Below are 144,179 nucleotides of genomic sequence, written 5' to 3' on the forward strand. Positions count from 1 at the left end.
GACACCGTGTACCAGATTCTACTCTGAGGTTCTTTCATCTACTCCAAAAACCACTGTAGTATAAAAATTAAAAGGAATTAAATTAAGCCACTTCTGACCCTGCCTTTATTTACATCACACATTAATATTTCAGGTCATTTCCCTCAGTCACAATCTCAAGTCACCACAAACAGTAGGAAACTGACCTGTTGTTGATGACGTGCATTTTCCTGAAGTGGTCTTGACACTGGTTTAAGTGCTAGTGTTGGCACAACTGGTTTTGACACCATCTAAGAAAGCCTGGTCACACTTTTATGGCTACTGCAATGTCAATGGAGTTTTGCCTACACTATCAATAATCAGTTTCAACACTACTTCAAGAAGATGCCTGGCAACCGGGCTTTACTTTTCAGTATGTAATTGCTACTAATTCGCATAACCAGAAGGCTGACTACAAAACTCATTTACTTACTATCCTTTTGTTGTTTTACTTAATCCTTAATACTAATAGAATTAACTAAATTGTATTCACACTAATTATTCCCAGTGAACTTTGTAGTTACATGTAGTGGTGATGACAGGTATCAAAAGGAGCTACTAATGTAATTGCACTGTAACTACACTGTAAGCACAGAACCCTGACTATAATGTGTGATCAAAAGACTGACTGAATCCAAATCTAGGTGATTACATGTTCTCGTACCATTAAAGTCAACAGAAGTTTAGTCTCAAGAGCAAGTTCTAAGTTCATTGTGGAGTAGGGTGATACCCAACCCGAACTGGGCGGAACAGTCCCGAAACGCAGAGTTCAAGTCCCAGTCCCGGGATGAATGACTCTGGGACAGCATTTGTCCCGGATTCCCTGCAGTGCTACTCTGCACCTGCCAGAGGCTCGGGGTGGTGCCAGCCTCTTCCCAGTGGCCGTGGGGATTGAGGTAGGCCTTAGTCCCACCCTATCTCCCTGAGGCCCAGCCCCCTGATCCTCTTCCCCCCGAGGCCCCACCCTCTGGACAGGCCAGAACCAGAAGCTGGGCAGTAGTAAGAGTCGCCCAGGGAGCCTGGGCTGCTGTGGGGAGCCCTAGATCCTCCACCTGCCCTGAACAGCACACCTGGGGGTGGCAACAGGGGCTGGAGGCTGCTCTCATGCACCCTTGCCCTCCACCCAGGACAGGGTCAGGGGCTCCCCACAGTGCCCCAAGCTCCCTGGGCAGCTCTTACCTCTGCCCAGCTCCAGCTTCCATCCTGGCTGGGGGCGGAGCATCAGGGGGAAGAGGACCAGGGGACGAGGCCACAGAGGAGGCAGGGCTTCTGCATGTGTCCTGCTTTTGCCTTTTGAAAAGGTGGTCATCCTGTTGTGGAGGGATTTTCTCCTTCTTCTGAAGTAGCAAGTATTGTCCACAGCCAGAAGCAGGATACTCAATTTGATGGCTCAGTGCTCCCCAGTGCTCCTATTTATATATACTTGCAGTAAATAATGAGGTTTACTTATTGTTTCAATCCAAAAATTGATGTAAGCCAGCCTTTCACCCCACAGTATTCCCTCCTCATTTTAATGAGAAAAAAAATCGAGGAAAACTAAATACTTTGCATACTTTGCTTTTTCAGCTCATGAAATAATATTTTCATTTTTTCCAGCCAAGTTTTTAGCTACCGTACTCACTATGTTGTAGCCATAATTAATATTCTACATGCCAGAAAAAGAGGAAAAAAGTTGTCTTCCCTGTGGATTTTCAGAGAGGCATTCAGTTTTGAGCTGCAGCTCATTGTAGGCTAAGGTAAATGATCTGTAATAGAACTGTTATTTTTGGAATTGTGATCATTTCTACTTTTTGTCCCCCAAATACTGATTATATTTTTTGTTTTGCACAACCATTAAAAAGTGTGATTCCGGAGTCAAAGTGACATACTGCATCCCCACATGGCTGAGAGAAACAGTCTTCCCAATGTTATTGGGATAGGGAATTATATGGATTTCAGACAGCGAGGCTTGAACTATGGCCGTAAAGATCTAGAGGCAAATCTGCAGCTGGAGTAAATTGTAATAGCTCCATTAACAACTGAGCTATGATAATTCATACCAACTGACAATCTGGCCTTTGTCGGGTAGATTGATATGCTAAGGCCTGATCCAAAGCCCATTAAAATCAACCTGGGTCTTTCCACCAACTTCAGTGAGCTTTGGATCATATATTTGGACCCTGATTTAGTACAGCACTTGAGCATGTGCTTAACTTCAAACACCTGCTTAAATCCTATTGAAGTCAATGAGACATATTTCACTTTAAGCACATGCATATGTGCTTTACTGAATCGGGGCCTGATTTAGTGAAGCCATTATACATACAACATGTTACCCATTTAATTTGATTGTACTCTTTTGAGAATGTTATTTACAATTTATATTTATCACTATTTACATTGGCAACGTTATGTTCAGCATCCATCGTACAAGATAAATAAGTGAAGGCAGTCACTGCCCCAAAGATTTTATAATCAAAAAGAGAGAAACAGAGAAGGTGTATCTTAGCAATCAAGAGGAAGAGTGCCTTGGAAGAATGTATCCATTTGCTAACATTTGGTTTGAGTCACGTCTTGTGGGTATCATAGTATCTTTAGGACAGTTTTGAAGTCAGATTTACGGTTCATTAAATCTTTCCTTTTAACAATAATGTATTCTAGGGGAAAATATCCGCAGCAGATTACTTGCTCTATCAAGATTTTGGGTAAAGCTGGATCATGAAGAATAAATCTGTCTGAACGAAAACAAAGGGTCTGTTTTTAAAGTCACCAGTTCCTAATATCAGGTGGGAGAATCGGTAGCCACTCCTGTGAAGTTCTGCAAGTAAAGGGTTTGTATTCTGGGTTAGCAGAGCTCCTATAATTATCTGCAAGGTGGAAAGATACGTCTCACAATCTCATATGGGAATGAGCCAAACAAAGAGAGGGCAGAGAATTCATCAAGCAATATACAGAGTTATAACTAGGAGACAGGTATAATCAGGAGTTATGGGGATAAGAACAGGAGTAATGGGATGAAACCAAGAAAGGGAGCATTTAGGCTATCAGACAAATCTTCTTGATAATGAGATGTATAATTAAGCTGTAGAATATTCTCCTTAGGAATGTGATAGATACCCCTTCACGTAGGACTTAAACTAGACTGGGCATTGCACTAGCACAGTGGTTTTCAACCTGGGGTCTCCAGACCCCTGGGGGTCCGCAGACTATATCTAAGGGGTCCGCGAAAGGTGACAATGAAAATAAAGTTTCAGATCCCAGACAAGGCAATCTGTTTTTCTGCTCAGTCAACACTATATGAATACCCCCACCTGCAGGTCAAAACCCGGAAGTGTTGGCATTACCATAGAAGTCTACAGTTTAGCACCCTTTCTCACTCTGCAACACTGATAGTTGAATTCAGTCAGTTTTCAGTCTAAGACTTCTATGGCAGGGGCCTGCGGACCGCAGTCTGAATTTCCAAAGGGGTACGCACCTCCATTCAAAATTTTTTAGGGGTTTGCAAATAAAGAAAGGTTGAAAACCACGGCACTAGAATTTGTATTTACAAGGAACAATTCTGCACTAGCAGGGAGATGGATTGGATGATCTAATGCTTTGTTTCCATGTTTAATTTCTATGCTTCTCTTGTAATGATGATTTCTCTGTTTTACCTTCCAGAATCTTTACACCCAAGGCTGGGAGAACCGAGAGCAGCAATCAAGCCAAACACAGACTCTCTACAGCGGCAGCAGCAGCAGAGAACTGCCAGGGAAAACACCTGTCTTCCCTCTGGACCCTCATTTTGCCATCTTGAACTTGACTGCATTATTATCAGTGCAACCAGAGCAACTCATGATAGTCTCTTTCTGCTTCAGCCTTTATTTGGCTGCACTAGTTTTCTGCTCTGAGGGTTTATGTTGCTAGAGTAGAAAGGAAGAGCAGGTGCCTCAGTTGATAACATGTCAGAAACAGACACTCCTGTAGAAAACTCTGATGTTTACTTTGAAATGCTCACCTGTGAGAATTATCTTATTACTGTAGTACTGTCCTCCCTACCCATTGCCTGTTATTGTGCATTACACACACACACTGTGTCTTGTCTTGGACTGTAAACTGATATCAGGGCAGGAACCATGCTTTGCTAGGTGTTTGTACAATGCCTAGTCTGAGGGAAACCTTTGGGTGCAATCGAAACACAAATAAGAATCAAACCAAATCAATAAACCAAGATTATGGAGCATGCCGGTCTTGTAAAGTAAAAGTGCGAAAAAATTCACAAAAAAAGTACAGCAACAGGTTAGTGGTTCTTAAGCAAGCAATAGAGAGCTCTCACATCACTCTCCAGCTCTCCCTGAGCCCAAGGGAATGAATCCAACTTTGGACCTGGCCATTTCAGAGCAACTGAGCACCTGTGATAGTTTTGGTTTGTTCTCAAAGTGCTGTCCCCAGCACCTCTATAAAATACACAGGAGCTGGCATGCAAATGAGCACATCCGGCATGTTGCCGTGCTTTGAAATGCCCATGTCTAGTGTCGTCACAATTCCATACTTTTCCAAAGTGAGGCAGGATTTTGGTTTATAGGGTTTACGGTAGTAATGTTAAGCACGTGCGTTGTTGGCAGGATTGAGGCCTTAGTCTCTAGCTGAGACAAAAGGAAGAAGAACTGGAAGTGGAAGACAATGGAAAACACCTTAGTATGGGGAGTATGCGACTATAGGTTGCAGACTTTAGAAACACTGCAGTGAATAGTATCAGAGGGGTAGCCATGTTAGTTTGTATCCACTGCAGTGAGTTACTGCAGTGAATAATCACTGACGCTGCAACCTGTTCGATACAAAGATGATGCTAATTGTTTGCATCAAATGTTTTAAAAAATCCTGTTAATTATGGTGGAGTGGTACCGACATCATAGTTATAGCTTAAGCAGGGATATTAAACTTTCACCAGAACTGTCTAATTTTATATCACTGTTGATATTTCATAGCTTGCTCTCCTCATGCCTTAAATACTAAAATACTTTACCCTGATGCTTTACAAGGAGTTTTCGGTAGCAAGGCCACAAGGGTGTATCTGTATCAAGTGATCCGATTACATACCCTGCCAGTGGCTTTTAACTCCCACGGAAAATATGGGCCACTCTCAACCACATCTGCATCTCACATGGCAGATGCACCATCTCCTTCATCAAAGGGGACCAAACCCAGCGATCTTTGTAACTGCAGAAATGAACATCCCACAATGTCCCATACGATCATATCTCAGTGATATCTCTGCCATCCACTCCATGTCACTAGATGCCATCAAGTGGCTCACCAACCTAGACTGGGACATCTAATACTGCTGTTTGTAAGCCATACAGAAGAAGAATATTGCATACCTTATATATACCTATCCCTATTATTGAGGGACCAGATTACATTTCACCAGTACCAGGGGACCAGCTGACTGAACACTCAGTCTGTTCTAAGGAAAGGTATCCACAGTATTGTTAACACTGTAGTCAGCCCTGGCACTAAGCACTGTTAGGGGCTCTCTGGCTGTAAAGTGTATACGTATACACTGAGTCTTCCCAGTGATTCTGATCAGAGCTGGGTGTGTTTACACTGTTGGTAGTTACAATACAGCCTTGTTATACCATAAATCTCTTCTAATGAAGGCTGCCATGAAAATGAAGAGCTTCAAAAGGAAATTAGATTGATAACTTAGAGGATAGGCATTATGCTGGTCCACGTTTTTTAAAATAACATCCATTTAGGGCCAGATCCTGCCTGTGTTTTTCAGGCAAACAGTCCCTTGCAGAGTAAGGCAAGCAGGATTTGTTATTGGTTATTTATATTACATTAGTGTCTCGGGGCTCCAAGTGAGATCATGGCCCCATTGTGCTAGGGAGGCATTGTGCATTCACATAGCGAGAAAGTCCCTGCTCCAAAGACCTCACACAGCAGGAAAGTGGCTGACCCGGGAATAGAAATTGATCTCCTGACTCCCAGTCCAGCGCCCTACCCACTAGACAATGCTGCCTTGGAGATTTGGCAGCTGGTATGAAAAGACTATAGTTTGCGGCCAGCTTCTACCCTCCTTATTCATGATAACGAGCAGTACCTTGCTCCAGGTAGTCCCATTTCAATCAGGGAAGTAAGATACTACTCAGCATGAAGAAAGGTGTCAAAACACAGCCATCTATCAGCAGTTGCTGCAAGAAGACAGAAGAAAGTGGGTTATAAATATCTGCCCACTTGCCACGCCTCCTCACTCACCTGCTCTGGGAGTGCAGCAGGCAGGATCGCGTGCCCTCTTATTCTTGTAGACTCCAACCATAGTCCAGGTTGGCCACATCCTCCTCTCATGCCTGTGCAATTATTCCAAATCACAATCAGGTTTTCCTCTCCCAGCAGTCCTTGAAGGACTTTCAGTGATGTGTCTACATATTCAGACAACACATTTGGTCCACACCAATCTAACCACACCACTGTCACAATTTAACTGGTTTTAGTGACCAACCCTGCACATCAGGAATAGCTCCACTGAGGTTAACAGGGTTATACCACTGCAAAATCCAGTGTAAGCAAGAGAAGAACCAGGTCCCTTCATTGCTAACCTGCTCACTCTGATCTACTCTTGCTCTTAGAGGTTACAAAGGCTTCAATGGAGTTACTTCCAATGGCACCAGAATGGCACAGTAACTATAAACTATCACAACAAAATTCATCGCTATTAAGTTCTCACTGTATGTTCCATTTGTGCTTAACCAAGGGCAAAATTCTTCTCCAGGTCTGCACAGTGTTAAGAGTCACCATCTGCTCTGGCTCTCCCATGGAATTTAGCAAGTGAGGCCAGATTTTCAAAAGAGCTCAGCAGAGTGGGGTATATTGGGTGCCGAGTCCTTGTGAAAATCTGGCCTCAGCTGCAGATGCTGAGCCTTTACAGCCAGGCCCTGAACTCGTTTGCAAACCTGGCCTTAGAATTCAACTTGCAGTAGGAGGCATCCCTCACATTTGACACCACAGGGTTTTCAACTGGATTAAAAGTCTATTTTCAAAACTGCCTTGGCTCTTGGACTTTTGTGCTGCACCTGAAAACCTTTCCTTTGGAAAACAAACACCGGCTTTCCCTGGGGAAGTCTTTCCACTATAAACATTACCTACCACTAGTCAAGTGAGTTCCAGGCATTCCTTCGCCCAGCAAAGAGCGCCTTCCAATCAAACCAGACATTATTTTTCCATTAATAAGTGTTGATGCTCACTGGAAAACTCTGCAAAGAAATTTGTTCAGAAACAATTCTTCTGATATAATTTTTTCCTCGTTTTTTTCCTTTCCTTTTCTTTTCTTTTAAATTATTATAACTGAAAACATGATCTTTGCTGCTCAGGAATTCATCTGTTCCTGCTATTTATTCTCCAGCTGAAGTCACGGGGCCAAATCCTGTTCTCATTTTACTCGGGATTTATAGGGATACTACAGATTTATGCTACTGTAACTGAGAGCAGGACTGGGCCCTTTCTCATCGGTTTGATGCATCAGAATCATTGTGCCAACTACTGTCCTTTTTAAGTCACAAACCAAACATTGTGGTTTCAAAGGAGGAGAGAACTGGAGGAGCAGATATCAAGGCTCCTGTTTTCATGGCAGCGCCGTGGATATTAACAACAGAAGCGGGACACAGGGCAAAATGCCAACCTGATGTGATAACTAACCAGCACTGTCTCTCCAGGGAGCATTCTGCAGGGTTTTCCACAAGGCATCGCCTGCTCTTTCAGTGAGCCATGGTTCAGACTGCGATGGGTTTGTCTGGGTGTGTCTGTCACCTCCGTCTCTCATATCTAGCCAAGAGATTGCTCCTGCTCCTGAGGTCTTCTCCACACCCCCTGCCACTCCGGCTCACCACTCAGCCCCACCGGTCTCTGCTTCTCCCGGTACCTCTCTCTGTCCCCTGCTCCTCCTTTGTCTCCCCTGTAGCTATGTCCCCTGAACTTGACTCCACCCTGTGACCCCTCACCCTCTGGCACCTCCAACTGAGACTCAACCCCCACATTCCCTGTCTCTTCCTGGTCCCAAAATAGTCCTCTCAAGCAGCCCCCCGTTATCACCCAGTCTCTGCCTCCCAAACTCCCTCCTCCACCTCCCCAGCCTCTGCCCCCACCCCCAGGCTTCTCCTGCCATTTCCTCCCCCCAGCCTCTGCTCCCCCCTCCAGCATCTGCCCCCCCCCAGACTCCCCGCTCCATCCCCTGCCCCCCAGGCTCCCTTCTCCATCCACTCTCTGGCCTCTGCCCCCCCAGCTTTTCCCACCATTTTCTCCCAGCTTCTGCCCCCTCCCCCTCCAGATGCCCCTTCTTGCTGGCTGTGCAGGGGAGGGGCAGGGAGGCTGCCTCTGGGCTGCCTCAGCACAGCTCTGTGCTATATATTACAGCTAGCAATGATGTATTTCGCTCCTTTGGGTACCATACACATAATATACCCTACTACTGGAATCCTGATCATTTTAGATCACTGTGTTGTAAATTGCAGGAGTTGCTCTCATTTTGCTTTAAAATAAAATCATTGACTTTCATCACTTTGATCACAGTTGGGACTTAGCCAATGATTTCTTCCCATCAGCCCAGCACAAAGGTCTAAGCTACTTCCCTAAGCTACTGCAAAAGAAGTGGCAGAATGAATGTCCTAAAGGCTGAAAAAATGAGGTCTTTTGTGTATCATAAGGAGACAGAGAAGCTGTTAAACTGAGCAAAGTGGTGTAAACCTTACTAGCAAGATTGTCATTACTTTGTGCACTCAAACAGCTAGGGAGGGCGGTGTAAGGGGGTGTCTGGCTGTCATTCCTCCCTCATTAAATTTTAGATCAGAGGGTTGACATGAGTATTTAAAGCAGAGCCCTTTTGCAAGATCATTCCAGGTACCAATAAAATGCTTGTGTCATAATCCCTTGCAGAACCTATAGCCTGGTGATGCAGCCTGAAGTTTTGTCTTTCAGGTTGAAAATAAGCAGTGACATTGTCCTAATGCATTATCAGTGGGGGCTGCACTGGATACTTTAATGACACAGCGTTGCATGCCTGTTCAGAACCTAGGCACCCTGCAAAGTTTACAAACAAAATAACCACCACTGAATTAGCACGTGAGGTCTTCCCACAGCTGCAAATATATATCGAAAGGGGGAGAGGGGAGCGGTGGTTGCAAACTGTCTTTTATTGGAGGTGCATTCCCAAGATTTTAGTTAAGTGTAACATAAAACTGTGAAAGTTTAGCAGGAGAAAAGCTTTCCTCCCACTAGCTTGGCTGTCCAATCAGAAAGGAGCCCTGCACCTCCCTCACTTCTGACAACTATTTAGCAACCGAGCCCAGCTAAAGTTTCCAAAAAAGTTAGAATAACTTCCTCTCTCCAAGACCTCAGTTTTTGCACAACCCCGTCCTTGAAATAAGAGCCCTTCAAGCAACCTGGAAAACGTCTGGTCAGCAAAAAACTCCTGTTTTTTCCAAAGGATCTGTCTCAGGAATTTAAAACACATTTAAGACACACTCACACCACATCAGGAGGGGGGAAAAGTCCCTTCCCCTCCCCTTCTTGCAGAAAGAATGGAAGAAAGTTCCAGTTCTCCTGTTTCCCCTGTGGATAGCTTGGGGACCAGTGAAGAGGAGCTGGAAAGGCAGCCAAAGAGATTTGGCAGGAAGAGGAGATACAGTAAGAAATCCAGCGAAGATGGCAGCCCCAACCCAGGCAAGAGGGGGAAAAAGTCCAGTCCCAGCTCCCAATCTTACGAAGAACTCCAAAGCCAGAGGATCTTGGCCAATGTCAGAGAGAGGCAGAGGACTCAGTCCCTCAATGAAGCCTTCGCAGCCCTGAGGAAAATCATCCCCACGTTGCCCTCTGACAAACTCAGTAAAATCCAGACTCTCAAACTCGCAGCCAGGTACATAGACTTCCTCTACCAGGTCCTACAGAGCGACGAGATGGACAATAAGATGACAAGCTGCAGCTATGTGGCCCATGAGCGGCTTAGTTATGCCTTTTCAGTGTGGAGGATGGAAGGCGCTTGGTCCATGTCTGCCTCCCACTAGCCAGCACCTGGGCAAAAGCAAATACAACTGCTGAAGGGGTAGGTACCTGGTTCTTTCTTTTTACTTCTAACTGCATCTTATTGAATTCTGCCACAGGTCTCCTTGTTTTAGTGATGAAGCTTCACATCGCCTGTGCTATAACGTAAATATTAAGCTTGTTTTAAATGGGGAACACAAAATGTTATAGCCCCTTGAAAATCCAGCAGCCATCCAGAAGTAAGGCAGAAAGGATTCAGATGATAATCTAGACGGGGAGAAAACATTCCTCTCCATCACAATGTCTCAATGATTCTCTTGTGTAGGCCACAAACAACTAGATTAAAAATCAAGATTACATTTGTTCCCCCTTCCACTCACCCCAATCCAAAAAGAAGAGAAACTTCTAGTAAGTAAAACATCTGATATGTTCAGATTTAAAATCAATGTGTTTATACACTGCTGCTGTCTTTTAAACGGTTTGCTGCCAAGGGGGGAGCTGTAACGTTGAATGGCGAATGGTGTGAAATTTGCAAGAGTACTTTTCTTAGAGAAGAATTTAAAAAGAGAGGGAAAAGACAGCCAGTAAAACACACTGACAAGACCTGAAACAGCTGCTTGTTGGATTTGGTGGATGTCTGTGCTCTAAAAGAACCAGCACCTACAAAATAGGCTTTAAGTGTTTTTACAATTTTGCCATTTTGGGAAGGGGGAGGAGGGGCAGCTGATCCTGTGAAGAATAATTTCAGCTCTAATCTTAGTAACATTTTTGTATGATCAGCAGACGTTCTGTACTTGTTTGTCTGTGCTGTGTCCACTTCCCTTCCCCCCTTACAAATAAAAGTCAAACAAAGATAGAACAAACCCATTGTCAATTTCATATTCCGTTTCCCTTCCTTAGAGTGCCAGTAAAGTTAGGCTGGTATCAAACTCTTATGGACTTGAACATAGTTTCTTATTTACTCTGAGCACTGAACTCGTTCTCATCAGTTTCCACTACCAGAAAACAGCTTCCTCTTATCTTTCCTTTTTAATTGTATTGGAGTTTTTGAGCGGTGGGGGAGTCCGGAGGGCAGAAGGGGGAGAGGAGGTGTGTTTAGGCAACCCCCCTAAATTATTCTAAATGATGTAATAACTTTATGTTAATTAAGAAACACCTCAGAGTCATCTATAAATCATGCAGTATTTCAGAGTTTACTTATATTCCTATTGTTTGCATGCCTTGTACAGAACATCCAAAGATAAAATACAGAACAAAAGTCAGATAAGATAATCATACAATGAAAAATATGTATTAGTAAACAAGGAAATGAAAGTAAGGGGACACTCATATTTTGTAGTACAACACGCAGCAGTGTGAATGAAATTGGTTAATTATCGAGATGACATCAACTCCTTAAAGGAATAAAGAGAGCTCACGCTGGTCCATTAGCCAGAATTTTTTTCATACAAATCCCTATTTGTTTTACCAATAACTAGGACACAGACAAGAAACTTGATGCAATTGGCAACATGCATTTTAACAACTTCATGATTCATTTGTGTTTGAAATACTCTGTATTTTATATCTTCAGTAGAGTTTCTATCACCCCTTCATGAAGACCTAGAAATAAGTTAGTTTCATTATTCTAAAAAGTCTAACCATCCCACACTAACAGGCAATTTAAATCTTTAAAGTTAACTATTTTTGTTATCATGGCCAGAAAAAAAAGACAGGTCTGCCCTGATACATTATGTGGCTTTGCTGTAGCTTCAGCTGCAAACAACAGAACAAAGTAGCTTTTTCAAACAAACTCTAAACTTCAGTTTATAAAATGCATTGCCTTTCCCTCTATTAATATGGTTTTAAAAAGGCTAAGGCAATAAGAACAGGGAGAAAAAAACCTCCTTTATGGGAATCTTCTGTTGTCTTTGTCAAAAACAGATGTAAAATGTCTCAAACACATATTTCTTTTAGAAGGAGTTTAGATTGGCTGAATACTAAACCTCTACAATGGAACAATGCATTTATTCTGTTGTTTCCTAAATTATGTACTGTCATTAGTCAATTCGTTTTAATCTGTTATCTACTGTATATCCTTCCCTCTGCATTCTACAGTACATTAGGGGCAGATAACGGTATTTCAACTTTTTTCTTAAAAAACAACAACGTTTCAAGTGCAGTGTCAACAGAATTAGAGTTCAGATTGGTCTGATGAGAAAGATACTGAATGTGAGCACTAGGAGATAGTCCCTATATGGAGGAATTAGACAGTGAAGTTCAGGATTTCATTAATAGCAATGAAATAGCTAAATCTAGAGTTGAAAATTATTTGTGTCCAAATAGAGCTTTGAAGAACACGTTTAAGCGTATACAGTACATATTCATCTGGCTCATGCTGAACTGGTATACGGTATCTTTTCCATAACTTGGCCTCCCAGCAAATGTTGGAAGTGGTCTATTTGTTTCTTATTTTTCCTTTCATGACTTAACAATTCTTTCCTTTCATATTAAAAAAACCAAAACCTTCCGTTCAAAAAAAAGTGTGTTTTTGTGGCGGCACTGTTGAAAATGTTATTGCCAAAGAGCAGTGTGGCAAGCGTCTGGTTCTATCATTTATGGGCAGAAACAATTGTTTCTGCCATCCAACGCTACAAGCGCCTCAAGAAACTTGGTGAAATTTTCAAGTGTGGCTTATCCTTTTAGCATGGAATCCATTGTGCATGTGTCCCTCCGAGGAAACTTTGATGCACAAAAAGAAATTAGCTACGTTGTTTGGCTGGAAGAAAAAACATAGGAAACGGCTAAACAAATTTGGGGCCTGATCCTGTATTTTGTAGGAATTCTGCAATTCTGAGGATTGTCACTATGCGACAGAATGAAGGATCAGGCCCTTGGGACTAATTATATTACCCAAATTTCTTTGCTTTAGCCTGGGGTTTGAAAAGAAACAGGCAAGAAATGTTTCAGAGTAGCAGCCGTGTTAGTCTGTATTCGCAAAAAGAAAAGGAGGACTTGTGGCACCTTAGAGACTAACCAATTTATTTGAGCATAAGCTTTCGTGAGCTACAGCTCACTTCATCGGATGCAAGAAATGATTTCTCTTGGAAGAAGCTATAGAACCTGTCCCACAGAAGAATCAGAGGCTCTTTTTTATTCGAAAATCAGAGCCCTGGGAACTGGGGAAATGCCACCTGGCGTTTGAGAATGCCAGTAGGTAGATAACTTTTGCTGACGTATCCAGCAATCAGAGATTTTCCTGTTCTGTTCCATGTAATTAAGAAAACATACTCCTGTAATTTCAAGTGAAACAGCCACAACTTTTCACTTCAATTAGCATATCAAGCTATAGGATGTTTAAACAAATATACAAATTCAGGCAACACAGACACACACACCAGCACTCCAGCTGTTTACTACCTAGCACCTGCATACCTCACCTCACCCCACTTAATTATTTTTTTGGAAGCTCGCATGTCTGAGACGTTCCAAACAGTAGACAGTTTCAGAAAAAAAGATTCTTTTCCATTATTTCTTTTGGTAAGAAGCGTGGAAATATAGTACCTAATCAGAGGTGTCAGTAGGACAAAAAAAAAAGCTAGAACTAAAGCAGTGCAACCTTGCAAGCACCAGCCAAGTACTAATGATGATATAGTTCCACATCATAAGGTTAGTAAGATCAGTTTGTCAGCATTACTTTTTACATTTGAGTTACCAGTAAGGACTGTGGCGGGATTATATTTTTATAAAAGGCTGTATACGTTATATGAATTGATGCTTATATTATGAAAGTATTTGCCAACCTTGTTCATTCTGGAAGAAGATTTTAGTAAATGGGTGTATTTTATAACATCCTTGTGATTGTTCCTTAAGATTTGACTATGACTTAGGAGTTTCTTCAGTGGAAAAAGTGAGTAGATTGGTTAGCATCTCTATGTTGTTTTGTCCTTATAGAAACAAAACAATTTCTTCCAGAAACCACTCAAAGTGTAGAGCTGGTTAACTGTTGTTAGCTGATTGTATCATGATAGTATAACTAAAGCTCTTTTTTCAAAAGCCCAATTTTTTTTAAATGAACCACTAAAAATGTAAACATACTTATTTGACAGGCAAGTTTTTAAAGTTGGTATTTACGTTAATAGGTTTAGTTTTTACATGGTGGTATATTTTAAAGCCCTGCAAAATGCATTCTAGATGGTCTGTTTACATTTGTGTCTTTTCTTGGGAAAGAATAAATCTGCTACACAGTATCAACCAAATACATAGTCAACCAGCCAAAGCTAATGTGAGACAAACCACCCAAATAAAGGACACAAGAAAAAATACTGAAGAAAGCATGAAATGGTGTAAGAAGCCAATGTACTATGTATTATACATACATTCACACCCACATATACATATTCATACACACATTCACACATGCATTCGCACATGCATGAAGACCATTTTCTATTGCCATTGATTCATGCTTCAGAATTCCTGATGTACATTTCTTGATCATATGAAGGTAGAAAATATTAAGTCTGAGCACAATAGAAAGACATTTTGGCCTGAAACTGAAGGACAGTTTAGAACAATGACAAACATTTTGTTATTCAACCTACTGAAGTCAATTCTGCTTTGAAAGTCCTGTCACGAAGGAGACACAAGGGAGGATCATTGAGGAAAAATATAAATGTATACACTTTAGCTCAGTAGACCTAATTTGGTGGTCATCTGCACTGAATAGCTTCAAATTTAGAGAATACAGACTTCTATTTGTTAAAAATATAAATGTGCAGATTGCAACAAGGAATTGCGGATCGTCCTCATATTCTTTTTCTATATCTTCCTTCCTTTAGCTTTGTTAGGCTTATTTCATACATATATAGCAATAGCTGAAATAGTAAAACATGCTTGCTCATCGGTGCACCATCTTCTGTGCAACAGGGCAAGGATGGATTCTATAACTGCAGCTGAAATCTCTTTTGGTGACATATTGTGTCACTTTTCTTTCAGCAATAAAGTTACATTTATCGCTGTAGTTCTGCGGCGCATTTCTGTGTGGCTTTGAAATCTCCAAATCTAAAGTTTGTATGTCTCAGTTCAAGCAGGACTATTTTGATGAGTCGGGGAAGAGGTCGGAAAACACTACAGAACTCCAGAGTACAGTTAGAGCAATGCACACGAGCAGGGAATTAAGTTGCCTTTTGGTGAAAGCATAGATTCTTTTGTAGCTTTCTGAATAGGCACCAAGTAAGAGCAGAACACAATTTAATCATAAAAAACCAGCTGGGCTGTTAGAAAGAAAACCCCAGAACAGCAGGCCAGATTCTTAGCTGGTGTAAATCGACATAATCGGTAAACACCAGCTGAGAACCGAGCTGAACATCTCAACGGATTACTCTAAGTGACTGGAGAGTACTATATGCCAGCGCTTATGATTTACTTCTTAAGGAAATTTAGAAGTAAGGAATAATGGGATGTTCTCCTGCTGACGAACATCATCATAGTAACTAATTATTATCATACTAGATTCAAATAGTAAAATAGTCCACCCAAAACAATTCTAGATGCCCCAACAATGAATTGGATTTACAGCTGAAGGTGATGACCACTCAGCAGTGAAAACTAATATCTACAAATTATGAATTAACTCAGGTAGCCAATAAATCACACTGGCACAACAATCCCTGAGATTCCCACACCCCCACACATGTACCCTCAACTTTCCCCCCAAAACCCTGTCAAACAAATTGGATAAAATGATCATAACAGACATGTCAGTCAGCATTTTTGAAAGCTCTAATGAACAAATCAGGGAGCCAACCTTAGGCACCCAAATTTTGTGACTCTTCACTGCATTAGATGCTAATGGGGTTTTTTTGTTTTCATGGTGACATATGCTCTGCTTCTCACTTTATTCTGATGATGGCCCCAATCCTGCAATCAGGCTTCAATTAGGTTCCACAAGGAACTCCTTGAGCAGTTACAATTGCAGGATAAAATCGCTCTTCAACGTACGTCTCCCCTCCTTTATATTAGATCAGGGCTTTCTTTTGGAAAATAGCGCAAGCCCCTTGAACTTCCATGCAAATCACCAGCTTAGAGTCTGCTGACTCCAAAATTTTGCCTTGTAAATAGAATCTATTCCTGATTACAATGACACTAGGAAAAGTCAGATCAATCCTTTGAAATGTGGATTTGCATCATTGTAAGAGTGGTTAGAGCCCAAAAGAAGTGTTGTTATATCCTGTGTGGCAATGGATTCAGATACATGTACCGTGCCTACCAAAATGTGGCTCTAATCCCTGATTAAGGCTTCTTGGCAATACTGCAGTGCAAATATGAAACAATCATAATAATCATATTGCTGGTAAGTATTACTTACCGATATATACCGGGGATTTTCAAAGGAGCTTAAGGGAACTATAGGCCCAACTACTGTTGACTTTCCTTTAGAAGTCAGAGCCTATATTTTGAAACTTTGGAGATATGCTTCTGAGAGCAAGGACTTTTTTGTTTAATAATTTTCATCTAGTCCAGTCAAGCGGCCAGACTGTATCTGTTGTAATGCTGTTGCAAATCAACTCCCCAAAGGACAACGCATGTTTTTCAACACAACAACGTCACACAGCCTAGAGGAAGCAGAGCATTCGTACCTTGCTCAGTAAAGCGTTCTCGATAGAAAATGTCTGTGTTATTTCTAGAAAAGATGCTAGATCAAAGTAACTTGCAATGTGCAATGACCCTGTTATATAGTCCAACTGAGAGTCTGTGGAAAGGAAAAGGCAGCAGGTAGTTTGACTGCAGTTCTGTTGCTCTCAAAAGAAAAAGTTACTGGAGTTCTTCCTTTTGGGGAGTTATTTTGTAAACATGAAAACATAAGACTACAATTTAGAATTGCATTTCTGCTTCTACAGGGGTCTTTTTGCATGTTCTGTTTTAATTTTGTAAGTTTCAATGCCAGCAGCACCCTGATATCCAATGCGTTTAACTCAATAAGTTATGTAAAGACAGCGGCCATGCAGATCTGGTTCGGCGGGGTATGCAGAAGTGATCAGAAAACAAAAAGAAAATTGCCCATTGGCTACTTCTGCATACGTACAACTAGAAATGAGCGACAGCCCCACCTCCGTGTCCTCTTCTTCTCTGCCTTTAAACTGCAGCTTGGAAAATAAAAAGCGGGCAGATGTCTACTAGTTCAGTTTGATTTATATTTACTGGACTAGTTCCAGTCAGCCTGTGCAAGCTTTAATTGAATTCTTAATAAGATAATTTTGTCTTGATAACCACCACCCCCCCAAACAAGTTTAGCATTTCCTTAAGAGATACAAGACCTGCCAAACATGTGCTCTAAAATGTGAAATTAAGTTTCTGATCAATCTGACCACCAAAATTCTGTATGCCATAATTTATATGATCTTTTGCTTTAAGCTATTTGGATATACTTTAAAAATCATATGTTTGTGTTTAAAATACAAACAAACCTAATTGCATAGCCAGGACAGACAGAGGGATCAACTCTTTAACAGCACCCCTGTTACAAGTCAGCTGACCCATCATGGAAAATTCTGGAGAGTGAGGGAATTTAATTGAGAGAAATGGAAAGGAGACATTTCACACTGCCAAAGGGTGCTCCTCATCCAGATACACATCCCACCATCTCCCTGCCATAACACAGAGGGTGCCAACGGAAAGTTATTGCATGTTGCTTTTTACACACCAGACATCACCAAGATCCGAGTCTGGCAAGCTAATCCCTGGGGCTGGATCACTGCTCCAATGCAGAGCCGTGCTGACTTCAGCAGGGCTCTGCCCACATGCACTAGCTGGCAGGATTGGGACCGAACTGTACTCAAACACTCCCAAACTGTGCTGGACAGCAGGCCAATCATTCAGCACACGCACGCACACATATGAACACAACTTTTCCTGTGTCTGGCTTCAAAGCCCAACACTCTAATCACTGCTATATCACAGCTCACAAGTGACTCCAACAGCCTGTTGACTAAAAACACAGTGTAGTACCACATTCTGGGAGGCAGTCTTCTCTCCCTTTCACTCCCATCCCCTTCACATACACCCCACATACCTCCCAAGAGTGACCTTTATTCAAGGTATAAATGGCAGCGAGGAAATGTATCACTGTATTACAGACCACAAAACAAATTTCTACACCAAAAATATGCATAAGTAAAAGAGGAGAACTGTGGATTAATTAAAAAAAAATTCACAGATCAGGTTAGAAAATATCATGATCAATTAAAAAAGAAAGAATGGTCTTAGCAGACTCATGAGACAGACTTAAGAAAAACGTATTCAACTATGCAGCTGTATATGTAGTACTACAAACGCAAGCCTTCCTAGGGGCATGTAGATATCACATAACATCGCTATTCTTTGCATCAACTCCTAACAATTGTGTACTAAGTCAATAAATGTCCCTGTTCCCAATATGCCTGCTGTTTGTGTGCCAGCTGAAATGGAACAACTCTGCATTTGAAGCTATGTAACAACTTGGATAATAACTGCATTGCGGCATGTACAGTGCAGGAATTGTTTAGATCCTTTGGCGATCAGTGCTGTAGAAAACCTTACAATAGATATGCTAGTAAGCAGATCTGTGACTTGCCCCTTGAAACACAAATGTTTGCATTTTTTTAATATCCTGCCTCAGGGACACATTTTTCTGCCTCTCATTTGTGATACTAATGATATTACAAATCTTTGTCACTTAACAATGAATCAACTCCTGCTGCCTTCTCCTTACCTATGGGTCATGCGCTTTGGTTTGTGACATCATAACCTTCTCTACAGCAACCAATTGTGAGGTCATATACTGAGTTTAAAGAGCAAAATAAGCTCTTAAAACAAAAATCCTCTTCTGGCAATAAAAAAGGGGGAAAGAACTATAATAGAATGACAGCTAAGCAGACTTCTTTCTAAACCCAATGTTCACCGTCAGGCATCAACTAGTCTTTAAGCTCTCTAAACATTAAGGGCCACATTCTGCCATTCTTCCTCAAACCTTCATCCTCAAGCAGCTTCATTAAAAGCAGCGGGGTTACAGTTACTCAAGGTACAAGGCACTACGCAACCTGAGTAAGAGAGGCAGAATCAGGCTCCAAACAATGCACCGAATTTATGACGATATAAAGACTAGCATCTGGAACGTTGTTACCGGATCCCAGCTCTTCTTCTGGAACATTCATTCTGTTTTAAATCCAATGCACTAATTCAGACTGTGCAATAATTACATCAGGACTGAATCTCAGCAGCAAATTATTTCTCCAGGGATTGTGGCGTTCTTTAGGATCCATTGTACCTGACTGGATGTAAAACTATCAGCAAAGCAAGCAGCGGTTTTGATAACGAATCCTGAACGCAGGCATGAACCCGAAAGAAAAGTTTCAATTCAGAAGCTGCTGCCTATCTACTAATGATTTAGGGTCAGATTTTTAAAAGTGTTTCGGTGTCTAAAGGTGAAGAGAGGCAGCTGGTGGGAATGTTAATAGTGCCGAAATTAATTAGGCAACTAACTCCTATTGAAATCTATGGCAATTAGGCGCCTAACTTGCCTATGCATTTTTAAAAATTCCAGGAGGTGTCTAAATATCTTCTAATATCTGTCCTTTAAGCATTTCACTGCTGGTTCTCTGTGCTGCTGTATTGCACGGTATACCCCTTTGAGATCCCAATGAAACATTGGTCAGATAAAGAAAAGCATCCCTATTCAGTGAGATCGCTCACGTACATGCTTAACTTGGAGCACATGCTTAAGTGCTTTCCCGAATCGGGGCCATTATTATTACCTAATATTTATACTGCAGCAGCCACGGCTGCAGGTCCCAGTCAGTCTCAGGTCAGACAGTCCCACTCACTCCAGTGGCATGAGAACGGTCGTGCCACAGGGCAGCCTGTTTGTTTCTGGAGGTGCAACGATTTTCTAGACTAAACGCTGCCACTTGACGAGAGACTCTGATTTGATAGGGCATGACAAGATCAGGGTTGGGGGATCAGACTCATGTTTGTATGGTGCGTAGCACAGTGGGGACCTGGTCTGTGACTGGCGCCCCCTAGGTGCTGACACAATAGAAATAATAATGATCATCAAGGCATACTTAGTGGCAGCATAGGAGGTACACACTCAAGTCTTTTCTACACTCAAACATTGTACCTCTGTAACAGTACAGTTAAAGCTGTACAAACCACCCCAGAGGGGACACAGTTATATAGTATAAATGTGCCTTATACCAGTATAGCTTATCCCTGTATATAAGACATACCCATACAATTCACGCTGATAATGGTATGATGACTGTGACCACAATGGGAATGTACCAGTATAACTATTGTGGTGGGCAAAAAAGAAAATTACACTCCTAGATGATAGTGGTATATCTGTACAAAAACTGTGGGTACACCAGGCTTCAGCATGTTAAAATAGTGTTAACCCCCTCTCACTCTTACACACGCACATGCACATACACACCCCTACCATGACACATTCATTATGGACCTAGTCTGAAACCTACGGAAGTCATTGCAGGTATTTCTGTTCATTTCATTGGGCTTGCAAGTTCTTGCAAACCTCTCATCCTCTCCCTACCAAACACACTGCAGAGCCGAACTTCTTCCAATACAGCATTAACCTAACAATTTGTCAGCATGCCAAACACACATGCAAACAACTGATGAAGATCAGACCAATGAGATAATATTTCTACCCAACTGAAATTTTGGTCATATGCTGTAGCAGCAGCCATGGTATTTATGATGCCAGCATATACCACTATGAAAAAAAAATCTCAAAAAGCTTCCAGTACATAAAACAAAAATGTTGTATAAAAATAGATCAAAATCAAGACACCATACATCACATTGAATACTGTTACTGTAGATTTGAGTTGTCATCTTTTAAGATGACCATTTATATTGTTTTGTCTGATGAGGTAAGAAAACATCTAATACCGTCAGTTCATCTTAATCCCTCTACTTTTTAGAGTAACATATTTTAGGTTCAATACTGCAGTCTGCCTGCACCCAGAGCTTCCAACTTTCTCAGTGGGGTTTTATGAATATTTTGCAGTTTTCACATCATGTGCAATGAAAAGGGCTATTTAAATCTAAGATTCTTTTATTATTACTACTGACACTAAATAATACCAGGACTTCTATCATGCATGGAACTTTCACATATCCAGAATGTTTCATTGTTCAAAGGAACTGGAGTACCTGTGTGTGGCTGCACTTTCTGACCGCATTTCAAGCAGAGGAGAAAACAGATTACACTTATGCTTTGAATGAGGGAGGGCTAGGTGGTGCTGCAGTTCAAAACACTGGTCTTTGAACTGTAGCGACCTGGCTCAAGCTCCAGTTTAGGTCACAAGTGAAAGTGAGTTCAAGGGATATTTTCCTCATGATCAGTCACCCTTATTAGAAAACTCATTGCACAAGGCTGTATTTGAAAGGGACACAGATTTGTTCTGAGCGATGCAACAGCCTAATGTACTAGGAGGGCACCTGAACGCTGTGGCACCCATACACCATCCTGCACTGATGCAATAGAATGCAAACATCATGACAGAGAATGTCGCAAAACAATCATTTTGTCCAATAGGATAAATGCAAATAGATGCCCATTCTCTTAGGTTTAAGTATTTCCCTGAACTGTGCACAGAGGATAAATGACATGGGGTAGAATTTTCAAAATTGAATTAGGTGTGTAAGTTCCATTTTCAAAAGTGGCTTAGGTACTTATGCACCTAAGACCCATTGACTTTCAATGAGACAGAATAAAATTTTCAACAGTGCCTAAGTCTCTTAGGGTTGAAATATAACCCTTAGCTTCTCAAATTCCTTTTGACAATGGGACTGAGGCATTTTTGAAAATTTTACCTGTTTAACACTTCACTGTAAACTATGTAGGAACTGAAATATTGCCTGAATTTTTAAAAATACATTGCTTTAATTTATTTTTCTTTTATTGACACCGGTTGATTATTTTCAAATATCAGTACTGAACAGTGTTTATTATAGTTTAAAACATCATGAATCATTTTCTCCATGTTTTAAATTAAGTATAACAGATGGTATATTTACCAAGTAATTAGTAATTCCCTGTCCATGCTGGCTCCCTCCCTTTGTGCGTGCTATTGTCCAGTGTGTGCCTATTTCCCAATATTTTAAACTAACCCACAGCACAACTCAGCTGTCATACAATTGTATCTACCCAAATGGATTCCATATCTTTTCAAATTCTTCCATTTTATCCTCTACTACACAGAAAACTGCTTTATGAGATATAGTTTTAATTAAACCAGATTAAAACCTCCATTTTTAGAGAGGAGACCTATTTCTTTGCACCACCACTCGACTGATCAGTCTCCCCTTTTACCTGTTATTTCAGGCATGTTGATCAATGGCATACACCACTGAAAGATTTCAGAACCATTGTCTTTGCAGTTATTTCTGATATGCCATTCCAATACATTCTGTTTGACAGCCACCAAACATAAGCTTGTAAGATCTTCAGGGGAGAGATTCTATCTTCACATATGTTTGTACAGCAGCTAGCACTCTGGGGCCCTCTGGGAGCTGCTCTAGTATAAATAACTGCAATCTAATATCCCCAAATCTAGCATTTCTTACACTACACCTTATTCACATGCCCTCAAAAGTCTGCTTTTCTCTGTCTGCAGCACTGTGAAAACCATCTATTATCAGAGGGGTAGCCATGTTAGTCTGTATCCACAAAAACAACAAGGAGCCCGGTGGCACCTTAAAAACTAACATATTTGGACTATGCCCAAATAAATCTGTTAGTCTTTAAGGTGCCACCGGACTCCTCGTTGTTTTCATCTATTATTGTTATGAATAACAACTTGCAATTTGTAAGCCCAAGGTCCCTAACCTCAGATGTGCTTTTTTAATGAAGTATTGTTCTTCAGCTGAATTTTCTAGCTGGGCTTATTGAGATCGAAGAAGTCCAATGTCAGTCAGTAGCAAAAGGAGATCACAACTAAGGTCCCGTTGCTTGGATTTTCCACTCTCCTGATTAAACTTCATGGCTTCCTTAGTGAGAATGGGGGAGGGGGGGAATGTAAAGATCATTCTCCCCCTCTCAAGCCCACACCAGCTTGGTTTATAGGTGATAGCTCGCAGATTCCAAGGCCAGAAGGAACATTGTGATCATCTAGTCTTCCCTCCTGTATAGCACAGGCCAGAGATTTGCCCACAATAATTCCTAGAGCATATCTTTTAGAAAAAGATCCAATCTTGATTTAGAAATTGTCAGTAATGAAGAATCCACCATGACCCTTGGTAAACTGTTCCAATGGTTAATCACTCTTAAAAAGAAACATTGATACTACCTGTCAAAATTCTGCCAAGCCTAGTTATAGTGAAGTGAGAAGTGGTGGTGTGTAATGGGGAACAGCAGTCAAAACCGCTAGGGTCTAGTCGCAGGTTTGCCACTCACTTGCTGTTTGTCTTTGGGCAAGTCATTTACCCTGTCTCTGCTGTGCACTCCCTGTCTGGGGTTGGTCTGAGAGTGTCATAAAACGCTGTAGAGAGAATTTTTATTCCCCTGTAGCATCCTGACATCCAGCTGCTGATAGAGCACCTGCCACATCCGCAGCCTGTTGGTGCTTTAAACCACTTAGCACAATGAGAGAGTTAATTCAATCAATCTGCTGGCCAGCAGAGGAGAATGAGGGGGTGCCCCAAAGGATGCTCTCCTTTTCTAGCTAGTTCACCTCTTGCATAGGTTGCACTAACCACCTGTATCTACAGCACACCACAGAGGGAACCCATCTAACGAATGGGAAACAAGTGTAACCCTGTCACTCTTAGGGTCCCAAATTATTTAGACCTTGAAAGGTACCTAAGGGATTTGCACACCCATTTTTCATTGGTGTGAGAATTGGGCACCAAAAACTATAGGCAGCATTTAAACTCTCAATCTTAATATGAGAACAAAAGCTCCATCTAATCTCAACACTGCTTGTGCTGACCTAGCAAAAGGGGCTGTGTAGTGACTGGAATTCACTGCTAGGCACTTTTCCGACTTTGCGCTGAAGCTCCCACCATGCAAAGCAAATTAGCCTGCCTGGCTCCCAATGGAAGCTGAATCAGACGGGAAAGAGGGGACATCCCCTGAATCCCAAACAGAAAACGCTTACATTGGGGGGAAAAAAGGGGGGGGGGAATACCTAGTTGACAACAAGAAAAGTGTAAAAATCTCACTGCCAAGGCCTGGACAGCTGTTCCTTCTTCTATGATTCTATGATTCACTGCTAGGCACTTGTCCGACTTTGCGCTGAAGCTCCCACCATGCAAAGCAAATTAGCCTGCCTGGCTCCCAATGGAAGCTGAATCAGATGGGAAAGAGGGGACATCCCCTGAATCCCAAACAGAAAACGCTTACATTGGGGGAAAAAAAAGGGGGGGGGGAATACCTAGCTGACAACAAGAAAAGTGTAAAAATCTCACTGCCAAGGCCTGGACAGCTGTTCCTTCTTCACTAACAAGTCGTGTGACCATTGAGATGCATGTTAAAAGCAAGTCGAAGGTGCCATAACTGCCACATTGCTTGTACTAGTCCTCCCTCTGGGAGTGACCTTAAAGAAACAGTCACACCCTAACAGCTATGTGAGCATTAATACTTTATACAATGAGCTCAGAAGAAAATGATGGGTGACCTCTTAGACATTTCCCCCCTCCCTCCCCCCCCCCAATCTCAGACATTTTAGGTCTGGTTTCTAATCCGGGGGGGGGGAAGTAATTTACACTGCGCTGCATTGAGGTGCCTTTTTTAGCATCCTACTAACATACATAAATAACAAGGTCTCCCGATTGTTAGAACATGCTCTACCTGGAGTTCCTGCACTCTTACAACAGCCCACAGGCGAAGAGTCTACAGCATACCTTCTAGGCCCAAATTCCCCCCAATGGAAAAGGATGCATTCCTTTTCAGTAATGCTTTGTCAATTTATAACAGAAGAGATTCTGGCCCTTTATTTCACTGCATCTACTGAACCACTTTTGGTGGCTTATAAAAATGTTAAAACTATTAGGGAAGAAATCAAAATTCAAAATGCATAGCTAAGGAGAAAGACCTAGCAAGCAGAAGGAAGTTCAGCTGGATTGGGTTCAGTGGAGGAGCAGAGCAAGAGAGAACTCCTAAAACATTAGCTGTCTGCAGTGTTGTTGTAGCCATGTTGGTGCCAGGATCCTAGAGAGACAAGGTGGGTGAGATCATATCTTTTATTGAATGAACTTCTGTTGGTGAAAGAGACAAGCTCTCAAGCTTTCAAGACTGAAAAGCTCTGGATAGCTCAAAGGCTTGTCTCTTGAAACATTAGTGTCGGTTCCAGACAATAGTTAGTAGAGCTGGTTGGAAAATGCTATTTATTTTCTGCAAACAATTTTGAACAAAAGGAAACATTTTGTTTTGTTCAAATTTTCTCATTTTTTAGACAAAACAAAAACTGAAAATTGAAACATTTTTCAGGAAAAAAACATCCATTTTCATTTCGTTTCTCTCTCCCTTTCCTTGCACTGGAATATTGTCCAGATTAGTGTTTCATTGAAAAGAAAAAAAAATTTCAACCAATTGTTGAAAAAACAATTTTCCTCAAAATAAAGCTATCAATATAAATTTGTTGTCCAGCTCTGTCTAGGATGCCTGTTCCGAATGCCAGTGGGAACAGGCCAGGTCTGTTTATGGGATAGGTGGTAACTTGATCTCCTCTCTGACAGTCTGAAAGGGGTTTTCTTGACTATCCTCCCACTGATGCACAAATATAATTAAACAATATTCCTTCATTTTCCAGCAGGTTAATATTCTACAGCCTCACATGCTCACCATTTAAAGGTGGCCAAATATCCCAACAACACCACGTCCTTAAAGAGAATACAGAAAACAACAGCAGAGAGTACGCACGGTTTGTCTTTGCGGCTCCACACTATATGCTGTCTCAGCTTTTGCTGCCTACTTTGTACCACACCTAGCACTAGAGGGCAGAGTGCACTGTCCCCACCAGAAATACATTGCTTAGCTCTATGATCAAGACCTCCTTTACTGCAGAGCAAGCTGAACCTAAATTCTGCAACCAGGTGCCTACATCCTGCAGCAAAGGCAATCAGTCCAGTAGCCTCCTGTGTTCTTTATTTTGGAGTGGTGGAATTGAGATGAGTGGGGGAAAGTTTATACTTCTCAGAGATATGATTGGAAGCTACCTGTAAACTCAGGAAGGCAGCACTACAACAATTCAAGTCTGAAAAGTTTTATTTGCAAGCCAGAAGGGCTAGAAACAACTTCTGTTTGTTTGCTTTTTAAATTAAAACATAGATTTAGTAGCACAATTCTATGGCAAGACGTGAATTCTATTGCAAATGCCACAGCCACAAAATCATAGATGACATGGGGTTCTGCCTGCAATGGAAAATAACAGACTCTCCTCCTCTGTGCTTGGATAGAAGTCAACCTTCCCAACAATTTCCTCTGAACACAATCAGCGCAGGTGATTAATTGAGACAAATTCTTACAGCTGCCCTCCTGGTGTAATTTACACCAGTGTACGACAGAAGTAATTCCACCAAACGCCAAACCAGTGTAAGCCTGGCAGAAGTAAGATGAGAACTGGGCCCTACAGGACTAACAAGAATCTAATAACAAAAGTGTGCCCTAATTTTGAAGCATGCCAGTACACTAACATAGGGTTATAAAAATGGTTTCAAGCCATGTCACATGACTAAGGTAAAATTATCTAAAAGGTCAGGTATTAAAAAATGAAATGCAAGTTACAAATAAAAGCAGAGATGCAGATTATACAGAAGCAACATATCTTGTTTGTGAACATCTGCACTTGTGATGTGCTGTAGTAATTAAGCAGATCAGATGACCACAAGAAATAAGCTATACTCTCATAGTGAACACCTCAAAAGACAGGTCTCAAGCTCCTTTACAGTATAGCTGGATACTGATAGCTCGGAGCCTGGTGAAAGAATTTTAGCTCTGTAGTTTGTTCCTGAGATTAGTCACATTTTCTTCCACCCTAGACAACAGATCCTCATTCCTTTTAAATTTTTAAGCAAAAAAGAAGGAAAATGCTCCTTTCTGTGCCCCTTACACGTAAAGTAGTAATGGTGCATACAACGAAGTGCAGTGCATCCTCTCACGGTATCCATTCCTATCGCAACCCTGAGACTTGTGCGTGTGAATGACAGATGCTGAAATGTGCTTCTGCTCTGGAAATACAACCCCTTTTGGGTGTGCCATATTTTGTCTGTCTTAACACGCTCAGTTGCAAGTAACCCTCCTGTCTAGTGTCATCAATTTTCTAGGGGTTCCTTCTAAAGACTTAAACACCACTGCTTGAGACCCCACCCAGAAACCTGGGAAACTGCGTATGCTCCTCGCAAGTCCTTGAAAGGCAGTGCTTCCCTACTCATAGGCAGTGAGCTCAGGGGGTTAACACTGAACTTGATTTGGGAGAGGGGCAACAGAATAAACTTGGGAAAGCCAGCAATTAATAAACTAATAATACTAGATAAGACTTCCCCCCCCCCCCAGGAGTCCCAGCCTCACTTATCCTCTGGTAGTTATAAGTGGCTGATGTATTCTAGCTCCTTCACACCTCTCCACTCACAGTTTGTTGCCCAGAGTTTGTGGGGTCAAAGGATGCTGGCTGGTCCTGGGATTCCACCACAAGACCCAGCTGAGGTGATTTTAGCTTTAATTCCAGGGTAGTCCTCTCTGCAGCTGAAGTCTAAGTCACCTCAGCTTGGCACAGTTTGTCACTTTGAAGCTACCTCAACTCTGCACTACCCACTGTTTTGTAGCAGTCTCAGCTCTGCAGAGAGAGGTCAGTGATATTTAGGATCCTCAAAGATACTGGCTCTCTGACCCAACTGTGCCTGAAAGCAGTCTCAGTCAGGTGACCAAAGATGCATTTTTGTAGATCTCTTATCCCTTCATTTCTCAACAGGGTCAACTGCATCTTTGTGCCCCCAAACTCAAAACTTCACCGTATTGTAATCAAAACACCCCAAACTGTCAAGTAACTGAAATGCAAACAAGGCTTGGCCTATTCAGTCATTTACTCTGGCTCACCAACAGGTAGCAGCAGAGAGCTCCCTGCCCACTAAATCCCTTGTCCATATAGCGTTCTCAAGCAGCCCTGGGTTGCTTTTCTGTGTTCACCAACAGGTGTCAATAGTGAGCTCCCAACTCTCGAGAGCTGCAGGGCTCTCAGGGTATCCACAACCTGTCAGCAGGATGAGTCACATTTTTTTCGCCAAAACTGCTTTTAAGTAGAAAATTGGGTTTTTGACTAAATTAAAATGTTCCACTGTCCTCAGAAAACTGACTTTTCTTTCAAAAACTGAGCACCTGAAAACTGAATTTTGGCTGGAAAACAGGAGGTTTCAATTTGGAAATGCTGCAGCCACATCACTCCCATGATGCAGTGGGGCAGCTCACCAAGAAGGGACATTATGGTGCATCACTAGAGATGTATTCTGGCCAGGCAGTCCCGCCCATAGAGGAGAACGGGGCCACGCGGCACCCAAAATACAACTCCCATAAGACACTGCAGCAACATTTCAGAATCAAAATGTCTGATTTCCTGCTGGAATTTTTCTATCTTGAATTTCCTGCCAAAATTAATTTTCATTTTGTCATCATTTTCCACAGAGAAAAAAATGCTTTGTCCAACCACGCTGTCAGCCCAGCAAATTCAATCTGGGCTGAGAGTCAAGCTGGGTTCTTTTCCTCTAATATCTCATCACCTGTTGTACCAATCGAAAAGCCAAATTCTCCTCTGGGTAAATCTCTGCAGCCCTTATTGCCTTCACTTCTATCTGTATGAGAGTGGCTGTGAAATCTAGACTGAGCATTTCATAGAGTTTCAGGCCAGAAGAGACCACTAGATCATCTAATCTGACCTCCTGTATAGCACAGGCCACCCAGCACCTGCCCATGAACCCAACAACCATAATGAGGCCAAAGTATTACAGCCCTCCCCTCAGGAGACTAGACTATGATGTGCCACAGATGGCGAATGGGAGGGGGGCGGGATCAAGGTGCACCAGTGCTCGAGGCCCCACAACGGCAGAGAAATGATTAAGTGAGAGAAACCTAGCAAGTGACCCACACCCCCACACTGCAGATGAAGGTGAAAAATCCCCAAGGTCACTGCCAATCTGACCTGGGAAAATTCCTTCTCAACCCCACATATGGTGATCAGTTACATCCCGCGCATATGAACAAGAACCAGACAGTCAAGCACCAAAGAGGGAAAATGCTCATTGCCACCTTGGAGACCCAGCCCTCCCCATCCAATGTCCCATCTCCAGCCAGGGGCATCTTGATGGTCTGCAGAGTCTTGATTACTGGTGATGAGTGAGGCAGGAAGAACCCAGCTTGAATCTGAGTCCATATAAAGTGTGCAGGGCTGGCAAACAGAGAAATTACCCTCACAACTGTAAACTAAGTACAGCTGTTGGAGAAATGGGAAGTACTTTCTGGGCAATCTTTTAAAAGAAATGACTTTTTTTCTTTTTATTGAAAAATTATGGAAACATTTCTTCTTCCAATACAAAATGAACATTTCAGAAATGTACTTCATTTTTCATTTGAAAAAAATCACACGATTTGGAAGAAAATGAAAAAATGTTGTTTAGTTGAAAACCCACTTTAAAATGTTTTGACCGTCCAGGCACGGTTCTTGTGAGATCACGGAAAGGTGCTTGGAACCGCACAATAGAGGCACTGTTCAGAATAGAACTGCGCTTCAGAAGGCAGCTTTTCAAAACAGACCCCTGGGATGGAAAAGTGGGGTAAGGCGACAGGCATAAATTGCCATGCGTGTCACTAGCTCAAATGAACGAACGTGGCTAGCTGGCCAAACTACCAGGGAAGGCAATTCGCTCACATCACTTTGGCACAGGCCACTAGACCCAGAGCACTACATGGCTTGAAAAATGAGGGAGCATCTTGGAAAATGGCAGTCAGAAAAATAGCTATGGCGCCTACGGTCATGTCTCGGCTATGATGCTTCAGGCTGCTAGGCAGTGCTGCGTCTGCTGTGTGTTTGTTTGAATCCCCTGAGGGCCACTCAGGGATTTCTTGCTGGCTTTACTCTTGCCATCCAGCTGTTATCAGCTGTAGCGTGCAGGCTTGTGTCCAATGTTCTTCTGCTTTGTACATATCATCCATCGTCTGCTTTTCCCATCGTGGTGACCTGGTGGTTACTTCCTGCTGCAGTGCTGCACGCTCCCCACTGCTGCTTTCTGGTCAGGACCAGCTTCCACCTATCTCTGTAGTTGGTACAGTTATCTGAAGAAGGCTAATATTCTGTGTAAGGCATTGCTCTGAAAAGTCTCCTGGCTTGGATGTCAAACAAGACATTGCTCAAGACACTTAACCTCTAGGCCTCAGTTTCCCTATCTGTAAAAGAGGAAGGACAACACTTCTTTTGTCCCATCTTTTGTCTTTCCAGTTTGTAAGATCTTTGGGGCAGGACAAACACAGAGAGATTAAGTGACAAGTTCACACAAAGTATCTCTACAGAGCTGAACCCAGCTCGCCTAGGTCTGACCCAGAAGACCATCCTTTCCCTCTACTAGCTATGCTTTTTGGATGCCAAACTTACATTTGTCTAATATTTTAAGTTGCTTTTTAAAGCTGGTCGGGATTTGACCCTCTGGTTCCAAATAAACAATTGCTCTCTTCATGTATTTTAGTCTCCAACTAATATAGCTGCATCTGATTAGATGCATTTAACAGCTTTTCATTTCATAAATCTAAATTACAGATGTGCATTTCAAATTTGGAGAGAGACAAAAGTGAACGAGGAGGTTAAACAGCTCAATGTGAGTCACTCTAATAAGAGTTATTGTTGGTTTAGAAACTTACTTGGGCAGCGAATGCTGAATGAAGGTTTTACAGCCATTTACTTTTTGTATTCTAGTTCCTAAAACAAAGGTTTGAATCCGAAAAGCAAGAATCTGAAAGCACTGCCGAGCAGCTAGTAAAAAAACGACCCGAAAGAGGTGACCTAGAGAGGAGAAAAAACAAGCAAACATGAAAGGCAAAAGACAGACACACAAATTAACAAAGCAGATAGCGAAGAAAATGAGGATTGTAGGCTGTGCTGATCTCTGGGAACCGATCCAACGAGCTCAGTACAACAAACAGCATGAGCAACGGCTTTCCAAACAAACGGGAAGATGGATTGCATGGGGCAAAGTGTTTGTCATTTACAGTGTAATGACAAAAGTAAAGATGGTCCTGGGCCTGCTCCCACTGGAGTCGATAGCAAAAGTCTCACCGGCAAGGGGTCCGGCTCTGGAGATATGGTTTCCATTTAACAAACCCTTGGTCACATTGCAGAGTTACACACTGAGGGGGGAATTCCTCGATGTGCTGATAGAGTCTGTTTCATTAACCACAGTATCAGACACAAACCAGATCAGAGTCTCCATCAAGTGGGGACCCAGCTGCTGCTTGCTATGCTGGTGCATAGGCCCAGCTTTGGCCACAACAATTACACATAGTACTTTGCATCTCAAACCAGTAAACATTAGCAAATTGGCCCTTGTGCATGTGTACAAGGGCGTTGCATAAGAAGACTATGTAAGAACCAGGCATCACTGCGGCCCCTGTGCATGGCAGAGCACAGAGAATCCTCTGCCCTTACTATCATGGGAGTGCATAGCATATCCAAAAGGTTTGGAACCGGGCTACAGCTCTGCCCTTTTTACACACCCACTACAAAATGGAGGAGTGACTCACTGCGCCTAGGATCTTCAATTCCACACCAGCTCCCTCCATTATGAACTATAAGCAAATGGTACATCTAGCCCCAAGTAATTTACTAATTCACTTCAGTTACATGTTTTACACACTGGAAGCACAAGACTGAAAGCGAATCCTGGATAAATGGCGTAACTCAGGAATAGTGTCCGTGTCATTGCTAACGTGCACGATATATATCTACAGTGTCACTGTACTAACTTTGCAACATGCACATGAACTAGGATCCACACGCATGTTGGGTGTATATATGTCTCTACATTAAAGATAGACACAAGCCTGGGTATTCTGTCTGTCACTCATCTTTGCTATTAAAATCACTTCAAATTATGAAGACATTTGAAATATACCAACCTTGATTTCAAGAGAGAGGTTGTGCAATCTGTCTCTCTTCAAAGTGCAGGGGGTGTAGCAACAGAAGGACTGGCTTCACTGGGATTTGAGTCAAGGAGTGGGAGTTTATAGGTCAGCATCTGCAGATCTCAGGGCACAACCAGAGCCATCTGAGGTCTCACACTGAAACAGAATTTCACTAAAAAGCCTGTGTAAAGTGTCCCAAAAAGTTAGATGGGCTTAAAATTTCTGATGATTTTACTGTGCGTTGGCATTCAGATCAGTGTGTTAAGAAAATGTCTAGTTCCCTTAAAATTGACCAAATATATTCCACCATTACATTGCATAAAATATGCAGTTGCATATCTATTTAAACCAGTGAAACTGACCAGATTTCAGAACACAATATGTATATTCTGTGAGAATATTTAGGTATAGATCAAATATTTACTTTAGGTTACAGTTAAAGATGAGACCCGTTTCATTGACAATATGTGATGGAGCAAACAGATAGAGTTGTAGGAAAAAGATCTTTATTCACCATGCATAGCAGCCAGTGTTACATGGTAAGAGGCCTGTGTTCGTCCAATAACACCTTCGCCCCAGTTTACATCTAGACCCCCCACCCACGTGGTGTCACATCAATCTAGGTCCCCCATGAAACCTGATACTCCTTCTACAGTTCCACTTACCATGCTACAAGCCTATTCAAATGAACGGGACTATTCACATGCTTGCAGTTACACACGTGCTTAACTACCTTGCTGAATCGGGGCTGAAAGTACGAGTAATAATTCAGTGTTATGAGTGAAACACAAATATGCAGCTGACATCTGAGGCTGAACAGCCACTGCAATAGTACCCTAACCAGTAAGTTTAAATAATCATTCTGGCTTCTAGCAAAATGCATCTTCGGCCACATTTTCTAAACTGGCTGGCAAAATTATGGCTATTAGCCCCTCCATTTGTGCTGGCAAACAAGCACTTGAACATGCAAAACGAGACAACTGTAAGGTTTTGTCCCCAAATAAATGCAAAATTTACAAGTACTTCTGAGGTACGCATTATTGTATCTTTGAATGCCCATTTCACAGCCTGCTCATGGATTTTTTTTTTAATATTGTGGCTTACAACAGTCTCAGTCTTGTCTGGTTTCTTAAACTTTTAATACCCCCTGCCATAAGCTCTGCCAGTTACATGTGTGCTATTGTCAACCCTAAGCATTGAAAACTCATGAGTCAGGCTCCAGATTCTCATGAGATTTTTTTTTTAAATCATACATTTGGGGTTCTTTTTATTTTGCCTTCTGCTGTTGAAACCTTTAGAGTTCATATTTTCATGCTATTCTGAACAATCATAAGGGGCAGAAATTTCTTTAAAAAGAAAGCTCAAATTCTCACATTATCACCTGATTCCAGGACCTGGGGCTTGAAGAAAATCACTAAATGTGAGGCTTGTGATAAAATGGAGAGCACTGATAACACTGACTAAATAATGACACAGCAGATCATTCTTTACTGGGACGATGTGAGGGGAGGACAAGGGAGAATGATCTGGAGGTCTAGTATTAAAAGTGTCTATTGGCATTGGTCCTCCAGACTGGTGGTATTTTTCAGATCTCTGTCTGTATGTTTGTATCTCACACCTTAGGTTATGTTATGTTTTGTCCCTTGCTATAGGTCACATACTAAACTATTACTTCACACCTGGTATTTGCAGGAGATAGAATACACATAACAGAAGTGGGACACTGCATTCATCCTAACTATGGCGAGGACCATCCTAATGTATGATGGCTCTTAGGAAAGATGTGCCTTTCTGCAGTATCCAAACCAGATATCATGGCTGGGATTTGCAAGGATGCTTAGGGGCATTAGACACCTGACTCCCACTGAAAATCATTGGAAGCCAATTGGATTTGGGCACCTTGCTCCCATAGACACCTTTAAAAATCCCAGTCTATATTGACTACTTTGGGGTAAAGTGTGGTAAATTTCTCCAGCAGACCCTCGCGCTTTTGAAAAAAGCAATTACTGATACTATAAATGTTTCACTGACACACACACCAGCAAAATCCTTGTTCATATGGACCAGAGCTGAGTCAAGGCATAATGTGAGCAAGAGACAGGCAATTAAAATCGGAGGAGGAGGATGTAAGGACCAAAAGTGCATATGATCTGTCTTCATCTACCTCTCCTAGATGGGGACCCTCAGCTTACAAAGTGGAGCTCGCTATAATATTTTCACCAATTTGTTTCCCACGAAAAATGGTTTTTCAACCAAAGCAAAAATGTTCCTGACAAAATCTTCACTGGGGTTCAAATGTTCTATTTTTGCCACGATAAATCAAAAAATGGAAAGTGAAGAAAGTCGGGATTTTTTGGTTAAAAATGTCAGGCTTTGGTAAAAAAATGTTGGTGTTTGAAAAATTGTACTGAAAACCAGTTTTGAAAACCAAAAATTTGGGGAATTTTTGTTTGATAAAACAAGTTATATATTTATGGCTAAATATAGAGCCAGATCCTCAACTGGTGTAAATCTGCATTACTCCTTTGACTTCAGTGGGGCAACACCCACTTTCACCAGCTGAGATCTGGCTCACACTCCTGTGCGTTCAGTATGATTTTTCAAAGTCTCCTACATCAGCCAAATCAAAGCCAATTGTAACAAGAACCATCAATGGCATTTCTCCTCAGTGAGGACTATCTGCCTATCAGCGTTTCAACCTTCTGCTCCCAGCTCCTCTGGCCGTTGAGCTTTTTTGTTGGCAAGATTATTTTTAATGGGTCATGTATTAGGTTATTTATTCCCCCTGCCCCAGATCCTAAAGTGGCTGAGCTATTTTCATTCAATCTTTCCAAAAATATATCACCTTGGGCAGAGATCAGGCATAGAAAATTTCATCTTGAGTGGTGCAAGTTCTGGAAAGTTATAAGGAACTGAAAATAAGGAGCCGGAATGGAGATTTTTTTAGACAACCTCAAAGAGAATGATCACCAATCCTGCAGTTATAATACGCACACAAAGACACAAAGTATATTTGCACATTTTAATTCCAATTCTTTATATGGCACACAGGGTACATCAACATAAGCAGATATAGGCAAACATTAGAGTATATGGTGTGACTTGGAAGTGTAGTTTAAAACCCAGAATGATAGAGCCTTGCTACAAGGTCATGGGCATAGCTCTATCTATACTGCCAGGAGAGATCCAGCTTCAGTTTGTGATCCTGATCTCTCCTGCCCTTGGGAGAATGGTTTGTGTTGCTTCACAGTGAACCTGCTGACCAGTTAAGGGGGAGCTTTGACAGTCTCTGAGCAGAGTCTCACCCAGTCCTGCTCAGCTGAAAGCAGTGGTGCTGAACCAATTTGTATAGTGGGGGGTGCTGAGAGCCATTGAACCAAATTGTAAACCCTGGATATAATGGAAACCACTTCAAGCCAGCGGGTGCTGCAGCACCCCCAGCACTCCCAGTTCCAGCACCTCTGGCTGAAAGTACTGGAGTGTCTGTAGTGCAAAGCCTCACAGATAGGGTGGGTTTCCAAGGGGAGTTCTTGGTGGGTTTATCACAGTAAGACTGTAGACTTATATTTCTAAGGAAACCAAACTATGTAGCTTTTCCTGCCCTCTCGAGACAGAGTTCAATAAAAAAAAGCTTTGGTCAAAGTATGTGCAAACAAATTGTAAAAGTCAGTGAGCATTCTGGGCAGCCTCCAAGCAGGCCAAGGAGAAGGAAGCTGGGCAGCCATCGAATGCAACAGAGACTAAGTCCAGAAATCCAGCCCATCTAGCCCTGCAATACAACTGGAAATGAGAGGTTTCCAAAAACCAACATGGATGTGCACCCGGAGATACACACGAGTAGAGTGAGAGAGAAGAAGAGGGACATACAGAGTGTTCCAGAAAAATCACTGCAGACTAGGAGCAAACGTAAGGACACAAACACCTCCAAACTCAAAACAAAGCTTTGTTGAAACCAAGTTTCACCTGCTTTTCTCTCAGAATCCCCGTATCAACACAGCTAGCTCAGTCCAGCCTCACTAGCTTTGCAGCCTTTAGTAAAGTTAGTCCGCGTTTTAAGTTTGTTACAAAATCTGGCACCCAGGGAGTTTTGGGAAGGTTCATACTGCACTGTGAATATTTCTTTGAATGGGCATCCTTGTGGAGGACGTACCTCACACATCCATGGGGCAAAAAAGTTGCTTATGAGAACGGATGAAAGAAAAAGTCCACAGAAGGAAAAAACAAGTGAGTGATTGGAACCAAGATAAAACTATTTCCATTTAGCACTGTGTACCTGATCTCCTTCTGAGCAGCCTCACGTACATGCCACTAGCTTCCTGAAGAAACAGTTCCACCCATGCTCAATGGAACATATATTTTTTTCTGTTCTGATTTGTATGAAGTTTGGAGGTCCAGTTCAAAGAGGGACCACTGAAGTCCAGGGCAAGAATTTGTGAAGGTATCCAACTCCCTTGGGTTCCTAACTCCTGTACCCCTGGAAAAAATACCAGCCCAGATGCATTTCCGAGGCTCCTTCGGACACAATAGGGCTCAAAGAGGCTCTCCCAACATTTCAGACACTTACTACTTCTGGTCTGACTGAAGGTATTCAACACCAACTTTAATCACCATATTTCACCATTTCAACTTCTAATATTTGACTGTAACCCAGAAAAGCAGGACATTCACCAAAAATAAAAAAAGGCTTAACCAAACTGTTCCCTTTAAACAAGGTTGAATTTGACTGTTGGGAGAAGATCAGACTTTGCTTTGAACTGGCTCATATGTACCCAATTGTTTCCTAGCAGTTGTTAAGCTTTTCTGGCTAAATCCCATTCGGTGGCTGAGGTTTTTTGAACACCTTATTAATTCCCCTCCACAGACTCGCAATTGAGGTTTTTTGACAATCTTGAGTTTTTCTGGCTGGGTCTCTCTGTGGACTCAACAAGATAAATGCCAGCTTAGTGCATGCATTCTGGACACAGATGTCATTTGCCCACAAGAGAAGACAAATAACTCCCATAACTGTGAGATCTGTGCCCCCCACCATCTTTGATGCATTTGTTTTCAAGCACCCCTTTATGGTAGAACTGGGCTATTAACCCCATTTTATAGAGAGGGAAAGGAGGCAAAGGCAAACCAAAGTCACAAGAAGCAGGTGGAGGACTTGAACCTGCGTCTCCCAAGTCCCAGGTTAGGGTTCTTCCTTTCCTCACAAGCGCTAAGGTATATTAAGCAGCCTTTTTTCAGCTCCCAGGCTAGTCAGCAGATTTACTAGTGGGTTTTATGACAGCTCATGGGAGAGATGACAATTTTAGCCGTCCTGGCCAATTCCTATTGAGGCCATAATGCCCCATCTCACAGCACAGACCTGAAGAGCCAGGCCATATTGCCAGCTGAGCATGGGAGGTCCATGGACAAATGGCAGGTGTATTTCCTGGGCATCTCCACCATGGAGCTTTGAAACTTTACTCTGCTGCAAACCTCTGCACGTGAGTTTATTTCAGACTGTAACCCCTACCCTATCGCTTTTATTGCAACAAGCAGATGAGATTTTTATCCACACGCTGGATCACCCCCATGTTCAGCGGGACCCACAGGAGTTCTGCTCGGCTTGCTCAGTCATGTAGGTAGCGGGCTCCCTTTGTGGAATGAGCCAATCTCTTTGCTTCTGCACCCACCCTGTGGCCTTCTGCCCTCTCCAGCTCCCTGGGAGCATGGCTGCACAGACAGCCACTTCCTCTGCAACTCCCCTTCCCCTCCCCCAGCCAATGTCAAAGCAGCTCTGCAAGAATGGCTGTATGAACTTTCCTGAGGCTTCCCTGGAAAGGAACAGAGCTCCCACCTGATGTACTGTTGAAGACACTGCTCTGCAAGTCTCTTATTCTGGTGCAGCTTCAGAGACAGATCTTTAACCAGGCTGCCCAGGGAGCCTTCACACCCATTGAGGAGGAGACTGGATTTGCCCATATGGCGATACGATCAATAAACATATGTCGCTGGACCCCCAGTAGATCGGCACAGTGCCCCTGGAGTCAATGAGCAAAGTCCCACATGATGTAAACTAGCATCAGTGGAGCTGTGCCGATTTACAGAAGCTGAGGATCTGGCCCATAGTTATGTCCCTCCTGCTTAAACTGCAGTGCCTGCATATAAGAGCATCCAGTAGGATAAAAGAGTAAGGTAAAGTGGTGGGAGCCAAGCGGAGAGACAGCTTTGAGTCCAAGAGAAGAAAGATTGCTGCCAGTTATGCAGCGAAGTACCAAGAGAGTCCCTCAACTAATTTCCCTGTTCTGCAACAGTTCCCACTACCACTGAGTTCTGAGGCTGCCCTCCCTGGACTTTAGCTTAAGAGCAGGACTGTTCCTTACAGAAAGAAGAAGGGCAGCTGCTCTAGTTTTTGGAAACACCCCTCAGTGTCCCATCTGAGCTTTCCCCCCTCCTCTCAGCAAACCAAACAGGGAAAAAGACCATTTAATAATCAAAATTCCCATTTTTAAAAAATTCTTTGGTTATTATTTCAGCTGTGTGACCTCCTGAGGGGACTTTCTAAAGGCCCACTTTGTGCTGTCCACTGAACCCCCTCCCCCCCCCCCCCGCAGAAAAGACACAACCTGCTTTGTTCTGCGGGCTATATAGGGATTAAATGGCTGTAGACTGGGTTTGTGCACGCTCACACACACACACACACACACATGCATAAATGGGGGAAGAGTGTGATCTGAAATCTTCACCAGCTCTTGCAGATCACCTGTCTTGACGCTGAGCATGGCATGGGAGAATGCACGATCATTGTCATGTGTGTGGCGGGAGCTGAGTTCCATGAACTTTCTGTGAGTTCCTACGGGCGATAGGGGGGCTGTTCTGCAGTTCAAGTAGATTGAAACTCCAAATATATTTCAGAGGCTAAAGCTTCAGCCAATCACTGTGCTTTGGTTGAGGGTGTTTATCATTCCTATCTGAATGTCTGGCATCTTTGTCACCTGCTAGCTAACTTGCCTACACTTTCTCTGCTGATTTCTCCACCTTTGAGGTAAGAGCCTTTTCTTCAAGAATCAGCCCCTGGGCCTGACCCCATTTTCCTGTTAGTCAGGCTGCACTAAAGACTCACTTGTACTTTGAGGCTGTTTGAAATGAAGGTTCCTAAAAGGGCCAGTATAATTTGTTATCATGGAGAGCTGTTATGTGGAACAACAATCCCTGGAAGCACAGCTTGTCTAAGTGGCCCACTCAGCAAACTTTTAAAGTGGATTAGTTAAATCCCATTAAATCCCCAGTGGATTCTCTTATTCAGAATTAAGGTGCCCTCAGTTCAGTTTACTTTAATTCATTTTGAAAGTGATTTAAACTAAACAAAATTAAGACCACTTTAATTGTGAATAAGAGTACACAAAGAGATATAATACATTTTAACTAATCCACTTTAAATTCACACCTTCAGTTAATTGGGATTCATTTTCCTGAGGGTTCCCATGTAGATAAGCCCTTACTGGAGCTTTTCAAGTGTGGAAGTGATAAATGCAGCTAACCACATGTGCAAATACCTGAATGAGCTGTTCAGGAAATGATTTCTTTCCCACCAAAGATTTCAGGTTTAAAACAGGATAATGTTGGTTTTCATTTGTCAAACACATAAAAAAATTCAAGTTTTGACAAAAATGAAATTTTTTTGCATAAATTGTCGTTGAAAGAGTCATTTTCTGTTGGAATAACATTAATAGAAAGTTTTCAACTCAATCTAGTGACTAAGTTTATTCTAAGTCCCACTTAGAATAAACGTAACACATAAGGAATGCCTTACTGAAGCCAGAGCTTTAGAGCCCAAAACTGCCATCCTTACTCCCACTGCTATCAAGAGCAAGACTTGAACTAGAGCAGTGGTCTCTGAACTTCTCTGTCCAAAGGGTAGCTCTGGTCAGGAAGCCACAATCAACACTGTGAACTACAGTCAGGTGGTGCAAAGGGAGCAGTAGCTGCCTGCACATCCCCTGTGGGGTGTAGAGCAGGGGACCTGGGAGGACAGGAAGACAGAAGGACTGCAGTGTGCTGTGCTTCTCTCCCCAGGAGGACCAGAGCCAGCGGCAGCAGGCTAGAGCAACCTCCAGGCTGCTGTAACCTGCATCAAAAAGGATGGGCTGGGCAAAGAACAAGGGAGCCCTGCCTGGTTTTCGGTTTTCAGCTTCTCTGCTTCTTCCAATCTCCTGTGCTGCCAGGGGTGGCTGTATGGGAGGGAGGAGCTGTTCTTTGCTAAGTGCCTCGTCGGTCAAGATCTCCCATGGCTCCCACAGCCTGGCAGCCATGCAGGCTCCAGAAGTACTCTCCCTCCCGCCCCTGCAATGCAGCAGGTGACCAGTAGGCGAGCTACTGAGCAGCCGCAGCAGGAAAGGAACAGCAGCCGTTCTGCGCAGGAGTCCTGGCTCCCTCCAGAGCTAGAGCCACAGGGGTAGCAGTGGGAGACAGCTGAGAAGGCAGCACTCACGGCCGCTTAGCGATGAGGCTGATTAAACACTTTGGTTTAAACATCACAAGGCAACCGGGGAGGACATTTTCAATCCATAACCAAACACACATTTTCTTCTTGTCATGGCTACCCTGAAGGAACATGATCGAGGGTCCACAGGTTAGATACTGTGGATTTACACACAGACCTAACGTGGCAACTCCAGCCGTGCCACTGTGTGTGCAGCAAAGGTTACCCACTATAATCCACAGAGCCCCGAACTTCTAGTGCACGGGGGGCAGTTTTGCATCTGCCCCTTCTGCAAAGCTGCCAGAGCATCAGCACATCCATCCAGCAGAGAATTCATTGTCTCATACAGTGATCAAAGATGGAGCTGTGGGCTCTGATTCAGGACCCCTAGTCCTGGCTCCACCATTGAGCCAGGGTCTAGACTGGCAGCAGGACAGCCCCGGGAGCAGGGGAGGGGGAAATAAATGTGACTTACGGACACCTCTGCACTTCTCCACCTGCAGCTCAGTGTATGAGACGGGAGGGTTTCTATTTTTCATGGAATTTTTACATACCTGAGTCACGAGAACTAGCCTCAGCATTTGGTAAAACCACTGGTTTATTCCCATTTCAGCTGAGCTGTGGACACCCTGGAGAGCACAGGCTGGTGGAGAGCTTAACACGTGGGTGTCATCTGAGCATTAACGGAATCTAAGGGGTGTGCCATGTTAAAGGAAGTTAGAGGAGTTCTCATCACTACTAAGTGGAAACTCTCTCTTTAAGGTGATAATGGGCAGTGAGTAAATCGCTTCCATCCAGGTGTGAAGAAGCAGCATAATAAACTTTTTATTGCTTACACCTAGCTCACCTCACTAGACCTGCCTGTTATCATTACAGTCTGTTCACCAGCAGCTGAACAGATAGGTACATGTATACAGACACATGCTATATTTAGGGTTACCAGATGTCCCAATTTTATAGGGACAGTCCCAATATTTGGGGCTTTTTCTTATAAGGCTCCTATTACCCCCCACCCTGTGCCCCAGTTTTTCACACTTGCTATCTGGTCACCCTAGCTATATTACATATATGGTGATATGTGTGTATGCACTCTCACAAACATATACATATACTTACGTGTATGCATGTACATCTGTACAGACATTTGCCTACATGCACACTCACAGAGGGGCAACTGGAAAATTTCCTTTTATCTTTTTAGTGCTACGTAAGATATTGCCAGTTCTGACAGCTAGAACTGGAATACCTGTTCAGATCTGGTACTGGTTTTTATTTATTGGTACAAATGTAAAAGAATAAAGGAAAACTTTTTAATTACATCCACAATGTGTATTTTATATGCTACACATGGCTAAGCATATGTCTATAGCCGTAGACAAACGTATGCAATTGTGTACACATTATATCCATACGTCACACAAGCATATATGTAATGTATACACCCAAACATTTAAATGTTTTGACTGTAACTTGGGGGAATGGCAATGTATATATAAGTGGCTTACATTTATATTTTACATGTGTAAACTGCATGTAAGATGAGCAGTCTGTGTCCAGAATAGAGGCTGTTCAGCATCTCTCAGAAAGGCAGACAGGACTGGGAACCACACAAGCGATAACTTGAGTGGAGTCCCGGATCAGCAAGAGCACGAGTTTAGAAAGATGTTAACCAAGAACATGGTCTCAGAACATTTGAAAGTACTTGTAAGTCAGCTGAATAATTGCATGGATCAGAATGGAGATTCGGACAGAAGGAGCACAAAAAAAAAAAGGGGGTAGAAGAGGTATGGGATACTGTAGAGTTGACAGCAATACGGACAAATAGCTCAGCGGGAGCATAGCAGGGTTCAGACTCAAAGGTTCAAACATGTCTAGCTTGCAGATGGCAATCCTAAACAAGACAAACCAGCTGGTGTTGAATTTAGTCATCCCAATAGTAATTTGGTTCAAAGTGTCGATTTAACTCATTCAGAACAAAAAAATCTAAAGACCAGTGGCAAGACAATCTATGTCTGGCTTTTACAGTGTGACATCCTGGAAAAGACCATGGAAACCAATTTTCCAGAGCTTTCACAAACTTATTGCACATATGTTACATGAAGCTGGACTTCTAAGCTCCCTTTCAGCAGTCCTTCCTTATTCAGCAAAGCACATGCTTTGAGGCATATTATTTATTAATCACGTGTTTAAGGGCTTAACTGGATAGGGATGAGTCAAGCATGTGCTTAAGTTCTTTGCTGGCCCATGAGTTTTCCTTTACCCAAATGACTGAACTCTTCATGTGGAATTTACCTTATCATAGTATCCTACAATATCAGGGTTGGAAGGGACCTCAGGAGGTCATCTACTCCAACCCCCTGCTCAAAGCAGGACCAATCCCCAATTTTTGCCCCAGATCCCTAAATGGCCCCCTCAAGGATTGAACTCACAACCCTGGGTTTAGCAGGCCAATGCTCAAACCAGGCCAATGCTCCCTCCCTGCTTAGTCTATATGTATCCATTTATTTCTTGATTTTAAGAGAAAATATCTCCTCAGCATTTTACTTCTCATGTCGTCTGACATTCCAGAGAGGTGGTGCAAACTGAAATACGAAGAAATCTAGAAGTCATCAGTTGAGCTTATTCTCAGAAAATAAACCCACAAAAGGAGCCTTTTAAAGCCTGGAATTCATGGAGGGCCCCTAGACAGCAATCTGAGTATAGTGTAAGGATGTTACAGCCACGCTTTGGTGCTCATATGTAATTCATTAAAGTTGATGAAAATTAAGTGTACCTATCTAGGGCAAAGTAAATCCCTTAGGATTGTCATGATAATCAGATTGGTTTGTCACAGAAATGTAGGGCTGGCAGTGAACTCAGTAGGTCATCTAATCTAGCCCCCTGCACTGAGGATGTATTAAGTATCCCTATGCCATCTTGACAGCTGTTGTCTAGCCTGTTCTTAAAAACCTTCAGTGACAGTGATTCCATAACATCCTTCAGTAACCTACTCCAGTACTTCACAACCCTTATAGTTATTAGTTTTTCCTAATGCCTAACCTAAATGTCGCTTCCAACTAACTAAACCAGTTATTTTTTGTCCTACCCTCAGTAGCCAAGAATAACTGTTTATAGCATCTTTGTTTTTTGTCGCAAATCCTAGCCTATCATTTACATGCTGTCTTTCTATTACAAAAAAAAACCCCTTTGAAGTCAATGGGAGTGGCACCTGCAGAATACAAAGAGACTATGGCTGAGTGTTACCATGAGAATCTGAAGTTAGAAGCTTATGTTTCAAAATATATCGGGCAATATGGTTAGTCTTCCTGCTCTCCCACCATCTGCCCATTCTAGCCCTCCCTGTTCACAGCTCCAGGAAAAAAAATCTGTCGGATGGCCAGCCAATCACAATATGAAACTTAAGAAAAGATTGGAATCATTGCTTACGACTCCTTGAGGAAAGTATGTTTCCTATTTATCTAGCACGTGGACAGTAATTGATAGCTATTGTTAATGATCAGGAAATAATTCTATTGAGGCACAATGGTGACATCATAAGCCATAAGAACAAAGATCAAATGTTTTATAAGTGACTAGGACCCCAAGATGGATTTTACTCCTTTGTTATACAATGCAATCTATTTGTTCCCTTATTATATATATAGATCCACACAGTCAACAGATCAGTTCACATGAATGAATTTTAATACAATATGTAAATAAGGATAGTGAGGACATGAATTTAATTGCATGCATAACTTTTGGTAGGATCACAGCCAAAATTAGAAAAGGCTGAATTATCAAAATAAATTGGGTGACCGTGTAGTATAATGCCAGGACACTGGCCTGAGACTCATGATCTCTGGACATAATTACTGGCTCAGTCATTGACCTGCTGCATGACTTTTTGCAAGTTCTTTCACCCCTGTATCCCCTTCCATCTTTAGTATATCTTATCTATTTAGACTGTAAGCTCTTGCGGGGCAGGGACTGCCTCCTATTATATATATGTGCACAGTGCCTAGTAAAACAGGGCCCTGATCTCAGTCTATGTATTTGTGTTTTACACATAATGAGTAATATAATCTTAGTCACATCCAGAGACAATGTTTTATCTTGGGTCATTTGAACTCTGTTGCTAAGATATGTAACAGATATACACATATGGAATATATGTAACAGGATCTTTGGTCTGCATTATGCAGGATGTCAGACTCGATCATAACGGTCCTTTCTGGCCTTAGGGCTTGTCTTCACTACCGGGGTAAGTCGACCTGAGTTACGCTACTTCAGTTACAGTAATAACGTAGCTGGAGTTGACGTAGCTTAGGTCGACTTACCCCAGTGTCTTCACTGCGTTGCGTCAATGGGAGACGCTCTCCAGTCGACTTCCCTTACTCTTCTCGGAGAGGTGGAGTACCAGGCTTGACCGGAGAGCGCTCTGCCGTCGATTTAGCGGGTCTTCACTAGACCTAAATTGACCCCTGCTGCATCGATTGTAGCAGCATCAATCTCCCTGTAGTGAAGACCAGCCCTTAAGATCTATGAATCCAAATTCTAAATACTCTGTAAAAAGTCCTCATTGGTTTTCTAGTCTCAGGTCGTTTGCTATAACTGTCTGTAAAGTATTCTTTAACCAGGCAGTCACTACCACCATTTGCATAGTGTATTAAAACTGCTTTGCTCGCACAATATGAATTTTAAAGAGAGCCACATAGGACAAACAGAACAATACTTGAAGATTTGGAGGTAATTCACGGGAATCGGGCAGCTACCCATGAGCCAGATTGTCTTATCCTTACACTGAGTAGTAACTTTCTCCACAGCTCATCCTGTTGATGGGATGACTTGGTGTGTAAGGTATTTTCATTGAGCCCAAGGGTAACACAATACAGCCCTGTGGATCCTACTGTAGCGATGCTGATAGAAAAACAGCAGGCCAGATTCTAAACGGGTGTACATTGTACTAGTGCCGTTGGAGCTATGCAGATTTACACCCCTTGGGATCTGGTCCATTGACTCCACCGGAGCCGTGGCAATTGACACCAGCGAGACGCCGGGTGGGAGGTTCTGAAGTTCCAACAGATGAGTAACATATCCACTGAATCATCAGAAAAAAGTACAGGAATACTTGTGGCACCTTAGAGACTAACAAATTTATTAGAGCATACGCTTTCGTGGGCTACGAAAGCTTCTGCTCTAATAAATTTGTTAGTCTCTAAGGAGCCACAAGTACTCCTGTTCTTTTTGAGGATACAGACTAACACGGCTGCTACTCTGAAATGAATCACTAGAGTTACTCAGAGGGTCTGTGGTTATCAAAAAGGCCACACCTGCTGGTGTGTAACAAATACATTGGTTTAGGGCTAACAAGTCAAATTTCTGATATAAGAAAGCAGGGTGTGGTCAAGAAGGGCCACATTCTTAAAACATTGCCTCATGTAAAGAGGAGCTGGGCCAAACTACAACTTCTCTCTGTGCTATTACTCACAGATTTGACGAAGGGGGCAAGGTTCCCGTCTCTGCCAGAAAACAGAGGTATGGAGACATGTAGCCCTCTGAGCAAAAAGTCAGGGGTCCAATTCTCGTTTACATGAAGTCCCCTTTAGTCTGCTCTTGCAGTTTAAAGGGACCTTAGTGCAATGAGAATTAGACCTCAGGTCTTTTAGGGACTTTACCCTGGTAAGATTTCAGCATTTCCTGGGGAGAACTGCTTTTCATAACTGTTTTCTTCCTGTAAAAATTGCTTCCCCCATCCCTCCCCTGTTTTCTGCAATGGATCAGAATGGCACTTCAAAATCATACAAAGCTACATCCTCCCATTTTATATATAAAAAAAGTGCAGCCCCATCTACTGTGAAGCGATGCCATTGGAAATTAAAAGACTTGATTCTCATTTGCATTAAGGCCCCTTCACACCACTCTCTGGCAGTGCAAAAGGGTCTAAGAATAGGGATAAATACCCACTTCAGGGCCCCTTAAAGGGGCTTTAGTGTATATGAGAATGAGGCTCATAAAGAGGTTGTAGACACGAATTCAGCATCGATGAAACAACAAATACATAGCACCATCCATGGTGCCCCAGAGAGAATGTGACATATCCCTAGATGGCCCCGCGTTTATAAGCTGCAGTAGTCAGCGAGTCATACTTTCCTAATTGGTTGAGAGAGGAGATTGCCACACAGACCCAGCACACTTTGTAGCTTCTGAACTTGCGGGTCATCACATAGATAACTTGGAGAGGGAAGGAAATAGCAAGTGTTGTTGGAAAAGCTGAGAGCGCCCCTCTGGGAATCGTTCAGAGGGTCATTGACAGGATACAGGGACAATGTAAGTCACCTTCTTTGTAAGTGTCTTTGCATTACAGCAGTAGTGGGGTGGGGGGATGCTAATTAAAACAAAGCCACGTCTTTACTGAGGAGAACAACGTCGCAAACTGTGTACATTGTACCAGGAGGGAAGGAGAACACAGGTGCAAGAGACCCAGCATTTTCATTTGTACCTGCTGGTAGCTCACAGGGGAACATGGTGATGTGAACTAGGCACTAAAGAACATCTTGGTCCTCCACAGCCAGGTTCTTGTGAAAAGTGATTGGAATGTAGCTACCAGGCTGATAGGGAATCATTTTCTACCCACCACTTTGCCAAGGTGTAAATGATTACCCAACAGTTAGGGCAGAAGAAAATCAGGGCCAAATCCACCCTTTATTGGGGGGAGGGATAGCTCAGTGGTTTGAGTCTTGGCCTGCTAAACCCAGGGTTGTGAGTTCAATCCTTGAGGGGACCATTCAGGGATCGCGGCAAAAATCGGGGATTGGTCCTGCTTTGAGCAGGGGGTTGGACTAGATGACCTCCTGCGGTCCCTTCCAACCCTGATAGTCTATGATTCTATGATTTATGAGGGCTGATTGTGGTAACCTCAGCGTGGAAGCATGAAATGCAGAGTGAATACAAAATCAAATAGACAACTGCAATAAAAACATAAGAACGGCCTTACTGGGTCAGACCAAAGGTCCATCTAGCCCAGTATCCTGTCTTCCGACAGTGGCCAGTGCCAGGGGCCCCAGAGGGAATGAACAGAACAGGTAATCATCAAGTGATCCATCCCCGTCACCCATTCCAAGCTTCTGACAAACAGAGGCTAGGGACACCATCCCTGCCCATCCTGGCTAATAGCCATTGATGGACCTAGCCTCCATTAACGTATCTAGTTCTTTTTTGAACCGTGTTATGGTCTTGGCCTTCAGAACATCCTCTGGCAAGGAGTTCCACAGGTTGACTGAGCGTTGTGTGAAAAATACGTCCTTTTATTTGTTTTAAACCTGCTGCCTATTCATTTCATTTGGTGACCCCACTTGTGGTGTTATGAGAAGGAGGAAATAACACTTCCTTATTTACTGTCTCCACACCAGTCAAGCTTTGCAACTTCAAACTTGACACATACTATGTAAGCAGCACATGCTCTGCTGAGTTTGAAAAAAAGAAAAAGGTTTTAAAACAAAGTTACAAATTTGAAAACATAGAGCTCATTACACATGGAAATTCTGTTAGACTTTCAGTAATGCTGTGCATATAAGGACAATGCTGTCCCTTTCTAATTCACTGTGCACACACCAATAGCCCCTCTGGTTAGTGGAGTATTAGGGCAGAGACTTTTAGAGCTGCAGAGATCCAGGATTGCCAGCCCCAATTTTTTTTAAACCTTGGTTGTCTTGAAAATCATGAAATTTAAAAACTAAGCAAAAAAATGTTGGGTCCTTTTCATTTGCTTTCTGGTTTTTGTGCTTGTAGGATCTGGAGGGGGGGGGTCACACTTCCATGCTATTCTCTTCAACCATGAGAAACTTACTTTCTTAAACATTCAAGGGTGCGATTCACATGACTCCAGCAGCTGAGGCTTTAAGAAAAACACCAACTACTATGAAACTCACAAGAGTTGATGAGCAAACAGAGAGTCTTCACAATGTATGTTGCTTCTAATCCTGTTGCCAACAAGAACGTTAGAACACAACAGAGAAAGCTATCCCTCCCCCTCATGAGTTTCAGAGACAGCTAGCCCTTTTTAAAGCAGGTGTGGGGAGACAGAGATGGAAGATACACTAACACTGAAGGAAAAGGGCAATGAGAGATCTTAAAAGGGAAGAAATCTGTTAGGCCAAATGGCCTTTTCCTGTGTGTCCAGATCAAAATTTGGGCTGTTAGTCAGAATGGATGCCTTAATATTATCCTTTGTGATACAAGTTGATGGGCAAGATGTGGAAGGCATTAAATTTGGCCTGAAACATACAAGATGAACAGTAATGTTTCCAATAATTAAGCATTCCCCGCCTTGACTTCAACACAAACATTGCAGGACTGTGTTAGTACATAAGAACCTGAAAGTGAAGTGTGCTAGAAATGGACTACAAACAAGAGTGAAAGCTAGCTAGTTTAATTCTCATGGCCCCTGCAGAGAGAAGGGCCAAAAGAACAAGGAACAAATTAGATTGTAAAGATTCTTTTCTTTTCTATCATCTGAGTTATTACTAGTAACACTGATAAGGAAATAAAATAGAGTTATATATTTAGGTTTTTATAGGGTTTAGGTATTAGGTATTTATTTAGGTATTAGGTATTTATTTTATTTATTTTAGGTATTAGGTATTTAGGGTTTTATAGGGTTTAGGTATTAGGTTTTTATAGGGTTTAGATATTTATAGGTTTAGGTATTTATAGGGTTAAAATAGAGTTATGTATTTTTAAGAACAATTTGGGATAAAATTCCCAGTTGTGCAAAAAGGAGGAGCTCCATTTAAGTAATGGTCTCAAGTTGCAGTGGGGGAGGTTTAGGTTGGGTATTAGGAAAAACTTTTTCGCTAGGAGGAATGGGTTACCTAGGGAGGTGGTGGAATCTCCTTCCTTAGAAGTTTTTAAGGTCAGCCTTGACAAAGCCCTGGCTGGGATGAATTAGTTGGGGATTGGTCCTGCTTTGAGCAGGGTGTTGGACGAGATGACCTCCTGAGGTCCCTTCCAACCCTGATATTCTGATTCTATGAAGTCACTGGAACTATGCTAATTTACCTCAGCTGACAATCTGGACCTTTATGTTAAGCAAACCCATGTATAACTTACTCATTAGAGAGAGACAATTGCTGTCTTTCATTTATCCTTCCTCTCCACTTGCCTATATTAATTGTAGCAGTTAAACTGTATGATGGAAAAGCCACCTTTCTATGAGTAATCAGATGGGCTCATGAATAACATTATCTGTAGCATCTGACTTAAATAAGTTCTTTCACACTCTTACTCGTTATTAAATTAGGCCCAAATCCTGCCTCAAGCTCCATTAGCATGAACTATTGCACCTAATGGGAGGCAGTATGGCCTAGTGCAGGGTTGGGCAAACTTTTTGGCCCGAGGGCCACATTGGGGTTGCGAAACTTTAAGGAAGGCCGGGTAGAGAAGGCTGTGCCTCCTCAAACAGCCTGGACCCTGCCCCCTATCCACCCCCTCCCACTTCCCTCCCCCTGACTGCCCCCTCAGAACCCCTGAACCATCCAACCCCCCCCCCCCCCCCGCTCCTTGTCCCCTGACCGCCCCCTCCCGGGACCCCTGCCCCTAACCGCTCCCCTGGGACCCCACCCCTTATTCAACCCCCTGCTCCCAGTCCCCTATCCACACCCCCGCCCCAACTGCTCCCTTGACCGTCCCCCCTGAACCTCCACCCCATCCAACCGCCCCCTGCTCCCTGTCCACTGACTGCCCCCCGGAACCCCTTGCCCCTTATCCAAGCCCTCCCCGCCCCCTTACCACGCCGCTCAGAGCGGCAGGAGCTCAAAGCCGCGCTGCTGCACTGCCCGGCTGAAGCGGCAGGCCAGAGCGCCGGCAGCACAGTGCGCTGAGGCTGTGGGGGAGGGGGGACAGCAGGGGAGGAGCCGGGGGCTAGCCTTCCGGGCCAGGAGCTCAGGGGCCCGGCAGGACAGTCCCGCGGGCCAGATGTGGCCCACAGATCGTAGTTTGCCCACCTCTGGCCTAGTGGATAGCACACAGCACTAGGAGTCAGAAGTTGTGGGTTCTATTCTTGACTGTGCCATTGGCCTGCTGGGTGACCTTATCCATAGATACTAAGGCAGGAAAGGATCACCGTGATCATCTAGTCTGATCTACTGTAAAGTACAGGCCAGAGATCTTTCCCAAAATAGTTCCTAGAGCAGATGTTCGAGAAAAACATCCAATCTTGATGTAAAAATTTTCAGTGATGGAGAATCCACGACGACCCTTGATAAGCTGTTCCAGTGGTTAATTACTTTCACCATTAAAAATGTATACCTTATTTCCAGTCTGAATTTGGCTAGCTTCAACCTCCAGCCATGGTACTGGGTTAGCCCTTTCTCTGCTTGATGGAAGAGCCCATTATTAAATATTTGTTTACCATGTAGGTAAACAAATATTTTTTACCATTTTTAGACAAAACAAGTCACCCCTTAACCTTCTCTTTGTTAAGCCAAATAGATTGAGCTCCTTGACTCTATCACTATAAGGCATGTTTTCTAATCCTTTAATCACTCTGATGGACCTCTCCAATTTCTTAACATCTGTCTTGAATTGTGGGCACCAGAACTGGACACAATATTCCAACCGTGGTCGCACCAATGCCAAATACAGAGGTAAATTAACCTCTCTTCTCTTACTCAAGATTCCCTTGTTTCTGCATCCTGGGATCTCACTAGTTCTTTTGGTTACAGCATCACACAGGAAGCTCATGTTTGGCTGATTAATCACCTTCCCCACAAAATCTTTCTCAGTGTCACTGCTTCCCAGGATAGAGTCCCCCATCCTCTAAGTACGGCCTACATTCTTTGTTCCCACATGTATACATTTACATTTAGCCATATTAACAATTATTAATATTGTTTGCTTGTGCCCAGCTACCAAATGATCTAGATCGCTGTGAATCAGTGACCCGTCCTCTTCATTATTTACCACTCCCCAATTTTTGTATCATCTACAATCTTTATCACTGATGATTTTATGTTTTCTTCCTGGTTATTGATAAAGATCTTAAATAGAGTAGGATCAAGAACAGATACCTGCAGGACCTCTTTGGAAACAAACCTGCTTGATGATGATTCTCCGTTTACAGTTACATTTTGAGACCGATCAGTTAGACAGTTTTCAGTCCATTTAAGGTGTGCCATGCTCATTTGATATCGTTCTCATTTAGTAATCAAAGTGTTGTGTGGTATCAAGGCAAACACTCAGAGTAGTCTACATCTATTTCATCAAGACTATTACCTTTATCAACCAAACATGTAATCTAATAAAAAAAATCACGATAGAACCTGTCAAACTATTTTCCATAAATCCATGTTTATTTGCATTAATTATATTACCCACCTTTAGTTTTTTATTAATCAAGTCCCATCTGAGCCACTCCATCATCTTGCTTGGGACTGATGTCAGACTGACAGGTCTATAATTAGTCAGGTCATCCCGTTCACCCTTTTAAAAAACTGGTATAATATTAACTTTTCTTCCAGTCTTTGCTCTAAGACTTATTGAAAGTCAACATTAATGGTTGAGCAAGCTACTTAGCCAGCTCTTTTTACACTCTCAGATGCAAGTTATCTGGACCTGCTAATTTAGACAAGTCCTTTCGCTTTTATGTGCCTCAATTTCCCCATCTGGACAATGGGGATAGGATACTGAGCTGCTTTGTAAAGTGCTTAAAGATCTATTAATGAAAAGCCCTGTATAAGAGCTGGACAGCTTTATTATTACTGCTACTACTGGCTTCAGTGGGATTCTTCATGGGATTTTTGGAAGCTGCTGACTCACAAATAAATAAATGTGAGAAATCGTGATCTCAAGGCTGATTTGCAGCTCAAGTGGGTTTTCACAGATTAGTCTTGATATAATCACATCTTTTTGAGAGCTAAATAATACGTGCTGGGCACCTCCCAAAAGCCAAGTGGTAGAAATGGCCTTTGCCTCCAATAGCATACGGGCGAAACCTGACCTGACAACAATTTAAGGTCAAAACCATGCAGCAGTGGCTGGGGGTTTGAGGGAGGAGAATGACAACGATATGATTTGTTGGTTATGCACTACCCTAATTAACCCAAATAAATACATATGCCACTGGGGCCAGACTGCAGCAGCAAGGCTATCTAATACAGTAGCAAGACTCAGTTCACAGGGGTTTAAAAAATACCAAGATGTTAATAAATAATAATAATTTTTAAAATAAACACTTTACCTATCACAACACCGACAGGCCCAGTTTCCACCAGCTGAAACTTCTTCCTGCAACTCCCTTTCCAGGCTAGAAGGCAGGGAATTTCAGGGTGATTGACAGCCCATCTGGCCAAACAGCATCACTCCATTACACGGATGTAAAAGGAATTGTGATCTGTCTCTTATTTTCTCAGATATTCAGTTTTGGCATGAAGGCCCCACTTTCTGTGTGGGATGAGATGCAGTTTAGTTCTTACTAGAAATGGCTGAAATACTGGACCTACTCGGGTATCACTAAAATATCTGAATAATCTACTATCCTAATCTGCCTGGGACCTAAAAGAAATGAAGATGGAGTTATGTGTTTGGTGTCTCAAATGAGTTAGCCCAAAAAAAGCCTAAGCACAGGTGGCATTCCCTTTTCTTCAACAGCAGGCCCCACCCTTATCATCGCACAGACTGAAGGAGATAAAAACTGCCATGATGCGTGGAGAGGAGATGAATAGAAAAGAACAAAATGATTATGATGCTGTGTCTCACTCTGATGGGTCCTCCCCCCATTCTTAAATCAATCAGATGGATTGTGGTGTAGTCTGAAGATTGATCAGCAGCATATATAGAGCTGTGCACATCTGGCATATAGGTGTTTTGGCTGCTATTTGGTCAGCAATAATATCAGCTGTAAGATGGTACCCATAGTTCATAGGAAAATGTACCTATGGAAAAGTGATGGGAAGGCATGAAACGCCACAAATTCCCCGCCTACTGTCACTGCTTTTTAATGGGTGTCCCCTTCTGTAAACCAGGAGCTAGATTTAAGTTTAGTTTCTCCCACCGACATAGCTTCTGCCACTCACAGAGGTGGGTTTCTTATGCCAGTGGGGGAGCTCTCTCCCATCGGGGCCTAGAGCATCTTCACCAGATGTGCTGCGTGTATAGACATGCCTTCGGTGTTAAATGTAGTTATGCTAGTCATCACCTCTTGTATTAGTGACATCCACTGAGGCATATGACATGGTGAGTTTTTAGGTTAATCTGTAAACTAAATTAAGGTGATTAATTACTTGTATTTTGGTAATACCAAGACTGGTGCCCCATTGTGCTAAGCACTGGACATACACAGGGTGAGAACCAGTCCCTGCCCAGAAGAGCTTACAATCTAAACAGAGAGCAGGATGGGGAAGAAGAGCTGAGAAATGATTTGCCCAAGGTCAGTGTAGAAACCAAGTCTCCTGACTCCTGCCCAACCCACCAGCCAACACTGTCTGCAATTTCAACCCCCTGTCTGCAAAGCCACAGATACAGGCTGAATAAATGCTGAAGCGTGGGAAACGCAGACAGGAACGGTAATTTTTGGTCAAGGTGTTCAAACAATATAAGATCTTCCCGAAAAACAGTCCTTTTCTCAGAGAAACAGTCTACCGCAGCAGGATATTTCCCTGCAAAGTCTTCACCCTTACTGGGCGAATAAGAGATGGCTCAAACTGACCAGATACTCTGTGTGACTCAGAAATGGTATAGACACACAAACCATTTGTATTGCAGTCACTGGCACCAGAGTACCTGTTCATTTCACAAATCTAGGCTGCGTTCTTCCCTAGAGATGGCCCCAGACCAAAACCACATTCCAAATCTCAGCCTACCTGAATAAATGGCCAAATCTGAATAGCCAGACATTTGGAAAAGCCTGGATCTGGAGTTGGATCTGGATTGTAAATTCCCAGCTTTGAGAGTTTCCTATTGTAAGGGTTTGGTTCTGCCCCTTATAAGACACAAAGCTCTGGTCCAATGTGTCTATTCTGGCCCATAGCTAATCCCCTGGTTCTGCATATTAAGATTTCACCATTGTAGTGTAGTTTCTAAAAGCTCTGCTCTTGGAAATATTTGGGGCAAGCTCTCTGGCCTGTGTTATACAGGAGGGCAGACTAGATTATCACAGTGGTTCCTTCTGGCCTTGAAATCTGTGAAAGTGTGCAGAGTTCGTGGGGCCTTCAGCTCTTTATTAGAGCCCCTATCAGCAATCTTTGTGGCAAATTGTGTTTTCACCTCCTCTCTCACCAACAGAAGTTGGTCCAATAAAAGATGTTAGCTCACCCACATTGTCTCTCGAGTAATTTTATATCATCTGCAAATTTTGCCACCTCGGTGTTTACCCACTTTTTTAGATCTTTTATGAATAAGTTGGACAGTACTAGTCCCAGTACAGATCCTTGGAGAATCTTACTATTTACCTCTCTCTGTTGTGAAAAAGGACCTTTTATTCCTACCCTCTGTTTCCTGTCTTTTAACCAGTTACTGAGCCATGACAGAAACATCCCTCTCATCCCATGACAGCTTACTTTGCTTAAGAGCATTTGGTGTGGAACTTTGTCAAAGGCTTTCTGAAAGTCCAAGTACACTATATCCACTGGATCTCAGTGATTGTGAAGTTTGGGACCAACACAGCTACAACAATGGAAAATTACTCAAGATAGTGAAGTCCAAAGATGAGTGTGAAGAGTTACAAAGGGATCTCACTAAACTGGGTGACTGGGCAACAAAATGACAAATGAAATTCGGAGTTGATAGGTGGAAGATCATAGAATCATAGAATCATAGAATATCAGGGTTGGAAGGGACCCCAGAAGGTCATCTAGTCCAACCCCCTGCTCGAAGCAGGACCAATTCCCAGTTAAATCATCCCAGCCAGGGCTTTGTCAAGCCTGACCTTAAAAACCTCTAAGGAAGGAGATTCTACCACCTCCCTAGGTAACGCATTCCAGTGTTTCACCACCCTCTTAGTGAAAAAGTTTTTCCTAATATCCAATCTAAACCTCCCCCATTGCAACTTGAGACCATTACTCCTCGTTCTGTCATCTGCTACCATTGAGAACAGTCTAGAGCCATCCTCTTTGGAACCCCCTTTCAGGTAGTTGAAAGCAGCTATCAAATCCCCCCTCATTCTTCTCTTCTGCAGACTAAACAATCCCAGCTCCCTCAGCCTCTCTTCATAAGTCATGTGCTCTAGACCCCTAATCATTTTTGTTGCCCTTCGCTGGACTCTCTCCAATTTATCCACATCCTTCTTGTAGTGTGGGGCCCAAAACTGGACACAGTACTCCAGATGAGGCCTCACCAGTGTCGAATAGAGGGGAACGATCACGTCCCTCGATCTGCTCGCTATGCCCCTACTTATACATCCCAAAATGCCATTGGCCTTCTTGGCAACAAGGGCACACTGTTGACTCATATCCAGCTTCTCGTCCACTGTCACCCCTAGGTCCTTTTCCGCAGAACTGCTGCCTAGCCATTCGGTCCCTAGTCTGTAGCGGTGCATTGGATTCTTCCATCCTAAGTGCAGGACCCTGCACTTATCCTTATTGAACCTCATCAGATTTCTTTTGGCCCAATCCTCCAATTTGTCTAGGTCCTTCTGTATCCTATCCCTCCCCTCCAGCGTATCTACCACTCCTCCCAGTTTAGTATCATCTGCAAATTTGCTGAGAGTGCAATCCACACCATCCTCCAGATCATTTATGAAGATATTGAACAAAACCGGCCCCAGGACCGACCCCTGGGGCACTCCACTTGACACCGGCTGCCAACTAGACATGGAGCCATTGATCACTACCCGTTGAGCCCGACAATCTAGCCAGCTTTCTACCCACCTTATAGTGCATTCATCTAGCCCATACTTCCTTAACTTGCTGACAAGAATACTGTGGGAGACCGTGTCAAAAGCTTTTCTAAAGTCAAGAAACAATACATCCACTGCTTTCCCTTCATCCACAGAACCAGTAATCTCATCATAAAAGGCGATTAGATTAGTCAGGCATGACCTTCCCTTGGTGAATCCATGCTGACTGTTCCTGATCACTTTCCTCTCATGTAAGTGCTTCAGGATTGATTCTTTGAGGACCTGCTCCATGATTTTTCCAGGGACTGAGGTGAGGCTGACTGGCCTGTAGTTCCCAGGATCCTCCTTCTTCCCTTTTTTAAAGATTGGCACTACATTAGCCTTTTTCCAGATAATTCAGAGGAGGGCAGCAAAAATGATTAGGGGTATGGAACAGCTTCCATATGAGGAGAGATTAAAAAGACTGGGGCTCTTCATCTTAGAAAGCAGATGACTAAGGGGGAGATATGATAGAGATCTATAAAGTCATGAATGGTGTTGAGAAAGTGCATAAGGGAGTATTATTTACCCCACCACATAATACAAGAACCAGGGGTCACCCAATGAAATTAATAAGCAGCAGGTTTGAAACAAACAAAAGGAAGCACTTTACACAATACCACAGTCAATCTTTGGAACTCGTTTCCAGAGGATATGTATAACTGGGATAAAAGAAGAATGAGGTAAGTTGATGGAGGATAGGTCCATCAATGGCTATTAGCCGAGATGGTCATGGACACAACCCCATGCTCTGGGTGTCCCTAAACCTCTGACTGCCAGCAGATGACAGGGGATGACAGGGGACGGATCACTCGATAACTGCCCTGTTCTGTTCATTCCCTCTAAAGCATCTGGCACTGGCCACTGAGACAGGATTGGTCAATTGGTCTGACTCAGTGTGGCCATTCTTATGGTCTTTTGAGACAACTTAATCTGAGTTTTGACTCTATAACCGAACTAGATGTGTTGCACATAGATTTCATGGTGAGCATTTCACATAGCACGGCTCAATCCATTGTTGATCCACATGTGACAAGCTAGCTCTCCTCATCTAATTTTAGATGTCACATTGCCCTGAATTACAATTATTTATTATGATTTTAAGTCCACAAAATGTGCTGGGTGCAACTCAGGCAGAAAAGAAGGCAGGTGCCTGCCCCAGATTGCTTTCGGTCTACTGCCCTGATCCTACACTGAAGCAGGAGCCATGTGAAAAATAAAGAAAATCAGATAAAGAAAAGGACAGGGAGGGAGGCATGGATGCAACCTATAAGCAAAATGACTGAGCTCATGTTTGGCACATACTTTGTTAATGTCAGTGTCATTCCTTAACTATGCATGAATATGACTCTGTGTGTGCATGGATATAACTCTGTGTGTGAATGTATGTGTATATGTATATTCCACCCTCTTTCTTGCTCACCCACCTTTCCCTATCAGTCTTACTGCTCTGATTTACAAATTTTCCTGTAGCTACTCAAAATTGCAATCTTACTTTCCATTTTCCCCACCTTCCCACTAGTCCATACCCTTATTCACCCTTCTGCATAAAGCGTCACAAAGCCATGGCCATGTTGTTGTTAGTTTTGTCTGTTTGTTTTTAAAGAAACACGTCCATAAAAAAGCGAATCCACAAAAAAAAAAAAGAAAGAAATCCAGTTGCATGGATGAGCTGCAGCTGCATATATAGTATGATTTGCTGCAAATGACATTAAACAGCAATGTCCATCCCTTTCTCAACTCTGCGTTGCTCTTATTCCAATCTTGTGTGCATCAGGGAGTCACTGCATACTTACTGTCCATGGCCTCTAGCACTGTAAGCAGTTTCTGTTGCCAGAAGACTTGGGTGTTGTTCTTTGAGTTTTGATTCTTAGGAATGCTGCTCAAGAACAAGGTGGGTGGGTACAGCTGGGGAGCAAATTCAGATGGTCCTCTAGAGTTCGGAAACGGCCCTGCTTTTTCCTGCTCCAACTTCTGATTAGCAGTTTCCGCCTTTTGGCAATTTCTAGCCTTGCTTTCAGTGATGTGCTGCCAATATTTTAACAAGGGGCTCCCACTAAAACGTTTTCCCTTTGCGTGCAACAGACCCCCTTTCCTGTGCAAGCAGAGAAGGTAGGGGGCTGAAGAATCCTCTGTTCATTTCTTTTTCTATTTAAAGCAAAAGGCTTTCTCGCACCTATACCTATGAGGCCAGGCAGTGCCTTGGGGTAAACATATTAAGGGCCCTTCCCTGGGGATGGTTGAAAAGTAGTCTGCGTATGTAGCTAGTGAAGGACAGTGTTCAGCTTGTTTAATTTGAAATAGAGTGGGGTAAAGGATTGTGGGAACGGAAATCTGTGGGCTTCTGCCCCGGGAATTGTGGATATTTGGTTCATATGTGGTCCAAACTAAAGGCTAAATAAAAGGTTTTCAGAAGTTTATGAGCCACAAGGGTAAATCCCATCTCTCAAGAATATCCAGAGACCTCCATCAGGCTCACAGAAATTACCTCATCCTCAGTGGAAATCAGCAGAGCTCTCCCCAGCCATACTGATCAAGCATCAGGTAGGGAGCTGTCCCTCTATTTGATATCAGCTTTTAACACAGGGGAGATTTGCTCTTTTGGCTTCCATGCATTTTGCAATTTTTAGAGCCCTGATCATTCAGTCACTTAAACATGTGCTTGACTTTTGCACTGTCAGCAGACCACTAACTTGAGTGGGATTCCTGACATGCATGGAGCTGACCATGTGTGTAAGTATTTGCAGGAGCAGGGCCTAAAATGTGTCTGTAAATGCACAGCCTGGGATTTGCAGGAGAGAGGGTGTGAGCCTTCAGATTGCAAAACAAAAACTACTCTATGTGCAGAGGTGATAAAGAATCTCATTTGATTGGGCAGTGTTTAGAAATTCATATAGGTGTGTGGGAAAACCTACAAACACCCTAAAGCTTAGCTTGTGTTCTTTGCTGTCATGGTGTAACACCGACAGATCTCGGTCAGGCGGGATCGAACTGGGGACCTTTGGAGCTTAGCTCATGAGCCTCTACCACATGAGCTAAAAGCCACCTGGGTCTTAGCTAAGACTGTCGAGCAGACTCATTTTATCTCTCTCTCTAAGTGGTCTCAGTGCCACTAGCTGGGACACAACACCATACCCAGGAGGTGTATGGGTTACAATGGCCTCCAACTATGATGATGGCAGCTCCCTGCTCTGAATTAAGAGCTTGTACTGCTACAGAGTGTCATGGGAAATTCCCCACCCACCCCACACCAAAAAACAACAGGGCTGGAGCCCAGAGAGCCTTCCATTACCTTCAGTGAAAGCTGGAGGTTTCACTTGTATCATTAAGGTGTAACCCACCGGTGAGTGTTTGCTACCCTCTATGCCCACTCTGCAGTTGTGAGTGGGTTACTGTGCTTTAACTCAAGCAGTAGCAGCTTGTGCTTTGTCAGCTGTGGTGGCCCCTGGTGTGTCAGCCAAGATAGGGGCCATCACAAAGACACATCCATTGGTAAGGGGTGGTGTGAACTTGCCTGGCCCCATGGTACTTCAGACAGCCTTAAGCAGGGTTTCACCACCTCTCCTTTCAGCATTTGTTAGGGCCAACCTGCCTACCACACTAACTGCAAAGCCATGCCGGTAATGCGGCCACTGCTAAGTTGGGCTTTTGTGCCACAGACTGAGGCATATGCAGGGTTGAAAGTAACTTAAAGGACTTACCGGTTCTCCGGAGTCCTGAGCAGGGGGCGTGGCCTCAACCGGAAGAGGCGGGACCTTTAAATACCCGGGCTCTTTAAATCAAGATTTAAAGTCCCCAGGGTTCCGGCTGCGGCTGGGAGCCCCGGGACCTTTAAATCACCACCGGAGCTCCCAGCTGCCTCTGCAGCTGGGAGCCCCAGGGCTCAGGGGCAATTTAAAGGGCCCCAGGCTCTGGCCACCGCTACCACAGCGGCCCTCCAGGCCCTTTAAATCACCACCGGAGCCCTGCCGCCACTACCCCAGGGCTCCAGCAGCGGGTCTCGGTTGATGCTTTAAAGGGCCCGGGGCTCCCCGCAGCGGCTGGAGCCCCGGACTCTTTAAAGCGCCAGCCTGGGGAAGCCGGTCTGGTCCGTCATGGCTTACTGGCTCTTGCTGGTACGCTGTACCAGACCGGCTTACTTTCACCTCTGGGCATATGTGTATATCTAATACTTAGGATTCACAGGCCCTGATTTCTATTAACATTAAGATCCCATTTATTCTGCTCCATGAAGGAACCTCAAAGCAAGTCTCCATGTCATCTGTGCCCACTTTACACTGCAAGAGGGGTGCAAAAGGGGCCTGGCTGCAAAGGTAACCAGACCAAACAAGTCAAAGAGGGGAAGAAGCAAAGGAACAGGGAAAGGCAGAAAAAGAACAGCAAGAAGAGACAGACCCTGGATGAGGGAGAGTGGAAATGCTCATTGCTAAAAGACCCAGCAGAAACAAAATTGGCTCAGGGTGTCCTTTCTGGCTGGGGGTGTGTTTCCCATAGGAAGTGCTGCCACAAGTCACTGCTCTAAGATGAGCGGTGGGCTGAGGAGGAATCATGATTTTTCCATGGGCAAAGGAGTTGGGGTTTTTAAAAGGGCTATTTGTCATTCCTGTTTTTCCAGGGCAGTTCATAGAATCATAGAATATCAGAGTTGGAAGGGACCTCAGGAGGTCATCTAGTCCAACCCCGTGCTCAAAGCAGGACCAGTCCCCAGTGTTTGCCCCAGATCCCTAAATGGCCCCCTCAAGGATTGAACTCACAACCCTGGATTTAGCAGGCCAATGCTCAAACCACTGAGCTATCCCTCCCCCCAGTTAGGCCTGGGTGAGCCCACCTCCCGCCCCAGTGGGCAGCATTTAACTGAAATCAGCTTTTCTTGACAGTGAACAGGAGTGGAAGCAGGTATGGGTGGGGGGAGAACCATGGGGCTTACATCTAGCACAGGGGGAGTGGACTCTTCTGTCCCTGACTGTAAGCTGCCTCTGAGTCGTACATTATCTGGTCCCATTAATGGGAGCGCAGCCTGCAGGAGAGCCTGATGACACATGCTGAGGAGATTTTTCCATTGCCCCTGAACGGGGGCAGATAAATCCTCGAAGATCTGAAATGCCTGAGGTAAATTAAGATTATAGGATTTATTCTTGTCTGCAAAGAATGTTTGGAGAAGACCAAGGGAGCAGGGGAGAATCTGGTGATAGTGCAAAGGGATCGCTGTGCGGGAATCAGAGGCTGGAAGGGTATATGTTGTTTAATGGTTTCCCAGCTGTAAGAGGCACATACTTGTGGCTTGCTTTTTTTCATCTGCAAGACTTCAGTATGGACGGTCGATAAGGGTTCATACCAGTGGTGGCAGAAAAACATGAGCAAGGGGTATCTGTTTTCAGTCTATCTTCACTCATGGCATTGGATCTGATCTGGTCTCTTTTTTCCTCATTTTTATGATTATCTGAATTCCTTTCTCCACTTACTTCCTCACGCCTGCAGCCTTGCAGGCAAACTCTGGGCCTTTAGGCAAGTGTAGAAAAAGTGGCTCTGCTTTTGGAGCTGCTGCTCAGCTACTTTCTGTCCAGCTAGGACCACATTTTTAAATAAGCAGGTGCCCAAATTGCGCCTGCAACATAATGCGCATGTGGGCAAATGAGTAAGGGAAAATGGGCATGAAAACTGGATAATTGTGTACACGCACGCACACAGGAGGCAGTGTAACCTAGTGGAAAGAGCACTGGGCCACCATTCAGTAGACCTGGGGTCTATGCCCATCTCTGCTACTGGTTTGCTTGGTGACCATTGGCAGGTCACTTCATTGCCCAGTGCCTCAGTTTCCCCATCTGTAAAATGGACCTCCTTTGTAAAGTGCTTTGAGATCTACTGATGAAAATGCTATATAGAAGCTAGGTATTATGTATAATTACCTCTTCTTGGTCCAGGAACAGGGAACTACCTAGAAATCAGAAGACCTGGATTCTGTTCCTGGCTCCCCTGTGTGATCCTTCTGTGCCTCAGTTTCCCCTTCCACCTTTATCTGTCGAGACCATAAGCTTTTTGGGGTAGTGACTGTTTCTCACTATGTGTCTGCACAGTGCCTAGAGTGATGGGGCCATTGGGTATAACTGTAATCTGAATAACAACAGTCAGGTTGCCTATACACAAAATTATCTGCTTGCCTGCAAAATACACATGTGCAAGGACACAAGGGAGATATCAATTTTTTGCTCCTCATCATTCTCTCATTCCCCTTTCATGCTGTGTGTAACCCAGAGAGCTACCAACAAGCAGTAGACATTCCCTTTCTGAAATTCTCCAGGGGTTAAATGCATATGGCTACCCTAAATTTGTTCCTCATTCGTTTTCTCCTACTATAACATACTGCCTTTACTATGCGCATGCCAGTGTGATATTGCCTTCTAGTGGCTAGCCCGCAATGGGGTTCAAGAGTTGCTACTGCTATGAGATATGGGAGTTTTCCGTAGAGACCAGTGGTTTGGGAGCAGCAGGACAAATGGTTCCAGATCTCAGATGCACATGTGATTTATACAGTAAGTGTGTCTGTTGTCTGCACACGCGGATTTGTTATATACTACCTACCTTGACTCTTTCATCAGAATTAAGAAACACTGCTCTTCGAGGCTAACCTGAACACAAAGAACTCTGAAAGCATGAGGCAGGCAGCTATTAAATGCTGAGACAGCTAACGGAGTGTGCTCCGTGTGGATAGTGTTGTGTACATATCCCAGCATGCACACACACATATATATTGTGTTTGTGTATCAGGAGCTATGCAAACATTTTGAATAGAGGTGGGTGGGAAATGCTTTTCCCATCCTGTGAGGAAACTTGGAACGTACCCTAAACCCAGCAAGTAGCATGAGATTCCAGTTCAGATCTGTTTGCCTCAATGTCACCAGAACACCACTCACGCACCCTTTAGAAGGAGGGAGCCCTCTGCGGCAGATTTAAGGCTGGATTCAGCAAGGCAGCTAAGCACCTGCTTAATTTTAAGCACATCAGTGGGACTATGCACATACTGAATGTTAGGTATGTGTGTAAGACCTTCACTGACCTGGGACCTTAAGAAGCTCCACCGGGGGGATTCTCTTCTCTGAAAACATGAGGTGCTCTGCAGCTGAGGAAGGCAGGACGGGCATCCCCAGTTGTGGGGCTCTTAGAGAATGCAGCTGGAAAAGAGCCTCAAAGCCTCGGTAGAGAGACTCACACTAGCCTGCAAACAATAGCATGCCATCTTGAGCCCTCCCAGCTGCTGTGTAGGGATAGCCCTGTTCTAATGAAGTGTTTCTCCTGTAAACTTCCTCCTTCATCTCTTCCCAGCTTCCAGAAACCACGGGGGCTGTACACACTTTGCCTAATCCCATGTTACAGAGATGAGTGCACACCTACAATGCACCCACAGCCAGTCTCACCCACCACATCCTAAAGGGCATAGGAGTGAGTCCCACTCTGGCTCATTTTAGCAGCTGCCGACAGAAACTCTTCCTCGGCTCCCAACTCACCTTACCGGGTATTGAGAAACCCATTCCCCTAGCCTCCAATGGCCCTTCTAAGTCACAGCAGCAGTGTTTGACTGGCTATGGCAGTGCCAGCTCAGATACAAAATAGCACCACATGCTGCCCTCTTTGTGTGCACCCTTCAGAGTCTTAATGAAAAAGAGCTACTGGGCCCGTTCAGAAGCAGGACTGTGGAAGGTTCATAAGGAGGTCAAAACAAAATCAATTTCCTCCCATACTAGGTCATACCCTGCGCCTCAGAATGGGCTATTTCCTTACTCAATTGCAGCTTTCAGTTCCCAGCCATAGCAGCCCTAAGGATGTTCAAAACATGGTTGGAAGGAACATTTGAGGATAAAGTGTGCTTTCCACTCCCCTCGTGCTCAAAAACAGCTGGCTCAGACTTTAAAAACACAAACAAATCACCTTCAGGCATGGAACATTCCAGCCCAAAGATAGCACGTCTCACCAAGCGATGATAAGCAGATGAAGGCACAGAGTTAGGATGGAAACTCTTGTGCAACCCTGCACTGTACAATATGCCTAGCTAAAGCCACCGTCGCCACAGCAGCCAGGTTTGCTGCCCGCCATTTTGGCCACCACGCCAAGGACTGACCCAGGGATTTCCAGAGGTACAAGCACATGCAGCTACAACTAAAAAGCCAATGTGAGAGCTGTGGGACAAATAGCCTCTGGGTTAGCCACAGAAAGCTCATCCTGGATATCTGAGGCACCCAATCACTTGAATCACCCCCCATACACACACTTATGTGCTGTCCACCAGCAGGGAAGGAACTGGAGACCTCCAGAGATCAAGCTAGAGTTGCTACAGCTTGAGCTGAAGAGGCCCAGTCCAGCAGTGACGGCTGTATATCCCCTGTGGATCGGACATACGTAATGTACACGGGTTATACAGGCAAGGGTGACAGAGGGGACCAGTTAACAAAAACTGAATTATCTCCACGTAGACCTGAAGGGAGGATTTTGCCCTCACCCCTTAGATCTCCATTCTGACTGAGCCCTGGGCAGTCAGGCCATGGAGATAAGATGGCCCCAGCCTCCAGATAGCCATGCAGCATTACCTGTACTGCGAGTCCAGGTGTGGGGAGGAGAGCGGGCCTGCATGTCCAGTATCCATGCAGGCAGCAGGAGGGAGCAGATGGAGTCTCCGCTGGGTGGCTGTGGGGTGGGCAGCATGCTAGCTTGGGGTCTGGCCAGTGCAGCATAGAACAGCAGCCATGGGTGCCCTGTGAAGCTGGGGAGCATCCACCAGTCACGCATCATCTCAGTCCAGTCCCTAGAACGTGGGACATTAGTTCTGTAATGGTCTGTGGTTAGTGCTGTGGGACTTTGCTCTTATATTCCTAATGGTTCCTGGACCTGGTGCTCTCTTGTGCCCTGAGCTGCCCCTCTCTTCTGGCAGCGATGCTCTTCTTCACGCTATTGCAGGATGGGGAGAGCCACTGGCCCTTCTCATGCCCCTACATGGTGCTTTGGGGGAGACAGCAGCACCTGGGAGCAGGAATAGCTTAAGGGATAGGCTCTATCGGCCTGTGCCTAAGGCCCAAGGTTAATTGTGCGTTGTGTGAAAAAAGTATTGCCTCTTGTTTGTATTAAGCCTGCTGCCTGTTAATTTCATTTTAGTATTGTGGAAAAGGGTCAATAACACTTCTCTATTCACAGCTAGGCACCTAAATACCTTTGAGAATCTGGGCCTAAGTCTCTAGCTCTCATAGTTAATGCCCAAAAATGTTACCTGAGCATAGCTGCTGCAGTGCTGCCTGCCTGAGTCTGCTGAGAGCCTGAGACACAACTGAACTTCCTCATTCATTTCACCAAGATGTTACCTCCAGGACCCACTGCTCTGGAGTGTGTCTAGCAGAGGAGTGGCCCCTTGCTGCTCATGAGTGGAAGTGGCCTTGCTGCTTTTCCTGGGTGGCAATATGGACCTCATGCTACTGCCTGAGCAAGTAGCTCTCAGCAAATCCCACACCAGGGAGATAGCATGGGGGTGGGGCCCTGGGAAATCCTGTTTCTATAGCACCTGGCACAATGGGACCCTCTAGGGACTATAATGATAATTACAAAGATAATCTGACCACCTTGTTGTCTTGGGTTTCTCCTGCTTTTCTCCCTTTGGGATTTTTGTTTCCCTTTTATTTATGGGTTTTCACTGTGGGCTGGGGAGATTTGATTCTGGCTGATTGTGGCTCTCTCTCTTTTTTTCCCCCTTGCCATTTTTTTTTAATATTAATTTCTTCCACATGTGTTTTGTTTCAGGGGGGGGAAGATGGTTTTAGGGCAAACAGAAAACATTCATATGAATAGTATTGATTTTTTATTTATTTATTTTTTTGGGGTGGTGCTTTTGTGGGATGCCAACATCCTATCTAATCAACAGGCAGCTCTGTCACTCAAAAGTTAGACTAGCAGCTGAAAATATAGCTCTCTGTTCCAAGCCCCAGAGTTAGTCAAAAATTAGCTTTGAAGTAAAGATACCATTAAAATGAATAGCATCAGGAGACTTCAAGAGCAGAGGCAGTCTGAGAAGGGAAACGTACAAAGGAGGGAAACACAAAACAACAGCTTAGATTCTGCAGGATGCAGCAAAATCTGCAGCAACACCTTAAGAACATAAGAAAGGCCATAGTGGGTCAGACCAAAGGTCCATCCAGCCCAGTATCCTGTCTACCGACAGCGGCCAATGCCAGGTGCCCCAGAGGGAGTGAACCTAACAGGTAATGATCTAGTGATCTCTATCGTGCCATCCATCTCCACCCTCTGACAAACAGAGGCCAGGGACACCATTCCTTACCCATCCTGGCTAATAGCCATTCATGGACTTAACCTCCATGAATTTATCCAGTTCTCTTTGAAACCCTGTTATAGTCCTAGCCTTCACAACCTCCTCAGGCAAGGAGTTCCACAGGTTGACTGTGCACTGAGTGAAGAAGAACTTCCTTTTATTTGTTTTAAATCTGCTACCCATTAATTTCATTTGGTGGCCCCTAGTTCTTATATTATGGGAACAAGTGAATAACTTTTCCTTATTCACTTTCTCCACAACACTCATGATTTTATATACCTCTATCATCTCCCCCCTTAGTCTCCTCTTTTCCAAGCTGAAAAGTCCTAGCTTCTTTAATCTCTCCTCATATGGGACCCGTTCCAAACCCCTAATCATTTTAGTTGCCCTTTTCTGAACCTTTTCCAGTGCCAACATATCTTTTTTGAGATGAGGGGACCACATCTGTACGCACTATTCAAGATGTGGGCATACCATAGATTTATATAAGGGCAATAAGATATTCTCCATCTTATTCTCTATCCCTTTTTAAATGATTCCTAACATCCTGTTTGCTTTTTTGACTGCCGCTGCACACTGCATGGACGTCTTCAGAGAACTGTCCACAATGACTCCAACATCTTTCTCCTGATTAGTTGTAACTAAATTAGCCCCCAACATACTGTATGTATAATTTGGGGTTATTTTTTCCCAATGTGCATTACTTTACATTTATCCACATTAAATTTCATTTGCCATTTTGTTGCCCAATCACTTAGTTTTGTGAGATCTTTTTGAAGTTCTTCACAGTCTGCTTTGGTCTTAACTACCTTAAGCAGTTTAGTATCATCTGCAAACATTGCCACCTCTCTGTTTATCCCTTAAAGGAACCATAGACTTTCTGCACCTGTGGATTTCTGTGACCGCTCTCATATAGACAGCAGCAGATGCGGTTCGCTTCAAAATACGCTCTGCAATGTATGTAATGGGAACTCTGTTATTGTTTTAAGTCAAACACAATCTGGCAATGAAGGATGTTTGGTCAGAAACCACATCCCTTCAGAGTAGCCTCAAAGGTAAATGCTCTGATTTCCATTGCTCCCAGTCACAGGGCTGCCGCTAGACAGAATGGGAACTCCTCTCTGGCTTCTCTCACCAATGGTGAAGCACAGGGGGTTTCTGCCTCTAACCTGCATAGTATTTTACTTCCCCAAGATTAAGGGCAGGGGGAGGAAACAGACGATAAACGTCTCGGTGGCTGCAAAAATCAATAACATCTGCTGCAGTTGGGAGCAGCTGGTTCGGAGAAATACAAAGCAGAGGTGCCCCAGTTTGTTGCCTGTTGCTCCTCCTCTCCCAGGGGCTGTCACTTAGGCAGCATGAGGCCTGAGAGCTGCTCCCACTCGGAAAACAAAAGCTATAGCGCTGACTGACGAAGGGGGAGAAGGCTAGCTCACAACCACAGACCTACGGGTGCTGTCTCTTTGCAGGATCTGGGCCTTACGGAGGCTGTATGCAAGTCAAAAGTTGGAGTGTTCCCTGGACTGCACAATGCCACATGAGTGTAAGTAAGGGGGAATAAGATCCCTCAGGGGCTACCCAGAGCTCAGATCCAGGAACACAGGGGTAAGTGGGAGCTGCATATCTGCTATCCTCTCAAACTGGTAGAAGGGGAACAAGGGGAGTCTGTGGTGTCACTGTAACCCATGGCTCCTGGTGTTCTAAGGCCTCCTTCCACAGGGGAGATGAGGCTATTACAGTGCATAGTTCCAGAGCCTGCCTGTTTTGTTCAGGCTACACAGAGGTGTGGGGGGTTGTCAGGTCTGGGAAAGGTACTCTGAGCATCACAGCTCTTCCCCAGACCTGAAGACGACCTCTGCGTGGCTTGAAAGCTTGTCTCTCGCACCAACAGACGTTGGTCCAGTACAAGATATTACCTCTCCCACCTTGTCTCTCTGATATCCCAGGACTGACACGGCTACTACAACACTGCACACAGTAATTTACTGCTGATGGAGACCAGTAAATTACCACCCCTTCTGCCTGGAGCAAGGAGGTACAATTCTCTCCTGGCAAAGCTATGCATTGCCCTGCGCTCTGGGCTTTGCCACAGATCTAGTCCCATGCAACCAAGTTACATCTCAGTAAAGGCCTGATCCTGCTGCATTCATTTGCACAGTAGTACCTGCCTGCCCCAGCAGCCCCTCTGATTTCAGCGGGTAGGGTGTTAGCAGGGAGGAGGAGTGGAAGAAGCAAGGCTGTAGTAATAGTGCCATGCTATCACTTACTCTCCCTTCCTGTCTGACTGATTCTCTGACGGAAGGTGATCTCCTCTCACCTTCATTCAGAGACGCAAAGTGTGAGCCTTGATGGGAAATTATCTCAATAAACTAGGCACCATTAAAGGGCCTAACTACCTTTGCAGATCTGGGCTTCGAGCTTCAGCTTGTATAAATCATTATAACACTACCGAGGCTGATTACGCCAGCTAGAGACCTGGCCCCACAAGTAACGAAGCATTTTCTGAAACGCCTAAAGAAATAAAAAGCGCAGTGTTAAACTATTCGTATTAATTCCAGGTCTTCACAGTTTGATTTCAACCAATGCCAACTTCACCCTGTACAGCAAGCACCATGGGGCTTTGGGCAAATTTCCTTTTACCAAGTGTCTGCTGTTGCGGCCACATTGTAAGTCAGGTTCCACTGATGTACTACAAAGTATTAAGAGGCACCAAGTGAAAGGGGAACTTCAGAATAGTCTTGTGTGGCACAAGCTACAACCTACTAGCAATGATGAGAAGCTGTTTTTGGTAGTGCTTTAAATGAAGCATAGCAGGCTGTAGATTTACCATAATTGTATCCTGTATGTTGACTGGGTTCAGTGGGTGGGTGCTGGGTGATATTGGTGGCCAGAAGGCTAGATGGCATGATCTAATGGTCCCTTCTCGCCTTAGAAAATATAATAGAGCGTTTCAGTGACCATACAGTGTCCTTTTATAGTGTCTCCCAGCAGCAGATCACAAAATGCCTTCTGATCATTAAGCCTTTCAAATTGCTGAGAGAGCTAGAGAAGTATTATAACGGAGGTCCAGAGATGCTAAGGCCCAAATTCTCAAAAGGTATTTAGGCACCTGAGCAATGGGAATAAAGCTCCTAAGTACCTCTGAGGGTCTGGGCCTAAGCAATTTGGCCAAGATCAGAAAGGAAATCAAAGAGTACTGAGATCTGCAAACTGCCCACTCTGCACTTTAACCTCACCCTACATTTTAACCATTCATCCTTCTATTAAAACATCTTAGTGTAACCCTTCCGTCAGTTGGAGTCGACAGCAAGGGCTGGGTTTAATATCAACAATGCAACACAGAACCAGCTCAAGCCTCTACCCAGTAACCTGGGAGAATTACACACCACCTCCTGGGCACCTCTGAGAGGCAATACTTCCCCTCTCGCAAGCACAGAGTCTGAGTGCAGAAAAGAACCATTTAATGAAAAGAGAGAAAGGAATCCGGCATTAACTTGGGAAAACATCACAAGCAGGATTCATAAGCATAAAATCATGAGCAAAACACTCACCCCAGAGTACATTAGGCAGTGTCCTTTTGCCACAGACCAACAACCAAAAGTTCCTTTAACAAGCCCCCCTCTTCTCCCTCCACCACACCCCATTCACAGTTGTTGCCCTTAGTCAGTGAAGACCCAGAGTTCACAGGTGCATCTCCATGAGTTCATCTCCCACCCTGGCTGGGGCAGGAAAGGCACCTTCCTCACTCTGCTGCACAGGCACTCACTTCACCATCAGCTTCTCCACCTCCTCTAGGATGTCTTGAGACCCCACCACTGAACACAGCTCTCAGCAATTTCAGCCCATAGTGGGGGAGCCCCACTCCTGGTGCACACTAGACAGTCTTTACCATCAGAGACACTACCCCAAAGCAGGTCTAAGGCTTAAACCTGGTTCTCAGTGATATCAGCCCTACTAATCTGCAACAAAAAACTCTCAGTTGAGTCTTAATCAGCTCTAGTATTATATGACAGAGACAGTAAACAACAAATCACATCTGTGACCTTTCATAAAAACACAAATACCTCTCTCTCAACATCACTGGGCTTTGGCACCCCAGCCCCTGCCTAGCAAGTGCAATTTAAGTGAGGGTGAGCCCGTCAGTGCAGGCCTGTCAAGCACAGTTGTGCTGCCACTGATTCACACAACAAGGATAACAACCCTTTATTACCTCTGCCCCCAATAACAAAGTGACTTGTGATCCAACACCAGCCAAAGCATTCCCATCATGCTGAGCACCTAGGCAAGGTGGGTATGTCCATGCAAACAAGGTTGGCTCCTGAAGTCCTCTTCCCCCACTCATTACTAGATGTCAGGGGAGAGCTCATTCAGACCCTGCACAAGCAAAGTTTTGACCCTAAAAAGGAAGATTTGCCAGTGATTCCAAGCCGTCCACTAGGACTTCTCTATTGCTATTGATTTGACATGGAAGATGCTTAGATAACACGGTGATGAGCAGCAGCATAAAACCCTAAGTTAAATAGCTGGATGGATCGGTTTACAATGAACTTGGTAAGCACCATGAAGCAGCAAACTGTGTAGAGTTTCTGAAGGCAATACACACTTGTACTGCTATTTCAGAGAGGCTATGCTGAAACAGTAGTCAGCTGATACCAGTTCTTGTTACTCTGCATTTGCCATATATAAGATCAGTGTCTGCTGGTTTCCCCTGGGCTAGTAGGAGTTAGGGAAGCTGTGTAAGCGATGCACTCAGGAAGGGAGCAGATGAGTACCTCAAAAGTAGCCACCAGCTGAATCCCTTGACAGGCTTTGAAGAGTGCCTTTCTCAGGATAATAAATGTGTAGCAGTGCCTTGTGCAGGTAGGTGAAAGGTGTGGGAGAAAACACAGAAAAGTTGGTGTAACTTGATGACACCAGTAAGAGTCTATAGAAATTAAACAAAGTCCTATAGAAAATGCTGAAAATACTCAAGACTCTGAATCTTGACTATGCCGATTTACACCAGTTGACAATTTGGCCCTATAGCGTTTCACAGATTATACCGGCCTATAGTTCTGCTACACACAAAAACTGTTAAAAAGTGTTGAGGGCAAAAAGGGTAGGAAATACCAGGATTAAGGGGGCTTGCCCATCCTTAACTCAGCCCCCGAGTGTATTTGCAGTATGAGGCAGTCTTTAATTACATGATCACATACTGTTTTCCCACAAGACCCCTGCCTCTTTCAGTGCCCATGGTGGACAGTGCTCAGGGAATGAGCACCCATTCAATATTGTGTTTTATCCTCATTGTTCAGTGTTCCGCCCTAGGCCTTATTTACTGCATACTATTCAAACCCTGCTCTGAAGACAGAATTATTACTTATGCGCTTTTCTATGCTCCTCACTGTAGTATCTGAGTGGTTCACAAGCATGAATGAATTTATATTACAACACCCCTGGGAGATGACCGGTTAACATTATCCCCATTTTACAGATGGGGAACTGAGACACGGAGGGTATGTCTACACTGCAATTAAAAATCTGCAGCTGGCCCATGCCAGCTGACTCAGGCTCATGGGACTTGGGCTGCGGGGCTGTTTCATTGCAGTGTAGATTTCTGGTCTCAGGCTGCACTCTGAGCTCTGGGACCACAGCCACTGACTTTCATTTTTCCTGTTGGGTGCTCCACCCCTGCTCCACCCTGAGACCCTGCCCCCACTCCTCCCCTTCCCGCAAGGCCCCTCCCTTGCTCAGCCTCTTCCTGTTCCGTTCTTCCCCCTCCCCCCAGACCCTCCCCTCAATCCACCTCTTCCTGGCCCAGCCCCACTCTGCCTCCTCCCCCCAGCAGCCCCTGCCCACTGACAAACAGCTGATTGGTGGGTGGCTGGTGGGTGCTATTTTTTTTCCATGGGTGCTCCAGCCTGAGAGCACCTCAGAGTCAATGCCTATGTCTGGGACTATCCCACTTCACAGGGTCCTAGAGCCCAGCAGTCTACAGTGCAATGAAACAGCCCTGCAAGCCCAAGTCCCATGAGCCCGAGTCAGCTGGCACAGGCAAGCCATGACTTTTTAATTGCATTGTAGACAGACCCAGAGAGACGAAGGTCAAAAGTATCCACTAATTCTGGATGCCAATTTGAGAAACTTAGGACCTGTTTTTTTCAGAACACTTAGCATTACATAGCAATTTGTGTGTCCAATTCACAGCTCCCATTGACTTCACTTGTAGCTGTGAGTGCTCAGCACATCTGCAAATAAGCCCCACAGAGTCTGAAGTTGGATACCCAGAAAATGAGAAACACAGTTAGTGGCCACCTGTTAAAAATTTGGTTTAAGCAACTTATCCAGCCACACCCAGCAACTCAGTGGCAGAGGTAGAATCCAGTTCTCCAGGGCAGCTTTCAACCGCCTTAACCACAAAACCATGCTTCCTTTTCCTGTAATCTCCTTCCTCATTCACTGCACACCTTCCAGCTACAGCAGCACACGAGGTTGGGGGCTGACAGACAAAACTGTGATTCACCTCCTGAGCAGGTCCATCCCGTGCACTGAATGAGACAGGACTCCAGTGGAGAAAAAAATAGCATGTGATCATGTAACGAAAGATTGTATCATACTGCATACCCACAAAGGGGCTCAATTAAGGTTTCACAAGCAAAAATTCTGGTATTTCCTAACTTTTGAGTGCTTAATTTTTCAACCTCCCTAATGTTCTTTTAATGTATTTTTGTATATAATTTCCTAGGTAATTTAAAAAGCAAACTGAAAATACAGAAATTCCCTCATGTGGGATCACATTAACACCCACATGGGTCATCAGCAGGGTTGGACTCTAGATCCCAGCACAGGCCTCTGCCCCTTGAACCAATTAAGTAACTGACAGCAGTAATAGGTTGTCATCCTCTGTATAACAAAACTCCTTCATAAAGCAGTGTGAGGTCTATGAATGAAAAGCACTATATAAAAACTAGGTATTATTATTATTGTTATATGGACCAGCCACTGTAGGGCCATGACACACACACTTTGCCAGTGGGTTTCAGACAGTGTTATTGACGGTGGAGGAATGGTGAGACTCAGAAATCTTGGTTCCATTCCAGGTCTTGAGGGCAGTGTGCTCTAGTAGCTACAGGTTCTTCTGTTCCTCTTTCCCCTAAGCCTGACTTCTTCTACCCATTCCCTCCAGCCTGTCTTTCTCCTAGTCCTGTCTCCCTCCCTACCCCTCAGCCCAGTCTCCATGCACCAGATTTTCAAAATAGCTCAGCACTCAGGAGTTCCCATTTTGATATTGATGAGCAGCTTCTCAAAAGAGTTTAGCATGTAACAATACAACAGAAAAGTACAGCATTATCACAAAGGTTTATCACTGCCTCTTCCTCCAGTGAGTTTGGTACTGTAATATTTTTGGAAGTTAAAGCGCTACATAAACAGGATTCCTCTGGGCCCTACCCCCTATGGGAGTTACCTTGGCCTTACTAAATATAAGTCCCATGGCCTTACTAAATATATCTTGAATGTATAGCTGCATCATATACTGTATCACAGACAAATGCTTTTTGTCAGTTGTGGTGCACTTTGTTTGGAAGCTGAGAATATCCCTAGTAAATCTCTCTCCCCTCTTCTGACTGATTTATTTTCTTACATTTAGATATTGCCTAGAGTTTGTACCCATGCAAACAAACAAAATATCACACAGTACCAAAACATTGCAGGTACTTCTGAATAAAGAGACAACAACTGCAGTGAATATACGGGTCTATTGCTGCCAGCCAGACCTGCTCCCTTGTGGTGTTGATCATTATTTCTGAAAGCATCACCAACCCATCAGATAAAATGACATTTTAGTCTAGGATATAAGAGAAGATACAGGCACCTGAGAGTAGGGCTATTTTGTTACTTTTATGTCTCAAATAAATAAATAACACTGGAGGCATGCGAAAATGCACTCTCTTCTGAACGACACACTGGTTTTGCCCTATTCCTTTGAAATTAGACCCCCAGGAAAGTTTCAAGGCAAGCATTAATAGGTAGCTAATGCTGACCAGGTGCTCCTTGTGGAAAACATTTCCGCCCCAACAACAAACAAGGGGCTGTGGGAGGGATGGGGGTCGGAAATCACATTCTTAAAACATTTTCCTGTTGAAATGCTAATGAAAAGGCAAATCAGATTCCATGGGGGGAGCAGGTATCGTTTCAATTTAAAAGGCAGGTTCACGGTGGAAGTAGCCATCGTTCTATCAGTAGCAACTTTGTAATTTTACTCAGAGGGCTGAATTCCCTCCTTTCCACCATGGCTCAGATTCCCAAGGACTCATGGAGCTATATAAGCAAAGGATGGGTTCATGAATATAAAGGCACTGGAATGGGATTCAAAAGCTACATGTTCAATTCCTGGTTCCCTCACAGACTTTTTGTGGGACGTTGGGCAAGTCACTTAATCTACCCTGTACTTCCATGCCCCGCATTTGTAAATGGGGGACAATATTCACTACCTCACTGAGATGAGAGTGAAGTTCATTGGGAGTTGCTCAGACACCACAGTGAGGAGGGCTAACTGGAGCCAGAGTGAAAGCTAGTGGTTCCACACAGCTGTCTGCTTTACAGCCATAGTCCACCCTGGTGTAAGGGTACAGCTCCGCTTCCTCAGTTGAGCCGCTCTTACTTATGCCAGCAGTGAATCCTGTCCTTAGGGCGAGGCCCAGCACTGCCTGGCTTTACTTTAAAGTCCTCTCACCCATACCATATAATCTGCAGTGTCACAGGCCCAGAGCCTCAAAGGTATTTAGGTGCCTAACTCCCATGGGGGTAGGGCCCAGAGGAATCCTGTTTGTATAGCACTTTAACTCCCATGGGAGTTAGGCACCTAAATACCTTTGAGGATCTGGGCCACAGTCACTCTATAAGTAGCCATGGGCCAGAAGACTGTGTGGTCAAGTTCCCCACTGGCATATTCAAAAAGGCAGCCACTCCAATGCAGAGCTGAGGGGAGATGCAATCTCTCAGAGGTGTCTTTCACTTGACCCCAGGTGAAAGTCTGGGTCTCACAGCACGTATTGAAAAGAGCAGGGGCTATTCCTGTGATTCATACAAAGATGGTTCTTATCATAGCCTGTGCGTGAGCCACGGCTAAGTGCATAGCAACTGCCACATCTGCCCACACAGTCACTGCGTTATCAGTCCAGTTTCTCTCTGATCCCTTTCCAAAGCACTCCGTGCCCTGTGAAACCAAGTCCTATACCTAGGGCCCACCCTAGCCGCTGTTTGCCAGGTAGGCCAGTCTCCCTACACAGTCTTGCACACTGTAAGGCAAGACGGGACAATCATGATCATCTAGTCTGACCTCCTGCATATTGCAGGCCACAGAACCTCACCCAGCCACTCCTGTGATAGGCCCCTCACCTCTGGCTGAGTTACTGAAGTCCTCAAATCATAGTGTAGAGTTCCACCATTTATTCTAGTTCAAACCAGCAAGGAACCCGTGTCCCATGCTGAAGAGGAAGGCAAAAATCCACAGCATTTCTGCCAATCTGACCTGGGGGAAAATTCCTTTCCAACCCCAAATATGGCGATCAGTTAGAGCCTGAGCATGTGGGCGAGACCCACCAGCCACACACCTGGAAAGAATTCTCTGCAGTAACTCGGAGCCCTCCCCATCTAGTGTCCCATCACTGGCCGAAGGAGATATTTGCAAATAGCAGTCATAGATGGGCCACATCTATTGTAGGCAATCTCATCATACCTTCCCCTCCATAAACCTATCAAGCTCAGTCTTGAAGCCAGTTAGGGGTTGTTGTTTTTTTGGCCCCACTGCTCACCTCGGGTGGCTGTTCCAGAACTTTACTCCTCTGATGGTTAGAAACCTTCATCTGATTTCAAACCTAAACTTGTTGATGGCCAGTTTATATCAATTTGTTCTTGTGTCCTCACTGACCCTTAACTTAAATAACTCCTCTCCCTCCCCGGTATTTATCCCCCTGATTTATTTATAGAGAGCAAGCATATCTCCCGTCAGCCTTTGTTTGGTTAGACTAAACAAGCCAAGCTCTTTGAGTCTCCTCTCGTAAGGTAGGTTCTCCATTCCTCAGATCATCCCAGTAACCCTTCTCTTCACCTTTTCCATTAGAAGTCATACTGTCAAGGGAAAGATCTTGTAAATTAAAGCCAATACCAGGGTTACGGCAGGGGTGGCACCCCAGTACTCAGATTCAAACAAAACTGTGTCTGGGGGGGTCTGCTTTCCGACAGACTGTATAGTTGTATCGTCCAGTCTGATGCGTGGTAAGATATCCTAGCTCTTACAGAGCACTTTTCCTCCATAGCGCTCTCAAAGGGTTTTACAAAGGAGGTCAGCATCATGATCCCCATTTTACAGATGGGGAAACTGAGGCACGGGTCAGGGAAGTGACTTGTCCCAGGTGACCCAGCAGGCCAGTGGCCCAGCCCGGAATTAAACCCATGTACCTTGAGTCCCAGTCCCATGCTCTATACCCTTGGTCCTAACCCCTTTTCCTCAACCTCCTTGCCACAATTCCGTTCTCCCAATGCACTCCAGCCACCTCCTGAAGGGGGAGGCCTGGTAGCCCGTGCACACTCTCCTCTATTATTGTTGAGAGAAGGGAACGGTGGGCCCTACACTCCATTCCCCGTCTGTGAAGGGCCAGCAAGTGAGGCACAATGCCCCCCAAAATCCACCTTCAAGGTAGCTTGTCACATGCCCATTTTCCCCCGCCACCCCTTGTGCCTCAGTTTCCCCATATGGGAGACAGGTCTAATGCTTACCTACCTGAGAGGTGTGTTGAGAGGCTTAGTTCATTAATGTTCAATTAAAGTGCTATGAGATCCACTGATGCAAAGTGCTGTAATTCTGGACAGCCAGCTGAGATCCCAGGACTCCCCAGGTTCCAGTTCACTTCCATTCCCAAGGTTTATCCAACCTCAGGCCAGATTCTGTGCTACACCATACAGGAGGCACAGCACAGGCACCCAGGGTCAGTGGTGGCTTTACACCCACCTAATATTGGGCTTGCTGGGGACTTAAATCCCTGGTGTAATTTAGAGCAGCCCCATGGCCTCTATCTTGCTAAATTGAACTGCCCAAACTAACTGGAATAGAGAGCATTCTGGCCACACCCCCAGCCACCCCTACACCAAATGCTATGCAGGAAATCAGAGTATGGCTGCCTATACCTCCCCATTATCAGCCTGAACCCCTTTCATCTCTACACCCAGTATATGGCTGATCTTGGGCTCCCTGCCGCCTTCCCCTCCCCATGCCTCAGTTTCCCCATGTGTAAAACGAGGTTAAAGATACAGACCTCCTTTGTAAAGCCCTTTGAGACCTACTGATGCTAAGTGCTGCATGACATCTAGAAGTAGTACCATAGCATTTTCCCTGGACACGTGACACAGGGATTTAAGGAAGTGCAGTGTTTAACATTTGCTCCACCCCAAGCAAAGGACTATCCCGTGGTGTCTTTCTCCTTCCTCTGCTTCGTTATTCCCCCCACCCTCCCCAACCAATGGGGCTGTAGCAACACAAGTGCAAAGGAAAGCCTTGTCTGTCATCTGTTGGCACACATTCACACACGCAAGCCACTTCTGTCAGGGCACACCCAACATGTAAGCTTTTCTAAGTGGCCCTGGGCAGTCAATCAAGTCCTGAACTCTTCTACAGAATGTGGGTGTAATTAGATAATTAATAACTTTTTTTAAAAGGCTAAATGGAAGCTTTCCTTAGAGAGAGGAAATAATTATATATCATTTTTTGATATGTGAGCTGAGTCAGCCCTCGCAGGGGAGATACAGTGTCTTCCATGAAAAGCCAAAAAATTATGCGGGGTGTCCCCTGGGCAGTCGTGGCTTACAGGGCTTGCCCCGCTAATCTGAGAAGCCGTGGCTGGGCAAATGAACAGCAGCATGTTCATTATTCTTCCTGCGCAGGAAGGAGTCTGCTGGCACAAGAGCCCCTGTTGTCCAGTCGTGCTGAAGCGAGATGAGCTCAGTACTCCTTGGTGAGATTTAACCACCTGAGCCAAAAGGGTGTTTAGGAGACATTGTGCGGGGCGTGGGTTGGATGGAGCCATGGAGCTAGGCTGAAGGGCTACAGATGGATTGAAATGATGAGCTTAACTGTGTGTTTTAAAAGGCAGATGTCTCCCAGGGACATCTAGCTGAAATTTGCTGACTGGCTGGAATGGTGAAGGTTAAACAACACAGCCAGCCCATTACTGATCGGCCCTACAGCTTCCCTAGGCTCCAGGAACGTGACGCATGGACCCAGACCCAGGCCTGCACAGGCTGCATGATGAGAGGGCTACTTCCATCTCTGGATTTAAGCCTTTCGCTGCCATCCCGCAAGACGCTCTGGAGAGGCTGTAGAGCTGCAGACTAGATTTAAGCTGTGCAGCCTGCTGTGGCATAGAAATCAGTGGCCTTGTTTGTCTAATGCATGGAAGCCTGAGGCACGCACCCAGACTACTGCCCCCAAAGGGTGGGGAGTAACTGTGTGTATTTGCAACAGGGGCACCTTCATTGTACAGGGAGACCAGGTAGTCACTGTGAGTGGGTGCTTGGCATTGGCCTACCCCCACTCCCATGAAAGTCAAAGGCAGTTTTACATTATTTTGCTTTAAAATGTAACATAAAATAGGCAAGTTCTCCTGAGCAGAGCATCATATCTTCACATGTTGTTTGATTAACAGGTCCCATGCAGGGTTTCTGGTACTTTGAATTCTCCAGGCTGGTGAGGGAATGGAGACAGGGAAAATTCCATCTGTACTTTAACATTCCAAATATGCAACCATCAGCACAAGATAAAGTGAGGGCATTTTGCCTTTGTCCAGTAAAATAACTACACCTTGACTAGCCCGCATAGCAAAAAAAAAAAAAAAAAAAAGATGATGTGCCAGGCACTATATGTGTAACACTGACACACAGACACCATTGGCTTGATTTCATAATGCAATATATAACGTGACACTCACTTTAAACATGTAATTCAAATAGGTATGGGTCACTGAGTCTCTTTCTCAGGCAAAACTATCCTGGGTAGTTCTTTGTTTGGAAAAGGTTTCTAAGGAATTAAAGGGTTTGGGTTTGGGTTGAGTTAAATGTGCTGGGAATAAATCCTGACAGGTGCATGTTGGTGTCACGGACATTCGTGTAGCAGAAATCTTGCTTCTGGGCCAGAAGGCTGTGGGTTCAAGTTCTGCACCACAACTTGGGGTCACGTGACAGCTGAGAGGAACTCGTCCATTAGGGTTCACAGGGTTTTTAGTTAACCCAGGTCAGATGGCTTGGTTGTCATGGGTTCATAAACTCCAGACAGTGGCTTGGAGCTTCAGATTCACATCAACACCCCCAGCCATGGAGGTTTTCAAATTTTGGTGTAAAACTTTCACACAGCCCTAGCTCGTATCTAGTGCTGGTTCTGCTGCACAGTGCGGTACTTACAAAGGGTGCTGCAATTATCAAGGGCATTAACCTGAGATCCCCTCTGTCCTTCTCTTAGCAGATGATAAAATTCCATAGCACTTTTCTTAGGGAGTTGATAAAATGCCCCAGTGTTCTATGAGCATAACACTAGCCCTGCTTGTAAGTAACTGCATTGCCATGCTCAGATCCTCAGCTATGGGGAAAACGGTGGATGTGATATATCTTGACTTTAGCAAAGCTTTTGATACGGTCTCCTACGGTATTCTTGCCAGAAAGTTTAAAAAGTATGGATTGGATGAATGGACTATAAGGTGGATAGAAAGCTGGCTAGATTATCGGGTTCAATGGGTACTGATCAACAGGCTCAATGTCTAGTTGGCAGCTGGTATCAAGCCCCGGGGGTCGGTCCCAGATGTTGGTCCTGGGGCCGGTTTTGTTCAACATCTTCATTAATGGATTGCACCCTCAGCAAGTTCATGGATGACACTAAGCTGGAGGGAAAGGTAGATACGCTGGGAAGTAGGGATAGGGTCCAGAGTGACCTAGACAAATTGGAGGATTGAGCTAAAAGAAATCTGATGAGGTTCAACAAGGACAAGTGCAGAGTCCTGCACTTAGGACAGAAGAATCCCATGCACTACTACAGGCTGGGGACTGACTGGCTAAGCAGCAGTTCTGCAGAAAAGGACCTGGGGATTACAGTGGATGAGAAGCTGGATATGAGTCACCAGTGTGCCCTTGTTGCCAAGAAGGCTAGCGGCATATTGGGCTGCATTAGTAGGAGCATTACCAGCAGATCGAGGGAAGTGATTATTCCCCTCTATTTGGCACTTGTGAGGCCACATCTGGAGTATTGTGTCCAGTTTTGGGCCCCCCACTGCAGAAAGGATGTCGACAAATTGGAGAGAGTCCAGTGGAAGGCAACAAAATGATTAGGGGGCCGGAGCACAAAAATGATGCGGAGAGGCTGAGGGAACTGAGGGAATTTGATAGCAGCCTTCAACTACCTGAAAGGGGGTTCCAAAGAGGATGGAGCTCAGCTGTTCTCAGTGGTGGCAGATGACAGAACAAGGAGTAATGGTCTCAAGTTGCAGTGGGGGAGGTCTAGGCTGGATATTAGGAAACACTATTTCACTGGGAGGGTGGTGAAGCACTGGAATGGGTTCCCTAGGGAGGTGGTAGAAACGCCATCCTTAGAGGTTTTTAAGGGCCAGCTTGACAAAGCCCTGGCTGGGATGGTTTAGTTGGGGTTGGTCCTGCTTTGAGCAGGGGGTTGGACTAGATGACCTCCTGAGGTCCCTTCCAACCCTAATCTTCTATGAATCTATGGCAAGTTTATATCCAGCATAAAATGCACCCTAATTTAGCACACCTGAGTATCGCATCATATTATCATCATTCATGGAAACATCTAACCTTCTTTTTGACTCCTGCTAAACTCTTGGCCTTTAAAATCTCCTGTGATGGAGTTCCACTGCCAACATTTTTCCTCTCAGTAGTTTTAAGATGTATTATCATTTCATGTCTCTAGGTGGCTCCGGGTGTTGTGTTATGAGAGAAGGTAAACAGGAGCATCTGAATGACATTCTCTACACCATTCATCACTGCATCTATTTCTACCATGTTAGCTCTTGTTTGTGTCCTCACTAAGCTAAATAACTCTGAACTAATCCTAAAGTTCCCGTTCCTGAATGTCAGGAAGTCTATCTCACCTGGAAGGCTTTCCATGCCTCTATGGGTGCTTGTGGAGGTTTGAATCTGGATTCATGAAAGCAGCTCTGTTCAGGATAGCACTGTAACACATGCTTCACTTTAAGCCTATGTAGAAATCAATGGACTTGTTTTTAAAATGGATGGAGGCCTAAAAGACTGCTGGTGGGGGAGTAAACATTAAGGGTGTGTCAGTTTAGATTTAAGTATAATCCTGAAAAAGAATAGATTTAGGCCTTGTTTTCCTGAATCATTGCCTTGATTTGTAAGAGAAAGGGCTTATCAGAGAACAGGCATAGGAAGATGTCCAGTATGATATGTTTGTTTTTTCTCTCTTTTATTCTAGACTGTCCAGTGTCTGAGACTGAAGTGGAATTGGGACATATCCAAGTTTGTAGCCTCTGAAACCTTAATAACCTCAAGTAAACTGGTCCAAAAGAACCCTCTAGACCTCCCTAGCTCTGAACTCTTGCAGAGCACTTAGACTGAGTGGAAAAACAGCACCAAAGCGAATGGGCTGAAATTTTGCAACATTTCTCCCCAAGAGACTGACCCAGAATGAAAGAAAAGAAAGGAAAAGAAAACCATGTTGATTGTGTAGTGTCGTTGGGTTTTTGGTTTTGGGTGTGTTTGGTTTTATTTTATTTTTTTCTGAACATCTTAATTCAGGAATACATTTATGAGAAATCTTTCGGGTTGGATTTTATCTTCCCTTTGCTGTATTCTTTTTTTTTTAATGTATATTTTTAACTCAAAATGATTTCTTGTACAATAACATCAAAACTGGACCAAGGCGCTCAGAAAAAAACCATCATGGCCTCCCCAAATCCTGCATGATTTGTTTCAAGTAAAGTCTGGATTACAGATTCTGCTCTCCATACACCCATCACCTCTTCCAATTGCTCCATGATTTGTTACAGCTCAACCCTTTGTTAATGTTTCATTTTCTGTTCCAGTGTATATGTTGCTTATTTGTTTTATTTATTGAGATATTTTTAACAAGCTAAGAGACTGCAATGTGGCTGTGTATACTGCTTCTCTTGCCACGAAAAATAAAGATGTCCTGCAGCTACTGGAGGTATTTGATTTACTTTGTGATTTCACCGTCCAACACTTAAGCAAAAAGGACACTAAGTTCTTGATTTGTTACTTTCACCTTGTCTACATTTAAACTGCCACACCAGTCACTAAAATCAGTTTCACAGGTTATAGGGCTTACTACAGTGGTAATACGGTGAAATTCTATGTCTTGTGTTATGTAGGTCAGATTAGATTAACTAATGGTGCTGTCTGACCTTGCAATCAATTAAACCAGCACAAACCTCTATGTTTAATTGATTTCAGCCTGTCTTATATTTGGTTATTAACTGACTTAAGCTAAATGGATATAAGCCAAATTTAAATCAGTTTTAGAGTGTCCTCCCAGGGGTTTGCACTAGTTTAACTAAACTGATTTTAAATCATACCTTTGATGCAACTTTTATTAAAGTCAAATTCTTTCTTAAATAAAATATAATGCCACTTAACAGTGTATCTATTTCTGAATTACTTTCTCTAAAAATGAGCACTTCTTTTATTATTGTGTACTATCTATATGATGGTAGTACCTAGAGGATTCTGTCAGCTAGGGGCTGTACTTAGTGGGTGAAAGTCCCTGCCCCAAAGAGCTTACACAGAACACATACAGATAAGTGAATTGCCCTGGGTCACAAAGCATATCAGTAGATAAACTAGGTCTGTTAACTGCCAGAGCAGTGGATTATCTCCCAGACCTCGGAAGTCTTCATGAACTGTGTGTGTTTGGGAAGGCTAAGGCAGTAGTGGTGTTTTGCCAGTGAACGTCGTAATCATCTCTGTAAGTAGCAGGTTGTCTCCAAAGCTAAGCTGCTTAGAGGGAGGCTTAGTTCACCAAGTCGGTCACAAATTTTCCAATTCAGTATCAGCTCACAGTTGTTAGTGGTTTTTGCAAAAGCAATATTGTGACGTTAAATCATTGTACAGAGACCCAGGTCCCTGTCCTGCAAAGACTGGGTAGTCCCATTAACTTTAATGGGATGTCTAGTATGACCCAGTGAAAGAAACAGGCAGTTCCAACATAATCCAAAGTACTGTTAGCTTCTATTGTCAGATGGGACAACAGAATGCATACCATGTTCTATCATGTTGGTCCTTGTTACTACTACACGTTATGGCTGCTAAAAAAACCCCCACAAAGTATATTTCACAAAAAAACAAAGAATATTAAATTTTTTGTCCGGAATTTCCCATAATTTTTTTTTTAATTTTTCAAAATTGTCTGAAAAGTTTTGTTTAATTTCAATGGGGCAGAAAAAAACTCACTTCCTTTCACTTTTTGACTTTTTTCTGTGTAAAGTAAATGATAAAAATGTGAGAGAAAGTGTTTTTTCTCCATCAAAACAGATTGAATTTCATTAAAATATTCAAAATTTTTCATTTCAAAAATTTTTTGTTAAAAATGCAAACATTCTGAGCAAAATAATATTTTCTCAATTTTTTTTGCTGTGATCAAAGAGATATATTTCATCAAATTTCAACCAGCTCTACTGAACACCTATATTTAAAATAAAAAGGTATGTAGGAAAATTACAATAAAGTCACCTATTTTGGCTTTGGAATCATCATTCATCCATCCACATATACTCTATCCGAGGACAGAGACCTTTCTCCCAATTCGTGTTATCTACTCATAGGACCCGCATCATTATAGTATCTCAGCATCTCATAAGCTTTGAATGCAACCCCTTGCAAGGTAGGGAAGTGCTGATCTCCCATTTTACAGATAGGAAACTGAGGCACAGGAAGGCTAAATGACTTGCCCAATGTTCCACAGGAAATCTGTGGCAGAGCAGCAACTTGAATACAGATCTTCCAACTTCTAGATTAGTGCCCTAACCACTGGACCATTCTTCCTCTTAATGCTCCTATTTAGCTAAAGACTGTTAGCTAGAACCTTGTGGAGCCCAAGCTGTGTGGATCAGAAAAGGTGTAGTTGTCAGCATTACTTATACACTCTGTCTTCATATTCACCTTAGCACCAAAATAATAAACAATAGACCATAGATAGGGCCACTTTACCAGAAACTGACCTTCCTTTTAGCATCACTCAGAGGCTCTCTATCAAACCTGTTGGTGCTACAGACTCTGAAGCAGAGGTTCCAAATTCCAGGCCATAAATAATGTGCTTAAGAAGAAATCATTCTGAATGGGAATTCCTTTAAGAAACATTCACCTTGGATTTGAAAACAGGGATTAATCATCAAAATTGACTGTTTGTTCTTATGCCCTAACTAACAACACCCCCAGTTGATTGTGCCTATTTGAGAGCATCTGGATTGAAGTATTCAGAGACAACACAGGTGCCTGAGAGAAATTATTTTAGATTGATGAAATGGAGGGTCTCTAATAAAGGCGATGTCTGAGGCTCAGTGCTCAGTGATGGCAGTATCAATTCATCTTTGCAAAGAGCGAAAAGATAGCCTCCTACGAAAGATTGTGTTGGAAACAGACACCTACAACGTGTCCAAAAAAGATAGAAAAGGATGCTTTACTATGGTAAAAATAATTCTGTGATGTTTAAAGTTATTTAAAGCAGAGTCCATCTAAACTTCCTTCAGAGAGAAGTGTTTCTACACACTGGACAGAGAACATACATATGTGCATCAAATGCATTATTTGCTTGGTAGGTTTTAAAACCGTAATCCCAAATGTTTCCAGTTGCATGGAATAAAACAAACCAAACAATTAAAAGTCTTTATTGCCTCAAAAGGTAATTGACATCTCCATCTGCGTTCTGGTATCATTCAATAAGGTGTATTTAACATAGGTCATGCAACAGTGCAGTGGGTAGATTTTCACAGTGGGTGTCTGGTCTTAGATTTCTCACAACCCATGCAACACTCATCTTCATGTGTGCCCTTCCTTTCGCAACTGTTCTTTTCATGATGCTCAAAGATAAGTTGAGTCCAAATCTCAATGAAGCAAAATATTAGCCTGGGGGTTTTGATGAGCTGGGCATGGCTGGATAAAGCTGTGAGCCTTATCTGTGGAAAACACAGCTAAGCAGACGGATTTTCCCAAGTGCCTCAACCCTGAGCTACAGGGAACACAGCTCGGAGTAAAAGGGTAATTCATTCTCTGTGCACATCCAGGCCAGGAGTCAGCCAAACACCCAAGCACACGCTTGACTTCAGTGAGACTTAAGCACATACTGTAGTTATTAACCACGTGCTTAAATGCTTCACTGAATCATGGCCTCAAACCTACCCTCTCTGCTAAGACTGCCATCTAATGTTACCTTAGCTAATGTTACCAAGGGGCACAAGTGCCCAATCCATAGCTCATGGAACCCAGTGGAATGGAAAGTTCTGTATTCTGCAGTGGGAAAAGACTTTTAAAATCAAATCATCCATGTTTTGCAGTTTTTTTCTGATGCTTTGGACTCCTCGTTTCACAGTGATGTGCTCAAGTACACCGAATGATGGATTAAAGCTCTCTCTGTTTGTAGGACATACCACTTTTAAAAATCTATTGTAAATAAAGCTAGGCAAATAGTGAGAATAAATACTCACAAACACGCATTGGTATGGACTTTTCATGAATTTTTGGTCAAGTGAAGGTTTATTCACGTGAATATTCATGGAAAGCAAATTTGGGGCCTGTAGCCAATATTTATTTAATCATGAAACTAAATCAATATAATGATTAAACAAAATTATAAAGACCTTTTTCTGCCTGAAACGAATGGTTTGGTCATCCAATGAGAAAACAGAAGAATGTCATGTGATTTAAATACCCATTCCTTGATATTGAGTTGTGAATATCAAACACCCCAAGAAATACTGCCAGTTTGGGAACTGAAATTTGTTCATGTAAAACAATTCTGAATAGCAAATATATTTGAAGATTAACTGTCAAATGACAGCTATTTTAATTAACAGAGAAAAAGGGCTACATTTGTCTAAGAAATTGTTCATTATGAATTGTAACTATTCAGTCAGCACCATGTATCAATTAAAACAAATAAGCAGAAGCAACAGTCAAGGTGAAATAATGAACCAACAATACAGCTTTGTCCTAATGTGCTATAACTAACCACTCACATATTTTGTGTTCATTTTTATTTATAGTTTGTGGTGCTCACTGCCACAGTCCCTGCTCCATTCACAAACATGAATGCATTTATCATCACAAACACCCCTGTGAGGTGTAAAACAAGGCAGAGAGATTGAGACCGAGATCCTTGAAAGTGTTTAGGTAGGGTGACCAGATGTCCCGTTTTTATAGGGACAGTTCCGTTTTTTGGGACTTTTTCTTATACAGGCGCCTGTTACCCCTCACCCCCGTCCCGTTTTTTCACAGTTCCTATCTGGTCACCCTGTATTTAGGCACTTAACTCCTACTGAAATCAGTGCAAGCTAGAAGCCTGAATACCTTTGAGGATCTCGGCCTAAGTGACTTTCTCAAGACAAATCTATAGCAGAACATGGAATCAAATCCGCATCCCATAATGCACTACATTAGCACTAAGCCACAAGACCATCCTTTTTCACAATAGTAAGTCCTTCAAGCCACCATACACACACATCCAGGGACTGTCTAAATATTATCGCCAAACCGGTCACACACAAATGCAAGACTACAGAAAACATTCAACATGCACAGTAATGGACTGCGAGTCTAAAAACAGCAAAGTAATCTTTATTCAAAAGCCGCCTTTCCACAAAGATTTACTGAGTTTTTACTCAAACCTTACTCAGGCAAAGGCCCACAAGAGCCTGATTTTCCAAAGGGAAAAGAGTTTTCAGACTCAAGTTCCCAGCTCCAAACCAAAAAAAAAAAATAATCCAACAGACTTTCCCTCAAAAGCAAAATCTTCTAACCCTTTCCCACCCTGAATTTTGACAGTGTGAAGAGACTAGGAAGGGCATGCTCAGAATTGCTCAGAGATACTTATAAATATCTAGCTCTTGCTCTGCTGGGACCACTCAAGTGACATTTCTGGAAAACAAAATCAATCCCCATTAATATTTGACCATGAATAGAAATAGTCAACTTGCTGTTTATAACAAATGGTTAGCATTATTTATATAGCACTAACAATGTACTAAGCACCAGGGTGGCTCTACCAATTTTGCCGCCCCAAGCAGTCGCTGCCCAATTGCCGCCACTGCAACAGTGGTGGAGCTGCTGCCGAATTGCCGCCGCGGGACACGGACTGCCGCCCCATTCGGACTGCCGCCCCGTTCGGAATGCCGCCCCAAGCACCTGCTTGGAAAGCTGGTGCCTGGAGCCAGCCCTGCTAAGCACTCCAAAGGCACAGGGGAAGATGAAGCGTCTGGTGTGAACAACTTACAATCTAAGGCCCTCATCCTGAAACTGAGGACAGGTTGAGCTGCACTGATTTCAATAGGACTGCATGCAGGTGAAGAGGCATCCCTGCAGGCAGCCAGTTGCATGGTTGGGTCCTAAGGGTAAAACTCCCATTAACTTCAAGCCTTGGATGAATTGAAAGCTCATTGAAATTAAAACCCAACAAAAAGAAGAAAATTAAGGTGTATTCCGCAGTACAGCTACATACTGGCCCTTGCTCAGGGCTGGACATAAAGGCTTAATCTAGTCTTAAATCAACAAGCAGAGTGGGGGAACATAGGTGTGGTATCACTCACTGCCGAGCAGAAACATTGCACCCAGATCTCAGGTAAGAAGCCTGGCAGTTGACTTGAAATCTCAGCTCATTCTTTAAATCACATTGCAGTTTTAATTAAAAAAACATAGAAAGCTTGAACTCCTGTTCTTGCAGGTAGGCATTGTAACCACATGTGTACTTTAGAGGGAACCACAGGCATACACTCTGTCGCCCCATGGAACTTATCAGCAGGCTCTGAACCTACTGCCTCCAGAGTCCACGAGAGGCCTCGTCCAGCTCAGCTAAAGTAGCAATCAGCGGCACAAATGGGATGTTCTCCATTCTGTGAGACAGCCCATAGAGGGAAATAATGCAGCCCTTCCCCCAAGGTGTTGGTTTAGCCTTTTCTCTTTTCTCTCCCAGGTGCCTGTGATCACCAGTCTTTGGAGTGCCTCTCCTCTCTCCTTGCACATGGCAGGTCCTGGGTTCTTTTTACTTGGCACCTAGTGCCTCCACACAAAGCATCTTCCCACTGTGCCAGATACCCAGGGGTTGTGGCCTTGAGAAATCAATGAGAATACTACAAGCTGTCAAGGAGTGTAAAGCCCAGTACACTGGGGACAATACATTAAACAAAACAAACCCCAGAAAAGGAATAAAATAACAGGACCACAGAGGGAGTGACTTTACTGAGAACAAGAACACAGGGTCTGGGGAAGTAAAGGGCTACAGTTAATTAATATTTAACCAATATCTATAAATTAGTTAATTTCCACCTCTTAACACACTCAAACTCCTCCTACCCCAGCTGCCTTCCTGAGGTGGATGGCACTGTTGAGGTGGCATGTCCTGAGACAGTGTTACAGCAGTGTGGCACCAACTGGCTTAACCAAAAGCTACCTTATTTTCTCTTGAGGCCAGAGTCCTCTTCTGACTCCAGCTAGGCTCCTGGGTTTCCTGGTCTGGAATCTTCCTGGGGTGTTGGCTGGCTCTTGGTAGCCAGAGCTAGGTGGGCTCTCTCATTCTCTGGATACTAGCTCCAGCATTGCAGTGATCAGAGTCTCAGAGCAGTGTGAGAACTCCCTTTGTGGGCAGTAGGCGCATAGCTGGGATGTCACGTGCCATGTGGTCTCTCTCCCAGCTTCCAAACCAAAACCAAAGCAAAACTCTCTCTCCTTTGTGTAGTCAGGCTGTCCCCTAGTAGGAAGGGGGTCTGCACAGCCCTGACTTATCATTGGTCCAGTGGACAGTTCATCCAGATCACACCATGAAGAAGACTCCTTATCCACCCCAGCAGGGGTTTCTAGTTCCTTCTGTCACCAACCCTGATTCCAAGCATGCTGGGAATGGAGTCAGACACTTTGGCAGCCATTTTAACTGGAGTCCTTTTGGTAAGGCCCCCTACATTCTCAGACCAGAGCTCCAGGAGCTGGGATTCAGAAAACCCCCAGAGGGATTACAATGACATACAACTTGCCAGTGGGTTACACAGCAACTGGTGAGCCAACACTGGAATGTTGTGTTTCAGAATTCCTGGCTCTGGGAGCAGAGTGTGGTCAAGTGGTTACAGATAACTCAGCCAAGCACGTACTTTGGCACATAGCTTCTTCAGAACAACGTGACAAAGCAAGGCCAAGGCTTGGCTCTGCCATGTTAGAGGCTGGGGTTCTAGTCATAGTGCTGCTTAACATGACCTGCAACTTCTCAGTTGTTGTCTCTGCAGGTGAATGCCTACTCTAAAATAAGAGAGAAGGCCTTACTTAATAAGCATTGTGGACAGATGCATTAACAGGAATCAACATAGAAGCTGGGACTAGAGTGCTTAGCCTTCTGGCTTGAAGCTCACTGAATACTCCCCTAGGCTACAGGCCATTGTATAATGGAGGAGCTCTCCCAGTGTCTTAAAAATATCTGACATTTTCTGTGAGAAGCAGGTAGGGTGACCAGATGTCCTGATTTTATAGGGACAGTCCCAATTCTGGGGTCTTTTTCTTATGTAGGCTCCTGTTCTTCCCCACACTCTGTCCAATTTTTCACACTTGCTGTCTGGTCACCCTAGAAGCAGGCCAATATGACAGACCTGCCAACTGCATGAGTGTCAAGCGAGATATGTGATGCTTAACAGGTCATCCTGGGGAGAGGGGGAGCCAAGGCTCACCCTCCCCTCCCTCCACTTTCCCTGCAGTGCACTGGCCTACAGCAAAAGTGAGCCACCACACAGTAGCACGTAATCTGTGCCAGAGGTTTTTCTGCTCACCGGGCCTACCTACATTCTCTCCAATGGGTGTCTCCCAAATCAGGGCCCCCAAACGTAGTGTCCAGTTTTGAAAATTTGGGCCTAGGTTTCCTTGAACTTTGGCGACTGCTCTTCAAAATGTCAAACAAGAGCAACAATTTACGTTTTTGGTCATGAATTATACAGAATGGCACACCCCAATGAAGTGTTGCCATTGACTTCAGGGACTCCAGATTGGGCGCCACGGGATTGGCCAACGTAAGCAGTGATGCACACCCATGCATCTCAGTGGAGAATCAACCCCTACAATGCTAACTGACCTCCTGCTGCACAATGTTCAGATAAACCTAGTTTAAAACTGTTCCGAGTCTTTCAGGGAGTGCCTGAAATGAGAAATACTACCAGGAAGTACAATAAGCCAGAGTGCAGTGCAGTGAGCTGTGAAACTATCAGAAGACCCTATTCCAGACCAGTACACTTTATTATTTACATATGCAGTCCTCACAAGGTGGTAAAAGCTGCCATGTAATCTCTCATCAGTAATAATTCCCCCACTTTATAGCATAGCAGGAGACAGCTGTTTTGTAAGCCAAGTGAAAGGAGAAAATCGCATGTTGCACCAATGGTTTGTTCAGAATTCGAATGCAATCATTCCAGCTTAGTCAGGGTTTCAGCCATGTCTTTACACTGTGATTTTAATGCCCTTTCAGCCTCAGTCTCGTAGTCTCAGAATTTGTTTTGAATATAGTAAAGTGCACTAAGCCTTTTTATGATTTCCTGTAGTATTTCAGAGCCTTGGAGTGAAAGTGCCTTCTAAATCTTTTTCCAGGACTCTCCTGTCACTTTAAATATTTGCAAGTATGTTGCCAGTTTCAAGGTAAACCTTGAAAGAAAATGATGCAGTTAAGAGTAAGATAGGTGCTTGATTCATATTTAAATACAGATCTATCCTTTCAGCTTTGGTTTCTGTGGCAAAAGATCCAGAGCAGAGATGAGCTTTTTAATGTTCTTACTCCAGGTGAGACCAGATTTCAACTGATCAGCACCCACAGTTGGGGTCAGACTCTCAAAAAAATTCAGTACCCAAGAGCTCCTGCCATGCACCCAACATGCTGAGCTCTATTGAAAACCTGGCTAAATATTTTAGTGCATAAATGGGATTTGGGCTGTTTTGTCTTTGAAAATTGTGCCATTTAAGAATAAAAGCTGTGATTTCCAGAGACTACCTGGATTTAGGAGCCCAACTCCCACTGAAAACTCAAAGGTCTTAGGTCCCATTGAAAATTTCAGCCACTGAGACTTTCATGGGGTCTCTGGGGTCATTAGAGTGGAAAGATGATCCTGTGGTTGGGGCATTAACTCGGGATTTAAGAGATCTCTGTTCTGCTCCTGGCTAAGCCACAGATTCCACCTGTGATGGTGGGAAAGTCACTTAACCTACCTTGTTCCACACTGTTCTGTCTGTAACATGGGGAGAATAGTTCTCTCTCTCAAAGGCGGTTGTGAGGCTAAAATCCATTCACGGTCATGAGGTGCTCAGATTTGGTGGAGGCGATGGTCACATAATTCCCTAGCTAGACAGTACAACGTGTGGTATCTGAGATGTCCCAGATTTATGTAGTAAGGGGTGACAAAAGTGAACCAGGAACTGGACAAAGGTCTTCACAGGATTTGTAAATTTTCTAAAAGGATATATAGATGCATTCCTGTGTTGAATACTCATCGCAGGCAGGTTAGCAGGAGCATTCTGTCCATACATCCTTGCTTGGCTCAATTTGGGGGTTTCCTTTCCTGTTCAGCTTTAAAGTGTGAATCCTGTTCCAGTAGAGACCTCATAGACTGACTCAGGTGAAAGGTATATCCTTAAATATATTGAATACTTTCATTTTTGTCTTTTCCTACTCAAGTGCCAGTTGTCACGAATGGGAAAAGCCTGCTAACACCAAAGGCTCTGAATTTGCCAAGACTCAAAACAAAATAAATATCTTTCTGCATGAAGCGTTTGCTGGAAAATGATTTATTTCTCTAAGACAGTAACACGGCCAACATTCTAAAAAATGTTAGACTTTTAAATCTATATTTAGGCCCTGATACTCAAAAGGCTCACTCAATAAGTGAGGTACTAAATCTTTATGTTTCAGAGGCTGTGGATCTTGCATTGGCTCTCTCAATAACAGAAGCAATGGGTTCATTGGTAACTTGCAGTTCATGATATCTTTCATTTGTTTGCTTAGTTATTTGAAGAACCTGTCCAATGTAATATGTGGCCACCAGGTATGGATGAAATTCCCTGGTGCCCCTTACTCTCTCTAACAGCCTTCTCTTGCCATGCATCCTTTCAGATCCAGCCAGTGGCAGGACACAGGGCTAGGTTGTGACTTGAACGACACTCCCACACAAGGAAGAGGTGGGCAGGGAGTGTGCGGACAGGGTTGGCAAACAGGCAAAGCCTTGGCTCCACATTCCCATACTCACTGGCCAGTGCAGCCAAGCTAGCACGGGCACATACTCTGATGTGCTGTTGGCATATGCCAGCAGCAAATAACCCCTCACCCACCCCAACACAAGGAGGAATCACAGAGAGAATTGAGATTCAGTGGTGTGTCTAGTTGCAGCCTCACCTTGGCCTATTCCTAGGATGAGGAGGCTTAGACCCCACCCCTTACTCAGCGCTAGCCTAGAGTCATCCTTTTGCAATAGCATGTACTGAAAGTGGGGCTTCCAATCTCCCCATTTGTTTCTGTTCATAGTTTTTCTCCTTCCCATTCATTCATTCCCTCTCCTAGATCAAACTCCTCACGGTTTCTGTATGCTCCAATCGCATGCATACCTGCAGCACTTCCAACTCAGTCACTGAACGAGCGAGCCCAGCTTCTGCTTTTGCCCTGCACATAGACAGGGGCACTGTTGAAATCCTACTGCAGTAATGAAGTCGCGCAGCCCCAGTGACAGTGCTCCTGTGGAGAATGGAGGCATTTTGAGCTGAGAGGCTCCTTCGGGCTTGTTATCATCTGCTGGAGATGGATGGCATGCTCCAACGGGTTCCCAATACGCAGGCAACCAGGAAGTCTGCCTGGTGGGCTGTTTTCTGTGTGATCCAAGACCACTGAGTTGGATGCCACAAAAACATGCTTAAAGGATTTGGGAACCAGAGCTGGAATGCTGTGTCTTGGCAGCAAGGGAGGGGAGAGAAATTGGCTTTCATCTCCCCTTCTGCCACAAAAGACAATAAATAACCAGGAAGCTTCAAATGAATTTAAGACTGAAGAATTTCTGCATCCTCCCGATCCAGGAACATTTCAGGGATTTCTCCTGCAAGGGCTCTCTCTCATGTACTCTCTGGGAAGGTCTTTTCCTCCCCTTTTTATAATAATGGGTCAGTCTGCTTTTCTAGAACCTTGGGTGCCTGACCTGAGTCTTGATCATCTCAGCCATAAAGGAATATTAATTTCATTCCAATCTGCTTGTTTTGTATAGGGGATGATAAATTATGTGGGAGGAAGTGGTTGGGGAACCATTTTTCATGAACTTTCAGCTAGTGGTCCCATTTGACTATCCAGGTTTGGCTCACTCAGACAGGCCTCACCTTCCTGTTCTCCACCGTAAGAACAGCAAGGAAGCTTCCTTTTGTAAGGGCCATGTTATAACCTCATTCTGTGAGGAGCTCTCATTGATATTGACCATAAGCCCAACTCCCTCAGGCCCAGCTCAGCCAGACTCAGAAATTCCATCTCAGATTCTACTTCCCGTGTGACCTTTGGCCAGTTACCTAGGCTGATGTTTCCATAGGAGCCTCAGAGACTTAGTTGTCCAAGTCCTATTGACTTTCAGTCTCAATTTCTCTGCTCCATATCCTCAAAGGTATTTAAGTGCCTAACTCCCCCTGAAATGTAGGCCTCACTTGCCCATTTGCACAATGGGGGTAATACTCCCTGTCTGACTGGTGTGTGGCAAGCTGTTCAGATACTACAGAGATGAGCACCCCGGCAAAGCCAAAAAATCAATAGATTCCACATCAGAGGTCTTTGTTGTTACTGCATCTGGGCAATAAATATTGCACAAGTAGGCTCAGAAATGGAACCCCCCCCACCCCCCAATATTGCCTTTCCCGTGAAAGGCTCTCCTGATAGACCCTACATAAGATTCTCCTGATAGAGTTACACCCTCATCATCCTATGGGGATGGGAGGGTTGTCCCTTTGGAGGAATAGACCTACTCAGTCTCTGTCCCTCCCAGGGCTTCTGGCAATGTGGCAATACATTCTGCATTGGCTCCCAGGCTGGAGGGAATGGTGCCATAGAGGCATGGAGGGGCCCCTTGGCAAACTGAGCAATGATCCTACCCATTAGCAATATGACTAGATGGTATTCACTACTCTCGCATAACTCTTCCACTGCCTACTCTAATATGAAGTACCACTAATTAGGTGGTGTCTGAGTGCTAACTGTTTTTGCCATCAAATGGAAACATGTGTTTTTCGTGCATAAAGCAAAATAAGGGGTGTGGAGGAAGAAAAAAAGTAACATCCAAGAAAGAGGGAGGGTAAACAAAGAAACTAGACAGACAAGATATATCGTCAGAGCCATTTTACTAAAGAATCACTGTCAGGTTAAAAAAATCATGGGCCAAATTCTCTGCTGGGGTAAATTAGCATTGTTCCATTGACTTCACCAGGCCAACACTGATTTACGCCACTAGAGTATGTGCACTCATATTTTTTTTAATGGCCCTTACCTGTGGGTAATAACAATAACCTCGGATTATCCCAACAAAAATATTGCTAAGACTCTAGGTTTTGTTGCAAATGCTGCAGAGAAATGGTTCAGCTGAGGGCATAATACATTTTTAAAAGAGTCTTGAGAACATGTATTGGCTCATACTTTCAGGGGCCCTGTCACAGTTACAGCCTGGCTGCAGCTCTGATCCCCTCTGGTCTCTGTAAGTGTCCCCCTCACATGTCCTTCCCTTGTGTCCTATGTCTTCCCCTCTACCAAGGTGGACTCCCATGATTCTCCCACCCTTACACTGGACCCTGGGCTACAGCACCCTGTGGTCAACTGTACTTACCCGGCAGGTCTCCCTGGGTATTTGCGGTTCTTACCACTGGGAACTTGTGACCAGTGATGGATACAGAGACCAGACAGCCTTCTTAAACCCAAGGATTGTTTAATCTTAACAATAGTAACAAGGCAAAACCTAAGAGAAAAATAATTTTAACCCAATAAACAGTCTAAATGCATGTCTATCATACAGGAGAGTTACCCCACCTGTGAAGGGATCCTATGAAAGCCTAGCTCCTTCTGACACCATGGTGGGTGTCTGTGGGTGTCAGCCTGTTTCCCCCAACAGCTCACTGACCCCTGGCCATAGAGAGTCCTTTTAACCTGCCAGAAGTCCCTCAGACTCTGAGTTTGGGGCCTGTTGCCTAACACCAGTTTGGTGAACACTATGGGGGGTTGAGCCATCCTCATTGAGGCTAGTTGCTCTCCCATTCTCTTGTAGCACCCCTCCACAATTTGGTAGATTGGCCGCTATCTGAAGGTGTTGTACTCTTTCCTGCCAGTCAGCCTCTCCTTGAAGGAACCCTCTGTTTCTGTAATCCTTCCGCCAAAATGCCCCAAACTGTCAAATAGCTGAAATGCAAATGGGGCCTGGCCCATTCAGTCCTTTCCCCTTGTTCCCCAACAGATGGGTCTTTGATACTGTAAAAAATGACAACAGGTTTCACAAACGTGGGGCCAGATTTTCAGACGTGCTCTGTTCCCAACATGGAGTTTGGCCATTGACTTCCATGGGGCCGGGATTTCACTCTGGTCCTTACGTGGCCCAGATTTTCAAAGTGGCACATGCCAGTCAGGTTTGCACAGCTAGGAAGGTATTTGTACAGGGGCTCTGTGTTGGACGTGGGCTTGCTCTATCTTTATTTATGAATACTATATGTTCTGTATATTTGTCTTTTGGGTTGGAGGGTTGTGTGACTATGTAAGCCCTGTTGCCTGAACCCCGAGAGTTGGGAACTCACTGTTGACACCTGTTGGTGAATAGGGAGAAGAGTGGCCCAGAGCTGCTTGAGAACTCCAGATGGCCTGGGGCTTTGTTGGCGGAGGGAGCTCTCTGCTGCCATCTGTTGGGGGACAAGGGGAAATGACTGAATGGGCCACACAATATTTACATTTCAGCTATGTTACAGTTTGGGGCATTTTGTGCTTGCCTGTCACCACTGCATCTCCAGGTGGGTAGGGGGAGCTGGGCAGAGATGCAGAATTTTAAAAGCAAAACCTCCATTAGCCAAGGCTGACATGACTGATAGGAGAAAGTAGGCTATTGATTGCATTCCCTCCACTGGGCTCCTCAGGTCCTGCTAGGGACAAAGCAAGCGAAGAACAATTTTGGGACTCTGATCACCAAGCAGTCACTCAGCCCTCCCTGGGAGCTGTTACTGTTCTCAACTCCGCCCTGGTATTCCTTTGCTGTGCTGTAATCAGCTCACACCTTACCAAGCCTCATGCTGGGACATGTTTATATGACCAGGCCTTTTCCCCTTCATTAGTACCAAGGTCGGGAGAGATCAGAGGTCAGGCCCAAGCTTGATGATTTCACTTTTAAACAAATCCAACACCTCCCCCTGACCTTCCCCTCAAAGAGGCTGTCACATAAATTTTCATTTTGTACCACTAGTTTTTCCTTTGCGTTAACAAAGGGGATATTTAATTCACTAAAACCATCAGGTCATTCCTTCTTTATTAATCCTAGAGTATTTGTGTAGCTCTTGTCAGTGCCCGGCTCCTGCACTTAATTTACAAAGTGTCAATGAGGAACTCTGTAAAAATAACAGTGGCAAAGGTTTTAAATACAAATACAATATGATCTCCCATCCTCACATACTGCAACAATTTTAAACTGAACCAGCTGGAACTCAGCAACCCAGAGATTCCTGGCTGTCCAATTTTATTCTCTCCCTCAGCTGTTTCTATAACATAATTGCAGGGAGTAGCAAAACTGGTGCTATTAGAATTGGTATGTTTCGGTGAGAAACAAGGTAAAATGCAACAGACTCGTTTCATTTTCACTAGTTTCACTCATCTGAATCCAAGAGTTTGAGCTAAAACTTAGGTAGAAGTCCCTGAAAACTAAACCCACTAAGATTTTGTGCAGCTTCTGAATGCCTCTGTGATTCTCCCTGGGAAAGAGTGATTGCAGGAGAGGAAAGAAACCTACTGCTAAACATTCTCTCTGAGAAGCAGGACATAAGGTTGCTGTAATGTTGCATTTCCACAGCATTATTCCTTTTTCTGGACTCTCGCATTCCACCTTTTCAAACATTCCAGGCAAGCAATTCACAGCGGGCACTTTGCTGGCAGTGCCCCCTGCTGTTTAAAAGGAAATTTCAAAGGCCGTTTGACCTGGGAAAAGAAATTAGCCTTCACCATATGTTGAGTTAGGCGATTTAGGTTGCAATTGCCAAGGAGTTTAAGGGAGTTAGGTGCTCAAATCCTACTCAGAGTAAAATTCCCTTGGTCTTCCTTGAAAAACCTGATTCTTCAAGGTGCTTAGTGCACTGGAGGTCTGAGTTCAAACCCTGCCTTAGGTCACAAATGGAAATGAATTCTGTGGTTCCAACTTAGTCCCTAGTGAACACAAGTGCCATGGCACAGCCCTCTGTAGTAGGAAGAGAGCCTGAGACATAAGCCCTTGTACCAGGGGGCTGGTATAAGGCAGGACCTCCTCACAGAATCTGGCAAGATCAGGGCTGATATTGCAGAAATATACATTCCTAAGAAGTTCTAGTCACAGAGTACTCACACAAACATCCCGATATCAAGGATGGTACAAAAACATTCCCCAAGGATAACAGGAACACACTGACCCCTCCTAAAAGATAAGGTCAGAATGACAGTACGTAATAGAGGTGTTTTGATCAAACCAACATGTACAAGGTGAGAGGTAATAACTAGCCATGTCAGGGGGCAGTAACTAACTATGTCAGAGGGGTAGAACTAACTTGTTTGTATTGGAATATAAAGATGTATCTCAGAGGGAGTCTGGCCTAGGGAGGAACGGAAAGTCCCACCGTTCACTGAGTTGGTACATTGTTATGGGCATACATGTATTAGTGGTCCGGTAGAGTCTGCAGGATACTAGTACTATGCTTCGTTGACAATTAGTCTGGCTGGGTGCCTTCATCCCTTAATGAATCTTGTGGTCATTGGGCGGTTCACTCGAGGTCTGCAGTGCCAGCTGTCCGTGCAGGGATGGGGTAGCACACAAAGAGAACACACACACAGCCAGACATCTATCAACATCTAACCACACCACCAAGTTCCACTCAAGAGCACTGGAACAGGGCATGCATCTTCTGCTTGACATTTGTAGTTTTGTAACCACTAGTATAGTAATGCAGGTGAAGAATGAGGCCCAGGTATAAAGTTGGGAGCATACCACTTCCCCATGCCTGCTCACGGTAGGCCCAATTTTAGCTGTTTTTATTAGCCCTCCGTCTTCAAAAGCAAGCAACCCAAACATTACCTTTAAAAAGTACTCCAGAGAGAGCATTTCTAATCCAAATTACTTTTTAACAAAGTCCTTTGGGCTCTTCTGAAAATCCCAGGCTAAATCTATAACATTCAAATAATTCTAATAATAATAACTCTAATGAGGCAGGAAATAGAAATATACCCATCGTGTCACTGGCCAAGCAATCTTGCCTAATTTCAGTAGCCCAATTAACGTCTAACTCTGGATGGCCTGCCTGGGCCTCAGACTCCACACAAAAAATCCAAAGGTCTCTCACTGACCTAAAGATGAAGTGCAGTCAGAATTAAGTTCTCACCAGGCTTGGCTTCTTGGCCAAAGGCAGAGGGAGGATCCTTCCACCCAACCGTTGGCTTCACTCAGAACTGCCCCCCTGATAGAAGCAGACAGCCCTTATCATCTGGCCTACTGAACCCTAATTGGCCTCTGCTTGCTCCCACCCCTTCTAGCCTCTGGAGGGCTAAGTCTTCCTGCCCTTGGGAGGCCTTTCTGGGCAACCCCTGGAGGTCCAAACTCACTGCCCTTCTTTTTCGTAAAGGGATGCTTCTGAAGACAGAGTGTGCTGTGGTAACAGGATCTGGCCGGGACAGTGAATGCCTGGCACATCACATTACCAATTAACCAGTCTTAGGAAGTGGCACTGTTTAGGACAAGACTTACCTTTGATGGTGGCCTACAAATTGTACCTTATGTTGCTCATCTTCTTTTACTGACCTTTACTTTTTTACTCTTAGTAAAAAAGATATTGCCAGTGGGAATCGAAATCCTCTGTGTGTAACAACCAACACGTCAAAGTCAACTTGTATCTAAATATAAACTCCACACAGGAATAAATGTATTAAAAATTACCTGATGCAATGTCACTCTCATATTAGCAATGCTGGGACTTTGCTTTTATTCTCTGTTACACAGTTTGAATCACTTCATACCAGGGACAATCACAAGAGCGTTGTGTAGTACGCACTATACAATCATATTCTGTTCCCTTCTTTTCTGGTCTCCACTAGGGAATTGCATGGAAAATTCCCCACCAATGCTACCACCAGTTTAACTGCACATATCTAACAGGAACAGCAGAGACAAGAGGAAGCAAGCTAGAAAGTGACATGGAGACAGACAGTGGTTAGTGTTGGGATATAGATATTCAGGCCTGTCTGTAAAGGCCTATACTCTAAGAATGTAGGTATATGTTTATCATTTAGTTAGTTATAGAGGTATAAAAGAAAGAATCTGTGTAAGGGCCTTCTCTCACTGTGACAGTCTGAGGCCCTGTTCTTAGGCCAATGCCTTTGGCTAAGCAACAGAGGCAGCCATAAGCTGGGAAGCGACCGGTCACATCCTCACATTCCAAACTAGTCAATATGGGGCTGTTAGGAAGGTGATCCGATCTATCACCTCCAGAGAAAGGGAAGAGCCTAGAAGATGTAAAAGGAAATTTAGTCTGATAGTTTTCTGTCTGGTACGAATTCACCTATCAATAGACACAGCTGGGAAACCCTTATGTCTTTATAGAGGTAGTTGTGAAATCCTCACTTCTGTATTGTTTTGTCATTATAGTTCCCACTTTGCTATTGTTTATTTGTCTGGTTCTGTGATTGTTTCTGTCTGCTCTATAATTAATTTTGCTGGGTGTAAACTAATTAAGGTGGTGGGATATAATTGGTTAGCTAATCATGTTACAATATGTTCGGATTGGTTAGGTAAATTTCAGTAGAATGACTGGTTAAGGTATAGCTAAGAGTATTACTATATAAATTAGGGGCAAACAGGAAGTAAGTTGGGATTGGAAAATAAGGAAGAAGGAACTTGGATTTAAGCTTGCTGGAAGTTCACCCCAATAAACTTCAAATTGTTTGCACCTTTGGACTTTGTGTATTGTTGCTCTCTGTTCATGCGAGAAGGACCAGGGAAGTGGAAGAGTGAAGGAATAAGCTCTCTAACAGTTAGGGGTTGTGTGAGTCATTCTCTGTATCCAGTTTCATTCATTATGATGCTGAGACTCCCTCCTTCCTCCAAACAATTTCATTAATAAAAGTGATAGAAATGCCAGGAGCCACCAGAGCCTTGTCTACACTAAGGCACCTCCCATCAGATCACTTGTGGGACTTCTCCTCTACAGATATACAAGGCCTATGCAGTGACACAGGCTCAAACTCAGATCTTGGTGTCATGCTAAACTAAGCTCAAAAGGTTAAGGAGCTCACCCTTGTATAACTATCCAAGGTTTTTTGGGCTGGAAACCTCACAGGAACATACTACCTCTCCCAGGGTTGGCAATGTTTCCTGGTTTCTGAGCAGGAAAATATTATTTTAAATGTTAACCAACCTTTTTTTAACCTTAGGCTAGGCTCAATTATAAGTTTTGGTCAGTGGTTCAGGCCAGTTCTCAGCTGCCAGAGCCTTGTTCCTCCTCTGGAAGCACATGCCAACACCATCCTCCAGTGTCGTCTCAACACCAAAAAGCAGCTAACACCAACGATTTACAGCCCATCGTTCTAAAAATAAATAGTCTGCAGGGCCCAGTCACTCCAGGGTCAGCTGGCGTGGAGGACATGGGGTCAGCCCCTTCTCATATTTACTATGAAAGATCACATGCTTCCCCCTCTCCTATTCCAGTCCAAATCGGAAACTGAGCCAAATGATGAACAGGGGAATAGTCGGTAACGAGGCTAGGGCTTTCTTTGTGCATTCAAAATCCCATTCCAAGCCATACTCAGTGGTGCCTGAGGGAATTAGGTGCCACCCACTGACGGTGGCAGTTAGGCACCAACTCCTTTGAATATACCAGCCTTCAAGACGAATCCACCCTGACTCATCATTTCTCTCTGAAGAGGGTGATTGTTTTGGTTCTCAGAAGAGTGGAGGGATGACTAAAGCCAGGCACTGTTCAAGCTCACGGCGTCCAGCTCAGTCAGCTCTGCCTTAATTCTGACCTCCGGCACTTCCCACACACACCACCTGCCCACCCCCGGTTTTCCTTCTCCCAAGCTATTTTGCCAAGGCTTTTTTATTCTGGCTTTGTAACAGAGCCCGCAGGATATGAAGAGAGTGACTTCCAGCTGAGAGGAGCCTAACACAGCTCTGGCTGGGCCAGGGGAGGCAGGTTCTTAGCTCTAGGAGAGCTGGCCACGTGGGCCCTGGTTTGAATTGGCTGAGAGACGGCGCAGAGGGAACACACGGCAGTACTACCGCCACTGCCTGTACGTGAGCAGCAGGGAGAGTTTGCCAACCAGGTGCCTCCTCACGTGGCCTGGCCACCAGAAGTAGGTGTCACATGGGCAAACATGCAGTAGGAAGTAGAGTGAGACCTCCAGTCTGGAGGCCCAATCATGCAAATGCTCACTCGGGGGGGTAGTCCCGTGGCAACCGATGGGAGTATTCACATGAGGGAAGACTGACAACACAAGGGGTGCTGAGTCAGGCCGCAAGGGATTAGATGATTTGGGAATGAGTTTGTTAACTAATGGTGTTATTATTGCACCCTGCATTACCGCCCACAATCAGAAAGTTGTAGCCCATTAGTGAGCTGGAATGGTGTAGAAACAGTTTTTTCACAATATACATCCCATTACCCCAGAGAATTACTCAGCCTCATTGATGACCAGTCTTTGCTGTTTCAAAGTAAATATTTCCAAATGCTGCACACTGAATATGAATGTATTGCATTTTTCCCATATGTCTTTGACCTATACAGTGAACAGCCCCCACAATTAAAAAGTTACTGCCAGCTACTCTATGGCTTCATTTCTATTTCTTCAATGTTTCCCAAACCCCTGTAGAAGCTTGAAGATAAAGGCCCTGATTCGGGAAAGCATTTCACCACATGCTTAACTCTGTCCCTGTTCAGGGTAACATGTAAGCACATGCTGATCTCTAAGCAGATGCTTACAATTAAGCACGTACTAAAGTGCTGATCTGAATTGAGATGTTTTCCTGAATTGGGACCAAAATTTTTTTTCCTCTTCATTAGTTCCTAGATTTTCCAATGCCACCCTCCATTTTTGCACTAACAATTATTTGCAGGTGAAATTTCTCATGATGATGTTGAGCTACCTGATTGCAGCCAAGAATGAGGTACTTCAATAACTAAGGGTCTGATCACTAGATAAGAGCTAGGTAGGTGGACAGGAACACTGGACTGGGACTCAGAAGACGGATTCTATTTTTGGCTCTGCCACTGGCCTCTTGGGCAAGTCACTTCCCCGCTCCATGCCTCAGTTTCCCCATCTGTAAAATTGGATAATGATACTGACCTCCTTTGTAAAGCACTTTGAGGTCTACTGATAAGAAGAGCTAGGTATTATTAATTGTTATTATCCATACAAGTCTTTCATTGACCTCAGTGGGCTTTGGATCACATCCCAACTGAACCAAAGTTGTGCCTTGAGAAACAGATGCCTCCTTAAGGATGGGATGAACATATGGCTCTTATCTCTTTGTAAAATGTTTATTTTTCACTCCCCACATGCTTCAGAGCTGAGCAGAGGCATATATAGATGGACAAGGAGTGCAATATACCAGTTCACTTAGCAGGGAGGGTAGAGACCGTTCCCCGTGTGTCTGAAAATCCCCTAGCAGTTTGGAAGTGACTAGAGCAGTGGCAGCTACAGCTATAAAAAGGAAATGAGACCCAGTACGGGTGTGAAGCCCTAGATTTCAGGAACACCGTGGATGGAGTGTGTCAGCTGTGCAGCACCCAGCACTAGAACTGGTCGCAGTTTTTCAAAAACTTCCACCCAGCAATCTATGTGAACATCTCTAATTTGAGGATGAAAGTTCCTCACCATTTTTTAAACCAGCTCTCCTCCCTGCCTGACAGGAGAGGGAGGAGCTGGCCAGCAGGCAGGGGGCACTGGGGGAGACGGGAGCACTCATCTGTGGGGCTGCTGGTGAGAGCTGAGCACCCATTACTTGTTTCCGTGGGTGCTCTAGCCCCAGAGCACCCACGGAGTCCGCGCTTAGGCTTGCTCACATTTTTTCACTACAGCCTAGAACCCAACCGCTGGAGGGGCAGCTGAGGAGCCTGCATGGGTAACACTGTGAGAACACCCCTTTCGCAAGCACACCTCCCTCTGTCACAGTAATGCCCCGTCGGTGCCACCCGTTCCAAGGACACCTGGGCAGCGGAGCATATGCAGCAATGGAAGGTAGACTCCAGCTGCCCTATACACCGATGAGGACTGGATTCCAGCTGCCCTATACAATTATGGAGAGTAGGGAGGTAAAAACAGGGCTCTCTGACCTGTACCCAGGCTATCCTGTAGCTAGGTCCTGGATCAGGCCTTTAGGCCATATGGAGAGTCAGGTGTAAATAGCAAGTGTTTGTAGCCCCTAGGCACTCAGGAAGACACAACCTAGGGCATGTGCTCAGCACAAGACAGTGGCTGCAGCTGGATTGAGCACCCCAGTTGTGCACTTGTCCTAAGAAGAGGGCAAGTGCATGTTCTGGCTTTTCATGTAGAGCCAAGACACCCTGCCTTCATCTCCCCTTTGCTCATGTTCCTGCTGCCTGAGAACCACCTCCACAGTTTGAAGATGGACTACAGTGAAAGTACAGCACACTGACCAGGAGTCCCCCCTCCGCAGCCAGGCCACAGAGCAAGAGAGCTAGTCAGAGCTGAGTGCAGCCTCTGGAATGCAGTGCCTGGCTGGAATGACTGTAAGCAGAGCCCTGCCAGGACCAAGCAAGAGAAGCATGTTTTTATTTAAAAGCCACATGCTGGGGCGTATCAGCCAGCCCATCAAAGCCCTCCTCGGTCTGTGGATACCCAAGGCCTTGGTGAGCAGATGGTCTCACTGAGTCATGCTGATATCACCACCCTGTCTCACCTTCCACATAAGCACAGCAAGAAGGCTCGATTTCTGCTCTGCCCCGGCCCAGGGGGCCATTGACGAAGTTCAAGAGCCACGGGCAAGAGAAACACTGTTAGCTCCTGAAGGTGTTTAATGACTGCTGACCCCGGGAAGGAGTGCATGGCAGCTCCGCCGCACAGCCACTGCTTTCCCAGCCAAAGAGAATGCTATGTTTGGTGAAGCTGTAGAAGTCTGCAGGGAAGGGCTGTCATTACTTGGAGGAACACCACCATGTTTATCCTTCCACTGAGGATAATGAGGGCAGGAGTTTAATTTTATATACTTACCTATTGTTTATTGGATGCTTTGTAATGCTGAGCTGTTTGGACAGCTTAGTAAATGCTCAGAAGAAACAAATCACTAAATTCTCACTGAAATCAGAAGGTATTTTGTTAAAGGGAAAATACCAGCAGTGGGAAAGCAGCCAGCATTTAATCGATTTTAAAGCCAGAAGTGACAGTGATGATCATCACTTCCGACCTCCTGCAGAACGTAGGCCAAGGAACTGTTGTAATAATTGGGGCCTAAAAGACCTATCCGAAATGTGAACTCAGCTGTTGGAAAGTGGGTGAAAGTTTATAAAATGTTCCCGTCACCTATTACAATCAATGTCGATGGGATAAATTCCAAAAGGGAGACAGAAAAACTGAATGAGTCCAAACAATGGACACAATGCACGGACACGTCTGGTGAACAAGAGGAGAACGGAACCGGCAATGGATGAGCCAAAATTGGTGTGTTGGAAACTAGGCCTAACTGGTGGACAAAATAATGAAAGGATGGACAGTTCTACCCACCACCTCACCTTGGGGTCCTGAAAAGAGAGCCTTTGTGGGGATCAAACGGGGAATGGATTCCTGGCAGAGTCCCGAAGGACAGGCTGCCAGGCCTCCACTTCACTACAAAGACTCTGTGCTTTGGCCACAAGTCTCGCGGGCAACTGTGTCATTGTGACACACAGACCTCAGCATGCCCATGGGGACACCTAACCATCACTGTTGCACCCACAAGGACCCCAGCCCAATACATGTGGACGTGTTATTCCTTGACTTTAGCAAAGCTTTTGACACAGTCTCCCACAGTATTGTTGCCAGCAACTTAAAGAAGTATGGGCTGGATGAATGGACTATAAGGTGGATAGAAAGCTGGCTAGATCGTCAGGCTCAATGGGTAGTTTTCAATGGCTCCATGTCTAGCTGGCAGCCAGTATCAAGCGGAGTGCCGCAAGGGTCGGTCCTGGGGCCGGTTTTGTTCAATATCATCATTAATGATCTGGAGGATGGTGTGGATTGCACCCTCAGCAAGTTTGCAGATGACACTAAACTGGGAGGAGTGGTAGATATGCTGGAGGGTAGGAACAGGATGCAGAGGGACCTAGACAAATTAGAGAATTGGGCCAAAAGAAATCTGATGAGGTTCAACAAGGACAAGTGCAGAGCCCTGCACTTAGGACAGAAGAATCCCATGCACCACTACAGACTAGGGACCGAATGGCTAGGCAGCAGTTCTGCAGAAAAGGACTGAGGGGTTACAGTGGATGAGAAGCTGGATATGAGTCAACAGTGTGCCCTTGCTGCCAAGAAGGCCAATGGCATTTTGGGCTGTATAAGTAGGGGCATTGCCAGCAGATCGAGGGACGTGATCGTTCCCCTCTATTTCCCCTCTATTGGTGAGGCCTCATCTGGAGTACTGTGTCCAGTTTTGGGCCCCACACTACAAGAAGGATGTGGAAAAATTGGAAAACATCCAGCAGAGGGCAACAAAAATGATTCGGGGACTGGAACACATGACTTATGAGGAGAGGCTGAGGGAACTGGGATTGTTTAGTCTGCGGAAGAGAAGAATGAGGGGAGATTTGATAGCTGCTTTCAACTACCTGAAGGGGGGTTCCAAAGAGGATGGATCTAGACTGTTCTCAGTGGTAGCAGATGACAGAACAAGGAGTAATGGTCTCAAGTTGCAGTGGGGGAGGTTTAGGTTGGATATTAGGAAAAACTTTTTCACTAGGAGGGTGGTGAAACACTGGAATGCGTTACCTAGGGAGGTGGTGGAATCTCCTTCCTTTGAGGTTTTTAAGGTCAGGCTTGACAAAGCCCTGGCTGGGATGATTTAGTTGGGGATTGGTCCTGCTTTGAGCAGGGGGTTGGACTAGATGACCTCCTGAGGTGCCTTCCAACCCTGATATTCTATGATTCTATGTGGGATCCTTCTCAGTCTTCCCCTCTCTCGGGTGTTCCTTTCCATCCCCCACTATCCTCCTCATGGTCCTCTCTCTCTCCTGGCTTTTCACCCGATGCACCGTATGGCATCAGCACAATGAGATGAAATGGCCCGTCCAGCTCTGCCCAGCCTGAGAAAGATCAGTGAAGGCGAGGGACCTGATCACAGGGGCAGTGGGAGCTAGTGCCCCTGCAATGGAAATACTCTTGCGGCTCTGCCGCTGCATAAACTCACCTGGAGGTGCCTCTGCAGCACCCAGGATCAAGCCAGCAAGCAAGTAAGGCTGCCTCCCCTAGAGCCAAGTTTTCCTTGCTCCCCATCCTGTCCCTTCACTCCCCATTCACAGCAAGCTTCTGCCTCTCCTGCCTGATCAGACCAGACAGTTTGTGTCACAAACTGGGTCTAGCGCAACAGCTGCTGTGGCCAACCTCCCAGCCCAGAGCACCCATCTGTGCCTGACCTGTTGGCCAGTATCCTGAGCACATCAGCAAAAGCCGTACTTCCCCCTCCATTACAACCCTAACTCTTTGTCCCTCTTGTGTCTGTCTGTTACATCAAAGTCAGGGAAGGGACTGTCATTCACAACTCAGAACTGAACAGAGCTAACCTGTTCCTCCCCACCCAGAAGGACCCGGGTAGCTAGCTGAGCAGGGGCAGAGTGGGAAGTAAATTGCCCAGGCAAAGGGATGGCACTTATTGTTTCCCTCTGGAGCAAGGGGAAGCATGGCCCAGACTGTGAATTACAGTCATTATTCAGCCCCTGCTCTGTTCCTGGGGCAGCGCAACTTTCCGATTGTAATATGCCAATCCATCCATAGGCATTTGTACAGTGCCTAGCGCAACGGGGCCCTTATTTCAGTTGGACTCTCTAAGCACTACTCTAATACACGTACATAATAACAATACTAGCACAGTGCTGTGAAGGTGACACCATACACCCCACAGCCCCATCAGTTATCCTACTCTAGGAGAGTACCCAGCAACAGGCTCCAAGGGGTGTAACACAAGGGAAAATATCAATACGCATATCAAGCCAATTCCATGTGATTGTACAAGAATTCATCATCACACCATGAGTGCCCAGAGTAAAGAAGTGCTGAAGCAGAGTTTGGGCTAGCTAGAAATTAGAAGTATTATCAGGTCTTACATTGTCTACATAACATAAAGCAACAGCAAACCTAGGCCCTGACTTCTATTGACTCCCAAGTCACAGTATCTAGAGTAGCTAGTAAGAACGCGGACTTATCCTGCCACTGAAGGTAATGTCTGCAGTTTGAATACCATATCCAAGTTAACCAGCACCAATGGAGAGCAGCCAGAAACAGTGGAAAGAAATATAACGTCATGCACTTTCTTGTGTATCTTTCTCTAGATACTTAACCTCCTCTCCTCCTTCTCTGCTGGTTCCTTCCCAGCTCCCAGACTCCCACCATGGGGTCATGGAATCATAGGGTTAGAAGGGACTGCAAGGGTCATCTAGTCTAACTCCATGCCAAGATGCAGGATTTTGTTGTGTTTAAACCATCCAAGCCCGATGGCTATCCAGCCGCCTCTTGAAAACCTCCAGTGAAGGAGCTTCCACAACCTCCCTAGGCAGTCTGTTCCACTGTCCTACTGTTCTTACAGGTAGGAAATTTCCCTGAGATTTAATCTAAATCTGCCGTGCTGTAGTTTGAACCCATTGCCTCTTGGCCTGTCCTTTATGGCAAAAGAGAACAATTTTTCTCCATCTTTTTTATGGCAGCCTTTCAAGTATTTGAAGACCGCTGTCATGTCCCCCCTTAATCTCCTCTTTTCCAAACTAAACATACCCAGTTCCTTCAGCCTTTGCTCATATGGCTTGTGTTCCATCCTTTTGATCATCTTTCTCACTCACCTCTGAATCCTTTCCAGTTTCTTGACATCCTTTCTATATAGTGGTGACCAAAATTTGACACAGTACTGCAGCTGAGGCCAAACCAACTCTGAGCAGAGTGGTACTATCACCTCCGATGACTTGCATGCTATGCCTCTGTTAATGCAACCTAAAATTGCATTTGCTTTTTTTTTTGCAACAGTGCTGCTGCCAAGCCAGTTATCCCCCACTCTGTATTTGTGCATTTATTTTTTCTTCCCTAACTGTAGCACCTTACATTTGTCTTTGCTGAATTTCATTGTGTTGTCTGTAGCCCAGTTGTCAAATTTATCAAGATCCCTCTGAATTTAAGCTCTGTCCTCCAAAGTGTTGGCAAGCCCCCTCAGCCTTGTGTCATCTGCAAGTTTGATCAGTCTGTTCCCTATTCCTACATTCAGATCATTAATAGAGATGTTAAACAACACTGGACCCAGAACAGATCCCTGTGGAACCCCATTTGAGACCTCCCTCCAATCTGACATCATTCCATTCATTAAAAAAAAAAAGGAGGACTTGTGGCACCTTAGAGACTAACAAATTTATTGGAGAATAAGCTTTCGTGAGCTACAGCTCACTTCATCGGATGCATGCAGTGGAAAATACAGTGGGGAGATTTTATATACACAGAGAACATGAAACAATGGGTGTTACCATACACACTGTAATAAGAGTGACCAGGTAAGGTGAGCTATTACCAGCAGGAGAGCTGGGGGGGGGGCGGTAGGGGGGGAACCTTTTGTAGTGATAATCAAGGTGGGCCATTTCCAGCAGTTGGCAAGAACGTGTGAGGAACAGTTCATAGTTACTCTTTGTGATTGTTTAACCAATTATGTATCTACTTAATGGTACATCCACCAAGCCCACATTTCTCCATCTTACTATCAGAATGTCATGTGGGAGTGTGTCAAAAGTCTTACTGAAGTCCAGGTGTGTTAAGTCCACCACATTCCCCCTATCCACCAAACCGGTTACCCTGTCAAAGAAGGAAATCAAGCTGGTTTGGCATGATTTGTTCTTAGCACGACTCTTCACAGCTTTCTGCCTCCTGAGCTTGTGACATTTGATTATCCCTGATCAGTGTAAATTTCCCAGCCACCTCACCTCCCAGCACCAGTCTACTAACCAAATATCAAGGCCTGGTGACAATTTGGGGCACTGAGAGGCAGAGATGACTGGCACTTTTCCAACAGAACGTTTTTCTCTCTGAAAATGCTGATTTCTCAAACTGTTACATGAAAATACATTGACTTCGACAAAAAGTACATTTTGAAAGAAAAATTGAAAAAACCCAACATTTTGACATTGAATGTTTTGATTTTCTGTTTTGAAACAACTTTTCATTTCAATTTTTTTAAAATTGCATTAAATATTATCTACAATGAAGAAAAGTCAAAGTCAGAACAATTCCTTGTTATCATAATGAACCATTTCGATCGACCCATAACAACAAATTTGTATTTTGTTTTGGAGGAAATTTAAAGGTTTGTTTTGTTTCAGTTTTGTTCCCTTTTGGAATAGGAGTTTTCAAAATCACAGATTTCCTACGAAGTGAAAAATCCAGTTCCTACCCAGCAATATTGAGCAGTTAATGTACAAGTTAATGTAGCATGCACACACACACACCAGAGGAAAAGAAGTTATTAACATATGTGGGAAATGGAGCTAAAGGGGAAAAAAGAGCAGAGGGAGAAAGAGAGGACAGAGGCTAGAATTGTCTGTGTGCCAGTGGAGAGTGACTTGGCCGGAAGATGGTTTTTACTGCATTTAAATGTGTAAGATATATTTTGATTAATTCTACTAGACTACACCAGCCATCCTTACAACTCCCAGCGCACTAATTAAGGAGAAGAGGCGGACAGTGACTCATGCTGGAAGAAGCCCAGTAATAAAAAGAGGAATCTCAGTACTCATACAACTGAGAACATCCCCAGATCAGCACAGTTGGGAGAAAGGTCAGACTGATAATGGAGGCTCTTTGATAATGAAATGTTCCCAGGGAAGGCTGGCACAGGAGCTCGGCATGGCCCACACAGGGACAAAACAGGGCACAGGTTTGGCTAGATGGCCAGAATTTTGATTGACTCAGCTGAGTTGTCTTATTTATTCTTTGTGGGTTTCTTTGTCCTACGAACAACTAATTGAGCTGATTATACACAAAGATTGGGGATGTGGATGGGACGCTGGCTTTCAGCAGCCAACCGTATCTGGCATACAGCCAGCCATACCTGCCTTGGAGATGTTCTGGTGGCTTGGTTCCTTCTGACCCCCTCCTCTTTGCCTCCCTGCCTGGGAGAAGTAAGTTCTTCTTTTGCTCATCCCCCCTTGGAGCCTGATGGGAGATTTACCCTTTTGAGGGGAGCCCAGAGAAGGCAATGGAGAGTTTGGATTGGAGCCTGTGGAGATAGCACAGTAGGAAATTTCTCTTCCCACATGCCATAGTGAGGATATGGGCTCAGGACTAACAGCAGGAGTCTTCTTCCCTGTCCTCACCGGAGGAAGTAGGGATCTATGACATATAAAAGAAGTGCAGGGGAGAACAGACTGCAGGGGCGGCTGCTTTGTTACGCTTCAAGGGGAGGGGTGAAATGGGGCTGGGAACTACAAACGGACCTCCTGCAGTTAAGCGTACATCTACACTGCAGCTGGGAGCATGCTTCCTAGAGCAGGGAGGCAGACACGTGTGAGCTCTGCTCAAGCTGGTGCACTACCATTAGCAGTGTAGCTGGGGGTAGCATGAAGGGCAGCTCAGATGTACGTTCTTGGGTGGCAAGCCCGAGCTGCTGCCTGCACTAGCCCCAGCGAGGCAGCTATGTGTAGGTGCTGCTCGAGCTGAGCCAGCATGGCTCTGTGTCCCTGGGCTGAGAAGCACGCAGCGTAGAAATAGCCTTCTAGGCACATCAGCACTGTGAAGAAAAACCCTCAGCGCTGTGTCTCAGAGCCTGGGACCGTTGACTTGGGCTCATGGGGTTCAGGCGCTGAAACCTGTCCAGGGTGGGGTGTCTCAGAGCCCAGGGTCCAGCCTGAGCAGGGATGTCTGCACTGCTCATTTTAATCCCCCAGCCCAAACACCGCCAGCCCGAATCAACTGACCCAGGTGCTCATTCAATTGACTGAGACTCAATGACACAAGTTGTTGGTTTTTTTGCAGTGTAGACATACCCTAAGAGGAAGCACTCTTACCATATGTCATTGAAGCCCACTACTGCTTTGTAAGGCAAGGAGATAAAGGATCAATGGAAAACTCATGCTGCAATGGAGACTGGTTTCTGGCCACCCAATAAGGGTTTAATTTTAATAGGGCTGTTGATTAATCGTAGTTAACTCACAGAATTAACTCAAAAAAATTAATCACGATTAATGGCACTGTTAAGCAATAGAATACCAAGTGAAATTTATTAAATATGTTGGATGTTTTTCTACATATTCAAGTATATTGATTTCAATTACAACACAGAATACAAAGTGTACACTGATCACTTTTTATTATTATTTTTGATTACTAATATTTTCACTCTAAAATGATCAACAGAAGAAATAGTATTTTTCAGTTCACCTCATACAAGTACTGTAGTGAAATCTCTTTATCGTGAAAGTGCAGGAGTGGGTGGGTGAGATTCTGTGGCCTGCGTTGTGCAGGAGGTCGGACTAGATGATCATAACGGTCCCTTCTGACCTTAGTATCTATGAATCTAAATGTAGATTTTTTTTTGTTACATAACTGCACTCAAAAACAAAACAATGTAAAACTTTAGAGCCTACAAGTCCACTCAGTCCTACTTCTTGTTCAGCCAATCACAAAGACAAACAAGCTCATTTACATTTGCGGGACATAATGCTGCCTGCTTATTGTTTATAATGTCACCTGAAAGTGAGAACAGACATTCACATGGCACATTTGTATTCGGCATTGCAAGATATTTACGTGCTAGATATGCTAAACATTCATGTGCCCCTTCATGCTTCGGCCACCATTCCAGAGGACGTGCTTCCATGCTGATGATGCTTGTTAAGAAAATAATATGTTAATTAAATTTGAGACTGAACTCCTTGGGGGAGAATTGTATGTCCCCTGCTCTGTTTTACCTGCATTCTGCTATCTATTTCATGTTATAGCAGTCTCGGATGATGACCCAGCACACATTGTTCGTTTTGCAAGAGGTCAGACTAGACGAGCAGGAGGTCAGATTAGACGATCATAATGGTCCCTTCTGACCTTAAAGTCTATGATTCTAAGAATACTTTCACTGCAGATTTGATAAAACTCAAAGAAGGTACCAATGTGAGATTTCTAAAGATAGCTATGGCATTCAACCCAAGGTTTAAGAATCTGAAGTGTCTTCCAAAATCTGAGAGGGTCAAGGAACATGCTTTCAGAAGTCTTAAAAGAGCAACACTGACACAGAAACTACAGAACCCGAACCAGCAAAAAGGAAAATCAACCTTCTGTTGGTGGCATCAGACTCACTTGATGAAAATGAACATGTTTCAGTCTGTACTGCTTGAGATCTGTTTGGGGATTGGTCCTGCTTTGAGCAGGGGGTTGGACTAGATGACCTCCTTAGGTCCCTTCCAACCCTGATATTCTATGATTCTATGATCATTATGGAGCAGAACCCGTCATTAGCATGGACATATGTCCTCTGGAATGGTGATTGAAGCATGAAAGGACATATGAATCTTCAGGGCATTTGGCATGTAAATATCTTGTGATGCTGGCCACAACAGTGCCATGTGAACGCCTGTTCTCACTTTCCGGTGACATTGTAAACAAGAAGCAGACAGCATTATCTCCTGCAAATGTAAACAAACTTGTTTGTCTGAGCGATTGGCTGAATAAGAAGTAGGACTGAGTGGACATGTAGGCTTTACATTGTTTTATTTTTGAATGCAGGGGTTTTTTTTACATAATTCTACTTTTGTAAATTCAACTTTCATGATAAAGAGATTGCACTACAGAACTTGCAATGGAGGAATTGAAAAATACTATTTCTTTTGTATTTTACAGTGCAAATATTTGTAATAAAAATAAATATAAACTGAGCACTGTGCACTTTGTATTCTGTGTTGTAATTGAAATCAATATACTTGAAAATGTAGAAAACATCCAAAAATATTGAAATAAATGGTATTCTATTATTGTTTAACTGTGCAATTAATTGCAATTAATTTTTTTAATCACTTGACAGCCCTAAATTTAAAATTTCAAAAATTGTGCTAACTGAGCCTTCGTCGATAGAGATGGGCAACATTTTTCCAACCAAACTTTTTTTTTTTTTTTTTTTTTTGCAAAACGTGCAGCTTAGGCAAGACTAAAAGTTTTCATGAATTTGTGTCAATTTCACCAAATCATTTTGTTTAAAACAAAACAAAAATCTGAAAACAGTCAAACCATTTTGTTTCAGTGTTTTGCAAATGAAATGTTTTGATTTTTTTAAATGATTTTGCATTTCAAAATATCCTGAAAAACCGTTTAGAAATGATCAAAATCAAAATGAAACATTTTGTTTTAGGTGAAACGAAGTGTTCCATTCAACCCCAAATTAATTTTTTTTCCAGCTTTTTGGTTCACTGACAGTTTTGAAAAGCTTCCTTTTTGTTTTGACCCAAAATGATACTTTTCCTCTTTTTTTTGGCATTGCCAGCAAACTGAAAAAATTTCTTATTCACCCAGCTCTAAGTCATCGGTACAGAATTCTCTGGAGTGGCCCCTTCATAACAGCTCAGTAATTCAGCACCAGATTAATTTTCAGTTCATACCACTGCCCTATCAATGGGACAGGGTCTGCTTAGCTTTAGAAGCCAACACTGACTGAAGTGTTGCGGCCCTTAGGAGGGGGGTCTCTGAACAACAAATTGAAAAAGACTCGCCTGAAAGCCATGGAGAGTTCAACAGCTCGTAAGTGGTGTCACTGTCAATTGCTTGCCTCAGACCTCCTGTTAAACAGACTCTGTGCATAAAGTAAAAAATATTGAGGCTTTGAAAATCTGCGTCTGAGTCTGGAATGCACACACATCTGCACTGCATACAAATGGAACTGCCTAGATTTGATCCTACAGCTACTTTATGCAGCACAGCAGATTCCCAAGGAAGGCATTCAGTTCCCAGGAACAAGGAGGTGCTGATGGTTTGGGTGGGAGTGGGGAACTGGGAGTTTTTCAGTCCCATGCCTCACTTTCTTCTCTTCAATTCAAAAGTGAAATGAGCGTGGTAGGTCCTAACGTAAGCCCAAGTGGGGATTTAAACATTAAACCACAGTAGCGGTTGCTGCAGGACTCTTGCCTCAGACTGGACTAGTACATGAAGGTCCCACCTGAAATGGTCTGGGAATGTTGTCTGTAGACACTCACAGACCCGTGTTAAGCCTGGAGCCAGCCAACATTCTCAGTTCCCTCACCATCAGGAGCCCATACAGTTCTCCCAAATGTTCAGTGAGAAGGACATGCACAAAAATGGTTGGTTTGTTTGTGAAACACAGAGTACAGCCACTTCTGAAACTTCTCTTGCGGCTACAGGAGGAAAACAAAGGAAGCTACTTGCATGATACTTATTATTCAGTCACCAGTGCAGAAGGCTGTATTCTCTCATAGCCATTTTAACTCCCGGGGGAACTGAGAGTATTAGAAACCTTAGCCACAGCATCAGATTAACAACATCATTCTCCTCCATTCTTTCTTCTACGTGTCAGAACTATTGCACCACTTTTAGAATAACAAACATTCGGATTCAGCTAACTTGTATCGGGGGGGTGGGGGTGGACCCTGTTGCCAATTCCAATTTAATTTCTTTGGGTTCTCTCTTTAAACAAATCTAATTCTTGGCACTTTTGCGTTACCATGTAAGAAAGGAAGCTGCAGGGTGTGACTTCCCTTCTCCCCCACACCATGTCACAGGTCAAATTCAAACTTGGCAGCAGTGAAAATGCTCTGTGTGTGTCCACCTCAAAACTAAATAGACTCCAATCTCGCAGCATTCATACACCATTAACAAGTAACAACCCATTATACAACAGGATATTATTTTCACTTCCCCCTCTGTGGTCATTGACACAAGTATGAATATCAGCTACTGCTACATACCCACTAGGGGGAGTTAGAGGGTAACTTGTTGCCACGCTGATTAGTATTGTAAACATATGCTTGGAAGGATTAATTTTTTTAATTGGTAAACATGGATTTCATGGTGCACACACAAACCAACACAAATATTTCCATTGATAAAATCAAATTTTTCAGATAGGCAAAGTAAAAAAATGCTGCTGGGGAACTTAATAGAGTTTGATTTAAGGATATTCACTTTGTATCGTTTGACGTGATGGTGACAATTAGTGTTTTAACAGTTGTAAAGCTTTAACTTTTGGAATCTCATCATCTACTGTCATTAAAGCATTATTGTCTCCCCCCACCCATGACTTCCCGCAGCTCTGAACATTTACATTGATAAATATAAATACAAATGCTTAAAACCCATAACTTTGTGTAACTGTGAAAATGTACTTTGATAACAGTCTTAAAAAATGCTTAAAAATAAACACTGAGATTAACTATTGAAGTGATTAAATTCTGCCAAACCTATGTAAAAGGCTCTAGAGGCATAAGTAAGGTGCTCTCAGTTCAATACCTGGACATTTTCAGCATACGTTTCTATATCAAATAAGCTTACTTGGAAATTGCACTAATATTATTATTTAGTTGTAGTCCGTGACACAAACACATAGCAAGCCAGGGAGCTTATGATATGTGGACATGAAGGCTTCACCATACCAATGACCACTGTTTATAGACTCCGCAGGAATCTCATCAGATCAGCATTCAACCTGGTGGAACTGGCATTCACTTCTCACAAGTTGAAGTGTCCAATTCTAATGCGAGTGGCGAAGATCTAACTAGTTTCAGGGGTGGGTGGCGGGAAAAGGGTGGTGGTTTTCCATGTTGAAGAAGACAACAATGATCTGATTTGGGATGCGTTCTTTTGAAGAAGTCAGAACAACAAAATAAACTACAAGCTGGAGGGGCTTTTGAAACAGGCTTGAAAGTCAAAGAGAGGATAGCAAGGGTGGCACAAGAAAGAGTTGGCCTCTGCTAATTCAAAACATGTGTTTTTTCCCCTGACTGGATTCTGCTGCTCAGAGACAACAAGGGGTATTTCAGTTCCACTCAAGCAGGCATTCCTGGGCAGAAGGCTTGTGGCAGCCATCTTGGCTCCTGTGAAGATAAGTGTCAAGCTACTCAAGCAAGACTTGTGTTTTGGGGAGGTCAGAGAGGCAGAACAATTTCTGGAGAGATGTGGATGCTCCCTCCAGGCAAGAGAAATCAGCCAGAACACTGGACTATAATGAAACCTCGACTCCTGCTTGGCCACTCTGTAGCTGGCTGATTCTGCTGGAAGTCCCACACAGCCCATACAGGGCTTACACATTACACATAAAGGGTATTTTCTAGGGCTGGCCAAAAATTTTAGAAGATGCCATAGTCCCACCAGTGTTTGAAATGTCAAGGCAACTTGAGCTTGCCCTCCCCTCAACCATCTTATCAGTGTGCTTATGCTGGGAGTCTAGACCCAATAACTCTTGTAAAAATAAGGTTCACATTATTACATCTGGTGATTTTTCGATATTGTTTAGTTGTGTAATGTGCTTAAAAATCTGATAGACACCCACTGGGGGCAAACTGCTCACCCCACAGTAAATGAGTTTTGGAGTAGCTCAGTCCCTAAAGCCGTTATGGCATATGGTGAAACCTCCCAGAATACATCCAACCAGAGTTGGCAATGCTGCCTGGCCAGACTGCATATCCCATGATGCGCTGCAGTCTCTCACTGTGATTGAGCTGTTGCCTTGCCTCATGGGAGTACATTGGAGTGAGAGTACATGGGAGTCTGATTGTAGAGAAGGGCCATAGGGAAGAATGGGGTATGAAGAATCTGGAAATTCAGCTCCCATGAGGCATGAGGGCAGTAGGCAGATGCAGAAATTAATGTCAACCTGACCAAAAATGAAACATTTCAACGTTACCAAACGTTAACTATATAACCGATATACTCATATCATTGCAGTTATTATGCTATTTTAAAAAGAACAAGCAAAGGACAAAATATAAAATCCCAGCCTTGTAACGGTAGAAAGGCTCAGTCTCTGCGTTATCTTGTTTTTGTAAAAAATTGTCTTTTTCACCCCATCACCCTGAACAGTTTGTTACACCCAGTTGTCATGTTACATCGAAAATGAACTCTGTGCAGGGACCGTTTACACTGTACAGTGTATAAGGGCACACTGTTATAAAGAATATGTAAATAGATAAGGTTTTATATGAAAATTCTGTGGTATATCCATCACTGCACATATTGTTCACTAAGTGTGAAATCCTGGCCCCAGTGAAGTCATCAGGATTTATGCCATTGATTCAATGGGGCCAGGCCTTTACCCTAACACTGGTTCTCAAACTTCATTGCTCTGTGATCCCCTTCTGACAACAAAAATTACTACACGACCCCAGGATGGGGGACCAAAGCCTAATCCCCACAGCCCCAGGTGGAGGGGGGCAAAGCCAAAGCCCAAGAGCTTCAGCCCCAGGCAGGGGGCCTGTAACATGAGTCCCGCTGCACAGGGTTGAAGCACTCTAGCATCGGCCTCAGCCCTGGGTTGTGGGGCTTGGGCATCAGCGTCAGCCCCCAGAGGTGGGGTTCGGGCATTGGCTTCAGCCCCGGGCCCAAGCAAGTCTAGCGCCAACCCTGGTGACCCATTAAAATGGGGTCCCGACCCACAGTTTGAGAACCATTGAGTTGTCTATGATATTAGCAGGAAAGATGAATGGGAAATGGTTTTCCCATCCCAGGAGAATGTTAGAAATTTTGAAAAAATTTCCCATCCGAAATTGGGACAAAAATGTGAAATCTCCGAAGTTTTCGTGAATCGATAATCTGAAAAGAATTTTCAGGTTGGGCCAGTTGAAATGTTTCATTTCAATCATTTTGGAATGATTTGTTTGGGTTTTGGCCTTTTAAATAAATTCACCGTTTGTTAGCCTACATTAACTAAAACTTTGAAACGAAAAGGTGCTTCCAACCAAATGTCGACACATCCTGTTCTGACACTTTAAAAACTACATTTAAACCTGTTATGAAGCGGGAGATTTTGCCAAAGCCAGCTCTTGGCTGCAAACAGTTTCAGTTTCAACAAATCAGGATGATTTCAGCAGGCGTTCAGTACCGAAATACCTTGAGGATCTGGGCCTCGATGTGAAGGTATCACAATCTGGTCCAATATTATTCAGTGTACTGTAAAGAACGGCTCCAAGAATAACCAGTGGACGTATTGGGCTCCATCTTGTAGTTTCCAGGCTGCCTCCTCAGGGATCCAGAGTTAGTATGAGTGGAGAGAGACGCTGGGGGCAAGGTGGGGATCTGGACAGGCCACAGGTGACCAGGGATGTGCAGAGGCAGTGAGTGCCAGAATGTTAACAAGAGTCTGACATGTGGCAGTGCCGATAAGGGTGAGGGTTACAAATGGTTAGTGCCCTGTCACATGACAGGGGTCAGTATCCACTGACTCTAGTGGCGGTTATTAGAGAGCCAGGCTTTGGAGTGGAAAGGGCACGTGTAGGAGGCCCGGAGGAACGAGGTTTGGTGTTCTGTGCAGGTTGGGCCTGGGGTGGAACTTTCTGCAGTAGTCCCGGCAACCTGGGGACTGAGGTGGAGATTTTCAAAGGCACAAATAGAAGTTAGACTTCCTAAAACTGCTACCTTGGTACCAAAATGCTCGTACAGCAAAATGCCAGCAGCCAGTCTCCACTATTGCACCAGTGGAACTACATACACTGGTGAGAGATTTCCCACCCAGGATATATGCAAGTTATTGTTACTGGCTGGGTTAAACCACAACTGGTGGGTGTAACAGCCACTCTTCATTCGGGATAAATATAAGAAACAATGACACTCCTTTATGGAACCAGATGGCCGAAACAATAGGAGTCTCCATCTACAACACAGACTCGTGCAAAACTGGAGTAGAAGCCAACCTGTGTGACCCACAGGGTTTCCCTGAGGATTGAGATCGTAAATGCAGGGGCAAGGGCATAGACCGGTGGATTTCAGGGGGTGCGGGGGGGAGAGAAGCAGAAGAAACCCCAGAGATGCTGAGAAAGAAACATCAGAAAGCCAATGATGCAGTTAGGAGAAGCATTGGGAACATGACCTGAGAAAAACCGAGAGAGAGAGAGAGAGAGAGAGAGAGATTTTGGGCTAAGTGTTGGCTGGAAAGTGGCGTGGAACTGTGATGAAGGAAATTGTTTCCTATTGTTCAATTCCTGCCATGCTCAGGCAAACAGGACATTGTACATTTGTTGTAACTAAACAGGATTGCATCAAAGAAACATCTGACTTTTATGAACAATTTCATCTCTTAACTGAAACAATCTGCCAGATCCTGAATTTTGGCCAACCTCTCAGGTCAAAAGGGGTAACAATATTGTGCTCATGCTTGTCATAGTTGCAAATACTTGTGGGCTAGATGGACGCAGTTATGTGTAAGTCTCCATTTTCTTCACCCAGGTGATCCAGGTGAGAGGCCAATGACCTAGAACTCAGGAGGAGACCTGAGTTCTAGTCCCAACTTTGCCACTGACCACAGGAAAGTCACTTCTTTGTTTCTCTCTCACCAGGTGTCTGTCTTGTCTATTTAGGTTGTGAAGTCTTCAGAACAGGGATTCTTGCAATGTATTTGTACAGCACCTAGCACAGTGGAGCTTGTAGATAAGGCCAGTAACAACACATCTAGCCTTGTCAGATGTTTTCCTTTCAGCTGGGAACCTCTGAGTGCAGGGGGCCAGCCATTAAAGGAGAAGCCCTCTGCGCTTTTAAGAAACATGATTTTCTCCTTCACTGCCTTCCTTTTTAATCTTCTCTCCTGTTTTTTCTTCTTGCTATTGCAGCTGGGTGACTGAATGCTGATGAGACAGTATTAGGTCCAAACCCAGACAGCCATTTCCCAGTAATTGGTTTAGGTTGACAGAGAACTGACACCAATGTTTGCTTGGGTTATTGTTGAGTAAGGTTATCCCATCAGCCACAAATATTTTAGAGGAGGAGTGTGACTGTGGTATGTCTGAGGTATCAACTTGTGTGGAGATTAGAGAAACTGCTGCCCTGTGCTGGAATACGGTATGCTGCTTAATATAGCAGCTCTCCAGCATCTGCTGCAAGAAATGCTAGTTCATCCCATTGATGTTATAAATGTCCATGGGCCAGATTGTGAACCCCTTACTAACACTGGGGATCAGGCCTGTCAAGAGAAATTTGGGGCCACCATACTCCATACTTGCTGTGGCCTACCCCCTCCCATTTCACTCCTGTTACTGAGGTTTTTTGGGGTGGGCCTGAGCTAAGGCCCCCAGCATAGTTGTCCCCCCCACCCCTGCCTTTCCTCCCCACATCAATCCTGCTGGGGATCAGTTACTCATATACGTAGCCTCGCTGAAGTCAGTAGGATTACCCCTACTGCTCATCAGTGTACAGGATTCACAATCTGGCCCTGATTTTCCATGACACCAAGGCCCCTTAATGCCAGACTAGGATAAAAGGGGTCTCAGCATAAATGAGAATTGGGCCCTGTGAATTCGAATCTCCCGCTCCCTTTGGAATTCATTTGATATCTATAAGGGCATGGCTCATCATGCAGTATGACGTTCACATTTCAGACTTCCTGGCTCAATAACACTGATAAGCTCATCTGCACTTACCTCGCAGTCTTTTTAAATATTTGAAAACTTAAAAAAAAACAAAAAAGCAGTACATTCTACTCATTGTTAAAATATGAAGTATGCCACTGTTGATCATGCTGCCCCAGAGATCACATGGTACAGTCTAATTTCTGTAAATATGTCAGGTTTCTGGCGTCTCTCACAAGACACAGTATGAAAGCAGTAAGTCACTGTGGTGGCTGGATAAACACTTTTCTGCTTGAGGGATGTAACAGGCAGCGATATAGCTTGTATCACTACAAATGCAGCTTGGAATTTGGGGTCTGATTCTTCTCTCTCACATACTGGGATAAAAATCTGTTGACTTTAAAGTTGCTACTCCTGATTTACACTGCCAAGAAGACTCGGGGCCATTTTGTCTAAGCTGATCTGAAACAAAAGCACTCAGAGAGATGTCAACATGTAGCTACAAAAAAGGTTTCCTAGTTTCAGCAGTTTTCCTTTTGCCCCCACTCTCCCGTCATGTAAAAGATTCCTCCTTTTGTTTTCATCATTACCATTACAACATTTCTTAAAACCAACCAAAAACAAGATTAGATGTATGCCTGATAAGAGCAACTTTCAAACTATAAAACTGAAATCAGAATTTAAACTGGGAAAAACCCTTCCCTGTTGACCTTGTTGTTGCTGTTGTTGGCATCTCCCGTCACTTGACAGATGAGTTGACTGATGTTGACTTAAGTTCTGGCTTTGTTTCTATGGCTTCTCACATGGGAAGCGAGTCTGATCCTGGATTTGCAAATGTGGTTGCATGTCTTGCAAATCATAGAATCATAGAATATCAGGTTGGAAGGGACCTCAGGAGGTCATCTAGTCCAACCCCCTGCTCAAAGCAGGACCAATACCCAACTAAATCATCCCAGCCAGGGCTTTGTCAAGCCTGACCTTAAAAACCTCAAAGGAAGGAGATTCCACCACTTCCCTAGGTAACGCATTCCAGTGCTTCACCACCCTCCTAGTGAAAAAGTTTTTCCTAATATCCAACCTAAACCTCCCCCACTGCAACTTGAGACCATTACTCCTTGTTCTGTCATCTGCTACCACTGAGAACAGTCTAGATCCATCCTCTTTGGAACCCCCTTTCAGGTAGTTGAAAGCAGCTATCAAATCTCCCCTCATTCTTCTCTTCTGCAGTCTAAACAATCCCAGTTTCCTCATGTAGTTGTTACTAGGGGGAGGGTTTGAGTAACTGCCCATACGACATGGTCTCTTCTTCTGCAGAGACCTCAGACACCAATGCTCACAAACGGACATAGTCTCAGGGCACAGACCTCTTCATGTAGGGCTGCCCAGTGTAACGAGTCCACTGATTTTAATGTCTGTCTTGCATGCTTTGAGGTTGGCCTTCAAGGTGTCTTTATATCTGAGGATGGGTTGACTCTTAGAGCAGGTTCCCACTTTTAGTTGTCTGCAGAGCATTGCTTTCAGCATACAGGAAACCTCCGCTGATGGGGGTTTATTCAATCTACAGCGACTCAGGGCCCACACCAAAGTAATTGAACAGCTATGAAAAGAGCTCCCATTTGGTGACGACTCTGTTCTCATTGCCCCCACACTCGAGGACATTCAGTTTATTGTGGACTGCTTTGCCTATGCCTAAAAATGCTTCAGTTTTACAGTCAGCCTAAAAAAATTGAGTCTTGTACCAGTCAGCATCGGCCCACCAGCACTCCGAGCACCATGATCCCATAGTCACAACTGACAAAATCTCCCTCAACTTGGTCAGGAAATTCTGTTCTCTGGCTAACGCACTTTACAGCTATGCCACGTGGAATAAGACCATTCAGCACTTGGCAAAGGCCAGCTTGGCATTGGTCAGGCTGACCCACAGATTCTGGAGGGAGCGTGGAGTCTGATAAAAACCTACCACGCTGTTGTACTCACCCCAGGGACGCTGCAAGGGGGGGGCCACAGGGGGCCATAGTCTCCCCACTTTTTACCAGTCTTAAGGGCAAGCAATGGGGGCAGAGGGGGAGGGGTCTTGGGGGAAGAGGCGGCACGGGAACGTGGCCTCGGGGGAAAGGGGCAGCGTGGGGGCGGGACCTCGGGGGAATATGTGGCACAAGGGCAGGGGCTCAGGGAGAAGGAGCAGCATGGGGGCCGGGCCTCAGGGGGAAGGGGCAGTGCTGGGAGAGGCGGGGCCATGGTTCAGACGCCGGTGCCCCCCTCCCTCACACACACACTTTTAGAGACTTTGAGCTGGTCCTGACTCACCCCTCTCCTCTACAGCGGCGAGACAGGGATACTTTACCAAAGCCACATCAAACGGCTGGATAGCTTCCAGCTTCGCTGCATAAGATCCATCTGCAACATCAAGTGGCAGGGCAGGATCCCCACCATTGAAGTCCTTGAGTGGCATCAGATCTGTGGCATCGAGAGCATGCTCCTCAGGGCTCAGCTTCACTGGGCTGGGCATGTGGCCCACTATTGATCGGCAAGGTCCGCAAAGAGACAAGGCGGGGGAGGTAATGTCTTTTATGGGACCAACTTCTATTGGTGAGAGAGACAAGCTTTTAAGCTTACACAGATCTCATCTTCGGTCACTTCAGAGCTCTGTGTAGGTTCGAAAGGTCTGTAAAGTAAGGCCTGGTTCTAGAGAAGCATGTAAGTGAGTGCTTATCTTTAAGCACTTGGAAAGTAGCATGTTTAGTCAATAGAGCACTGAACTGCAACTCCCATGACTGGAGGGCTAGACTTGACTCTGTCACTGACCTACTGTGTGACCTTAGACAGCTGACTTTATTTTTAATTCCCTACTCCACTTGTTCGATTGGACTTTAAACTGGTTGGGGCAGTGACTATCTCTCACTGTATGCATGCATTATTGCTATTTAATAACATCTAGCTCTTATAAAGCATTTTTCATCAGTGGATCTCAAAGTGCGTTACACAGGATGTCCATGTCATTATCCCCATTTTACAGATGGGGAAACTGAGGCACATGGAGGTGAAGTGACTTGTTGTCCCAGGTCACCCAAACAGACTAGTGTCAGAGCTGGGAACAGAACTCCATTCTCCTGAGTCCAAGCCCAGTGTTGTCTGTCCACTAGAGTATACTGCTCTGATGAGAAATGAATTTGTACTGTCCTAGGTGCTGTACAAACACAACACAGTCTCTGCCCCTGTCATAACCATACAGCTAAAGGTAGCCTAGAATTCCTCCTTACCTGTAAGGGGTTAAGAAGCTCAAATAACCTGGTTGGCACCTGACCAAAAGGACCAATGGGGAAAGAAGATACTTTCAAATCTGTGGTGGGGGGGAAGGCTTTGTGTGTGCTCTTTGTTTTTGTGTGTTCTCTGAGGAAGCAGAGAAGCATCAGGTCAGAAAACTCCTTCTCCTAAAATCATCCTAAAATGAGTCTCAATATTGCAAAAAGAGTAAGAGTAAGGCAAGACGTGTTAGATTATCTTTTGTTTTTAGCTTGTGAATTTTCCCTATGTTTAGAGGGAGGTTTATCCCTGGTTTTTGTAACTTTAAAGTTTTGCCTAGAGGGGAATCCTCTGTGTTTTGAATCTGATTACCCTGTAAAGTTACCTTCCATCCTGATTTTACAGAGGTGCTTCTTTTATTTTTTTTCTTTATAATAAAGTTCTGTTTTTTAAGAATCTGGTTTACCTATTTGGTTGGTATATTATTCTCAAGCCTCCCCAGGAAAGGGGGTGAAGGGACTTGGGGGGATATTTTAGGGAACAGGAACTCCAGGTGGTCCTTTCCCTGAATCTGTGTCTAACTCACTTGGTGGTGGCAGCAGTACCCATCCAAGGACAAGGAAGGATTTGTGCCTTGGGGAAGTTTTTAACCTAAGCTGGTAGAAATAAGCTTGGGGGACTTTCATGTGGGTCCCCACATCTGTCCCCTAGAGTTCAGAGTGGAGAGGGAACCCTGACAGACCCAAAGAATTTTCAAACTAAATACACTAGCACTGTGGGGCCCAATCTTGATCAGGGCATCTTGGTGCTACTGTGGTGAACCGTATTCACTCAGTGCTTAAGGCACTTGCAAGAGCTCTGCTTTGTTCTCTGTGTGTCCAGTTCCAGCCTGGCAAGCGTAGCCCCACCAATATCACAGTTACCATAATTAAAAAAATGGTTTCCCAGTCTGAGCCTATCTGAGGAAGTGGTATAGGCTGGTATGTTCCCTGTTAGTAATGGTACAGAACGCGGAGCAGAGCTGCTCCTTCACTCATGGCACCAGTGACTAGTTTTGTATTCCAGAGAAATGGCATTTGTGTCAGTCATTAGTGAAGCCCAAAATGGGCCCAAGGTTCAGCCCAGACAAATTGCCAAAAGTTCTTATTAGAACTGGGTGGATTTTTTAAACTGGAAAATGCTTTTGTTTCAAAATGGCCTTTTGCCAACATTGAAATCTCCCATAAAGATTATTTCTTAAGTTTTCCATGCATTTTTTGCACGTTTTATGAATTTTTTTTGTTTTCAATTTCTTCGTTGCTTTGTCATTTTCCAGTTCCAATATAAGATGTTCAAAGATGGGTTCTGAAACATTTTAATGTATCTAAGCTGCCCCCAAAGATTTCTTCTTTTGAAAAGTGTTGAAGACAAAACAGAAATGGCTTTGAAATGTCTGAAAAAACGTCACAGCACTAGGTCTTATGTGAAATGGATACTTATATCATCACCAAACACAAAGGGAAGTAATGTTTAATTACCACTGATATGCCTCAGGTAGGTTGATATGCCCCTCCCAACAATCCTGCAAACAAAAAAACGTTTGTGATGCTAACAGGATAATTTTTCACTACGTCTTAGATAAGAGCAGAGTAGGAAAGAATGACATGAAACTGAAATATTTATCTGACACTGGGCTAGAAAATCAGATCACCTTAAATCCACATCCCTGAGCAACGTACTTAAGCCAACTTAAGTTCCCATATAGAGAGCACTAGGTCTTCTGTTGACCTAGCTACCACCTCCCAGGGAGGTGGATTACCTACACCAATGGGAGGGGCTCTACCATTGATGTAGGTAATGTCTACACTGTAGCATTTCAAGTGTAGACAAGAGGTTTTTTTCTTTCACTTGGAGCTGTGGTCAGATGTTGGCTGCATGTGTATTCATTCAGCGTGCTGTCCCAGCTCTGCGCAGATAGCAGAGATAGCAGACTTGGTTTTCAGCAAAGGCACCCAGCCAGGTTTATTGTCGGTGAAGCAGGGTAATAGTACCTGGCAGGCACTCTGAGGAGAGTAGGACACGTATGCCCGTGACAATGGACGCAGCTCAGTCAGTGGCGGGACTTTCCATTCTCCCCTCGGCTGGACAAAGACGCTCCCTCTGAGATACATCTTTATACACCAATAAGAATAAGTGATGTATTTCCCCTGATGTACCCGGGTGCCACCCTCTGATGTATCAGGGTGACACCCATTGCCTTGTATATGTTGGTTTGATTAAAACATCTTTATCCATCATGCTGTCATCGTGACCTTATCCTTACGGGTGGGTCAGTGTGTTCCTGTTCTCTTTGGGGAATGGGCTGGTAGTGAAGTGTTTTGGTACCACCTGACTGGAATGTGATTGCGTGAGTGCTCTGTGCCCAGCACCTCTTAGGAATGTGTGTTTCTGCAATATAAGCCCTGTGCTTGCCAGATTCTCTGAGCAGGGCCTGCCTCTTGCTCACAAACTGACTTTGCTCCATATCAGCAAAGTTTTGACCACTACTTTAGTTCAGGTCTCAGGCCTCGTACCAGGCCTCTGATACAAGGGTTTATGTTTCAGGCTCTCTTCCTACTACAGGAGCAACCTGTTAGCACCAGCACCAGCACAGAAACGGTGGGAACTAGGGCCTGGTGTACACTAGGAAGTTAGATTGTTAACCTAACCTGACCTAACCCCCAGCACAGACAGCATTAGGTTGATGGCCGAATTCTCCCATTACCTAGCTATCGCCTCCCCAGGAGGTGGTGTACCTATGGGGGAATCCCTCCCATCGGCATAGGTAGTGTCTTCACTGATGCACTGCTGTGGCATGGCTGCAGCATTTTAAATGTAGATAAGCCCTAGAACACTGTGGGAAGGTGAGCGAGAAGAAGGATGGCTCAGTGGTTAGGATGCTACCAGATCCATGGGTTCAAATCCCTGCTCTACCACAGGCTTCCTGTGTGACCTTGGGCAAGTCACTGAAGCAAAGATTTTCAAAAGTGACATGATTCTGGATTCTCAGCCTGAGCACCTTTAGGGGGTTGGATGAAAAGAAGCGGTGAGTTCCCAGCACTTTCTGAAAATCAGGCTTGCCTATGATGAATTTCTGCAGATGAAAAGCAAGATCCTGCAAGGGACCTGGGTCACCTGATATCCCCTATTAGAAGAATACATCACCCAAGACACGAAGAAGGCTCTCTACTCTGCCATGCTGCAGGACAGGGAAAGAGACAGAGGCCCAGGGTTTCCCGAGGGCTTGTACCCTTGGGTGAAAGTTTAAATACATATGTCTTGGAGCATTAGCTTCCTCAAAGGAAAATGAATCAGTAAATATCTCCCAGGGAAATACAGGTTCTTTCATTCTATTCCAAAAGGTCACAGTTTAAAACGAACATTATGTCAGCAGGAGTGCACAGGTTTCATTTAATTATAATAGGTGTCTACAGAATGTGTTTTTACTGCATCCGACTGCCTGTATGCAAATTTTTAAACCAGTTCTGAACCTAATGCAATGATAGTATTTCACATATACATACATACCATAGTTAATTCCTTCGATTTATAAAATCACAATGCCCCCCAACGTGTATATGGTTTGGAGGTAACTAGTTTGACTCTCAAAACTGAGACAGTCCATGCTACAGCTGCCAAGTGGATGAAAGAATTCAGGCTCTGAATCTGGCAGCTTTAATCACTTTAAAAATCATCTGTTGCTCCAAAAGATCTCCATTTCCTTTCACACAAGCTCCTAAATCAATTTCAAGTGCCGTACTCTCAAAGCTGAAGTTACTAGTGTACACAGACTTTGGGATCCTGCTGGTTGCGTTGGACTAAGTGCATCTGTTTTAAACTGTAATCATCTGGAATAAGGAAAATTAAATATATCATAAGGATCTATTTTTTTACATGTTGACAGGTTTAGGGTTACGAGTGAGGAAATGAGACCTTCAATGGGAGCTTATATAGTAGACAGAGGTGAAGTAGTCCAGTTAACACTGTATCTAGCTTACCTGTTTCCTTTCCAAATGAAGCTGCTAGTGCCACTCTGTAAGATCTCACATGAGTGTGTTTCTTGACGTGTCTTCAGTCCTGATTATGCAAGGACTTATGATCCCCTTGCACAATCAAGTAATTCCATTGACTTCAATACGATTACTCTCAGGCAGCAGGTCAGCAGCCTTTACGGGATCTGTGTATGCATATGTGTATTCTCTGCTACATGGGTAGGCACCATTTTTCCAAAAAGTGAAAAGGAGAAACTGCCTAATCCTGAGAGCCATAAGAGAGATGCCAGAGATGGCATGGTGCTGCACAGCAGCGGCCCACCGGGTCAGGGCTGGACAGCACCAGTGGACAATGAGGACCACGTCCCAAACAATGGGAGCTCAGTCCTGGGCAAAGCTCACTTACCCCTGAGAGATGTCTCTTTTTTACCCTTTGGCAGCACTTGTGTAGCCTGGCATGTCTTGTTCAACTCTTACACACACACACTTTTGCACTGCTATCTACACTTGCACCAAGACAACATGCCCATGCAGGCATATACTCATGCTGCCTTCATTGCCTGTCCCAGTCCCACCTGTTTTTGGCCTGCCCACTCACGCCCCTTGCACCTCTTACTAGTGAAGGAGTCCAGGAACTGCTGGCTAAATCCCATGTTACAGCTACCCTGACAATAACAGTCCACAAGCCAGAAGCACATCATGTACTAGCTCAGACTGACAAAGGCTTTCATGCCCCGCCCCCGTTTCATTCCTGTCCCCCGGTAAGGAGGAAAGCTGGCTCTCCCCCTTTGACTCTTGCTTTTCGGCCACCACACCAGAAACCAGCCAGGGAGTTCTGCAGGCCCCAATGTGGGGTGCTAGAGTTTGGATCTCTGCAGCTAGACAGTTATCATTTGTGTGTGAGTCTGCACACTCCTTCTGGGTCATTGTAACTTCTGGCCATTGTTGGACTTTCAGCAGGGCTCTTAAGGGTTGCTGGCTCATCTGCTTGTTTGTTGTTATTCGAAGCTGCATCTTTCCAGGCTGTAGTATTTATTACCTCCCCAAAAGTGCCTTAAGTCTTCTTCAGGCAATCAGTTAGGATTCCAGTCTAATCACACAGTTACCCTTTTATCTCTTCGAGATCTAGCCAAGTAGCTCTGGAGTCTGTTAGCCCTCTGATGTCATATCTTGGCCCGTAGTTTGCATGTTTGATTTTTGCCAGTATTAATCCTGTAAACATTTGCAAGAAATCACAGAGAATCCTTGGGGAAGCACTTCCACCCCCACCCCACCCCCCCACCCATCCCGCTCCAGCAGATTCTGCCCATGCTTCACAACTCATATGGCAAAAGCCTGCCAGAAAAGGAGAAGAGAAAAATAAGGGGCTGAAAGGAACTGGACACAGGCAAGAGCAGAGGGGCATTACCCTCTTAATGCAGCAATCTCTAAATGACAATGAAAGATGAAGCCAGTCAGGGATTTGTTCCTAGAGTGACGGACTAAAGAGACAGCTTTAATATCTATGGAGATTAAACAAACCCAAGAATAAGGGAGTGAGCTATTTTCTTTCCCAGTCAGTTGATTTTCACAGGGTTTGTTATTGGTTCATTTTATTTTTTTGAACATTCTTTTCTCTGCTGTTTCAGAAGCCTTACAAAGCACAAGACAGACAATGCCTGGCTGGGACCCACCAGTATTGTTTGTATACAGTAATGCCTAGCGGCCCCACTGAGATCTGGGCTCCATTGTGCTAGGGAGCTGTAAGAGGCAGTCCCTTAGATGCTACATCAATTCTTCAGCTTCAGCAGTAGCAACATATGCTTTCCAAATTCAATCCCCACAGACAACCCAGGCCAGGGAGTTGTTACAAGTGAGTGTCTGCTGGGGACGTGAATTGCTGGGCACTCCTAATGCTCCAACCCAGGTGAGGCCAATGTGTGACCCACATGAATACCAGGGTGAATCTATATCCCTGCTGTAGTGGATCACATGTGTCTCTGCAATTTACACCCTTATGAATGGACCGTGGTCTTTATCTCAAATAGGAGAGGCTCAAGTTTTTGCAACCAGAGCTGCCAGGCTCATTTCCTGCAGACAACCCCAACCAGAGGCATGGTTAAAAGGGGTGGTGGGAATACATGGGATTAAACCTCACACAGACAAGCCCACCAAGACAGGACATGTTAGCATTTGCATTTACAGATGGGAAACTGAGGCACAGATTAAAGTCTGTGGCAGAGCTGGGAATTGAATCCAGGCCCCCTGTCTCCCCATCTGGTACCTTTCCTGCAAGACCATCCTTTCAAGAGAGAAATAATTGAAGCAAGCCTACAGAACACGTGACTACCTCCACACCCTCCCTCCGGCCTGTGTGTCAAGCTGCATGGGATTGTCCTGCAGGGAGGGAGGGAGAGAGAAATACTCTTCGCATTGTAAAGATTTTATTATAAACAAACCCACCACAGCACATTGGAATTTGTAGTGATTAAAATTCTTTAAGGAAGGGGGGGAGAACACAACACCCTGTTGCTGGTCCCACCTTCTTGTCTAATCCCTGGTGTTGCCATCTGGCTGATTTACTGGACCCAATAATGTCGCTCCCACTAATATAATGAGAAATCACAGGCTGCACCGTATTTCCTCATGCATTTCACATCCCTGCCAGAGAAGTTCAGGGCTGGGTCAGATTTCCCCCCCACACCCCCCTTCAGCTGATTTCCCACCCCCTTTCTCGGAGCTGGGGTTCTGCTTCGTCCCAACTGAGTGTAATTCATAGCTCAAGAATCAAAGGAGCTGAGGATACCTTGATTGCAAGCAGGAGGAGGCAGCTCCCTTTGGGTTCTTTTCTGAGTCTCCTGGGTCATGCTAGCACTCACCACTTTGTGTGGACAGTGCTGCCAGCACATACCACTTTGCACACAGCACAACAGAACTATAAGTGTTGCACACTGAAGTCTGCACAGCCAGACTGCGTGCTCCCAGCCACTCTGCAACCCACGTTCACCTCCATTTAAAGCAGGGAATGCTAATTCAATCAAGTAGAGCTCCTGCTTAATGACTTCAAAAGGAGATACAGCAGCTTTGGACTTCACATTCTTTCTCCCGCTTCCATACATGGCCCGCTTTCACGGGTCAGGATCAGAAAGGGACATGCATTGGATAGGACATGCATTGCATTGGCTTAAATCCCTGCATTCTGCACCGCTTTCATGCTGATTTATCTAACCCTAAACTCCATTATGGGCGGCTAATGGCAGGCTACTGAAAGCCATCCACGGGAGATTTACAGGCCATGCCTTGTCATCACGTGATCGTGTCTCAGCGAGAGAAGATTTTGTCATAATATCGAGGGGGAGGGTTGAGGGAACAACAAAACGAAGCTCTGAAGTATCTTTACAGGGAGACATGCTTTTCCCAGTGGAGCTATTCCCCAGGGGAACAGAAATGATACAAAATGACAGTGACTAGGGTTAGTATTATTATTTGTATTACAGTAGCACAGTCAGGATTGGGACCACTTTGCACTAGGCACTGTACAAACATATAGTTAGAGCTGGCCCCTGCTTTAAAGAACTTACAATCTAAACAGACAAGGCAGAGAAATGGCATTGTTATCCTCGCATTAAAGATTGGGAACTAAAGCATAGAGGGACTAAGGCCCAAATCCTCAAAGGAATTTAGGTGCCTAACTCCTACTGGAAGTTAGGAGCCTAAAAACCTTTGAGGATCTGGACCTAAGTGATTTGCCCAAAGCCACACTGGAAGTCTGAGCCAGAGGCAGGACTTCAGCTCAAATTTCCTGAGCTGCTGCCCAGTGGTTTACTTCAATACTTCAATCGGCAGCCTCCTTGCCCCACCCCCGCGCCCCGTGTTCCTTTTCCCGTCACTGCAGCTTTTTGTGTCTGATTCAAATGTCCCTTCCCCTGCAAACAAAGCCCACCTCCCGTTTGATCTTGATGGGATGTTGCAATAACCAGGGGTTCTCGCACTGCAAGCAGCTGTCTGGTCAAGCACTCAGCATCGTGACTTCCCTGAAAACGAGGCAAAGCTTTTTAAGAAAGCCCCATGTCCCAGGTAAACGGAGTGACTCAAAACTTGAGACATTTCCCCCAGAATGGGAAAAATTCACGTCTGTTGAGATATGGCAAAATCTAGTGTTATTTAGTCATGAAAAGGAGAAGGGCTAGTCCCACGAGCAGAACACTCTTCACACCTGGCACGCTGCATGGGCATCACTGTCTGCTGCTCTGTAGCATCCTGCAGGATCACAAGCTTAATTGATTACAATGGTTACACCACATGTGGTGAGGGGTCAAATCAATCTTGTTACAAGGTCCCAGCCTCCCTTGTAGATGGCCATGTTATGGGAGATTTTCACCTTTGGAATATCAGTCATTCAGTCACTGCCAGAAGCCAGGCTCTGGACTTGGAGGGTCAATAGTCTAATCTGGTATGGCCTGTTCCTATGAAAATCCTTCTTTAACACCATCAGGCCCATAGATTTGCACTAGAAGGTGTGTAGCTACAGGGGTGGACTGGACAGGTGTAGAGTCACGCAGCCAGTAGACTAACTACATCCACCTTCTGCAGCTCTCCCAGGCAGCCTGAAAGGGCTGAGCTGGAGCCTGACTGTCAGATCTCTGTCCACCACTCCTGTTGGGTTCATTGACTGCTGCTGGAAGTTTAGGGGTGTGACTTTAAGCTCCCAGTTTTGAAAACTTTGCCCTCATCCAGGTGACACATTCACATTTAAAAACACAGCCTCAACAAAATCAGCCCAGCAAAAAAGTCAAAAGTCCCATTCTGGAAGAGATCGGGAAGCCAGATGCTAGGTCTGGCCATCACTACAGGCCGGGAGCACTGTGTCCCACCTCTAGGCAGGAAGGAACAACTCCCATCTCTCTACTGTGACTCCTCCAGTCATCTTTGTAATGGGGGAGCCAGAGCCAGATCTCCATTGCTATGACCAGAAGAGCAATAGGACTGAGGGCTAGGTTGTGTGGAGGGAGCAATTAAACTAGCAGAAACCCTCACCCACTAAAAGGGGTTTGGACAACACACAGCCGCAGGACAAAAGGGAAAAAGATCATGCATGAGTCTCAGTTCAAACCAGCCCAGTTATAGCAGAGATGCAGCTCACACAGTGGGCTGAGCTATATACATTGATGCTTAGATTTCCTATATCTAAGTGCATGTATAGTGTGGGACTGAGGTATGCAGACTCCCAATGCACATCTGCAAGCTAGGTTTGCACACATGCATCCCGACATGCCATGCTCAGCCAGGGGATTGTGTCCCTCTTGGGAAACAATAAGTCATCATCAGTTCTCATAGCTTCCCCCCCCATCCAAAAAAAATCAACTATATTTCCTCCTCCCCATGCTTTAGAACAATAAACAAAGAAGCTAGAAGCTGACATAGGTTTCCTTTCCAATTCCCCCACCCCATCCCAATCACAAATGTAAACATGAGCTTTGTTAGAGTACAGTTGTTCATAATGGCTGAGCTATCCCCACTGGATTATGTGTTTAATTCGAGAAAGAGAAGTGTTTGGCTGATTTTACAGGAATCCTATGTAACAGAGATGTAGCTGTATGTATGTGAGTATATGCAGACAGTTAATATAAAGTACGCCATCTACTGGTACATAAAACTCTCTAAGATTGTTCATTTGTAGGATCAATAAAGCTATTGTTGATGTGCCCTGCAAATGGCTTCCATGTTACACAGCTCTTAACTGTGTGACATGGATTGTCGTGTCTGGTTGAGATGGGTGAAAGGATACTGCTACCCAGGCATATTCTTGTTCAGGGGTTCTATTATTCACAAACATCAATATTCTTTCCCTTATCTGCTCCCAAGGCAGATCAAATAAGCCTGCCTAAACTATGCTGCCCACTTATAAAGGACGTTTCCAAGAGTTTCCCCATTACAAACATTAAATGTACTGGCAATCTTAATGGTTAATATTTTCCAAGTTTGTCTCTCTGTGTGATGTCTATGTGGGGCTTTTTGTTTTGTTTTTCTGCTTTTTTAAATAATGGGCATGGCTCAAACAGTTTTAGGAGACAAAGGTTTGTGCATCTTACTCCAGTTTCTTGGGAGAAGGCAAAATCCCTTGCTGCTGAGTTTACTTACTAATACGTGTTAGGATAATGCCCAGAGGCTCCAGCTGAAATCAGGGCCCCACTGAGCCAAGTGCTGAACAGACACATAGTAAGATAGAGTCCCTGTTCCAAAGAGCTTACAAACAAACAAAGACAAGCCAAATCGAAAGCAGGTGAGGAAACAGGTGCAAGAGGTGAAGTGGGTTGTTCAAGATCACACAGCAGATCTGGGACAGAGACAGAGACAGAATATAGGGTGAAATCCTGGCTCCATTAAAGTTAATGGCAAAGCCACCATTGACATCAGTAGGACCAAGATTTCCCCCCAGATCTCTCAACTCTCTGCCTGCTAGACCGCACCACATCGCTTACCACATCACATTGAGATGCTATGATTAAGGTGACAGTATGTCTGAAATAAAAAATAGGAACATCATTTACGGTCATGACTTACTCATCTCAAGATCAAAGTATGCTTTTATTTAAAAAAAAATACATGCTGATGTCACCACTGCCAACTTCTGACTCTACAACAGCACGAGTATATTTCTCTCCCAGTAATCAGGGCCCTTACTCTCAAAAGCATTTAGGCACTGAACTGCCATTGAAATCCATGGGAGTTTGAATCACAGAATCATAGAATATCAGGGTTGGAAGGGACCTCAGGAGTTCATCTAGTCCAACCCCCTGCTCAAAGCAGGACCAATCCCCAACTAAATCATCACAGCGAAGGCTTTGTCAAGCCTGACCTTAAAAACTTCCAAGGAAGGAGATTCCACCACCTCCCTAGGTAACCCATTCCAGTGCTTCACTACCTTCCTAGTGAAAAAGTTTTTCCTAATATCCAACCTAAACTTCCCTCACTGCAACTTGAGACCATTCCTCCCTGTTCTGTCACCTGCTACCACTGAGAACAGTCTAGAGTCATCCTCTTTGGAACCCCCTTTCAGGTAGTTGAAAGCAGCTATCAAATCCCCCCTCACTCTTCTCTTCTGCAGACTAAATAATCCCAGTTCCCTCAGCCTCTCCTCATAAGTCATGTGCTCCAGCCCCCTAATCATTTTTGTTGCCCTCCACTGGACTCTTTCCAATTTTTCCACATCCTTCTTGTAGTGTGAGGCCCAAAACTGGACACAATACTCCAGATGAGGCCTCACCAACGCTGAATAGAGGGGAATGATCACGTCCCTCCATCTGCTGGCAATGCTCCTACTTATACATCCCAAAATGCCATTGGCCTTCTTGGCAACAAAGACACACTGTTGACTCATATTCAGCTTCTCGTCCACTGTAACCCCTCGGTCCCTTTCTGCAGAACTGCTGCCTAGCCATTCGGTCCCTAGTCTGTAGCAGTGCATGGGATTCCTCCGTCCTAAGTGCAGGTCTCTGCACTTGTCCTTATTGAACCTCATCAGATTTCTTTTGTCCCAATCCTCTAATTTGTCTAGGTCCCTCTGTATCCTATCCCTACCCTCCAGCATATCTACCACTCCTCCAAGTTTAGTGTCATCTGCAATGGTGAGGGTGAGGGTGTAATCCATGCCATCCTCCAGATCATTAATGAAGATATTGAACAAAACCGGCCTTAGGACCGACCCTTGGGGCACTCTGCTGCCAACTAGACATGGAGCCATTGATCACTACCCGTTGAGCTCGACAATCTAGCCAGCTTTCTATCCACCTTATAGTCCATTCATCCAGCCCATTCTTCTTTAACTTGCTGGCAAGAATACTGTGGCATTTAAAGTTAGGCATTTAAATACCCTGGAGGTTCTGTGCCTTACCATATGTATGTATTTATCATGAAACATTGACAGAGTCTTAACATTCATTTTGAGCAACAGAATAGGATCTACTGTCATTCAGCTTCTCTCTGCACTCCAGACACTGGTCATTACACTGAACTGTGGCTCCTGTTCAGCCCAGAGCAAATTCTACTCCCTCTAGCTATACATTTTGTACAATTGTTTCTTAGTTATAAAATAAATTCCCCAAAGTTCTGACTGATTCAGTTCAAAACTGGAACATTTCCAAGGTCCCAAATGATGTTCCCAAGATACAGACATGAAGGACTATGACAGTCCCATTTGAACAGTTACATATGGTCACCTTAATCAGGGTGGCTTAGAGACTCCTAAAGGACAGGCAAACTGATTGCTATGAAGTACAACATTAGAAAAGACAATGGTCTAGAAGCGGCCCAAGCAACCCATATGAGTCACTTGTAATATTTTAAGCCAATGACTTTACACAGTCCTGAGATAGGAAATCATTGTTAAACAATTTAGACAGTATTATTATAATTACTGCTAATTATTTGTGTTACATTAGCACCCAGAGATCCCCCCATCATTGCTAGTGCTCAGTTGTGCTAGGTGCTGTAAAAATATGCACAAAGATATGGTCCTGGAGTCATGAGAAAGGCTGATAACTCCTCCAACTTTAACCAGTCACCTGCCTCCCCAGTCTGGCCTCACTGCTTCTTTGCCCTACAGGGATTTTCAGCATCCTGCAGATTATTTCCTGTAGCATGCCAACAGACCAATGGAGGATTGGGTTGTTTAGTGTCTCTGCAGAAATGACCTTCCCTTTCTCCATATTTATTTCAAATCCATTAGATCTCCCTTTGTGTGAGACAGGATAATAATTAGCCAATAGATTTGATAGCATTGAGTGATAGAGGATTGAATGTGGGTAATGAAGATTTTGACACAGGAGCAACGCAGGGAAACATTCTCAAAAGGGTGTTTGATTAGAGCTGGCTGATGGAGTGACATAGATCAGAGCAACAAGGAGAAGACAGTAAAGGAAAATACATGGCTAATCATCACATGGCCCTCTCCCCCAAATGAAAGACATCCATCCCCTCTGACCTGCTCTGAATCGGAAACATTAAGCAAAGCTTCAAGACTAAGGGAGTTGGTGCCCAGTGCTATCGACTTTCCATGGCCCTAATTCTCCCATGTCTCCTTACTGAGAGCAGGGCTGTGGGCCCTGTCAGCAATGGGGTGGAGCTTCAGGCTCAAGATGTGCAGAAAAACAGATGAGAATAGGAAATGTCACTCCCTGATTGGCTAGGATTGATATGACCTATGTGTGGGGGGGGGGAGAGGAGGGGCGTTATAAAAGACATTTTCTGGGATAGTTATGGCATTGCATATTTCCATCAGTTTAAACTCCTTGGATATGAGCAAGGCACTGTTTCTTGGTGCAGGGGAGGGGAGGTGGGCCTTGCTTTGTTTAGATTTACTGTCTCTGTGAACCTCCAGGAACTTGGTAACAGAAAAAAGGGGTTGAAGGAGAAAAATTGGCCCAATTCTCCAGCTTTGCATGGCTCTGCCAGCCCAAAGGGGCTGCAAATCAGATGGATCTGACCAGCTGGGAATTTCCCCGGTGTAGGAGGAACGTCCAAGCTCATGCCACCTGCACTCCTGGGCTTCTAGTTTAACGGACATGGCCCGGGCTTGTCTGTACTTCCTGCTGCTTCCAGTTACGAGAATGGGCCATTGAGGCCATATGCAGACAGACATGTTCAAACAGCCCTGAGCTGTGCAAATGATCTTAATACTTGTGTACCCCATGCATATAGACTGTGGCTCTCTGTTCTCCCCTAGTGGTTAATCCATATAGGGGTCTATGAGTCTGCAATAGCCTTTCAGCTGCAGAGCATGGACACAGAGAAGGGACATGACATACCCAAGGTCACATGTCAATAAAGCACAGCTGGGACCAGAAGCCAGGTTCCCCGATTCCTAGTTCCCCTCTGTAGCTGCAGTAGCTTCTGTTCATGGGAAGAATCTGGATTTGAAGGTGAAACGAATCTAAGCCACCTCTAAACTGGAAACCTGAACTGAATCATTTAGAAAGAGGGAGAAAATGTTTATTGTATCCAAGAAATTCCGGCTCCCCATTACCTAAAAGAGAGAAAGAATCTTTAGTGAAATATAAAGCTCTACTTCTGAATGTGTTGCTGGCCTGGGGTGCTTAGTCTGGAAGAGCCCATAATTCTCTGACAAATGTGTTAGAGAACAAGGCTCAAGCCACCCAGTCAGGGCCTGTACTCTAAGCAGTCTTTACCACAATGTCAGAGACTGTTTATTTTCAATGTACTTCATTTTCCATGCCATTAATCTCCACAGTCTCTGGTTCCAGGCAAACGACAGCCAAGTCCCACCAGACAGGTTCCAAGTGAATCCAAGAATTTCTTGTCCGGAAGTCTTTAGCAAAGATTATGGAAGCATGTGAACTCAGAGCTGGTCCTAAGAAAACTCCAAATGGGGCAACTGCAAGTAGCTTGAACCTGGCTGAAATGTTTTCATTTGAAATTTTTTTTAGATGAAAAGTGGCTTTTCAAACAAAATTATGTATTCTTTTGCAGGAAAATTTCATTTTGGCTTAAATTCTTGCTCTCTTTTAGAGGATAAAACAAAAACAAAAACCAAAAACTTTGGTGGGGAAAATTCTCAGTTTTCAGTAAAGTGTTTCATGTTACCAAACCAAAACCTGAAAATTGTAACCAAACATATTTTTTTCAGAGGAACAACAGAAAATTCCCATGGGAAATTAAGAATTATTTTAGTTTCCCCCCAAAAATAATTGGCTGTTTTTGAACAGCTCTAACATGACACCCCATTGAGCAAAAAATGCCACTACTCATGTTTGAAGTAAGTGATGTGGACTGTATTTGTATCAGTGTTGCTGTAGCCCTGTCAGTCCCAGGGTATTACAGAGAGAAGGTGGATGAGAGAGGCAAGCTTTCAAGATCACACGGAGCTCTGTATAAGCTCGAAAGCTTGTCTCTTTCACCAACAGAAGTTGGTCCCAATAAAAGATATTACCTCACTCACCTTGTAAACGATATTTCTCTTTTAAATAAGACTGGTGAAAGCCTCTTGAGGAGGACAGGTGAGCAGCCAGGTTTTTCTTGTGGGGGATTGGAAATACTGGTTCTTTTCTCTTTATCCTCAGTGATTTCACACTTCCTCTAATACTGTAATGCTGGCACTGTCTGAAACTTCTGAGATTTCCCCTTGGCTAGAGCTGGTTCATCTCTGCTAGCAAGGATTATGTTCTGTGCTGCAGAAATAAACTCTAGTCTCTAGCTCTCTCTTTCCAGTTAATCCCAGCTGTGTGTGTGTGAGAGAGAGTGTGTGTGTGTTTCCCCCCAATCAGTGTAAATCAGAGGAGGTTTTGTACGTATGGTCATTTGTCATCATGAGATCATTCATTTGCTCTCAGCTAATTCTTTACAGGCATCTCCACCCCCGATTTTCTATCCCTCCCTTGGCTGCTCAGCGCATGTTGACATCTCTTCGTGCTCTGTAATTTCAGCTGGCAGGGCAAACACCTATTTAGGGAGGGCCGAACCAGCTACCTGCTGGCTGACCTGTTAGTGAACTCAGGAAACAAGCTACTCCAGACCCAAGACAAGAGTCAAGACTCCATATTTTTAGACTAGTGGGAGACTGGGAGACATGAGGTTGCGTGTTTGTGTGTTATTTTCCTCTCTCCAGAACCAAATGCCTGCAAAGTTTAACTAGAGGAGTTTTATGGCACAACACTCGGAATAAATTGCTAAACAGACTAGCAGCATCGGGACTTTGAACACGGATTCTAAGAAACAAGGGCTCTGACAGACTGGACCATGATCGATTGCATCACCGTGCCAGCTTCCTTTAAGTGAATGTGAGATGGAATTCTAATGAAATCTGCAGATACTTTACTGCTTTGGTTGTTTTGCACCCCCTCCCCCACTTCAATGCAGATCTTGGAAACAGCCTGTGATACTTAAAGACTTAAGTCCTGCCTTTCTCAACTCATAAAGGGAACCAAAATAAATTGTTTTGAAATAACAGTTCAAATCAAATTACCCATTATAGATAAGGGGGACAAAGGTCAAATATGAAAAGGCTTTAGATGAAAGAAGAATTAGCCTGCAACCCACAAGGAATAATTCAATTCAAGTCTGGTTTTCAGCACCCCTAGAATCTGGCACAATGAAGGTCCCTAATGAAGCCAAAAGATAAACTTGGCCAAGATCATATGTTATACTGCAGATGCAGAACCATTTCACCAACCAGGTGCTAAGCATCAACAAGCCCATACAATGGTAAAAGTGTATTAACAGGTTAGAATCTACTATCAATCATCAAAGATGACATAGAAGTCACCAGGCTGCAAGTTGGGGTTGTTGGTGATGACAGTGCCGGGATTTGTTGAGCTGATGCTTGTGGAATTTGGCTCGCTGGTTGGATGGTTAGCTTCCCTGACTGCTATCAGGTACTGGCAGGTGGTGTGACGAGGACACTGATCCATTCATGCACACAGAGTTACCATGCCCACCTGAAGAAGACAGCAGCTAAAGTTAATATGCACAACAATCTTCTTAGCAAACTGGCAGGTTAGTCATGGGGTGCCCGTGCTCCAACTTTGTGGATGTCAGCTCTTGCCACCTCGTATTCGGTAGCGGAGTACTGCGCACCAGTTTGGAGTCGATCGTCACACACCAAACTGGTGGATACGCAGTTACATGCCACCGTGTGTATCATCTCCGGCACCCTGTGTCTGACTCTACTCCCATGGCTTCCAGTTCTGAGCAATATTGCTCCTCCTCATATCAGACGAGAGGTTGCCACTGGCAAGTTACTGGAGAAAGTACTCGCCAACCCAAGCCTGCCGCTGCACAATGACCTTTTTAAACCACCAGGTGCACATTTGCCGTCACATCACCCATTATGCTTTCATTCGCCACACCAGGGTGTTAGGGCGGAAACACTCTGGAGAGAGGGATGGATATCTGTTATAATCCCCAACCAGTCCCTCATCGCTGACCCCACAATTTGCCCTCCTGGTTTTGACCTGCCCTGTCACCAATGGTCCCCTTTGAACAGGTTCCGGACCAGGCAAGGTCTCTGTGCAGCCAACCAGTATTGCCGGGGCCTTTGTGACAGCCATTTGTGCAACTGCGGCGCAACACAGATGATGATGATGCACATGGTCGATGAATGCCTGCCGACTAGGTTCAGTAGAAGTGGCCTAGAAGAACTGCATCACGCCAATGAAGATGTCATCTCTTGGCTAGATGACTATGCACACGCTAAATAAAATATATCAAAGTAGAAACCAAAAAATACTGATTGGGTTGCTACCAGACCTATTTAGCATTGTGATTTGGACTTGCAGGGGTGTCAATGACCTTTGCTTTTCCACAGGCCCCACCAGGTCTCCAGCTCCTGAGTTTGGCTGTGAGTTTGGAGTATAACCAAACAAAATTCCAAGTGAAGTTGGGTAAAGACAGTCTGGTTCTGCATGGTTTCCACGTGGGAGCAAACAATCCTCTTCTCCTTCTTGCACTCGTTGGGTTCTTCAAAACTTACCCAACGCCACAGAATCTTGTCAAACCTTCTGATGAACCAGGGACAAACCTTCTGTACCACCCAAACCACAACATCATAGAAGCTGCAGCTTTACCAAAAACTTAGTAATCAGTTTGTTATAATGCTAGTTCTCCAAACAGTCAACAGAAATCAATTTCTTAACTGAGATATCCTGGGATATCAAAGTTGGACAATAGTTAATAGATTTGAAGGCCAAACTGACCACTCTAAGCATCTAACCTGACCCCCGGCCTCAGGCAGGTCCTACAGCTTCACCCAGTGATTCCTACAGTGCTGAGAATTCTTCTTCCTTAACACTTAAGTGAATGTCATTGAGCCCAGTAACACATATGTTAAGTCTGAGTTGACTTTTCTATTATGCATGGGGGTTGGGATGAATTTCAGAAATTGTTATATATAGTGAAGAGGGGATTTTAAAAACATAAATCTATATAATTTGAGGGTCAGATTTTTTGGAATTGCCCATTAAAATGAATGGGAATTGGGTGACTAACGCCCATGTGCCACTTTGAAAATCTCACCTTCAATCTGTTATTAGTGATAAAGCTTCAGCACAAATACAGCTGGCACTTGGATTGTAAAATATTCCAAGAGCCATGCCACAAAAATGTGTCCGAAGTTGACAGGCACCAAATCCTTCCTCCTATTCTCTTGTGGCTTAAAAAAAAAAACCTGTCCAAGATATTGAGGGTAAAGTTTTCCTCTCGCATCCACGTGGCAGATGCTAAGTGAGATTCTGCTCTGCCGATGCATTCAGAACTCCTGCTGTGAGAAGAATGTTCCTTTCAGCATAGTTATTTTAAAAAATCCACATACTCTGTTAAAGTTCCTGGCAGGTTTCTAAGACAGCAGTGACAAATTGCAATATGGCCAACTCTTACACAGCCAGAGATCTGATTAGCACGTATACTTTGATGATTATTAGAGGTGGTCGGGAGATGTATTTTTTTCCCTGTGGAAAATAAAAACCTTTGTGTTTGTTTTCACTGAATTTTTTTCAGGTTTTCATTTTAAAAAAACAGCTACACACACACACCTCAGAACAAACTTGCTCAGTTTTCTGAAATTACAGCCCAGCGGAGTGGGTTGTTTTTTGTTGTTTGCTTGGGATTGGAGGGGGGTGGGGAGTGTTGGTGTTTGACAAAAACCTAAAAAAATGTTGACAAAAATGGAACATTTCTCTCAGAAGTATTCATTTTGTCAGAGAGCTAATTTTTAATCAAACTTTTTTGAGCTCGCTCTGGTTATTATTGATTTCTATTGTGATAGAATCCAAGTAAATGATCTGGAGGATGGAGTGGATTGCACCCTCAGCAAGTTTGCAGATGACACTAAACTGGGAGGAGAGGTAGATATGCTGGAGGGTAGGGATAGGATACAGAGGGCCCTAGACAAATTAGAGGATTGGGCCAAAAGAAATCTGATGAGGTTCAACAAGGACAAGTGCAGAGTCCTGCACTTAGGACGGAAGAATCCCATGCACCGCTACAGACTAGGGACCAAATGGCTAGGCAGCAGT

General features: G+C 44.3%; 1 protein-coding gene across 2 annotated transcripts; it reads left to right on the forward strand.

Annotated features, from left to right (window-relative positions):
- Window positions 1–9,352: 9,352 nt before the first annotated feature.
- TWIST2 (twist family bHLH transcription factor 2) lies at window positions 9,353–82,781 on the forward strand. 2 transcript variants are annotated; one of them, XM_074966927.1, is made up of 2 exons: window positions 9,353–10,072; window positions 82,227–82,781. In XM_074966927.1, the coding sequence occupies exon 1, from the start codon at window positions 9,552–9,554 to the stop codon at window positions 10,032–10,034; it is 483 nt and encodes a 160-aa protein (XP_074823028.1). In that variant the 5' UTR covers window positions 9,353–9,551; the 3' UTR covers window positions 10,035–10,072; window positions 82,227–82,781. The 2 variants fall into 2 exon arrangements, with proteins under 2 accessions (XP_074823028.1, XP_074823029.1); XM_074966928.1 differs by lacking the exon at window positions 82,227–82,781 and adding an exon at window positions 30,951–31,043.
- The last annotated feature ends 61,398 nt before the right edge of the window (window positions 82,782–144,179 follow it).

This window comes from Natator depressus, chromosome 11 (genome assembly GCF_965152275.1).
Source record: "Natator depressus isolate rNatDep1 chromosome 11, rNatDep2.hap1, whole genome shotgun sequence".
NCBI classification, from domain to species: domain Eukaryota; kingdom Metazoa; phylum Chordata; order Testudines; family Cheloniidae; genus Natator; species Natator depressus.

What these genes read in the sequence shown, in the direction of transcription:
- TWIST2 (XM_074966927.1), top strand. Translation starts at nt 9,552, where the DNA reads ATGGAAGAAAGTTCCAGTTCTCCTGTTTCCCCTGTGGATAGCTTGGGG.